We start from the raw sequence: 144,179 nt of genomic DNA, 5'->3' as shown, positions 1-144,179 counted from the left end.
TGATACTGGGAAGATGACTACCATCTAAGGCGAACATGGGCGTAGGCTTGTCTAACTGTCTGAAAGGAATGTCATGTTTCCGAGCCCATGCTTCGTCCATGAAACAACCCTCAGCCCCAGAGTCTATCAAGGCACTGCATGTAGCACCCGAACCGGTCCAGCGTAGATGGACCGACATAGTAGTACAGGATCTAGATGGAGAGACCTGAGTAGTAGCGCTCACCAGTAGCCCTCCGCTTACTGATGAGCTCTGGCTTTTACTGGACATGAATTGACAAAATGTCCATCAAATCCGCAATAGAGGCACAGGCGGTTGGTGATCCTCCGTTCCCTCTCCTTAGTCGAGATGCGAATACCTCCCAGCTGCATGGGCTCAGTCTCTGAGCCAGAGGAGGGAGATGGTTGCGATGCGGAGCAGGGAAACACCGTTGACGCGAGCTCTCTTCCACGAGCTTGGTGACGAAGATCTACCCGTCGTTCTATGCGGATGGCGAGAGCAATCAAAGAGTCCACACTGGAAGTAACCTCCCGGGAGAGAATCTCATCTTTAACCACTGCGTGGAGTCCCTCCAGAAAACGAGCGAGCAGCGCCGGCTCGTTCCAGTCACTAGAGGCAGCAAGAGTGCGAAACTCTATAGAGTAATCCGTTATGGATCGATCACCTTGGCATAGGGAAGCCAGGGCCCTAGAAGCCTCCCTACCAAAAACTGAACGGTCAAAAACCCGAATCATCTCCTCTTTAAAGTTCTGGTAATTGTTAGAACAATCAGCCCTTGCCTCCCAGATAGCTGTGCCCCACTCTCGAGCCCGGCCAGTAAGGAGTGAAATGACGTAAGCAACCCGAGCTCTCTCTCTAGAGTATGTGTTGGGTTGGAGAGAGAACACAATATCACACTGGGTGAGAAAGGAGCGGCACTCCTTGGGCTGCCCGGAGTAGCAAGGTGGGTTATTAACCCTAGGTTCCGGAGGCTCGGCAGACCAGGAAGTAACAGGTGGCACGAGACGAAGACTCTGGAACTGTCCAGAGAGGTCGGAAACCTGAGCGGCCAGGTTCTCCATGGCATGACGAGCAGCAGACAATTCCTGCTCGTGTCTGCCGAGCATGGCTCCTTGGATCTCGACGGCAGTGTTACGAGCGTCTGTAGTCGCTGGGTCCATTCTTTGGTCGGATCCTTCTGTTATGCAGGTGAATGAGGACCCAAAAGCGACTTGGCGAAAACAGAGTCTTTAATCCAGTTTAAGGAAATAGCAATACTCCTAGACAAATCGGAGCGGCAAATAAAGTATAAAAAACAATTCCACTCGTAATCACGAGAACTGACTGGAGACTCGATAATAAACTGCAGGTTGCCACGGGAAGGCACTTGACCGTAGCAGACTCAGACACCTGCTCACCACGCAGCATCTGAGGAAAACACGACACGACAGGGCGATACAAAGACACAGCACGGTGAACAATATACAAGGATCCGACAGGACAGGAACGGAAAACAAGGGGAGAAATAGGGACTCTAATCAGGGGAAAAGATAGGGAACAGGTGTGGGAAGACTAAATGATTGATTAGGGGAATAGGAACAGCTGGGAGCAGGAACGGAACGATAGAGAGAAGAGAGAGAGGGAGGGAGAGAGAAAAAAGGGAACGAACCTAAAAAGACCAGCAGGGGGAAAACGAACAGAAGGAAAAGCAAAATGACAAGACAATATAAGACAAAACATGACAAGAAGTCGTGACAACCCCTTCACTTTTTCCACATTTTGTTATGTTAGAGCCTTATTCTAAAATGGATTTTATAGTTTTTCCCTCATCAATCTACACACAATACCCCATAATGACAAAGCCAAAACAGTTTTTTATGACTTTTTACAAATTTAGTTTCTAAAAAAAATCGGAAATCACATTTACATAAGTATTCAGACCCTTAACTCAGTACTTTGTTGAAACACCTTTGGCAGAAATTACAGCCTGGAGTCATCTTGGGTATGATGCTACAAGCTTGGCCCACCTTTATGTGATGAAGTTTCTCCCATTCTTCTCTGCAGATCCTCTCAGGCTCTGTTAGGTTGGATGGGGCACGTCGCTGCACAGATATTTTCAAGTCTCTCCAGAGATGTTTGATCGGGTTCGAGTCCGGGCTCTGGCTGGGCCACTCAAGGACATTCAGAGACTTGACTCGAAGCCACTCCTGCATTGTCTTAGTTGTGTGCTTAGGGTCTTTATCCTGTTGGAAGGTGAACCTTACCCACAGTCTGAGGTCCTGAGTTTTCATCAAGGAACTCTCTGTACTTTGCTATGTTAATTTTTCCCTCTATCCTGACAAGTCTTCCAGTCCCTGCCGCTGAAAAACATCCCCACAGCATGATGCTGCCACCACCATGCTTCATCGTAGGGATGGTGCCAGGTTTCCTCCAGACGTGATGCTTCGCATTCAGGCCAAAGAGTTCAATCTTGGTTTAGTCAGACCAGAGAATCATGTTTCTCATGGTCTGATAATCCTTTAGGTGCCTTTTGGCAAACTCCAAGCGTGGTGTCTTGTGCCTTTTACTGAGGAGTGGCTTCCGTCTGGTCACTCTACCATAAAGTCCTGATTGGTGGAGTTCTGCAGAGATGGTTGTCCTTCTGGAAGGTTCTCCCATCTCCACAGAGGAACTTTGGAACTTTGTCAGAGTGACCATAGGGTTTTTGGTCACCTCCCTGACCAAGGCCCTTCTAGCCCGATTGCTCATTTTGGCCGGGCGGCCAGATCGAGGAATGGTTCCAGACTTCTTCCATTTAAGAATGATGGACCTTCAATGCTGCAAACATTTTTTGATACCCTTCCCCATCCATGCCTCGACCCAATCCTATCAGATCTCTACGGACAATTCCTTCGACCTCATGGCTTGTTTTTTTGCTCTGACATGCACTGTCAACTGTGGGACCTTTTATAGACAGGTGTATGCCTTTTCAAATGTCCAATCAACTGAATTTACCACAGGTGGACTCCAATCAAGTTGTAGAAACATTTCAAGGATGATCAATGGAAACAGGATACACCTGAGCTCAATTTTAAGTCTAATAGCAAGGGTCTGAATACTTATGTAAATAAGGTTACTGTATTTTTAAAAAAATGCAAGAATAATACATTTGCAAAAATGTCCAAAAACATGTTATCACTTTGTCATTATGTGGTATTGTGTGTATACTGATGAGGATCTTTTTTATTTAAGCAATTTTAGAATAAGGCTGTAACATAACAAAATGTGAAAAAAAGTGAAGGTGTCTGAATACTTTCCGAATGCACTGTCAATCTTTTGTCTTGCCCATTCACCCTCCGAATAGCACACATACACAATCCATGTCTCAATTTAGAGGCTTTGAGGGCACCGGCCGCCATTTTTGTACTCCACAGAAGGCACAGTCCTCCATAGGAATGAATGGAATTCAAAATAACATGTACTTCTTTGTTGTAGTGGGGACAGTAACATTATTACTATTTAAGAAAAATACTTTAAGGAATATGTTTTAATAAACAAATATATATTTTTTTGTGTTCAGTTCACATCATCATTTAATAAAAAATTAGGCTATGCATTAAGATGTCAAGGTGATTCGAAGCAAGAGGGTTTACTCTGCAAGAGGGTTTACTGATCGCTCCTCCTCCCGGCTGTCTGCCATCTTTGGAGACTTGCATTTCCATTGTTAGAGCGGTCCCTCGACTATCTCGTCAATATAATAGATCATAATTGCTAAAACTGTCCTCTCCATCAGACCAGCCATTTTGGGTCTTTGATGTGAGCGCCTTTTTCGCACTACCAGATTAAACAATAGTAGGCTACTACATTTCGCCACTAGATGGCAGTCTGTCTCTGCTAGATGTACGAGGGAATTGGAGTTGCTGTCCATACAATTTTGAAGCACTTTAAATGCCAAGAGACAATAAAGCAAGAAAAGTGATATCATTCAAATGTTACTAGCCTTAAATGGAAAAAGAGAGACATTATATATACTTTTTTTTGTATGTGGAATCTCCTTCAAATTAGCGGATTTGGCTGTTTCAGCTATATCCATTGCTGACAGGTGTATAAAATTGAGCACACATCCATGTAATCTCCATAGACAAACATTGACAGTAGAATGGCCTTACTGAAGAGCTCAGTGACATTCAACGAGGCACCGGCATAGAATGCAACCTGTCCAAAAAGTCAGTTTGTCACATTTCTACCCTGCTAAAGCTGCCCAACCGGTCAACTGTTATTGTGAAGTTGAAATGTCTAGGAGCAACAACGACTCCACCGCAAAGTTTTAGGCCACACAAGCTCACATCTGTAGTCGGTTGCAACACTAACTACCGAGTTCCAAACTGCCTCTGGAAGCAACATCAGCACAAGAACTGTTCATTGGAAGCTTCATGAGATGGGTTTCCATGGCCATGCAGCCGCACACAAGTCTAAAATCACAATGCGCAATGCAAAGCGTTGGCTGGAGTTCACCACCACTGGACTCTCGAGCAATGGAAATGCGTTCTCTGGAGTGATGAATAACGCTTTACCATCTGGCAGTCCGACGGATTAATCTGGGTTTGGCGGATACCTGGAGAACGTTACCTGCCCCGATGCATAGTGCTAACTGTAAAGTTTGGTGGAGGAGGAATAATGGTTTGGGGCTGTTTTTCATGGTTCAGGCTAGGCCCCTTAGTTCCAGTGAAAGGAAATCATAACGTTACAGCATACAATGACATTCTAGATGATTCTCTGATTCCAACTTTGTGGCAATAGTTTGGGGCAGGCCCATTCCTGTTTCAGCATGAAAATTCCCCCATGCACAAAGCGAGGTCCATACATAAATGGTTTGTCGAGATCGGTGTGAAAGAACTTGACTGGCCTGCACAGAGCCCTGACCTCAACCCCATCGAACACCTTTGTGATGAATTGGAACGCTGACTGCGAGCCAGGCCTAATTGCCCAACATCAGTGCCCGACCTCACTAATGCTCTTCTGGCTGAATGGAAGAAAGTCCCTGCAGCATGTTCCGACATCGTGTGGAAAGCCTTCCCAGAAGAGTGGAGACTATTTTAGCAGCAAAGGGGGACCAACTACATATTAATGCCCATTATTTTTTTATGAGATGTTCGACCGGCAGGTGTCCACATATTTTTGGCCACGTGTGTTGTATTTTCACATGACCCTCCCCTAAATTGAACATCTTACCCCCTCATAGAATTAACTCGAATAAATGCTTAGACCACAACAACAAATAACTCTATCAACCCTGTGTTTATAAACGTGGATATCTACTTTGCTTTTGTGGCACAGTCGTGTCGATGCCACGCAGGTTGAGGTTTCACCGATCACCACAGAGGAGCTCACTCTCCCTGCTTGTTTCACTTCTTCACGATCAGAGCCGGTTACAGACAATGATCAGATTTTTCAACATTTTGGTGCCATATTTATAGTTATCTAAAATTTACGCAAAACATTTTCCACCAACAAGTTTCTGTGACAATGCACTACACAACCAATAAACAAAAGGTACCGACATGGTTTGCATTTCAACACCACAATAAATAGACAATGTCAATCTCGACAAACAGAAAACACATCCCTCCCTACCTTGTAGTCTTGCCGGGGTATCGAATACTTGGTGACAATCTCTGAATGCCATTGAACTTGTTGGTGTTTTGGAACAGATGTCTATTTCCATTCATCAAATTTCCTCTGCACAGTTTGGATTGATTGATTGATTGATTTTATTTGCCAGTTAAAAAAATACATATATACACAAATCATTTTTATAGTGACCGGGATTGCACAAAGTCAGGGACTGATTTCCATTGTGGTCCCTATTTGCTGCAGAATATACTACAGTAATATAAGGTCTGATTGCAAGTCTAATTTACACCTCTCCATCTGGCTTTCTGGTGTCACCTTATTTTTTAAACATAACTACATCTATGGGCTTTTGTGTTTTTCTGTCGCGCGTAATGTGTGGTCGCCTAAATAATAGGCTATGTATTGGATGACGGGACAATCACTTGGGCTTTTTGGGGTTTGGGCTCAAAAAATGTCTTTAATATAGGGCTCATAAAATGTATTTAATGTATGGCTCATCTGGCTGAGGTAGCATCAGACTTGAATTTTCATGCCGATCAAAGCTGTAATCAAATCCAGACATGTTAATAGGCTTTATACGCTTTACACTTCCGGTTTGGGCGGGATATACTGTGTTACCCGGGAGAAAAAGGATTATACTCGGGATGGAATATTTGTAATACTGGGAAAATATTCTACACTAGTCTGTAGTTTATTTAGATATTTGGGGCTGCTGGTGAACCATAATGTCCTGGCATAATCAAAGTGACACAACGTGACCGGGAAGATTTTAATTTACCAGACATTTGAGAAATTTACCCGACATCCATATGCATTCAGATCCGACTTGGCGCAGCCAGCCCCACCCAATAAACTAGGGATATTGGTCAAATGAGCCACATGTACGTCATTTTGTACAATGATGAGGATTATATTGTTAGATTATAGGAGTAACTTTGGTAGGCATGAAACATTCTTCCTCACCTCGAAGTTCAACTGTCTTGAGTCAGTTGTAGCGCTGGTGCGCACTGCCTTCATATCATAGGCTAGCAGCAGCTAAAGTTTAATAATAGCCACACCAAACATCCACAAACATTTCTAAACTTTATTAGGGTAATATCAAAAGTATGTCAAGCCATTGCTTATAGTGATAATATGAGCAGACTATTATATTGTGGCAAACACAGCATTACATTTGGAAGTGAATAACATTTTACTGCAGTGGGCTAAATCAGGTTCACACGGCGTTAGTCGGTAGTCGTAAACATGTCTACTTTGAAACAAAAGTATACACCTCACACGCGTGGTTGTAGTCGTTAACATGTCTACTTTGAAAAAAAAGTATACACCTCACACACGTGGTTATGGGTTAAAATAAATAAGACACCTGTGCAATGTCAAATATAGAGTTGAAATGTATTACATTTTGAGTTTGCGTACAAATAATACACTTTATACACATCACAGAAGACTGAAATATAACAAAACAGTTTGACATAGAATTGAGATTTTCTGCAGCTTTAAAAAAAAGTTGATTAATTATAGAATCATGAAAAATATTAGTAACATTCCACCCATGAGGCCACTAAGTAATTTGACTGCAGGAAATGTCTCAACAGAATGAAACAAAACACTTGCAAACGGGTTTAAACCTTAACAAAAGTTTTGAACAAGGTATATTGCAGCAATTACTAAAAAGGCAAGTGCCTACCATATCCAAAAATGAAAGAAATAGGCTAATGTTATGTATTTTACAACAGACCTACTTATAACCTATCTTAAACAAAAGACGGAGCTCAAAATTAAAAAGACAGATATCATTTAATTAGCCAATGAAAATGTCTCAACAGAATTAAACAAAACAGGTTTAGCATAAGAACTGTTTTCGATTAATAAATAGGCTTACAATAATAACAAGGATATACAATAATAATTATAATAATTATGATAAAACAAATTATTAAACTACGTTTTAGTTCCAAAATTGCATCCTACCTAAATAGGGAGTTGCACAGTAGCCTGCATTCTTAAAAAATAAAATAAAACATTTTTAGTCCACTACAATATTAAAACTCGCATAAAATTCCTCTTGTAGGCTTTTCACTAAAGACATCCTCTTTTTCATCTACCTTTTGTTTAACTTGAAAAAGGCCTCCATCTTTGCAAGTATCTGTAGCCTAGACACTAGGCCAAGGCTCCCCTGTTCCTCTCTCTCCTCAGCAGCAGGCGCACGTGTGCGCAAGGCGAGAGAGATTGGTACTGTAGCGCCAATTCGGGGTGTCGGCTATGATAGACAGCCTCTCCAGGACAATTTTTCCTGCTACAGTTTTATTTATCTGCTTTAATTTAAAAAATCTCAGCCAAATGCAGGCAAGTACCAGCTAAGGGAACACATGGAGCATGTTCCCATCAGACTTGTGTTCTATCAAATGTACTTCTTGCAGATAAAAGTATTTGTGTAATTATGTAGTGCACATGAAAATTCCCATGTATCGAATTAATGTACCGGGTTTCCATCACATTTTCAAAGTCCCACTTATGGTTTTGTCACAAAACATGTTACGTAGCGAATGTGCCCACTCTGTTATTGGCGGGTGCGCTCTAGCCAACAGTTTACAGTGCAGGTATAGCCTACCACATGATGAGATTATTATGGACAGAAGTGCCACATTATTTTCATTTTTTTTTCTTCAAATGGGAGCCAAGCGTCGATCACCATGTCACCAAAATAAGACCCTCGCTATTTATTGAAAGCAGCAGTAACTTCATCACTGAGCAGTTTCACCACCCTGTGAAGTTCATCATAACTTACTGCATCTGTAGCCTAATAAACTGCATGCTTTCCCATGATGTGGTGACATTGTTATCAGACATGTAGGCTACTTTAGTTGCATAAAAAGGTTGAAAGGAAACCTGGTTAATGTCAAGCCATTTTGAGGATGCTGGATGTATATGTTGAATGAATGTGCGTATGCCTACATGACACTTTTGAAGTAGTCTAATCTGATTAAAACATTTAACTGGATGTGTTTATGCCATATATAAAAAAGGTAATACATCTATACAGTTACATTATACATATCTTGGCTATGAAGCGTTAGGTTCTAGGTGTTTGAAGAATAGCCGGAGAGGATTGGAGAGGAAGCAGAACGTGGTAAACTTTCCTGGACAACTGGGCATGCCGGGAGCATATGTGGCCACATTATTATAGGACGACTTGGGCGAATGATGATCTCAACAAACAGCGCATTCAGTATCAAAAGTTTATAAAATACAGCCAGAGTGGCCTGCTACTGTTCCTTTCTAGACCTTATAAACCGTCAAAAGTAGACCCACAACTGATCCAAATCTAATGGCACATTCATATCACAGTGCTTTTGCACTGTTATTCAAATGACACTTTCACTGCGGCATAGAGTAGGCTAGAATGTTGACGCAAAGCCGCAAGAGCATAGAACATATTTCAAACCTTGCTTGCTAGGGGGAGGTAGTTGCAGAAACGTTGGAATGGTTATTAAATCAACTTCCTCAATAGTTGGTCCAGATGATCCACCGCCTCCAGAAACTGTGCCACCTGGTGTTGTAGGCTAGCATAGGTAGGATAATTGTATTGTCCCTAAACAAGATCAGTAGAGCTTTTTGAGTTGTGTGCCTCACGTCTTCACGGTTCTTTCATGCGCAATGATGCACCTGGCCTCTCCGCTGCCTTTCAGCTAATCCTATTTGTTCTTGTCCATTCGTATAAAAAAATGTATGCAGCTTTGAATGTTTTTATGTGTGGTATGATTTCTAGCTAGCCTATTGCAGATCTGGACAAACGGTCAAAATACCCTTATTGCCACTTTGAATTGTGTATGGAGGGCAGGATAGACTGTTAGACTGAAACTATGCTGACCTGTGGTATACTAAAAGTTACCATAAGGAAAAGCATAGTGCATAATATCTTGATATAGGGGACGCACATGCAAGCAGATTAGGAAATTTGGCTTGGAATAAATTAAATAGTAAAACCTGTAAAAGAGCGAATGAAAACCAGGGGAGAAAAACGCACTACCCTCCCCTGTGCTAAAAAACAAAAAACAAACACAACACACCCCAAAGCTAAATAAAAAGTTTGACAACCCTCCCCTATTTTGGACCCCCCCTCTCCCCCAGTAAATTGCGATTCTTCCCTGGTTTCTCCTTGGCTGTCCCATCTATGCCCCCCTCCATTGAACCTCCACTGCCTTTCCAAACCAAACTGCCTCAACTTCATCCCAAAATGACGGCTTTCAATCTCCACTATTTCCATTTTTCCACTATTTCCATTTTTTTCTGTTTTTTTTCTCAACTTTTGACGTGTTTTGTGATTCTTCGAAAAGCGCTGTACAAGTAAAATAAAATGTAAGTAAAATGTAAAAGTATAACGATGTTTACAATTAAATCTAGCCTCTTAGCAAGGTTGTCAATTTTTTTTAAACTGTCATTTTTGCTCAAGGTAAAGTTTGAAACATACCCATTTGAAAAAATATATACTACGAGATCAAGATCATCCCAGAATTTGGGTATTACATGACATTCCAAAAAAAGGTCACGTTACGACAAAAAAAAATGAATTGTCCACATCTGTGCACTTCGAAATCAAGGCATTTGTTGGATATATTATGTATCACCTTCAAATGGACGTCTCTAGCCTTACTTGGTATACAAAACCTGTAAGGCTTTAACCATACTTTTTCAAATCTATGTAGTCCATTATTGATTTCGAATAAAACTTCACTTTTGGTGTTTCTGCCACTAGTATTCTGTCTGCAGCACATTATGACATCACTTTCGTATGGCAATGAGGAAACTTTCCACATAAACCCCCCCATTTCAAAAACATTGCCATGAAGATAACTCATTTGAAAAGTCAATTTTTTTATTGTGCCTATAAACAAATGCAAGAAGGAAGTTATGAAAACAATTAGAAATATGTTTCCACAAAGAAAAAAAATACAATGTTCAGACTGGTATAATATTGGGCCCATAACATTGAGCTGTATAGAAAAAACAATTCTTTGTGCCAGAGGTAAAAGTGGGGATGAAAACACTCAGTAGGGTCTGCAGAATCAGTAGTCTGTCATTTCTTGGGGATCTGAGACCTAAATACTCAGCAGCACGTTCTACTCCACCCATGCCATTGGCCACAATGCAATACACATGTATGAGTTACTATAAGGCTTCCAGAGAAAAAACTATTCTATCTGCCAAGGTAAAAGTGGGGTTGGGAATACTCAGTAGGGTCTGTAGTTAATCGTAAGGTACCCTATATTTTACAGTTAGCTATCTAATTGTGTGATGCCTTGAATTATGAAACGCAAAGTAGTATGCATTTGCTATGGATTGTAGTGATTAGCAGCAACAAAACATTTTGTCAAGGTGGTAGTAACACGGAGCCTTTTATTTGGCGAACCAAAAGCCCACCGCACAAACGAACACGAAATACAAAATAGGGGTTTAACATAACCCAGCGCAACCAGCCTAAAGTGCGCATACATGAACACAGATAAACAATACCACACAAAGACATGGGGGAAACAGAGGGTTAAATACACAACACATAATGAGGGAAATGAGAACCAGGTGTGTGGAAAAACGAGACAAAACAAATGGAAAATGACAAATGGATCGGCGATGGCTAGAAGACCGGTGACATCGACCGCCGAACACCGCCTGAACAAGGAGAGGCATCGACTTCGTTAGAAGTCGTGACACATTTGCCTGGCCATCCACGAGTATGACAATCCAGGGACCGTAGTCTATCTCAATTATTACTGTGACCCATCTGTACTGAACGGTAGCAAGTTAACTAAGTAAAGATGACTTGAACTATCCATTTTCTAGGGTTGTTATGTGATATTAAAATCTGTTTATTTGTTCCATGCGTGGAATACAACCTTACAGTGAAATGCTTACTTTACAAGCCCTTAACCAACAATGCAGTTTTAAGAAAAATACCTAAAAAAATAAGAAATAAAAGTAACCAATATTTATAGAGCAGCAGTAAAATAACATTAGCGAGGCTATATTACAGGGGGTACCGGTACAGAGTCAATGTGGAGGCTATATACAGGGGGTACCGGTACAGAGTCAATGTGGAGGCTATATACAGGGGGTACTGGTACAGAGTCAATGTGGAGGCTATATACAGGGGGTACTGGTACAGAGTCAATGTGGAGGCTATATACAGGGGGTACTGGTACAGAGTCAATGTGGAGGCTATATACAGGGGGTACCGGTACAGAGTCAATGTGGAGGCTATATACAGGGGGTACCGATACAGAGTCAATGTGGAGGCTATATACAGGGGTACCGGTACAGAGTCAATGTGGAGGCTATATACAGGGGGTACCGGTACAGAGTCAATGTGGAGGCTATATACAGGGGGTACCGATACAGAGTCAATGTGGAGGCTATATACAGGGGGTACCGGTACAGAGTCAATGTGGAGGCTATATACAGGGGGTACCGATACAGAGTCAATGTGGAGGCTATATACAGGGGGTACTGGTACAGAGTCAATGTGGAGGCTATATACAGGGGGTACTGGTACAGAGTCAATGTGGAGGCTATATACAGGGGGTACCGATACAGAGTCAATGTGGAGGCTATATACAGGGGGTACTGGTACAGAGTCAATGTGGAGGCTATATACAGGGGGTACTGGTACAGAGTCAATGTGGAGGCTATATACAGGGGGTACTGGTACAGAGTCAATGTGGAGGCTATATACAGGGGGTACTGGTACAGAGTCAATGTGCGGGGGCAGTTAGTCGAGGTAATTGAGGTAAGATGTACATGTAGGTAGAGTAATTAAAGGGACTATGCATACATAATAACAGAGAGTAGCAGCAACGTAAAACAGGGGCGGGGGTCAATGCAAATAGTCTGGGTAGCAGTAGTCTTATGGCTTGGGGGAAGAAGCTGTTTAGAAGCCTCTTGGACCTAGACTTTGATCTCCGGTACCGCTTGACCATGCAGTAGAAGAGAGAACAGTCTGTGACTAGGGTGGCTGGAGTCTGACCATTTTTAGGGCTTTCCTCTGACACTGCCTGGTATAGAGGTCCTGGATGACAGGAAGCTTGGCCCCAGTGATGTACTGGGCCGTACACACTACCCTCTGTAGTGCCTTGCTGTCGGAGGCCGAGCAGTTGCCATACCTATATAACAGTCCTTCACAATGCCGGGGCTGCACAACTGTCAAGACACAGCAGTTTAAGGTTAGAGCCGTTGTCCTCCATAGCTCTGGTGTGTGCCATTTGTTTCATTACCACCATTTGAATTGTGATAATGTGATTGCATTGTCCTTCGCTTGTTATTTCTGTTGTCTAACACATAACCCTTTCCTTCTCTCTGTTACAGAAACCAATTTACACGATTCTCCATCATTCTCTGTGAGTCTCTCTATAAAGTTAAGAAGTGGGTTGATCTCTCTGTGAGATTGTCTAATTCCCTCTGACCGAGGAAGGGTCAGTGTGATGTATTTGTATTTTTATTGAACCTTTATTTAACTAGGCAAGTCAGTTAAGAACAAATTCTTATACATTCGTATATACCCACTTGATGTATAGATAAACCCACTTTTTTGTACAGTTACCTGGCCGTTCTCCTCTCCCTGTTTACGCGGTTACATCTCTACAGAATCTACAGAGGGGTTCTGGCGCAGCAGAACCCCTCAGCAGGTACCTCCAGGGCTCCTGTCCCAACATCCAGATTTGTCCCCCTGGATCTACCCATCATCAGACATCCATCAAGATACATCATGCTCCTAAATCTCATCTACCATAACATTCTGGTTAAGTATTGTCTAACTAAACCTTCCCTAAATGCTTTTCAGTTGTAGGTGTGGTGTCTTAACTCATGAAGCAACAGTTATAACAACATTCACCGGTGTTTGTACTGGGCGACTTCAACTTCCCGACGTCTGCCTTAGATTCATTTCTTTCCAACTCTCGCTTTCCCCTCCTCATCTCTTTTGACCTCACCCTTTCCCAGTCCCCTCCCACTTTCACAGTCTCCTCCAACTCACAAGGCAGCCAATACGTTTGACCTCATCTTTACTAGAGGCTGCTCTCCTACTAATCTCACTGCAACCCCCCTCCAGGTCTCTGATCCCTACTTTGTTTCCTTTTCTGTCTCCCTTTCCCTTTCCCCCAACCCTAACCACTCAGCCTCTACCCAGATGTTAATGCGCCGTCACAATCTTCGCTCTCTCTCTCCCACTACTCTCTCCTCCATCCTATCTCCATTCTGCTAAATCCTTCTGTCTCCTGATTCTGCCACTTCGACCCTACTCTCCTCAAATTCCGCATCCTATGACTCGCACCGTCCCCTTTCCTCCCGACCGGGTCGGCCCTCCCCTCCTGCTTCGTGTCTGAGTGACTCATTGAGAGTTTACAGAACAGGGTTGCAGGCAGCTGAGATCGAAAATGAAGGAAAACTAAACTTCCAGAGGACCTATCATCCTTTCACTCCCTCCTACCTACCTTCTCTTCCTCTGCATCAGCTTCTAACGCCACTTTCTGAATTTCAAGCTTCTGCCTCTAACTCTAGGAAATTATTTCCCACCTTCTCCTCCTTCCTTAATCCTCCAACCCCTCCCCCTCGCTCCTCCCTCTCTGTGGACGCCTTTGTCATCCACTTTGAAAAAAAGCTTGATGACATCCGCTACTCATTCACTCAGCCTATTGAGTCCACTGGTCTCACTCACATAGGACTACCCTATGACCTCTTTCTCCAGATGACATCCTGCGACTAGTGAAGTCAGGCCACCAGACAACCGGCCTGCTTGACCCCATCCCCTCCTCCCTTCTCCAGACCATCTCTGGAGATCTTCTCCCACTCCTCACTTCCCTCATCAACTCATCACTGACCACTAGCTGTGTCCCCTCTGACTTCAAAATGGCCCGAGTTGCTCCCCACCTCAAGAAACCAACACTCAACCAATATCTGACGTCAAAAACTATAGACCTGTATCCTTCATTTTTTCTTCTTTCCAAAACACTTGAGCTGATCAACTTTCTCGAAATCGTCTTGACTTAAAAAAATTTTTTTTTAAACTTTTATTTCAAAAGGCAAGTCAGTTAAGAACAAATTCTTATTTTCAATGACGGCCTAGGAACAGTGGGTTAACTGCCTGTTCAAGGGCAGAACGACAGATTTTGTACCTTGTCAGCTCAGGGATTTGAACTTGCAACCTTTCGGTTACTAGTCCAATGCTCTAACCACTAGGCTACCCTGCTGCTACTCTGCTGCCCACTTTAGCCAGTCAGGCTTCACAACGGGTCACTCGATCGAGACTGCTCTTCTCTGTTATCACGGAGGCTTTCCGCACTGCCAAAGCTGACTCTTCTCTGTTCTCATCCTCCTAGATCTATCCACTGCCTTCGACTCCGTGAAGCATCAGGTCCTCCTCTCCACCCTCTCGGGGCTGGGCGTCTCAGGCTCTGTCAGGTCCTCCTCTCCACCCTCTCGGGGCTGGGTGTCTCAGGCTCTGTCAGGTCCTCCTGTCCATCCTCTCAGGGCTGGGCGTCTCAGGCTCTGTCAGGTCCTCCTCTCCACCCTCTCGGGGCTGGGTGTCTCAGGCTCTGTCAGGTCCTCCTCTCCACCCTCTCGGGGCTGAGCGTCTCAGGCTCTGTCAGGTCCTCCTCTCCACCTTCTCGGGGCTGGGCGTCTCAGGCTTTGTCAGATCCTCCTCTCCACCCTCTCGGGGCTGGGTGTCTCAGGCTCTGTCAGGTCCTCCTCTCCACCCTCTCGGGGCTGGGCGTCTCAGGCTCTGTCAGGTCCTCCTCTCCACCCTCTCGGGGCTGGGCGTCTCAGGCTCTGTCAGGTCCTCCTCTCCACCCTCTCGGGGCTGGGCGTCTCAGGCTCTGTCAGATCCTCCTCTCCACCCTCTCGGGGCTGGGCGTCTCAGGCTCTGTCAGGTCCTCCTCTCCACCCTCTCGGGGCTGGGCGTCTCAGGCTCTGTCAGGTCCTCCTCTCCACCCTCTCGGGGCTGGGTGTCTCAGGCTCTGTCAGGTCCTCCTGTCCATCCTCTCAGGGCTGGGCGTCTCAGGCTCTGTCAGGTCCTCCTCTCCACCCTCTCGGGGCTGGGCGTCTCAGGCTCTGTCAGGTCCTCCTCTCCACCCTCTCAGGGCTGGGCGTCTCAGGCTCTGTCAGATCCTCCTCTCCACCCTCTCGGGGCTGGGCGTCTCAGGCTCTGCACACTCTTGGATTGCATCCTACCTGGCAGGCCACTCCTACCAGATGACGTGGAGAGGATTTGCGTCTGCACCAGACTCTCACTACTGGTGTCCCCCAGGGCTGTGAGATGTGGTTGTCCCACCTAGCTATCTTAATTAAGATGATAGCACTAACTGTAAGTCGCTCTGGATAAGAGTGTCTGCTAATTGTATAAAATGTCAAATGTAAATGGGGCCTTTAGGATCATTTAGTGTCTGCTCTACAGGTCTAGATGGGGGACATGCCAATACATAGCCTCATCTGATACTGTGTCTATGTCTATAATAGTCTCACAAAAAACAGGGACTAACAGCCTGTCTCAGCCCTGACTTCACCAACCCCTTTAGCCACCTGAAAATAAACCAGACACGCTGCATGTTAAAATACAACACAAAGGTTTAGGGTTGCAGAGGGCATCAAATCTCCCATCTGAGGAATGTGATTATGAAATCAGCCACTATGCAATCTGCCCAAAACTTGAAATGAAATCTAATTCGCCTATGTGGTCGAGCTACAGCTGTGTTTGTCAGACCATGAGACATTATGAAAAACGGTCTTCTCACAAAAATGCCTGAGGCGTCTAAATGGTTGGTGTTCAAAGGTGTTTTCCATTTTGCTCTACGACCCCACAGTCAGTAATGCTAAAGTGCCAACTTCTGTCTGTAGTGTCCAAACTGTTTGAGCTACAAACTATACACGCAACATGTAAAGTATTGGTCTCGTGTTTCATGAACTGAAATAAAAGACCACACCCCCCCTCAAATTTTATGCACAAGTTTGTCTCTGTTAGTGAGCATTTCTCCTTTGCCAAGATAATCCATCCATCTGACAGGTGTTGCATATGAAGAAGCTGATAAAAAACAGCAGGATCATTACACAGGTGAACCTTGTGCTGGGGACAATAAAAGGCCACTCGAAAATGTGCAGTTGTGTCACACAACACAATGCCACAGATGTTTCAAGTATTGAGGGAGTGTGCAATTGGCATTCTGATTCAAGGAATCTCCACCAGAATTGTTGCCAGAAAATTGCATGTTAATTTTTCTACCATAAGACTCATTTTAGAGTGGCCTTTGTGGGGGAAAACTCAAAATAAGAGGGTAAATATGTACGTTTTCTGAGTTTTCTTATAGATCTCATAGATAAAGAACAGACACTTTATGATCTATTTTATTATGGTCTTTTTTGCCATTTATGAATGTGTTACTCAAATAGTTTCTTTGGGCTATAGTAGTAAAGGCCAAATTCAATATTTTATCAAATTATAATACCTAAAGAAGTTCTAAAATTCTAAATCAAATAGCAAAACAATTCCAAATGTTAGCTTTGAGTGGGGAGGGGAAAACTGAAAATGTGTTTTTATTGGCAGAGAGGATTGGAACTCTTTCTTATTGGTCTATTACATCATTTATGACATGGTGATGTCACCATGGAAAGCCAAAACTCCCTCCCACTAAAACAGGCTGAACTTTCAGGCAGCCTTTTCAAACAGCTCTTACACTAAAAGTCCACTGTCTGTCATCATTTTCACATTTTTCGAGGATTATTCCAACCCTAATGTTTGACTGCATTGGGCCTTTAAGATCTTGTGAAGTAGATATTCAGTAGAACTTTTTTTATATAAGGGGTAGCCTGCCATCTTGTGGTCAGTTTCTGCAGTTGCAGTTACTGTCTTGTTCATTTTGGGTTCTCTACCTGGGAATATAGTGCACCTGATGGAATCTTTATCCCAGCCTCCACAAACAAATCCTTAATGATGATGATAGGTTGTGTGTGCGTTTGTGTGTGTGTACCTTCTACAGCAGCTCCATTAGGCTCGGCGTATCCCGGTCCCTTAGTGATGATGCTCCATCCTCCCTTGTAACTCAAACAGCTCCATCTAACACACAAACAAAATATTAATTTAAGCACTCTCACAAAATCACATGTCAATGTTGACTGAATGTATAGCTAAAAAGACAAACTCTCTCAATCCCTCACAGACAGACCTGGAAGACGTGGTTCGTACTTCGGTTGTCCTTTCATAGTAACCACTCCCAGGTATCACAGCTTGATTGCATGACGTACGTACACACAGTTATAGTGACTACACCCAGGTCCAATGCCTTGATTGCCTGGCCCACACACACACACACACACACCCTTGCCCAGCTCAAAAGATAACTTATTTCCTTGTTCGAGGCCAGAGTAAAAACAGGGTTTCATCCAGCAGCATGCCAACATAGTAAACAAACACCTTGTCCCCCGCCAACAAACACCTTGTCCCTGTGCTTCGCTAACTACAGAGGGAAGGGAGGAAGAGAGACAGGCTGAAGGTTAGTTCTGCTGAGGCAGTGTATTGCATGGTCAGCAACACACAATATAATTCCCTTACATTATATACAAACAACATTTTGGATAGTTAGTACTCTGACATATACCTAGTGTTTTCAATAACTATTACCGATTATGAGCTTTTTAAACCCAGCCATCTGCTACTCTCAGCCCATCCCACCAGTCTTCGTAGACCACCACGTTTTGCTTTCCGCGCCCCATTTATTTTTCAAATGTGCTGTGATGTCTCACATGAACTTTGAACTTTTCTAATCACATAGTATCCTCAGATTGTACGTTAAAGATAAATATTTTTCCTAAGAGTATTATTATATTATTTATTGACTGACTATGACTTTCCACATCATCCAACACTGCGATTTGTAGGGTTAACTTTAAATTAATATTGTGATTTTTCATCCATTTCTGAACCAGTGACCAGAAATAAGCTACATGGGGACAATACCAGAATAAATGATCTGTGTTCAGCAAAATACCAGAATAAATTATCTTTGTTCAGCAAAATCTGCAGAGCTGAGAGTGTGTGTGTCCCATTCAGGCTTCTGCCTCTAACCTTAGGAAACTTGGTGGCAAGACTATCGTATAATAATTTAAACTGTAAAACTTGCTGTTGAATCAAGTGTTGTTTTGTGTATTAGTTTATATACCGTGTGCCATGGAATTGGTACATCAGAAAAACATCTTTGCAACCTGTATGGCACAGCTGTCAACATTTGTTTACTCAAATGAAACTGGTATATTTTTCTATTTGTGCCAATCTTTTTCAGACAGTTTTGGTCTTTACTATTATAGCAGACTAACAAATTCTCTACTTTGTCCCCCTTCCACCTGCCTCCTTCATATATATATATTTTTAAATGTCCATCATGCAGTTTTTTTTTTTGCAATAAGTATATTTGAGTTTAACCATAATATTTGTTATAATATTTGTTCTGTCTTTTCTGGATGATAAAATTGAAATTGTAACCAGCTTTGTATGGCTTGTTTCAGAAAGGGCAATACCTTGAACAAGGTTTCTTTTTCAATTAACCAGAAAGTAGAAGTTGTAATCTGTAAAAAGACAACAAAAAAATTAACAAAGGTTGAGGCTTTCTTAGTAATCTACTTGAGAACAAATTCAGGTTTAAGTATAATTTATGTATGAGTGAAGCTTTTAGTGAGAGGTTTAATGCTTTAATATTGAATAATTTCAGCGCCTAAAAATCATATTCATTATACAAATAGGCACTTTAAATTTGTCTGGCTTAGGGTTCCAAATAAAGTGAAATATTTTATGTTCATATGATTTTTTTATTTTAAATCTGGAGTAGGCAATGCCATAAGTAAAGAAGTAAACTTTGATAGGACTAAAGAATTGATCTGTGTGATTTACCTCTCCATTGTTGCAGAATCTTGTCTATTTTTGAGAATTTTCATAAAAATGTGTTGTAGTAAGTTCATTTATATCTTTAGGAATATGAATACCAAGTATGTATACTTCGTCATCAGCCCATTTTATTGCTAAACTACATGGTAATGTAAGAGTTGTATCTTTTATAGATCCAATACGTAATGTGGTGCACTTAATATAATTTGATTTTAGTCCAGAGAGGCTAGAGAAGTGATTTTCAATGAGACTGGGCAGGGATCCAGATTGCATACATCGATTGCATACATTGCATACATTGCATACATCGACACTTTTGTTTTAAAGACCTGGATTTCTAACCCCTTGAGATGTTCTTGATGGATCGGATTTGAATAGTTAGCATTTCAATAACCATAAGAAATAGATATGGAGACAGCAGACAGCCTTGTTTTCCTGCTCTTGACAGTTCAATACTTTCTGAGATGTATCTATTATTTACTATTGAACACCTGGGGTTGTTATACTTAACTTTAATCCAGTGCATAAGAGATTCACCTAAATTAAAATGGTCCAGGCAATTATCTATAAATTCTATTGATACTTCATTAAAAGCCTTTTCAAAATCTGCTATAAAAGATCAGGCCTGGTTTATTTGATGTTTCATTTGGTTCTATTGTTTCAAGTAATTATTGTATATTATCTCTCCTGTTTCAGTAATAGTGAAATCAGACCTCCTTGTTGAGTAGTTGACTATTTTTATAGGAGTAGTTAGACAATTCTAATAGTGTATCTTTAAGTACAATATTCTTTTTTTGATAAATCTCTACTGGTATGCCATCAAGTCCTGGGGTTTTTCCCAGACCAAAAGTATTTTATTGCCTCAAATTTCCTCCTCTGTAAGTTGGCCTTCACATAGGTCTTTCTGTACATTTGTTCATTTTACATTATTAGGAGATGGAGGAGAATGGAATGAAAACATATGCTTAAAATATTTTGCTTCCTTTTTCAAAATATCATTTGGTGGATCATGGATGACTCTGTCATTGGTAATGGGTTTCTGTAACTTCTTTTTGGTAGGATTTCGATGTTGAAGATTCAAGTAAAATGTTATGCCCTATTTTCCATCCAGTTCACTTTATTTTTGTAATAAATTACACTTGATCATTAATGAATAAGTTCTTCAAGTTTTTTGTTTTTCCTCTAACCTCTATAGTACTGTTTGTATTACCAGCTACCTGTTCAGTTAGTTCCTCTATTTCCTTTGTTAGTCTAAACTTTTATATATTGTTTTATATTTATTTATTTTTACCACTTTTTCATGGTATCGAATTGGTAGATAGTCTTGTCCCAATGCTGCAACTCCCCTATGGACTCAGGACGAGAGCCATGTGTCCTCCGAAACACAAACCTGTCAAGCCATATTGCTTGTTGACACACTCCTCGCTTAACCCGGAAGCCAGCCGTACCAATGTGTCGGAGGAAACACCATCCAGCTGGCGCTAGAGTCGCCGCTAGAGCCCGATAGGACAAGGAAATCCCATCCGGCCAAACCCTCCCCTAACCTGGACGATGCTGGACCAATTGTGCGCCGCCTCATGGGTCTCCTGGTCGTGGCCGGCTATGACACAGCCTGGGATTGAAGCCGGTTCTGTAGTGATGCCTCAAGCACTGCAAAGCAGTGCACCACTTGGGAGGCAGTCTAAACTCTTCTGACCGAAGCTGCTGTGTTTTAAAGATGAACATGGCATTGCATGGCCTCTGAAGACACATTTGGAAGGGTACCATACAGTAAGGGGATCTGCTGCACCTGTATATTGTGGGTGAAAAATTCAGTTATAAATGATTTTGTCTCAGTTAAGAACCAATTGTCATCCAGTAGGCCTTGATTACATTTCCATTACCCCCGTCCACATGGATATTCTGCAAGAGTTATGTGGAGGCTAATTAGATGGTGGTCCGATCGCATTCTGTCTCCTATCAATACTTTTAAAAACTTTTGGTGCGTAAGAGAATGACACAATAAATTATTCAAGATCGATAGCATGATTAAGTCTCCTCCATGTATATCTCACTAGGTCCGTTTTTTCCCCACTAGTACTAATGTGGGACGGTAGTTAGCCTAGTGGTTAGAGCGTTGGGCCAATAACCGAAAGGTTGCTGGATTGAATCCCGAGCTGAATCCCTGCCCTTGAACAAAGCAGTTAACCCACTGTTCCCCGTTAGGCCGTCATTGTAAAGAAGAATTTGTTCTTAACTGACTTGCCTAGTTAAATAAAGGTTAAATAGAAAATGTGTCCATGATATTTGTGATCTCCTTAAGGGCGTGTGGTAGTGGTACTGTATTCTGTCTAGTACTTTGGCCTGCAGTTGTGTTCAGGCCTTGGGCTTTGGGCTCTTAAACTGCAAGAAGTGAATTGATTTGTGTGATATGGAAACTGTCGGATGAGACAATGAGAGTCGTCTGTAAAGGTATATCATAAATAATACATGAAAGTGACAGTGGGTTGTGATGAACAGCCTACTTGATATCTGAAGGCAATGAGCGTCTCAAGCATAAGGGACAATAAAAGTAAATCATAGATACATGAAAATGGCAGTTCAAAAATCATTGTAAAATAAAAATCAATCCCTGTGACATCTCACATTCATAACTGAAACCGTAACATACCGAACATTATTTTAAAACCGTTGTTTTGCATGTTAACACACCCACCTACAACTGAAAAACGTTTAGGGAAGATCCACAGAGAAAATACTTAACCAGAATGTTATACATTTACATTACATTTAAGTCATTTAGCAGACGCTCTTATCCAGAGCGACTTACAAATTGGTGCATTCACCTTATGACATCCAGTGGAACAGTCACTTTACAATAGTGCATCTAAAACTTAAGGGGGGGGTGAGAGGGATTACTTATCCTATCCTAGGTATTCCTTAAAGAGGTGGGGTTTCAGGTGTCTCCGGAAGGTGGTGATTGACTCCGCTGTCCTGGCGTCGTGAGGGAGTTTGTTCCACCATTGGGGGGCCAGGGCAGCGAACAGTTTTGACTGGGCTGAGCGGGAGCTGTACTTCCTCAGTGGTAGGGAGGCGAGCAGGCCAGAGGTGGATGAACGCAGTGCCCTTGTTTGGGTGTAGGGCCTGATCAGAGCCTGGAGGTACTGAGGTGCCGTTCCCCTCACAGCTCCGTAGGCAAGCACCATGGTCTTGTAGCGGATGCGAGCTTCAACTGGAAGCCAGTGGAGAGAACGGAGGAGCGGGGTGACGTGAGAGAACTTGGGAAGGTTGAACACCAGACGGGCTGCGGCGTTCTGGATGAGTTGAAGGGGTTTAATGGCACAGGCAGGGAGCCCAGCCAACAGCGAGTTGCAGTAATCCAGACGGGAGATGACAAGTGCCTGGATTAGGACCTGCGCCGCTTCCTGTGTGAGGCAGGGTCGTACTCTGCGGATGTTGTAGAGCATGAACCTACAGGAACGGGCCACCGCCTTGATGTTGGTTGAGAACGACAGGGTGTTGTCCAGGATCACACCAAGGTTCTTGGCGCTCTGGGAGGAGGACACAATGGAGTTGTCAACCGTGATGGCGAGATCATGGAACGGGCAGTCCTTCCCCGGGAGGAAGAGCAGCTCCGTCTTGCCGAGGTTCAGCTTGAGGTGGTGATCCGTCATCCACACTGATATGTCTGCCAGACATGCAGAGATGCGATTCGCCACCTGGTCATCAGAAGGGGGAAAGGAGAAGATTAATTGTGTGTCGTCTGCATAGCAATGATAAGAGAGACCATGTGAGGTTATGACAGAGCCAAGTGACTTGGTGTATAGCGAGAATAGGAGAGGGCCAAGAACAGAGCCCTGGGGGACACCAGTGGTGAGAGCGCGTGGTGAGGAGACAGATTGTCAGGTAGGACGCAATCCAAGCGTGGGCCGCGCCGGAGATGCCCAACTCGGAGAGGGTGGAGAGGAGGATCTGATGGTTCACAGTATCAAAGGCAGCCGATAGATCTAGAAGGATGAGAGCAGAGGAGAGAGAGTTAGCTTTAGCAGTGCGGAGCGCCTCCGTGATACAGAGGAGAGCAGTCTCAGTTGAATGACTAGTCTTGAAACCTGACTGATTTGGATCAAGAAGGTCATTCAGAGAGAGATAGCGGGAGAGCTGGCCAAGGACGGCACGTTCAAGAGTTTGAGAGAAAAGAAAGAAGGGATACTGGTCTGTAATTGTTGACATCGGAGGGATCGAGTGTAGGTTTTTTCAGAAGGGGTGCAACTCTCGCTCTCTTGAAGACGGAAGGGACGTAGCCAGCGGTCAGGGATGAGTTGATGAGCGAGGTGAGGTAAGGGAGAAGGTCTCCGGAAATGGTCTGGAGAAGAGAGGAGGGGATAGGGTCAAGCGGGCAGGTTGTTGGGCGGCCGGCCGTCACAAGACGCAAGATTTCATCTGGAGAGAGAGGGAGAAAGAGGTCAGAGCACAGGGTAGGGCAGTGTGAGCAGAACCAGCGGTGTCGTTTGACTTAGCAAACGAGGATCGGATGTCGTCGACCTTCTTTTCAAAATGGTTGACGAAGTCATCTACAGAGAGGGAGGAGGGGGGGGGGAGGAGGATTCAGGAGGGAGGAGAAGGTGGCAAAGAGCTTCCTAGGGTTAGAGGCAGATGCTTGGAATTTAGCGTGGTAGAAAGTGGCTTTAGCAGCAGAGACAGAGGAGGAAAATGTAGAGAGGAGGGAGTGAAAGGATGCCAGGTCCGCAGGGAGGAGAGTTTTCCTCCATTTCCGCTCGGCTGCCCGGAGCCCTGTTCTGTGAGCTCGCAATGAGTCATCGAGCCACGGAGCGGGAGGGGAGGACCGAGCCGGCCTGGAGGATAGGGGACATAGAGAGTCAAGGGATGCAGAGAGGGAGGAGAGGAGGGTTGAGGAGGCAGAATCAGGAGATAGGTGGGAGAAGGTTTGAGCGGAGGGAAGAGATGATAGGATGGAAGAGGAGAGAGTAGCGGGGGAGAGAGAGCGAAGGTTGGGACGGCGCGATACCATCCGAGTAGGGGCAGTGTGGGAGGTGTTGGATGAGAGCGAGAGGGAAAAGGATACAAGGCAGTGGTCGGAGACTTGGAGGGGAGTTGCAATGAGGTTAGTGGAAGAACAGCATCTAGTAAAGATGAAGTCGAGCGTATTGCCTGCCTTGTGAGTAGGGGGGGAAGGTGAGAGGGTGAGGTCAAAAGAGGAGAGGAGTGGAAAGAAGGAGGCAGAGAGGAAAGAGTCAAAGGTAGACGTGGGGAGGTTAAAGTCGCCCAGAACTGTGAGAGGTGAGCCGTCCTCAGGAAAGGAGCTTATCAAGGCATCAAGCTCATTGATGAACTCTCTGAGGGAACCTGGAGGGCGATAAATGATAAGGATGTTAAGCTTGAAAGGGCTAGTAACTGTGACAGCATGGAATTCAAAGGAGGCGATAGACAGATGGGTAAGGGGAGAAAGAGAGAATGACCACTTGGGAGAGATGAGGATCCCGGTGCCACCACCCCGCTGACCAGACGCTCTCGGGGTGTGCGAGAACACGTGGGCGGACGAAGAGAGAGCAGTAGGAGTAGCAGTGTTGTCTGTGGTGATCCATGTGTCCGTCAGTGCCAAGAAGTCGAGGGACTGGAGGGAGGCATAGGCTGAGATGAACTCTGCCTTGTTGACCGCAGATTGGCAGTTCCAGATGCTACCGGAGACCTGGAACTCCACGTGGGTCGTGCGCGCTGGGACCACCAGAGTAGGGTGGCCGCGGCCACGCGGTGTGGAGCGTTTGTATGGTCTGTGCAGAGAGGAGAGAACAGGGATAAACAGACACATAGTTGACAGGCTACAGAAGAGGCTACGCTAATGCAAAGGAGATTGGAATGACAAGTGGACTACACGTCTCGAATGTTCAGAAAGTTTAGCTACGTAGCAAGAATCTTATTGACTAAAATGATTAAAATGATACAGTACTGCTGAAGTAGGCTAGCTGGCAGTGGGTGCGTTGTTGACACTACACTAATCAAGTCGTTCCGTTGAGTGTAATAGTTTCTGCAGTGTTGCTATTCGGGGCTAGCTGGCTAGCTAGCAGTGTTGTTTACGTTACGTTGCGTTAAAAGAACGACAATAGCTGGCTAGCGAACCTAGAAAATCGCTCTAGACTACACAATTATCTTTGATACAAAGACGGCTATGTAGCTAGCTATGTAGCTAGCTACGATCAAACAAATCAAACCGTTGTACTGTAATGAAATGAAGTGAAAATGTGATACTACCTGTGAATGCGACCGGGTTGTGAGTCTATTCGGTAGACGTTGGCTAGCGTTGGCTAGCTAGCAGAGTCACCTACGTTAAGGACGACAAATAGCTGGCTAGCTAACCTCGGTAAATTAAGATAATCACTCTAAGACTACACACTCTAAACCTAAACAACACAATTATCTTGGATACGATGATACGAAGACAGCAAAGACAGCTATGTAGCTAGCTAACACTACACTAATCAAGTCGTTCAGTTGAGTGTAATAGTTTCTCCAGTGCAGCTAATCAGTGGACGTTAGCTAGCTGGCTAGTGAAGACTACGTTAGGACGGCGAAATACGATAATTACGCAATTATCTTTGATACAAAGACGGCTATGTAGCTAGCTGAGAAGAAATTGCTAAGATTAGACAAATCAAACCGTTGTGCTATAATGAAATATAATGAAAAAGTTATACTACCCGCGGGAGCGAAGTGCAGATGCGACCACTCGCTCCAACCGGAACCGGCGGTAGATGAAATGTGACGCATCTTGATGAAGGTTGGTTGCCTGATGTTGGGTAGATCAGGGGGGAGGAAAGGAGCCCTGGAGGTACCTGCCGTCTGGCGCTGCAGAACCCCTCTGTAGATTCTGTCGAACTTGAACAGAGTAAACAGGAAGAGGGGAGTAGAACGGGGAGGTGGAGGGATGCAATACAGAAAACACACAGTTATCAGTAGATCAAGTGGGTATATAAAATGGGTAGTTTTAGTCACCTTTACTTAGCTAACTAGCTACCTTGCAGTACAAATGGGTCACAGGACTAGTTGAGATGGACTATGGTCCCTGGGTTGTTTCTAATCACTGCAATCCAAAGCAAATACTTGCATAATTCAAGGCAGCACACAGATAGTAAGACAGAGTTAGATTACTATTAACTTTAGCTACGTTAGTTGTACAGTTCACTATCATTATGTACAATAACAGTGTTGTAAAAACTAGCTAGCAGGATAACATTTCCATTATTTGTAAGTGTCATCAACAGTTGAAGAGATGCAAAGCTTACCTATCAGAACAAGCTCCTCTCAGGAAGGTAGCTAGTTAGCTTTGACTGGAGCTCCCAATCAGACAGACTAAATCAAATCAATTTATATAGCCTTTGTACATTAGCTGACATCTCAAAGTGCTGTACAGAAACCCAACCTAAAACCCCAAACAGCAAGCAATGCAGGTGTAGAAGCACTACACTATTGGCATCGCTACGAAAAGTACACCCAAATTTAAAAAAAAAAATTAATCACATGCGTCGTGAACAGATGCATGTGATTGAAAATAAACCAGAATTTGTTTAAGTATATATACACACACACAATGCCAACAAAAATTGTGAACCCTTTGAAATGACCTAGATTTCTGCATAAATTAGTCAAATTTTCTGATCTTGATCTAATTCACAACAATGGACAAATGGTCTGGTTAAACTAACACACAACTTATTGTATTTCTCTTGTCTATATTAAATACATAATTTAAACATTCAGTGTAGGTTAGGAAAAGTATGTGAACCCCTAGGCTAATGACTTCTCCAAAAGCTAATTGGAGTCAGGAGTCAGCTAACCTGGAGTCCAATCAATGAGACGAGATTGGAGATGTTGGTTAGAGATGCCCTGCCCTATAAAAACACGAAAAATTTGAGTTTGCTATTCACAAGAAGCATTGCCTGATGTGAACCATGCCTCGAACAAAAGATCTAAGATCACAAATAGTTGATTTATCGTTGTGCAGGTCTGATCCGCAACAGAAAAAGCTGGTTTTTGCTGCCAAAGGAGGGTCGACCAGTTACTAAATCCAAGGGTTCACATACTTTTTCCCACCCTGCACTGTGAATTATTTTTACAGTGTGTTCAATAAAGACATAAAAACATATAATTGTTTGTGTGTTATTCGTTTAAGCAGACTGTGCTTGTCTATTGTTGTGCTTTAGATGATCAGATTTTATGACCAATTTATGCAGAAATCCAGGTAATTCCGAAGGGTTTACATACCTTCTTGCTACACATAGACATACATATAGTAACGGAATTCCTCTTCAGAGGAGTAGCAAGGATCAGACCAATGTGCAGCGTGGTAAGTGTCCATAATGATATATTTAATAAATCAACAGCACACTGAACAAAATAACAAAAGTACAAACAACCGAAACAGTCCCGTATGGTGAAAACACTAACACAGGATACAACCACTTACAAAACACAATAGAAAACAGGATACATAAATATGGCTCCCAATCAGAGACGACTGACACCTGCATCTGATTTTATATTTTTATTTAACCTTTATTTAACCAGGTAGGCTAGTTGAGAACAAGTTCTCATTTGCAACTGCGACCTGGCCAAGATAAAGCATAGCAGTGTGAGCAGACAACACAGAGTTACACATGGAGTAAACAATTAACAAGTCAATAACACAATAGGAAGAAAAAAAGGGGAGTCTATATACATCGTGTGCAAAAGGCATGAGGTAGGCGAATAATTACAATGTTGCAGATTAACACTGGAGTGATAAATGATCAGATGGTCATGTACAGGTAGAGATATTGGTGTGAAAAAGAGCAGAAAAGTAAATAAAAACAGTATGGGGATGAGGTAGGTAAAAATGGGTGGGCTATTTGCCGATAGACTATGTACAGCTGCAGCGATCGGTTAGCTGCTCAGATAGCAGATGTTTGAAGTTGGTGAGGGAGATAAAAGTCTCCAACTTCAGCGATTTTTGCAATTCGTTCCAGTCACAGGCAGCAGAGAACTGGAACGAAAGGCGGCCAAAGGTGTTGGCTTTAGGGATGATCAGTGAGATACACCTGCTGGAGCGCGTGCTACGGATGGGTGTTGCCATCGTGACCAGTGAACTGAGATAAGGCGGAGCTTTACCTAGCATGGACTTGTAGATGACTTGGAGCCAGTGGGTCTGGCGACGAATATGTAGCGAGGGCCAGCCGACTAGAGCGTACAAGTCGCAGTGGTGGGTGGTATAAGGTGCTTTAGTGACAAAACGGATGGCACTGTGATAAACTGCATCCAGTTTGCTGAGTAGAGTGTTGGAAGCAATTTTGTAGATGACGTCGCCGAAGTCGAGGATTGGTAGGATAGTCAGTTTTACTAGGGCATGTTTGGCGGTGTGAGTGAAGGAGGCTTTGTTGCGGAATAGAAAGCCGATTCTTGATTTGATTTTCGATTGGAGATGTTTGATATGAGTCTGGAAGGAGAGTTTACAGTCTAGCCAGACACCTCGGTACTTATAGATGTCCACATATTCAAGGTTGGAACCATCCAGGGTGGTGATGCTGGTCAGGTGTGTGGGTGCAGGCAGCGAATGGTTGAAAAGCATGCATTTGGTTTTACTAGCGTTTAAGAGCAGTTGGAGGCCATGGAAGGAGTGTTGTATGGCATTGAAGCTCGTTTGAAGGTTAGTTAGCACAGTGTCCAAGGACGGGCCGGAAGTATATAGAATGGTGTCGTCTGCGTAGAGGTGGATCAGGGAATCGTCCGCAGCAAGAGCAACATCATTGATATATACAGAAAAAAAAGAGTCGGCCTGAGAATTGAACCCTGTGGCACCCCTATAGAGACTTCCAGAGGACCGGACAGCATGCCCTCCGATTTGACACACTGAACTCTGTCTGCAAAGTAATTGGTGAACCAGGCAAGGCAGTCATCCGAAAAACCGAGGCTACTGAGTCTGCCGATAAGAATATGGTGATTGACCGTTTAGTACCTTGAGCGTGGCTGAGGTGCACCCGTGACCAGCTCGGAAACCAGATTGCACAGCGGAGAAGGTACGGTGGGATTTGAGATGGTCAGTGACCTGTTTGTTGAGAACCATACTAGGCCAAACACATAGAAATATAACAGAACAAAACATAGAATGCACACCCCAACTCACACCCTGACCAACTAAAATAAAAGACATAAAAGTGGAACAAAGGTCAGCACAGTACCCCCCCCCCCCCCCCCAAAGGTGCGACTCCGGCCGCAAAACCTGAACCTATAGGGGAGGGTCTGGGTGGGAATTTACCGCAGTGGCGGCTCTGGAGCGGGACGTGGACCCCACCATGGTCTCGGCCCACTTATGTGGCACCTTAGGAGTGGCGACCCTCGCCACCGACCCCGGATTGGGGACCCCAGCAACGGGTCCCGAATGGATGGGAGATTCCGGCAGCACCGGAAAGGAGGGAGACTCCGGCAACTCCGGAGTGAAGGGCGAGTCCTGCAGCGCCGGAGTGACGGGAGACTCCGGCAGCGCTGGACAGGAGGGAGACTCCGGCAGCGCTGGACAGGAGGGAGCACCTGTAGAGAGGAGATGGAGAAACAGCCTGGTGCGGGGGCTGCCCCCAGAGGGCTGGTGCGTGGAGGAGGCACCGGATAGACCGTACCGTGGAGGCTCCCTTGAGGTCTCGAGCACCGAGCCTGCACAACCCTACCTGGTTGGATACTCCCCGTAGCCAGGCCAGCGCAGCGAGGTGGAAAAGACCGCACTGGGCTGTGCTGGCGAACCGGGGACACCATGCGTAGGGCTGGTGCCATGTACCCTGGCCCGAGGAGACGCACTGGAGACCAGATGCGCTGAGCCGGCTTCATTGCACCTGGCTCGATGCCCACTCTAGCCCGGCCGATACGAGGCACTGCGCTGTAACGCACCGGGCTATGCCTGCGCACCGGGGACACCGTACGCCTCACGGCATAACACGGTGCCTGCCCGGTCCATATCTCTCCACGGTAAGCACGGGGAGTTGGCTCAGGTCTCCTACCTTACTTAGTCACACTCCCCGTCTGCCTCCCCAAGAAACGTTTGGGGCTGCCTCTCGTCCCAGCCACACTGCCGTGCTGCCTCCTCTCAGCTTTCGCTGCCTTCAGCTCTGCCTTGGGGTGGTGATATTCTCCAGCCTGTGCCCAGGGTTCCTTGCAGTCCAGAATCTCCTCCGATGTCCAGGAGTCTTGAGATTTCTGCCGCTCGTTACCACGCTGCTTGGTCCTCTTTTGGTGGGTGGTTCTGTAACGGAATTCCGCTTCAGAGGAGGAGTAGCAAGGATCAGACCAATGTGCAGTGAGGTAAGTGTCCATAATGATATATTTAATAAATCAACTGACAAAAAGTACAAACAAACAACCGCAACAGTCCCATATGGTGAAACCACTAACACAGGATACAACCACCCACAAAACACAACAGAAAACAGGCTACCTAAATATAGCTCCCAATCAGAGACAACGACTGACACCTGCCTCTGATTGAGAACCATACTGGCCAAACACGTAGAAATATAACAACAGAACAAAACATAGAAAAACAACATAGAATGCCCAACCCAACTCACGCCCTGACCAACTAAAATAAAAACATAAGAATGGAACATAAAAAGGTCAGAACGTGACATATATATATATATATATATATATATATATATATATATATATATATATATATATACAATGCCTTCAGAAAGTAGTTATACCCCTTGACTCATTCCACATTTATTCCACATTTTGTTGTGATACAGCCTGAATGCAAAATGGATCAAATATATATTTTTCTCACCCATCTACACAAAATATCCCATAATGACAAAGTGAAAACATGTTTTTATACATTTTTGTAGATTTATTGAAAATTAAATAGAGCAATATCTCATTTACATAAGTGTTCACACCCATGAGTCGATACTTTGTAGAAGCACCTTTGGCAGCGATTACACCTGTGAGTCTTTCTGGGTAAGTCTCTAAGAAATTCCCACACCTGAATTGTGCAACATTTGCCCATTAAAAAAAATATTCAAGCTCTAAAAATTGGTTGTTGATCATTGCTAGACAACCGTTTTCAGGTCGTGTCATAGATTTTCAAGTAGATTTCATTTAAAACTAACTCGGCCACTCAGGACAATTCACTGTCTTCTTGGTAAGCAACTGCAGTGTAGATTTGGCCTTGTGTTTTAGGTTATTGTCCTGCTGAAAGGTGAATTAATCTCCCAGTGTCTGGTGGAAAGCAGACTGAGCCAGGTTTGCCTCTATTATTTTGCCTGTGCTTAGCTCCATTCTGTTTAATTTTTATCCTGAAAAACTTCCAAGTTCCTAATTATTATAAACATACCCATAACATGATGCAGCCACCAGTATGCTTGAAAATATGGAGTGGTACTCAGTAATGTGTTGTATTGGATTTGCCCCAAACATAACACTTTGTATTCAGGAGAAAACGTGAATTGCACTATTACTTTGTTGCAAACAGGATGCATGTTTTGGATTTGTTTTTTAAATTACAGGGTTCCTTCTTTTCACTCTATCCATTAGGTTAGTATTGTGGATTAATGTTGTTGATCCATCATCAGTTTTATTCAATCACAGCCATTCAACCCTGTAACTGTTTTAAAGTCACCAAATCCCTGAGTGTTTTCCTTCCTCTCCTGCAAATGAGTTAGGAAGGAGGATGACTGTATCTTTGTAGTGACTGGGTGTATTGATACACCATCCAAAGTGTAATTAACAACTTCACCATTCTCGAAGGGATATTCAATCTCTGTTTTTTTTTCTTCTTCCCATCTACCAATAGGTGCCCTTCTTTGTGAGGCATTGGAAAACCTCTCTGGTCTTTGTGGTTGTATCTGTTGGAAATTCACTGCTTGACTGAGGCACAGATACTTTTATGTCTGGGTTACAGGGATGAGGTAGTCATTCAAAAATCATGTTAAACACTATTATTGCACACAGAGTCAGTCTGTGCAACTTATTAGGCGACTTGTTAAGCACATCTTTACTCCTGCACTCATTTAGGCTTGACAACAAAAGGGTTGAATACTTACTGTCTCAAGACATTTCAGCTTCTCATTTATAATTCATTTGTAAAAAAATTCAAAAACATAATTCCACTTTGACATTATTCAAAGTGTGCAGGCCAGTGAAAAAAAAATCACGATTTAATTCATTTTAAGTTCAGGATGTAACGCAGTAAAATGTGGAAAAAGTCAAGGGGTGTGAATACTTTTGGAAGAGGGGTACCAATACATGAGGTACCACTACAGAGTCCTGTTTAGTAGTCTTATGTCTTGTGGGTAGAAGCTGTTCAGGGTCCTGTTGGTTCCAGACTTGGTGCATCGGTACCGCTTGCTGTGCGGTAGCAGAGAAAACAGTTTATGACTTGGGTGGCTGGAGTCTTTGACAATTTACAGGGCCTTCCTCTGACAACGCCTGGTATAGAGCTCCTGGATGGCAGGGAGTTTGGCCCCAGTGATATTCTGGCCGTAATCACTACCCTCTGTAGCGCCTTGCAGTCAGATGCCAAGAAGCTGACATGCCAGGCGGTGATGCAGCCAGTCAAGATGCTCTCAATGGTGCAGCTGTATAACTATTTGAGGATCTGAGGAACATATTCCAGTTGGTGCTAGCGAAACAGTCCTTTATCTTAGTATCCGCTTCATTGGACCACTTACGTATTGAGCGTGTCACTGGTACTTCCTGTTTTGAGTTTTTGCTTGTAAGCAGGAATCAGGAGGATAGAGTTATGGTCAGATTTGCCAAAGGGAGGGTGAGGGACAGTCTTGTATGCATTTTCATGTGCTTATCCATACGCAAAGCACAGACGTTAGGAAATGATCAAGAACATGAACCTTCCGACACCGCCTACGCGGTACATGACGTCTTTGCATCTGAAAATCCATAGAATATTAATTCCAAAAACAGATGTGTTTTGACACGCTCAGATGAACGGTCGACAGCAGAGTTATCCACAACCATCGCTAACTGCTCCTTCTCCCGGCACGAATCAGGGCCTACTCTCCTTAGAGCTGACTTAGCTGGCCATCCAGGTAATGCCAGGTCATGGCAGTTAGGCTATGTGTGTGTGTGTGTGTGTGTGTGTGTGTGTGTGTGTGTGTGTGTGTGTGTGTGTGTGTGTGTGTGTGTGTGTGTGTGTGTGTGTGTGTGTGTGTGTGTGTGTGTGTGTGTGTGTGTGTGTGTGTGTGTGTGTGTGTGTGTGTGCATGCGTTTATGTCTGTCACGGAACCCTGGAAGGATGGATCTGGGGTCAGAGGAGCTAGTTCTTCCAGTTCTCTCATATGTTGCTGTGGAGTTAGAATGACCCTGTGACTGGCCCTCATGTGTGGACGGAGGGTGGGAGGGGGAGGGAGGGAGGGAGGGAGGGAGGGAGGGAGGGGGAGGGAGGGAGGGAGGGGAGGGAGGGAGGGAGGGAGAGAGAGGTTTATAACCAGGTGCAGAGGGAACATGGTCATGTGTGTGTCAAGCGTTGGAAGTGTAAACAGACTGCTTGTTATTGAGTGGGTGGAGGTGGCAGTGGAGGTTTTATTAATGAGGTAGCTAGTGCAGGAATGAGACTGTGAATATCACATTCTTTCTTTCTTTATGCTGGTCATAAGGGTGTATTGAGGTGGGTGGAAGAGGTCCAAATGAGAATTTCCACTGAAATGACAGTACTCCAAAGAGAATTTCAGCAAATATGTTCAGTGTCAATAGAGCAAAAAAAGACATGACACGTTTCAGGCGTGACGAATAGTGAAAATAAAGAAAACGTTTAAACGCTCCAAGTTTTAAGCAAGGTTTGGACCACTGTGGGTCCTGGCAAAGAGTACGAGCCGTAAACCATGAATTGGGAGATGGAGACAGTGGCGTCTATGACATACGATCAGTGTATTAGGCTACAATTCACTGAAGGGAATCAGGCAGACACAGATGTTCAGTTAGGCTATTCACTGAAACTGTACTCGAGGACATGACTCATCTTTAGGAAAACACTACTAAACACACATCTTAATGCTGGTAATATTAGCCATTTTGGTGAACTTCAGGCTTCAGTGTAAAGGCAGTTGGGTCCATTGAAATCCTGTAGATCCTAGAGGTTTGCTGTTTGCACCACCTAAATGGCAGACATCAATAGACGTCCTGCCCTGTTTTTATCATAACCTTGTATCACAGCGTTCCCACCTTGTCATGATTATTCCCCATAGAAGCCCGGCAAGGCCACTCTCATACGGTCCTCCCCAGCCATTCAATATCATTATATAACCCTTAAAGAATGGACACCATCTGAATGCATTGTTTCCCCCCTGCTCATTATGTGGAGGTGTTGAACGGCACAGACTGGATTTGACGGCTGGGACCGCGTCGCCTCTCATCCATCCTCTCACACTCTCACTGGGAGAGTAAGGTGATGGAGGGGAGGGCAGACGGTGGGGGAGTTTAATTCCAGGGTTTAGGTTTCACGTTGTAGTCTTTGTTGGAGGGAGGGAGGGAGGTGGAGGTTGTGGGAACGAAGGCTTAGCCTATTCATTCCCAAACGCATCTCTCCCCTTTCTCCTCGCCCCTTTGGTGTGAACCCTCAACCCTGCCTTGCCTTCTAAACTGTACCCCCCCTTTCCGTTCTGGGAGGCAAAGAGGGAGTCATGGGGGAGGAGGATTGGATGGCAGACGTTAAATGTAATTAAGAGAAGTTAATTGTCTTTTTACATGAGAAAGCCTAACCTTAGTTCTAATATAAGGTAGAGGCATGTTTGTGGCTCCAGGCCTGCCCCATACAATACCATTTCTGTCTGGGCTATTCGTGGCAACTTTCATAATTGGGTGTCTTATCAATACGACAGTGTGTCCCTGTTTACCCCTTGAGATTATACTAATAACAAGAGTCAAAGACAATATCAAGAATGAATCCCATGACTGCATGGCCATAAGGCAGGGAAGGTAACCGTGACGGTGCTGCTAGCTCTATAAACACTTCAGTTGGTTCAGCTGTTAGTATTTTGTACACACACAGGAAGCTCTTGCACAACCCTGATGGCTTTCTGGCCATTTTACTGCAGGTAAGACATTAAATGTTCCAAAAGTTTCCAACCAGAAGAGGCTGGTGGGAAGAGTTATAGGAGGACGGGCTCATTGTAATGGCTGGAGTAAATGGAACGTCAAACACATCAAACATGAGTCAAACACGAGGTGTCCATGGTTTGATGTGTTCGACTCCGTTCCATAAATTCCATTCCAGCCATTACAATGAGCCCGTCCTCCTATAACCCCTCTCCCTGTCCTGGCCCAACAAAAGCCTCCTCTGTCGAGCTGAGACACGGCTATTAGATCTCAAAGTCCATGCCACCGCCGCCCCAGGGCTGGGCTCTGGTCAGACACACACACACACGGTCAGCTGATGATTTCCCCCGCACCCTGCCCTGCTCTATTGGCCGACGGCCTGTGTCTGATAAAGTCCAGAGAGGTGATTGGCTGACCCAGTGTGAACGGAGCAGGGTCGGGGTTGGTCATCGTTGCTCCGGTACAGAGGTGTGGACTGGAGGTGGCTGGCAGGAGTACAAAGACCAGTTGGGGGTGGGAAGGTAAGCATTTGCCGTGGTGGCTACTGCACTGCTGTGTATCACCTTACCTTACGTAATTTGGTGCATACGGACACCAAATGGTGCAGGAGTGCCCACGTAGCGTACCTGCCCTGGGTCCAAGGGGAGAAGTGCAGGTTACCTGTCCCAAACCTGTATGGTACCTGCCCTCTCACCCTCTTTGGGGAGAAGAGCAGACCAACTCCTCTGGGTCTGGTCCAGTGAACAGCTTTGGTTCTCTTCATTCCCTCCTTATCCTCCCCTACACAATAGAAATCGGTAGTGGGGGGCGTGTGCGCATCTGGTGCCCACCCCTCCCACCGGCCATGCTGAAAGCTCATTAAAAATGGCTTGCTGTTAATGAGCTATAGGGATCATAGAGCTGCCTTCTCATTAGAGGGGGCAGGGCTATGGCCATAGGATGCTGGCGCAGGGATTTTTGTGCCCCCAAAATGCAGTCCGCAATTACATGAGCGCAACCCCCTGGCACCCAGTACCCCCTACCCCTAGAAACCTTACAGCTTGCTCCTGTCCCATCCCAATTCCCCTGGATATGTAGCCTTCTACGTAAAGTTCAACTGGCCTACAGATTGAGTCTTGTCACTTTCTTTTAGAAACTCCCTCCGGTTGGCGTTTGATCTGTGCGGGTCGTTTCTCTGTGGACTGACTCCAGTCATCCCGAGTTATGAATGTTTAATGTCAGAGCACTGGATCAAGGACCCTCTATGCTTGTTTACATCCTTCTGACGTTTGTTGCCTTTGACCTTCAGGAGCGCGTTAGCCATTCCTACACAGAGACCAAAACACACACACACACACACACACACACGAGATCGCTTTGCCTCAAATCTTTAATGAGACTTCTCATAACCAGGTCAATGACAAAATGGTATCAAGTTTACAAAAAGACAGTGGCATAGTTAGCCTCATTGCAGTCAGCACAGACAGAGAAAACCAGGAATGCTGGGAAAATGAGTTTGAGGCATACAGCATACAGTCAATTGATGATAACAAACGGCAACGACATCTATATGTAGGAGTGCCATTTTACGTACATAACATTGGTCCCTGAACAAGTATACTCCGCTCATGTCCATCAATCATTCACATTTGACCCCAGCACTACATTTCATACACAAAAGCATAGAATTGGTTTCCAAAAAGAAGGGTTCCCTGCCATCAGTATATATAGACATCAATAATGATCATGTAAATCACAGTAGTCAGAAATTAGTTGGTGACACATCACTCAAAGCATGTTCTCAGCCACAATGGCAAATGTAGCTAAATGTTAGCTGCATAATTGTTGTTGGCATAGGCTCACTTTCCATGCACATAAAACAGCTTGCTTATGACTTGTTACGTCATGTTTCAGATGTAGTTAGTTAGGCATTTGACCGAAGGTTCAAGTCAAGTGTTACCAAAAAATTCCCCTGTACACACACACACACACACACACACACACACACACACACACACACACACACACACACACACACACACACACACACACACAGTAAACACAGACACATACACAAGTGCTCATTCGGTGTTACCCACAAAACTCTCCCACCTATCAACAAGCCATTCACTGTAGCTCTCCACCCTGTAGTTTAGCAGTAGATAGACTTTTCATTTGCCCACCACTAACATGCAGTGTTCATAAATAAGGACAAATTTTAAAGCACACAGGCAAAAGAAAACAGAAAAAATGTCAAATGGCAGCAAAACATGCATGCTTAAGCTTCAAGCAATTCAGCGTAAAAAAAAGTAAACAAAGGAAAGAGAAAAGACCCCCCCCCCCAATTATCAAGCACAAAAAGAAAGAAATTCACAAGTTTCATATGAAGTTAAATTGCAGTTTTTTTTATGCATAGGAGTTCAGGAAATCAGCAGATGAGACGTATACACACATATAAAAATAACATCCATATACAGAGAAGAACAACACAATGCTGCTGGGCCTCGTGAGCCTCAAACTTTACATTAAGTGGCAAGTGTTGTGACATAGAAGCACATTTAGAAGGACAGAGAAACGACAGGCAATCTGTGTTTGGCTTCGTTTCCCCTTTGACCCCGTCTCCGTCCAAACAACTAGTCTTTCATTCATCCACAGAGTGAAACGACCACCATCCCAGTTGTCACCAAAGCAACGGAACAGGATATGAAAGCCTCACTATTGTCGCAATCTCTTGCCACTAGATATAAAAAAAATATATAAAAACAATTAAACCCTTTTTACATTTGACAGTTCAGATTGGTAATCATCATTATGTTGAGTGAGTGAACCAATCAATTGACCACGGGTGTCCAATTCCTATATTCTGCTGGAGCATAGTGATCAACTTCCTGTGTTCTGGTGGACTGTGGTGGTATGAATTCCTGTTCTTAAGTCCTGTTTGCCCTCCACCTTTCCATTGCATGTCTGGGTTTTGTGCTGTGGTCTAAGTAGATGGATTTGCATATGCTAATTGTCAGCTCTGGAGAGACGTGATGTACCTCAGCATTGCACAGATAGGGAATTCAGAGGAGAGCAGGGTTGGTACCTAGATTCCAGTTGGAATTGATCCCCAGTTGAGTGCTAGGAAAGGTTCATTACATTTATATGGATATTTATGTTGGTCAAAGCGGTTGGAATGATTGAGAGTCCAAGCCAGTGCTTCTGAATGTCTTAGTCAGTGTACTAAAGTGTGAAATGACGGCTATGCTGGACCCGTAGTTTACACCAAGCCCACATCCACACTGCCTTCAGTAGGAAGCTCACCCACATTATCCTCCACTACGGCTGGGCTGACAGTACCATCCACCTCCCCTTTCTGGTTCTCCTCAGCCTCCACTACCACCTCGATGGCAGCCATGTTGCTTTCTGTCTGGTCCGTGCTGGCTTCATCCTCCATCTTGATGACCAACCCGTCCTCCATTTTGACAAGGGCCCAGTTGGCATCAGCTGCGCTGGCCTGGGTGTAGGTCCCGACTCTGGCATGGCTCAGCCCATGCACCTTCTTCAGGTGTTTCTCCAGGGTGGCATACACAGTGAAGGGCACCCCGCACAGCTGGCACAGGAACGGGGCGCGGGCCCCGTGGGCACCATGGGTCTTCATGTGACGTGTGAGCTTGGAGCTCTGGGCGCATGCGTAGCTGCACAGGCCACACTGGTAGGGTCGTTCTCCCGTGTGGCTGCGCCGGTGCACCGTTAGGTTGCTGCTGTTCCGGAACTGTTTCCCACAGTACTCACAGGCCTCCTCCTTCTTCTTCTTCCCTGAACCCCCATCGTTGTTACCACTATTACTGCTGATGACGCTGTTTCCTCCTCCTCTCCGTTCACTCTCCCTCTGCCACTCCTGGACCACCTCGATGTTCCCACCTGCAAGCCACTCCTTCTCTCCATCCCTCTCGCTCACCCACTCCCCCCCTACCTGAGCCCTCTCCTCCCTCTCCGGGCGTTTGGGGGTGCAATTTCCGCTGGCGATGCCACTCTCCCCGCTGCCACCCGTCTCTCCACTTTCAAGTGACCCCCCTGAAGGGCTGGCGTAGGGGGACGCATGCTGGGGCTCCTCTTGACCCTCCACCACCTCTCCCTGGGGTTGGAACAGCCTGAACAGGCTCATGTCTGGACCTCCAGGCTGGGAAGCGAGCAGGATCAGTCCAGAGCCTGGGGAGTGAGGCTTGGACTGGGATAGGTCCAACTCAGAGGTCTCCCTCTCCCCTGGTCCTCCACTCAACACCCTCTCTCCTGTCCCCTGCATTACAAACCTACCTCTCATCCCCTGCCGACCCCCCTCATCCTCCCCTACCAGCCCCACCTCCACCCCCTCGTAGCCCCCTCCACCAGTCTCTCCACGGTGACTCCTCATGTGGCGAGCCAGCTGACCACTCTGGGCAAAGGCCTGGTCACACAAGCCACAGTGATAGGGCCGCTCACATGAGTGGGTCCTCCGGTGGGCTGACAGGCTGCGGAGGGACTGGAAACCCTGGCCACACAGCTCACAGGGAAACCCCACCTGGGCGGGTCCGCACTGGGGGAAGGAAGAGGCGGCCGGGGGGGACGGCGATGGAGAGGTGACCAGATCTCCAGCAGTGGTGACGATGGTGGTGTTGCTACTGCCCTCAACCAGCTCTCTCAGACAGAAGTTGAGGGCCTGTCGTTCTCTGGAGGAAGGGATGGAGCTGGCCCGAGAAGCTGGCCTGCGGTTCTGACGAGGACTGAAGATGCGGGGCAGACGCAGAATGGAAGGGTGGAAGGCAGTGGCCAGGGTGTGGCTCAGTTGACAGGGATCCAGAGTAGCTGCAGGTTTGGAGTGCTGGTGACGCCCTCTTCCCATCTTCTCCTCGTCATCCTTCTCCTCGTCCTCCTGGTAGATACTAAAAGAGTGTGTGTGCTGGGCGTGTTGGAGCAGGGCCCAGGCAGAGGGCAACACATACTCACAGAGTTGGCAGGTAAAGCAGGACGGCTCTTCTGCCACAGGAAAAAAAAACACAGTTAGTAAACTAGCCAAGACGACATTAGCAGAAACATTTCCTTCATCTGAAAAATGTAAGGGATCTCAATAGTTTTTAAAAATTAAAACAGCACATATCAGACAGTAGGAACTATTGGGGATAGCTAGGCGGTGACAGCAGAATACTGGGATAAATAAAAGGAACACGGCACAGAAAAAAAGGCACTCTGGTTAGGGCAGTACATAGGTGCAGAGAAACTAAGCCTGTTAAGTCGGTGAAGAGTGAGTGACCACAGCAAGAGGGACGATGCTTAACATCCTCTGGTTCAGGTCTACAGGACAAGGTAGTCGGAGTTTCAAATAGAAAAACAATGCATTGTTCCTGCCTCTCGTCCTTTTTGAGACAGAAGCCAAGGAGAGAGGGACTCAGAGATAGCGAAGGCTGTTGATGGGACCAGAAGCAGGTGAGAGATGAACGACAGAGGCCAGCAGAAAGGGGAGATGGATAGTCAAGTACATCTGGAGAAATGTTTTAAATGTGGTTAGCATTGTCTCTTAACCGAGAGCCACTCTCCAATTAAGCTGCAAATTGCTAATTAGCGGAACCGAGAAAACGAAGGCTTTATGTAAATCAGGGACTGACTCAGCCTGCTTGACAAATGAGGCCTTTCTGCATAAATCTAAATTGGAAAGAAGATCCTCAAATTGAGGGGGAAAACAGTTCTATTTTTTGTAAAGGTTCAAAGCCGACTCTGGTATAAGCCTCTTTCATGTTTCCTGAAGTCAAAATCCTTCTGTATTTTACTGGAGGGGGAGGAGAGAAAAGATGAAAAAGAAAGCAACGGTTTCTCCCTCACCCTCCCTCTCGCTTGCGCTCTGCCTGGAGAGGATAGGAGATGTGGTGGACACATCCTTTAACTTAGCCTGAAGAGATGAGTAGAGCAGGAGAGAAGTTGGTGTATTTATGAAAAGTGGGGTGAATGAGAGCGCAACAACAACAACAACAAAAAGAGATGAGGAAAGCGAGAGAAAGATCAAAAAGGAGGATGTCGCAGCGCGGGGTCGAGAAACGCCACAAACAAATGTGTCACCCCTTGGATTGTACTTCAGACCCATCCTCCTACCCCTCACCCCTCTGCCCCCCTAACCCCTCCAAATCTCTCCCCGGGGGGGGCTTTTGTCTTGGGCTCCTGGAGTGAAACACAATACCCAGCCGGTTTCTCATTCGCTCTTTCTTTCCCTCTCCATCTTTTTTTTTGTAAGGATTCCCATTTGGCCCGGGGTAGCACTTGAATATTAAGCAGAAGCAATAACTGCTAATTACAAATGCAGATTGGCTCGGAGCACTAACGAGCAGTAGGCAGAATCTCCTCTCCCGGGGGAGAAAGAGGGAGGAGAAAAGAGTGTGGGGGGAGATTGAAATAGGGCAAGCGAGAGTCTGTTGAAATGGGGGGGGGGATAATGTTAGAGATGGGAAAAAACAAACAAGTCAAATAAATAAAAATAAATGGAGACAGACGCACACGTTATTATATTCCATCACGTTCTTCCAATCTCCATCACATACACATTCTAGAGTGAAAGGGACACCTATCCGCTGTGGGGATAATTGCTCTTTCAGTTTGAGTCATCTTCCTCAAGCAGACATATTCACATGCCAAGAGAAGCCAGGCTTCCCCAAAACATCTACCCAGAAAAATATGTAATAATTTGTTCTTTGGTCTGTTTCATTTTTTCCCTTCAAAATCGCAAGAGGCTGAATGTACAGTATCGCACCGGAGAAAGCAGCCGAGCGAGCAAAACAGCAACCCTCTGTCTCTGTATGTGTAGCTCATCTATCTGATGCTCTCTGGTCAAAAAGAGTATGACATTGTTTCCACCAGTAGTATTGAATGCAAGAGAAGTCAGCGAGCATTTAGCCTCCATTTATAAAAAAGTATAAAATAATAGCCAATCAGTGTTGAGCTAAACTGAGTGAGCTCAACTGTGAATGGTCCTGGTGCATCCCAAAATAAAAAATTTAAAAAGGAAGCCAGTTTGGATTGGGCTTCACGCCAATCACATCGAAAGAAAAACACAGACAGAAAAAATATATATTGTTGTGTCGTTTTCCTCAGTTGGCTAGCTAACTAGCTAAAATTGTCCCTTTCCTAAATTAGCCATGAATGGAGATAGGGATTTGGACTTGTGGTTTTACTTAATTCTCCGTACTGGCTAATGATTTATAACGGCGAGTCTGATCCAACCATAAATTCATACATTGTTCCCCTAGCCTGAGAGGATGGAAGTTCAATATGTAGCTAGATGTAGAAGGCTAGTGTTAACTAGTTGGCCTGAGGCATTGATGCCCATGAAAAGGACGTTAGCCTAGTGAGCGAGCATTTTAGCCAAGTAGCCTAGATCAACAACAAAAAATAAAGTGTGTACTGTATGACAGAGTCATAGACCTTTTCGTCAACATGAAAGAGAGGATGGCATTGGCATTTATCGACATGTAGGGTGAGTCAACATGTTCTCTCTACTTGAATGCATGCTTGCACACAGCAAGAGAGCAAGCCATGGACAGCCACATGATATTTAGCTTATGTTGATTGGACTAAATTGTTTTACGGTATATTTTATTTGTCATAGCATAGGGGATATGATGATGTTGAAATGGTGCAGGCGGCTCCTGTTTTCTTTGCTACTTGCGCTAACTCTCCGCGGATGTTGTAAACATCCACTTGCTTGACCCTGCGGTAGGTCATGTAACCGTCTGTCACATGAAATATGCTTTGTGGACTCCACCGGACAGAGGTTGGTCTCCGGATTTGTGATGAAACAAAGGTGTGGTTGAATGTACTCTGCCGTCGTCTTTCCTATGGTCTTGTTGCATATACCACTGTCGCAAAGGCATATGAACTAACAGGTTATAGAGCAAACAACGCAATTATCACAACACACAGGTTGTAATGTGAATTTTTTTATGGGCTTGGCATCACCAGGGATTTTAGATCGACGCACAACACGTAGCGCATACAGTACTGTATCAAATCATACCACATACAAAACATTTAACTTGAGTTACTTAACCCTTGTGTTGTCTTAAGGGTAAAAAAAAAAATAAATGACCCGCCACTGTTCGACAACAGAGACATTTTTTCAATTTGAAAAGACTTTTCCTACAGTGACCCCAATATTAGAAAAAGTTAAACATCGCCTTTGTTCATATTTCCATGAAAGCTGTACACCACCAGGGTACAAAGATTGTCTTAGGGACATTTTTGACCCGGTGGTTATAAAATCATTTACGCACCACACAAACCACAGAGACACAGACTAAATTGAGATTACATGTGCTACTGATTGAACTCAGCCAGCAGCTCCTGGAGAGGAAGATCCCCATGGTTGGCACAGGTAGAAAGAACAAGCCTGAGCTCCCCCCTGCACTCCTCGCAACAAAGTTTGCCTTCACCCCCACCACCCCACTAACCACAGTGGTTAGAGCGTTGGACTAGTAACCGAAAGGTTGCAAGACCGAATCCCCGAGCTGACAAGGTAAAAAAGTCTGTCGTTCTGCCCCCCTGTTCCGTCATTGAAAATAATATGTTCTTAACTGACTTACCTAGTTAAATAAAAAGGTCAAATAAAATACATGTAAAAAACCTAGTTTCCCAAAGAGGAACACGAATGTGGTCCTCCTGAGCACACTGCGCAAAACAGCTGAGATCAGTGATCGTGAGGACAGGAAGCCAGCCATCGTCCTGGACTACAACCACAACAAAGGAGGCATGGACAACCTGGACAAGGTGACTGGAACTTACTGCTGCAGGAGGACGACTGCCCGCTGATCCCTGGTCATCTTCTATAACGTCATTGATGTGTCCTCGTACAATGCCTTCATGATATGGAACAAGATCAACCCTACCTGGATGCCTGATAAGTGTTCCTGGAGGAGCTGGGAAAGACCCTTATAACCCCACACGTTCAAAGAAGGGAGCGCCTGCCCCGCACAGCAGCGCTTGTGAAAGCTGTTCAGGGGGCTGAATCTTGTTCAGATCCACCCGAGGCTGCAGCTGGGGCAGGCAAGAGGAGGAGATGACAATTCTGCCCCCCAAAGAAGGACTGTAAAACAAACTGTGTGCTGCACATGTGAGAAATACATCTGCAAAGTCCATGCACACACACTTGCATACTTTCCTACATGTGCTAATTAGAGTTGATTGATTTATGTTCTTCACGTTTCTGTTTTGTATCTATTATTTTATTAATATTTATTGTTGTTGTTTATACACCTTGTGGGTGGGGGCAATGGTTGAAAAAATTGGGAAAATACTCATATTTTATAGTTGAATTCCTCATTGTACAGTATAAGAATATCACTATGTTGCCAAAAAAGCTCAAGACATTGCTTCCCGTCAATAAAATGCATTCAAAATGACCTTCTGCACATTTTTGCTACTTTCTTAGGCTATACGATAGCCATCTCTTGCAACAATAACAAAAAGAGTATGTTCACACTTATGCAGTACCATTAGCAATACTACTTTAGTAAAGAAAACAATTAAATAGTACCCGCAAAACACCAGTCTCAACGTCAACAGTGAAGAGGCGACCCCAGGATGCTGGCCTTCTAGGCACAGTTCCTCTGTCCAGTGTCTGTATTATTTTGCCCATCTTAATCTTTTATTTTTATTGGCCAGTCTGAGATATGGCTTTTTCTTTGCAACTCTGCCTAGAAGGCCAGCATCCCAGAGTCGCCTCTGCACTGTTGACATTGAGACTGGTGTTTTGCAGGCACTGTTTAATGAAGCTGCCAATTGAGGACTTGTGAGGCACCGGTTTCTCAAACTAGACACTTATCCTCTTGCTCAGTTGTGCACCGGGGCCTCCCACTTGTTATATTCTGGTTAGGGCCAGTTTGCTCTGTTCTGTGAAGGGAGTAGTTCACAGCTTTGTACGATATCTTCAGTTTCTTGGCAATTTATCACATGGAATAGCCGTCATTTCTAAGAACAAGAATAGACTGATGAGTTTCAGAAGAAAGTTCTTTGTTTCTGGCCATTTTGATCCTGTAATCAAACCCACAAATGCTCCAGATACTCAAATTTGTCTAAAGAAGGCCAGTTTTATTGCTTCTTTAATCAGAACAGTTTCAGCTGTGCTAACATAATTGCAAAATGATTTTCTAATGATCAATTAGCCTTTTAAAATTATAAACTTGGATAGGCTAATATAACGTGCCATTGGAACACAGGAGTGATGGTTGCTGATAATGGGCCTCTGTAAGCCTATGTAGATATTCCATAAAAAATCTGCCATTTCCAGCTACAATAGTCATTTACAACATTAACAATGTCTACACTGTATTTCTGATCAATTTGATGTTATTTTAATGGACAAAAAAAGTGATTTTTCTTTCAAAAACAAGGACATTTCTCTGTGACCCCAAACGTTTGAACGGTAGTGTACATATCAATAGTTCAACCTAGGTCTTTTCCACAAATACCTCCCAACAATTTAAACAACACATCTAAATTCTAAAAAATGGACAATCGACATTAGATACACGTTTTCATGCACCAGTGACTCATTTCGTTATTCAAAAGTTGAATTAAAAGTGATCTGGCTTTGCTTGGTTGGAGATACGGCTCGTGTGTAGTGCACGTGGGTAGCTCTGTTGTGTAAGCCATTGGGCACGGAGAAGAGAAAACTTACAAACAGACAGAAACATTTTTAAAAAGCAGCTAGAAAGCGATAGAGCGGTTGAGAGAGACAGAAGAGAGAGAGAGAGAACATGTAAAACAGGCAGCGAGAGACCTAGAGGTAGAGACAGGTTGAGAGAGAGAAAACATAACAGGCAGGACTGGAAGAGACCGAAAGCGAAAAACGTGGACAGACGGAAACAGAGCATGCAGCAGTCCCCTGAGCGTTACACAAAGGAAGGAAGTGCACGTGGCTGTGTGTGAGAGAAAGAGTGCGTATGTATGTCTAAGGGATCTCAGTTCCAAAAATATGCATATGAAACAAAACATTTAAAAATATATATGTTTTATTGTCACACACTGGATAGGTGCATTGAAATGTGTTGTTTTACAGGATAAGCCATAGAAGGATGGCGCCTCTGGTGCGAATGAGCGTCAAGTGCTTTGCGCATGGCCCCATCAACTGATTTTTCATCGGCTTGAGTATTCGAACAAGCTACATTTCGGTTACTGGCTCAACGCTCTCACAGCTACCTGCCGCCCTAAAGCTCATCTAATCAGAGTCATTCAGACCATATACTGTAAATAGAATCTAGAGATTCTATTTCTATGGTTCAGACACACAATGAGAACTTGCTTGTCCACTTCTAAATACATGACCTATACATACTGTGAGTTTACTCCCCCTCTTACTGCCTGCATAGTCCTACTTCAGATGCCTAGTAGAAAGCCCCTAAGGTAGGAGAGACAAGGAAGGGAACCATGGGTGCATCTCAATAGTCATGTCGCTGTTCTTCACTTGTCTCCATTCCTCCCATCTCTGTAAAGACGTTGGTGAGGAGGCAAGGAAGTATCACTCAACTATTTACTATCAAAATGCAGATTGGGATGCCCATCTGATGGACACCACACACTTGCACCGAGAAGCCATGCAAACATCAGAACGAACGATGGTGACATTATCCTTTTAAACATGTTGCAATGGTAGTACGACCACACTGCAGCCTGTTGTGACACCATCTCATTGTCCCCCTCAGCTTAGCACAGCCAGTCCTCCAGTGAGCACAGGCCGTGTTATTGTGTGGCCAGAGAGCACGGTGCCTTGCCCTACGTGTTTACCTGGCCACTTCACCTGAGAGAGACAGAGTCAAGGAGATGGAGGGGAGCTCAGGTGCACCGATGCCCTCAGGGGCCCCCTATGGCCTCAAAACACCGCTGCCTATCCTTTCCACACAATTACCCAGCGCGTCGCTAACTCAGAGGCCTCCTCAGCACAGCAACGCCCAGCTAATGAGCTGGACTGGGGGGGGGGGGGGGGAGAAAACAACAAAACAAAAAAAAGTCACTAATTAGCGACCTGCCCGCACTCACCTGTTCTGTTAGCCTCCATCTTCACCTTCACACTATGCTCCTCCCCTCTGGACATGTCTGTCAAACTCCTCAGCTCCACGAACCCAGCCTCTACCTGAGTGACATCACCACGTCGCTGTGTCCGGTTGGCTGGGGAGGGAGGGGTGTGGGTGTTGGGGGCGTGATTCCGGGAGCGGCAGCCCCCTTGTTTGTGCTGGATGAAGGCCAGGATGTGGGCGAGAGGGAAGGCCTGGCTGCACTGCCCACAGGTCAGCAGGTCACGACCCTCCTCAATATCCCTGACCCGGGGAAGGGACCCCCTCTCCTCCAACGATGGAGTGGCAGCGTCCAAGGGCTCAGGGGCATCTGAGAGAAGATGAGAGGCAAGTGAGGGAGAGTCAGAGAAAGAAGAGGGGGAGAGTGAAAAACTAATTAGGGCAGGGGAGTGATACGGGGAAAGGAAGCGAAGACAGAGGGAGGAAGACGAAGAGAGTCAAGAAGAATATTTGAGAAAATAGAAACCACGAAGAACTTGAATATTCTGTCCATCATGTAAGATCCTACAGCAACGGGGAGACAGTGGGTGGTCAGACACCACGTAGATTGGGCAACTGCAGATATGGCCTTCAGAGAAAAACAACCCCTCCCTGTTTTTAAAAAAGCATTACTTTCAATGCTGCGCCACTCCCCCCACCCCACCCCCACCAGGGCTACAGAGGCAGTCAGGCTATTCCGGTCAGCTGATACTGACCACTTCCCTCTAACTAACCCTTTGACAGCTCCTTTCACTGAGATGGCAGGCTGCATAGTGGCATGTCTTCACTGACACCGTTGCTTCCTGTCTCTATTGGTGCTGTGAGTAGAAATATATCTATTCTTAATTATACCATTCCCAAGGCCTGGGAGAAAGAAATAAAAACACCTGTCAACACATTCCCAATCATCAACTACTCAAGTGAGAGAAACAACAAGGCAAGGAACTGACCAGTTTATCAGCGAGAAAGTGAGTGGCCATGACTTGAAGGCTTTCAGAGTCACTCAGGGTTTGAAGGCCAAATTAATCATTTATCACTCAGAGAGTTGAGTCTAACACGAGATTACTCAAATTAAACGTGTGGTTTAGATTTAAGCACCTCTCAGGGATGTAGTCTGGTTTCCAATTTCAGTCTCTCATTAGCGCCATAAATGTAGGCTAAAAAATAAAAATGTCCATGACTCATATATGACCCAAGTAGACAGCCAAAGACAAGGACGGTTAAATACCGTTGGTCGGGTTTGAGCTGTTGGACTGGCCCTCACCACTCTTTTAATGACTTGTGAGAGTTGAGGAAGGGAGTGAGTCAATATGGTCGTGTACACACCTTAAAGCTTGGACCGGCTTCACTTGCCCGGACTAGGCCGAGTACAGGACAGGTACAGACAGTACAGTCGCGCTGAGTAGCTCACCGGTGGTTACTCAAAAATGTAACCTTTCCTGTTTCAGTGCTGCTCACGGTTTGTGCAGACAAGCTAGGCGCGGTTTGCACGCACACCATTGAAGAGTCGAGGCTTGTGGTCAAACTAGACACGCTCGACTGGTCTTCGTTGGGGTAACAGAGAAAGCGAGGTTTTCTAACATTTTTCAGTGTTTTTGTCAAAGGCCTGCCCTCAGTGACCGGGGGAAGAAACACGATATCATCAACGAACCCGCGGTTTAATAAGCAGAGCCTGTTATTTTGATATACAACTATATCTTTATGATAACCTACATAGGCCTACGCACAAGTCAAGTGTATGGGGTTTCTAGGCTAGATCATTGTTTTTGACGAAACGGCTATAAAAGTGGAAGAGGTCAGTGGAGTTGTTGTGAGGGCAGACTGTATCCTCTCTTCTCTCGCCTTGTCACACGGATACAGTGTCTAGAACACGCGGTCTGCCCCACAAGGAAGCGTTCATGTTGGCAAAAAAAGATAATTCAAAACAGCCCCCCCACAGACAAGACAGAAAGAAAAACTAGACTAAAATAAATAGATAGGCCAGTAAAGAACCCTGATAAAAAAATTTTTTTTTCAACATTACCTATGTTTAAAGCCACCTTTTAATGGGTTGTTTATAAACACATTTAATTGATTTTAAACTTCATTTGTTGCACAGCTGAGTGTAGCCTATATATAAATCAGCTCTTTACAAAAATATATTTGATAACTTTATCAATGATTTAACTTCAATGTCAAGGTGCGCATAACCCCACAAAGCCCTACTGACCCCCCCGCCCCACCTCAAAAAGCGACGTTTAACATGAATACATTGTACATGAAATACATAACATGCATATAGCCAACCCCTTATTAGTAAACTATGGCCATAGCCCCATCTCAGTTTACCTTGAATTGCACTCAGGTGTTGCGGTCGGCTGCCTTGTTTGCGTCTGGACATTCTGTTTGATTACACCAGGCAAGGTTTGTCTGGTGTATCCACACCCCTCGATCGGAATCTGACTTAATTGATCAAGTTGATAAGAATACTGTGTAGCTCAATGGCACGGACGGGTCGTGGCTCGCTGTATACCAGCCAGTGTTCAAGTTCAGGCTACCAGCCCCGCAGCGGAGGAAAGAAGGGGCAACATGTTAGGCGCCGCCCGTCACTAACTACTCCGACCCCGACCCCGCCCTCTACACAATGTTACACACTCACACATACCTTGTTTTACTCTCGCTTGTGGGGACAAAAACAATTGATTCCCATTCCAAATCATATTTTCCCCTAACAGCTTTTGTTTTTCTCTTGTGGGGGACCAGCAACATGTCTTCACTTATCCTAATGTTCCTTGTTTTACTTCTGGTCCCCACAAGGAGAGTAAAAACCTCACCAAAATAATACATACACAGAATCCTCATGCGATAGTGTCATCACAGTCTAGACCGGTTTGGCTTCTATAAGCAATTAATATTAGTGGCCCATTTATTCCAGGAACTATCTCATGCAACGATATTAAAATGCACGTTGCAGAATACATGGGATGATAGGAGGCAGCAATAGGACATACAGCTACACAGCCACTTCCTCCTTGCACCCCTAGCTTACATGCAGCCTACTGGTTATAGCTGCCTGCTAAGGATGTGGGTGAGGAGGAAGTGGCTTTAACAAGGTCGCTGAAGACAGGTGTTTGTTTTGCTGTCCGGCTGATTTCGAAACCGATGTAAACGGTCTGTTCGTTTCTCCTTTTGTCACTCACCAGACAGCACATCAAATACAGTGGCGGGTGGGGTTAAAAACCATAGGCCTGACCGTAAACTTTTACAAAGCCTAGGCGCTAGCTTATCTTGGTTGGGAAATGATTCAGACGGATCAGGAGACAATATAGCTATAAAGTATGTTGTGAAACATTGTAAATGGTTAGATGTAACACATGCTGAATAATGTGCGTAAAAGGTAGGTTATTACACGAAATAAAGTGTTTGGCGCCACCCGGTGGCTAAACGTGGCCTGCTTAACGAGAACCGCGCCTTACAAGTAGGGTAGTAGACCATAAATGCTGACACCTTCCCTTCACACTCATCACTTAGTGAGTTGATCTTACCAGTACGCTAAAGCGCAATCATTTCGACAAAATGCATTATAAAGTATAATTGTATCTTAGCTACAATAACTAAACTACTTGTTAAACTTTTATTTAACTCCAAACAACTTTAATCAAGTGTTGGACAAGACACTTTGCTGCTTGACTCAAAGCCTCACTAGTGAATTGTTGCAGTTATGACTTGGGGACATTTATAATGCATGTATGAGAGATGAGAACATTCAAGTAAAGACACAAAACCAATAGATTGACGACAGATACGTTTGTTCATTTTATTTGGATTTCTCAGTTTGATAACTGATCATATATTTGGATTAAAACAACCTGTTACTCAGAAGAGTACAAATCAAGTCTCAATTCACTGGGTGAGTGGTTGGGGGGGCATGCCATACAAAAAGATTAAAATCATGAGCGACCAATTATTTTCCGTATTCACATGGAGCTATACACCGCCTCGGGATTTCATCAATGTTCACTCACTTGTAATTGAAGAAAACTATGTACATAGATGAAGGTAAAAATTTAAATCCGATTTCTTTTACATCCTATTCAGTGATGCAAACATACTCTTCTCAGAGAGAGATTGAGGGGACAGGGGCACAGGGAAAGATAGAAAGAACACCCAGAGATGGAGAAAAAGCAAGACCATCATAAAAGGAGATAAATATGTATACAGAATTACTGATACGAAAATGTGGCCAGATGCAATAACTACCAAATCTCAATCTCAGGCCTCCAATTCAGCTCTTCCATTTTCCTCTCCCCCATCCATCTCTACCTCACCCTCATTCAGTCTCTCTACCACTTCTCTTCCATTCAGCACATTGTCCCTCACTTCTCTCCTTTTCTCAATTCTCTTCACTGGAACAGTAGGCAGAAGAGGGGATGAGGAGGGTTGTGGGGGTTAGTGGGTCCAAGCGGTATGTTTAGTATCGGTAATATGGACTCCTCGACCGGGAACGGGACCTCCTGGAAACCCGAGAAAAGAGTGTGTTTGAGTCTCAGGTAACAGAGTGCTACATTTGGACCCCCACAGTATATTCACTACCCCCACATATAATGCTATATGTCAAACTGGACATGACTAGCCAGTTATTACACAGGACATTACTTTCTTTAAAATATTGGGATACTTCCTGGTGTAAACAGTTGCTCTCCAGTATTTGCTGGTACTTGCTAGCTTGTATCATATTTGACTAAGCTACCATTGGTCGCATACACATGGATGGTCTAAGTGCAGAACTGCTGTAGCGTATTGAGACTTACAGTGTTAAGCCTCATCTGTTTCTGATGTACCGAGACTCCACGTTCAGTGTGTCCCCCCCCCATTACCCAATACCACAGCCGGCCCCACAACTCCCCAGGGAGGACCAGGGACGTGAGAGCCTAACATCAGTACTGACAGCCCTCTGTGAGAGTATGCAGGCTTTTGATTCAAACTCTTTGTCCCAATGTGGGTGCGTGTGAGCGGGAGAGAATACATTTGAATACGAGTGTGTGAGGGGGGGAGAAAGGAACAAAGAGTGTGAGAGTGTGTGTGTCTGTCGTGTGTCACAAATAGAACACTGGAAATCTTGAGCATTACAGAAATATGCTCAACATTGTGTTAATCACTCTAAACTGAATATGGACTTCAGTGATCATAACTTCCCCCATTACAGTGTCGAGAAAGAGTTGCGACAGATCGCAGAGGGAGAGTACGATGCGCTACTGAGATAACGTGCGCGAGAGTCAACATCCTTCCTCAACAGTGGAGATTCTTGTGGTTGCTCACATACCTTCTGGATGAGCTGTGGTCACGACCTGAGAGACAGACAAGAGGACAGACACACCTGATGAAAGAATGACCAACACAACAGCGTGCCAGAAAGTTAACTGACAACACTCAGAACTAGTACTGAGCCAATGTCACACACATTGACAAAAAAAAAAAAAAAATGTATCATTTGCAAATTCTTACTTTTAACTCTGCATTGTTGGGCTCGTAAGTAAGCAATTCACGGTGAAGTCTACACCTTTTGTGTTCGGCACGTGTGACAAATACAATTTGTTTTGACAACTAATACTCAGCCACAACTAGTACTGAGCTACTGTTAGAGGCTTATGAGCTGCATCCCAATTGCACGGCCATTTCAAAAAGTGTGCAATTGAACAAGGATTTAACAACGGTGACAGTTAAGGGGTGACTCACTGGACTCACCATATTTAGATGGGGAGGGCGAGTGGCTTTGTCGTCCGTACTGTCTCTCCCACTCGTCCCTCTCTTTCTCCCGACGCTCACGCTCCCTGGAACACACACACCACCGTTTAACCAGAGTCATACGGCATCACAATGCAGCATCACACACAATCACACAGTCTTACTTCATGCGGATCTTGCGTGCCATGGCTCTGAGCTCTCCCTCACGCTCCTGTAAAGTATACACAGCCATGAGGGCCAATGGCAGATGACAACATGTATCAAAGGACTGTCTTAGGGGGACACTGTCTGTTTCTAGAGGAAACATCACAATATGCTATTGTGGGGGGGGCTGGCTAGCAGATCACAAACACGAATCCACACACACCGCTCGCTTATTTTCCTGCTGAGTGACTTTCGCCTGGGCTGCTTTCTTATCTGCCTTGGCTGTGGGAGAAACAGAAGAGCAGAGGGGATTAATATTTCTATACAAACACAGCATCAACTAGTTGTAACTGAGACTGACCAAACAGAGTCCAGTCTGTCTACTCACACTGCCTGTTGAGGGCCTTCTGCATGCGTATCTTCAGCTTCTCCTGCGGGGTCATCCTGGGCTGTAAGAGACACGCAGGCATCAGCACACACACTCGCAGGGCAGGAGCGCAGGGTGTGTGTGGAACTACGGGGATGGGCACGTTTTGGACCACCACTGCCTCATAAAGCAGCTGGTAAGGCCACGGTTAGTCATATGGGGGTTATACGGCCGTAAATCACGTGAGCCGTTTAAATGTAAATGTAAATGTCATGTCCTGTTCTCTGCTGGACTAGAAGTGCCGGCTACGTGAGGAGAGGAGAGGCAAACCCCGTGCCCGTTGCACACTGTAGCAGGACAGGATCACATTACATGGAACTGGACTCTTAAGTATATGTGTCTTATGCATTTGTACATATGTGTGAATGTTGTGAGGACAGGGTAAGAGAGTCGAACAGGGAAAGAACAGTCTGGCACAAGTAGCGCCAGCAGCCCTCCCCTCCCCTGTACATTCCCTGCTGACACTCCCTGGCCAGGTAGGAATTCAGCTTGAGGATAAACAAGCGCACACATACACAACAGGCTAAAATGGCAAACTACTGAGTTTAATAACCCTTCCCTCTACTACTCTCCTGCTCCTTCACAGCAACTATGAGACATCCCTTTACCCCGGTGAATCCCCTGTACTGGAGCGGTTACTAGCCATGTCTAGTGACGTGTCTCTAAGGGGAAGGCAGCAGGTAACAGTGTGTGCTGTTAAGTCCTGGGTGGAGAGGCGCGGTGGTGTATTTCTCCTGCCTGCTCAGACAAGCCCAGCCCCCCTCTCACCGCTCTGCTGTCCACAACAGCTGCATACACCTGAGAGCTCCGACCTCACTACATAGCAGACTAAAATGGCCTCCTCTCCAGAGTGTCCTTCACTTTAGCTGATCTGAAGCGTAACAGAGAAGAATATAGAGTATGCCTGCCAGTGCACCGCCTTGACCGGTCTAGTTCTTTACCGTCAGCGCAGATGGCAGAATGGAGACGAGGAGAGGAAGCCTCTTAAAGACTATTGGAACGCACCCAGACTACTCTCCCCCTATTCTCTTATATGGCTTCCTTTACTACTCCTGCGCTTTTACTGGCCCAGTCCCTTAAGATCAATGGTGAGGGGAAAGAGGAGACAATGAAGCCATTTAAGAGCTTCTGACAATGACATATCAGTGCTTTTGCCTCAGTCGGAGGGCACGAGCTTTAAAAATGTGTTGTCTATATGTAGAGTGAAACGTCTCACCATTGAGATTGAGGGACACACTCCACTCTGCATAGCTCAGCAGGTGCCGCAGAATATCCATAATATAGACAGATACATAAGTGACAGAAAGGGTGCTGGGAACACCAGTCCATTCAGGGATACGGAGAAAGAAGGGTCCGGGAAAAGTCTGTCACAACACTCTGCAATGCAGGTTGTGCCCTTTGGAGGCAGGCTAACCCTGTAACCACACTCTACACTGAGTAGAGAAGGGTTTATCTCTACACTATATTCAGGGGGGGAGGCAAAGGACACATTTAAAAATATGGGAGCTCCACAGAGAGGGGCAGTCAAAAGATATTTCATATGATTTCCATTCTCTGTGTGCACAGTGGCCTTTGGGGGGGGGGGGGGGGGGGGGTCCCCGGCCTGATGGATAGCCAGCTCAGCCTGTCAGGGGTGAGGGAGGCGTAGACTTTTGCAACAAACCCAGCTAGATCAAATTCTTACTGACTTTGGCAGCTCCCGTCTCTTTACCACCCGGAGTATCAGGCCTGGAGGGAGAGAAAGAAAGAGGGGGAGAAAGAGGAAGAAAAGTAGGGCTGAAATGGTCACCATTTTCCATTTGAGAGCTCCTCCATGGGACAGACTAGGGCAAATATTAGCTACTTATTGCTGCTGTTTGTTTTAAACGGCATGTGAGGGGGGAGGCTGGGTGTATATATATACAGTGGGGCAAAGAAGTATTTAGTCAGCCACCAATTGTGCAAGTTCTCCCACTTAAAAAGATGAGGCCTGTAATTTTCATCATAGGTACACTTCAAATATGACAGACAAAATGAGAAGAAAAGAACTCCAGAAAATCACATAGTAGGATTTTTATGAACTTATTTGCAAATTATGGTGGAAAATAAGTATTTGGTCACCTACAAACAAGCAAGATTTCTGGCTCTCACAGACCTGTAACTTCTTTTTCTCTGTCCTCCAATCGTTACCTGTATTAATGGCACCTGTTTGAACTTGTTATCAGTATAAAAAGACACCTGTCCACAACCTCAAACAGTCACACTCCAAACTCCACTATGGCCAAGACCAAAGAGCTGTCAAAGGACACCAGAAACAAAATTGTAGACCTGCACCAGGCTGGGAAGACTGAATCTGCAATAGGTAAGCAGCTTGGTTTGAAGAAATCAAATGTGGGAGCAATTATTAGGAAATGGAAGACATACAAGACCACTGATAATCTCCCTTGATCTGGGGCTCCACGCAATATCTCACCCTGTGGGGTCAAAATGATCACAAGAACAGTGAGTAAAAATCCCAGAACCACACGGGGGGACCTAGTGAATGACCTGCAGAGAGCTGGGACCAAAGTAACAAAGCCTACCATCAGTAACACACTACGCCGCCAAGGACTCAAATCCTGCAGTGCCAGATGTGTCCCCCTGCTTAAGCCAGTACATGTCCAGGCCCGTCTGAAGTTTGCTAGAGAGCATTTGGATGATCCAGAAGAAGATTGGGAGAATTTCATCTGACCATATGACACCAAAATATAACTTTTTGGTAAAAACTCAACTCATCGTGTTTGGAGGACAAAGAATGCTGAGTTGCATCCAAAGAACACCATACCTACTGTGAAGCATGGGGGTGGAAACATCATGCTTTGGGGCTGTTTTTCTGCAAAGGGACCAGGACGACTGATCCGTGTAAAGGAAAGAATGAATGGGGCAATGTATCGTGAGATTTTGAGTGAAAACCTCCTTCCATCAGCAAGGGCATTGAAGATTAAACGTGGCTGGGTCTTTCAGCATGACAATGATCCCAAACACACCGCCCGGGCAACGAAGGAGTGGCTTCGTAAGAAGCATTTCAAGGTCCTGGAGTGGCCTAGCCAGTCTCCAGATCTCAACCCCATAGAAAATGTTTGGAGGGAGCTGAAAGTCTGTGTTGCCCAGCAACAGCCCCAAAACATCACTGCTCTAGAGGAGATCTGCATGGAGGAATGGGCTAAAATACCAGCAACAGTGTGTGAAAACCTTGTGAAGACTTAGAGAAAACGTTTGACCTCTGTCATTGCCAACAAATGGTATATAACAAAGTATTGAGATAAACTTTTGTTATTGACCAAATACTTATTTTCCACCATAATTTGCAAATAAATTAATTAAAAATCCTACAATGTGATTTTCTGGAATTTTTCTTCTCATTTTGTCTGTTGAAGTGTAACTATGATGAAAATTACAGGCCTCTCATCTTTTTAAGTGGGAGAACTTGCACAATTGGTGGCTGACTAAATACTTTTTTGCCCCACTGTACATATGCGAGTATTAATGTGTGTGTGCTTTAGAGGTCTTCGCGGATCTACCTATACCTGATTACCAGACCCAGAATTCTAAATATCACGGGGTCTGGGTCAGATCTGATTGTCACAGGTCTCGGGTACCTGTCATTTTAACTGAGTTTGCACATGATGCGTACCGATCCAAACAGTGACTGCTGCAGTAGAGAGAAATGTAAATCATTTATGCTGCTGCTCTTGCTTTTCACGAGAATGGCACATGTAGCTTGTTGGCCAATTATAAGTCAAAGCGGCAATAGGCTACAGTCAGAGGCTCCATGTGTGGCAAAAGTTATAGATATCTAGTCAATGGAAGGTAAAGTTAAGCATTTCACTGTTAGGCTACACCTATTGGTTTACAAAGCATTTGACAAATAACATTTGATTTGTAATCATATTGAATGATGAATAACCTAGCTATGGCAGCTATCTACTATAACACGAGTCAGCTTGGTTGGTTGCATTCCCCTCCCTCCGTCCTTCCTTTGGCTTGGTTGGTTGCGGTCTCATCTTTCACGCCCTCCTCCGTGTCACTCACTCACTCGCTCGGAGTACACGCACGGCCCCCCTCTCTCCCCCTTGCTTATCAGCGGCAGTTAATAAAGCAGCTTAAAATTGACTTTTTGTCTGATTCCGGTCTGAAGTCGGTCTGGATCGGAACAGGTCTAGTTGTTCTTGTGTACTTTTAGAACAGGTCATTATATTAAAAAATTGTATCTATGCATATCGCGTCTGCGCAGGAAAGCCCCAGGTCTATTTCGGAACGGGTCCAACTTTTTTTGAACCCGTTTAAGATCTCTAGTGTGTTTATGCATGTAGGTGTCAGTGGACTCACTTTCTCAGCTTGTCACAGAGTGCAGTGGCAGAGGGCGGCCCTCCTCTGTGTGAGGGGGAAGGGGTGCAGCTGGGCTGGGGCGATTGGGAGGGGCTAGGACTACTGCTGCTGACCCCCCTCTGATGGCCTCCCAAAGTCCGCCCCCCACCCCCCCGCCTTGCACGGGCCCCCTGTCGAGAGTTCGAGCGGGACCTGGAATTCGAGCAGACAGATGTGATCAGCACAACAGCGAAGAGCTCACCGGTTCATGTAAGTGGTAGGATTTTTAAAAATACATTACGTTCAGGATTTACTTAGGTTAAAAAAAGTCGTATGGAGGGGCCTCCCAAGAGGCGCAGCTGTCTAAAGCACTGCATCGAAGCGCTAGAGGCGTCACTACAAAACCAGGGTCCGATCCCAGGCTGTGTCGCAGCCAGCCGTGACCGGGAGACCCCCGTACGGAAGTTGCAGCGATGGGACAAAACTGTAACTACCAATTGGATATCACAAAATTGGGGAGAAAAAGGGGTCCAAAAAATAAATAAATATTGTTGTCTAGGCTGCCTTACCGTGTGCGCCTGCGTGCCACAAAGCGACGTCCCACGTCCCTGTCTCGCTCCCTGTCCCTCTCCCGGTCTCCATCTCGGTCATTGGAGCGGGACGGTGTCCGGTCGCATCTCCTCCGTGACCCCCCTCTTCCTCCCCCGTTGGCTCCTCTACCCCGGGACCGCGAGTCGGAGCGCCGCCTCGACCGGGAGCGGGAATGTCGTCTGTCCCTCCCTCCTCCACGGCGTCTGTCGCGGTGTGAGTGAGAGGAGGAACGAGAGGAGGAGCGATGAGTGGAAGAGTGGGTGGAAGAGGAGGAAGGGCTGGAGGAAGAGCGGCGTCTGCTGAACAGAGAGACAACACTGAGGTATTAGCAACGACCCACAGGCTGCTCTAATCCTAAATGTCCGCTTGAACTCATTTTTATTTCAGGTTTTGATCTACATTGGACTGATAGTGCTGCAATTTTGTTGTAAAATCATGTAACCACACAGGTAGACCAGAGCTCAGGACTTAAGCATTGCTGCTACTTTGTGAACCATACTGAATATTGACACATGGCGTACATGTCATATACGTTTTCCCTTACCTCACGGTGCCTTTAAAAGTGGTACTAAGTTGTCTAGGGCAGCTTTTAATGTGAAGAAGTACACAATCTAATTGATTTACCATGAACAACAACAACATGCAGAATTTGCTGTTTGGGATGTACAAACTAACACGCATCTCTAAAAAGGTCACTACTAGGACTGTAAACTGTTCAGGTCAAACTTACTAACTTAAATCGGAGCTCCACTTCACCTACCAAATCTCTAAAGCCCAAATCTTTACAGCTGTAGTCAATGGACAGCAACATGACTGACAGGAGTAAACAACCAATGGAAAGCAGAAGGGGAAAGCTACCGACCGGGAGCCCCTGCTATGACCTGCGGGCTGGTGCAGCGAGTTGGCAGGGGTGTGGACAGGGGGTGGAGCTTGAATTGCAGCGGCAGCCTCCTCGTCGCTGCCTCCGAAGCTGGTGATAAAAGTGATCTTCTCCGGGCCCGGGGAACGGGAGCGGGACCGCGACTCCGAACTGGACTCTGACTGGGGCCTGAGGGAGAGAGGAAGGAGGTCAAAAAACACAAAAACCATAGGGCTGCTTATATTTGTCTTGTTTCACACATGTACAAGCGTGTAACCTGTACAAGTGTGTGGTGTGAACTTGAACCCACCCTCGGAGAGTGGGCTCAAGGCCAGGGATCAGCCATTATTGACAGCGATGCTGGACTAATTAAGGGGTCAAGGAAAATTCCACTCAAAAACTGTTTTGGTATTTGTTTCACTAGTCAACTGTTGATACAGTCCCAAAATGGCTTGCATGCCAGCAATCACGTTTTCAAGATATAGAACTTTCAAAATACAGAAAGTGTCACAGTATGATGCATTTTGGCATCATGTGCTAGGGCAGATGCTCCATACCTAGACAACTCAGGGATTTGAACTAGCTCTAACCACTAAGCTACCTATCGCGCTGCCAGGGAAGGGAGAATCAGTATTCTCTCTACTGATTAAAAGGGTGACCTCAAACTAGCAAGCAGTTCATCATTCGTTGGTAGCACTGACCAAAAGGATGACAGTGCCATTACTTTCCTAGTCAAAACATACTATTAGATGGACTTTTAAAGTGAAAAACTTCAACAGAGAGTTAAATGGTTGGCCTCCAGCTCACCGTTTGTAGGGATCGTAGGTTGGGCTGTCTCTCCTGGCATAGCTGGAGATCATAAACAGGGAAAGGGTTTAAAAGAGGTGTGACAGTGTGTCTCGTACCATGTGTGCACTACACATTGGTCGTGGATGAGGTGAGTTACCCCATATCGTATAAAAATCAGGGTTGGGGTCAATTCCATACCAAGTAAATTCAGAAAGCAAACTAAATTCAAATGACAAAAGCAATGAAAATAATTGGAATTTCTGTGTACTTCCTGAATTGACCCCAACCCTGGTATAAACTTCTGTTTACCTGGGTGGGCTGATCTGTCTGCCCTTCAGTCTCTTCTCTCTGAACTCCCTCCTCTGTCTGCGAGAGCGACGGCCCTGAGGGTCACACCCACAGTCAGTCAGTCAGTCAGTGACATAATCAGGGAAAAGGCCTACCAACAATCATTGACATAACAGCAACACACACCAATTCTTTCTTACCGAGTACATGGCCTTCTCTGCCTCCAGAGCTTTGGCATGTTTAATGGCCTCCAGCTCATCCTTGTCTTTCCTCAGCATCCTGTCAACCAGTCAGCCAGTTAACACATTGTATATAACAGCAGACTTTTTACTCTTTAACATGAAGCAACGTAAGCGACATTTAAAAAACAAAGTATGACAGGCATTTGCGGCGATAATGTAACGTCGACAATTAAAATTGTAGCGAAACGCATAGCCTATAATGGGAGCAGGTAGACTGACCTGACAAAATCTCCCTCTGCCATTCCATATGGAGTGGCCACCTTGTTCAGATCCAACTCCTGCTCTGTGTTGAGCTCGTCAACGTCCACCTCCACGTCTGAAACACACACACACACAACAAAATAGTATAAGAGAATAATGCATACTCGCATTCCACATACATGACCAACTTCTGGGCTTGTTCAAAATTGCAGTCAACATGATGCATTCTGGGTAAATTGTGACCGACTGATCTACAAATAATAATTGATTTTATTTGACGCAACGTCATTTCTAGATCAGTCAGTCGGCTGCAATGTCAAACAAGCCCAATGTCCACTTAACCCAACCACTCATACTTACAGTATGTGGGTGAGAAGATACGGGAACTCACCAATGTCTGGAATACCCTCGTCCTCCTCTGATTCGCTGTTGTCAGAGTCATCCTCCTCCCCTTTCTCTTCTTCCTCCCCAGGCTTTGTAACAGTACTGTCCTCGTACGTGTAGCCAATTGTGGCCTTCTCCTTGGCAAGCCTAAATGAAAAAAAGGTATGGGTTTATTCATAATCAATACAAATAATCTAAATACGAGTATACTTCTATAAGCCATAAATAGAGAATGTGGAGATCGTGAAAAGATGGGATAGGACTAACTTTTTCTTCTCGTCCTCATTTGGCCTCTGCAGGCCACCATAGAGCTCGTCCATTTGGATCTGGTACAAACACTGCTCCTCAGAGACTGCAGAGGGACAGCGGGAGGTTAGAGAACACAGAAACACAATATACCCACTGGGAGGGAAGCACAAGAGACATAACATTACCAACACCGGCGGATACTCACTGCTGGCAAAGTCGTTCTGCACTAGGCCTCTGTAACGCTCATAGTTGCACTTCCTCTCCTCCGACTCCTGTTCTGGTGTGCTGCAACCCAAATGCAACACTTCAATATGTTTGATGAAAAACGGTGGTGGTCCCACGTAACACATTTGACCTTCCATATCACATTTCATTAAACAACCACAACAAATATACCTGTGTGTGTATGATTATAATCAATTTCAGTGAGGACATCTTTACTAGAGTGTCGTAATAAGGTAGGAAGTCACACACTTACGCTGTGTTGAGGAGCGGAGGGGTGTAGGTGAGTATGAAGTCCAGGTGTGCCCTCACGTCAAACCTGTCAATCATGTTGTTGGCGTCTCCCTGCCAGGGCATCCTGCAACAACAAGAGAACATAACATCCTGATTAGTGTTCTCAGGTGGTGCGAGTGTGTGATGTGCAGAAAGAGTATTTGCGTGACAGTATTATATCAAGAGTAAGACATGGTGGCATGTATGCACATGCATGTCTTGTGTGTGTTGTACTCATGCACGTTTCTCTCCTCACATGTTGACGGGGCTTTCTGCGGCGAGCGCCACGGCAGAGTCCAGATGGATCTTATAGGCCCGGCCGTGAACCTGAAGGAACTGAGCCGGGTCCTTTTTCTGTAGAGGAGAGAAGGGTGAAAGGAAGGACAGGGGGGAGGAGACCAGAGCAGGTGAATCTTCATTCAGTAAAAAAAATATAATTTTTTTTTTTTTTAATCACCAACTCTGGTCCTGGAGAGCTACACGGTGTGAAGGCTTTAGTTCCAGCCCAGCACGAAACACCAGATTGTATGAAGTTGTGCAGACCTTGATGATTCGTGTAATGAGCTATGCACAAGAAAAGCAACAAAAAAAAACAGTGCGCCTGGGCGACTTACGATCTTCTCATAGTACTCTCGCCGGCGCTCGCCGCGGCGTTTGTAGTCCACCATCATGCCACGCAGCTTGCGCTCATGTTTGCGGGCCTCCTGCCACATGACGGCTCCGCTGGGGGTGGGGGCGCGGCGGGGCACGGTGACTGTGAGGAGACAGGACCGATACCATATTACACAGAATAAAAATAGAAGACGCAGCAATAAAGACTTTACAGAGTTAAAGTTTATATAAGGAAATCAGTCAATTTAAATAAATAAATTAGGCCCTAATCTATGGATTTCACGACTGGGAATACAGATACATCTGTTGGTCACAGATACCTTAAAAAAAAAGTAGGGGTGTGGATCAGAAAACCGATCAGCATCTGGTGTGACCACCATTTGTCTCATGCAGGGTGACGTAACTCCTTCGCAACGAGTTGATCAGGCTGTTGATCGTGGCCTCTGGAATGTTATCCCAATCCTCTTCAATGGCTGTGCGAAGTTGCTGGATATTGGCGGGAAAAGGAACATGCAGTAGTGCTGTCGATCAAGAGCATTCCAAACATTCTCAATAATTGACATGTCTGGTGAGTATGCAGGCCATGGAAGAACAGACATGCTCAACTTCCAGGAATTATGAACAGATTCTTGCGACATGAGGCCGTGCATGATCATACTGAAACATGAGGTGATGTCGGCAGATTAATAGCACGACAATGGGCCTCAGGATCTCGTCACGATATCTCTGTGCATTGAAACTTACATAGATTGGAACACAATTGCATTCCTGTCCCTAGCTTATGTCTGCCCATGACATAACCAGACCACGTGGGCACTCTGTTCCCAACGCTCACCCACGCTATACACGCAGTCTGCCGGGTACAGTTGAAACCACGAATCAGCTGTGAAGAACACACTTCAGCATGCAAGTGGCCATCGAAGGTAAGCATTTTCCCACTGAAGTCTGTTACGACGCCAAACTGCAGTCAGGTCAAGATCCTAATGAGGACAACGAGCACGCAGATGAGCTTCCCTGAGATGGTTTCTGACAGTTTGTGCAGAAATTCTTTGGTTGTGCAAAACCCACAGTTTCATGCGCCCGTGCTTAGGTCTATCCAACACTGGTCTGATCAATCGGATTCCACGCTTCAGGATTGCGTTGATCACGTGAAATTGGATATGTTCCGGCAAGCCTCGGATAATAAAATTGACGTATACGCTGACTCTGTGAGCGAGTTTATAAGTGTATAGGAGATGTACCCACTGACTATTAAAACCTTCCCTAACCAGAAACCGTGGATGGATGGCAGCATTCACGCTAAACTGAAAGCATGTACCACTGCATTTAATCATGGCAAGTCGACTGGAAATATGGCCGAATACAAACAGTGTAGTAATTCCCTCCGTAAGGCAAACAAGCAAAGTCAGTATAGAGACAACGTGGAGTCGCAACAGCTCAAACACAAGATGCATGTTGCAGGGTCTACAGACAATCACGGATTACAAAAAGAAAACCAGCCCTGTCGCGGACATCGACATCTTACTTCCAGACAAATTAAACAACTTTGCGTGCTTTGAGGACAATACAGTGCCATCGACATGGCTTGATACCAGACTGTGGGCTCTCCTTCTCCGTGGCCGATGTGAGTAAAACATTTAAACGCGTTAGCCCTCGCAAGGCTGCCGACCCAGTCCTCGGACGCGGCTAGGCTGGCTGCTGTGTTTATTGACATAATCAATCCCTATCCCCACCTGCTGTTCCCACATGCTTCAAGATGGCCACCATTGTTCCTGTTCCCAAGAAAGCTAAGGTAACTGAACTAAATGACTATCGCCCCGTAGAACTCACTTCTGTCATCATGAAGTGTATTGAGACTAGTCAAGGATCATATCACCTCCACCCTACTTGTCACCCTAGACCCACTTCAATTTGCTTAATAGGTCCACAGACGATGAAGTAACCATCACACTGCCCTATCCCATCTGGACAAGAGGAATATCTATGTAAGAATGCTGTTAATTGACTACAGCTCAGCATTTAACACCATAGTACCCTGCAAACTCGTCATTAAGCTTGAGACAATGTGTCTCGACCCCACCCTGTGCAACTGGTTCCTGGACTTTGACGGGTCGCACCCAGGTGGTGAAGGTAGGAAACATCTCCACTCCGCTGATCCTCAACACTGGGACCCCACAAGGGTGAGTTCTCAGCCCCCTTCTGTACTCCATGTTCACCCATGACTGCCTCCAACTCAATCAACAAGATTGCAGACAACACAACAGTAGTGGGCTTGATTACAAACAATGAAGAGACAGCCTACAGGGAAGAGGTGAGGGACCTCGGAGTGTGGTAAGAGCGTTTGCTAAATGACTTAAATGTAAATGTAAATGTGTCAGGAAAATAACCTCAATGTCAGCAAAACAATAGAGATGATCGTTGACTTCGGGAAAAAGCTAAATGAGCACCCCCCTATCCACATTGATGGGACAGCAGTGGAGAAGGTGGAAAGTTAAGTTCCTCTGTGTACATATCACCAACAAACTGAAATGGTCCATGCACACAGACAGCAACAGCACCTCTTCAACCTCAGCAGGCTGAAAAAAGATTGCATTGACACTAAAACCCACCACTAACTTTCACAGGTGCACAAGAGCATTCTGTCGGGCTGTCACCGCCTGGTACGGCAACTGCACCGCCCACAACCACAAAGGCCATCCAGAGGGTGGTTCGGCCTAGAGGTCGACTGATTAATCGGAATGGCCGATTAGGGCCGATTACACGTTTTTATAACAATCGGAAATCGGTATTTTTGGGCGCAGATATGCCAATTAAAAAATAATAATAATCATACCTTTATGTAACTAGGCAAGTGAGTTAAGAACACATTCTTATTTTCAATGACGGCCTAGGAACGGTGGGTTAACTGCCTTGTTCAGGGACAGAAAGACAGATTTTCACCTTGTCAGCTCGGGGGATCCAATCTAGCAACCTTACAGTTAACTAGTCCAACGCAATAACGACCTGCCTCTCTCTCGTTGCACTCCACACGGAGACTGCATGTTACGTGAATGCAGTAAGCCAAGGTAATTTGCTAGCTAGCATTAAAATTATCATAATCACTAGTTAACTACACATGGTTGATGATATTACTAGATATTATCTAGCGTGTCCTGCGTTGCATATAATCTTACTGAGCATACAAGCATCTAAGTATCTGACTGAGCGGTGGTAGGTAGAAGCAGGCGCAAGCATTCATTCAAACAGCACTTTCGCGTGTTTTGCCAGCAGCTCTTGGTTGTGCGTCAAGCATTGCACTGTTTATGACTTCAAGCCTATCAACTCCCGAGATGAGGCTGGTGTAACCGAAGTGAAATGGCTAGCTAGTTAGCGCACGCTAATAGCGTTTCAAATGTCACTCGCTCTGAGCCTTCTAGTAGTTGTTCCCCCCTTGCTCTGCATGGGTAAGGCTGCTTTGAGGGTGGCTGATGTTGTGTTGCTGGTTCTAGCCCTGGAAGGAGCGAGGAGAGGGACGGAAGCTATACTGTTACACTGGCAATACTAAAGTGCCTATAAGAACATCCAATAGTCAAAGGTTAATGAAATAGAAATGGCATAGAAGGAAATAGTCCTATAATTCCTATAATAACTACAACCTAAAACTTCTTACCTGGGAATATTGAAGACTCATGTTAAAAGGAACCACCAGCTTTCATATGTTCTCATGTTCTGAGCAAGGAACTGAAGCGTTAGCTTTCTTACATGGCACATATTGCACTTTTACTTTCTTCTCCAACACTTTGTTTTTGCATTATTTAAACCAAATGTAACATGTTTCATTATTTACTTGAGGCTAAATTGATTTTATTTATGTATTATATTAAGTTAAAATAAGTGTTCATTCAGTATTGTTGTAATTGCCATTATTACAAATAAAACATTTTAAAAGTTTGTATTTTATTTTTTTAATTGGCCGATTAATCGGTATCGGGTTTTTTGGGCCGCCAATAATCGGTATCGGCGTTGAAAAATCATAATCGGTCGACCTCTAGTTCAATCAGCTTAATTTCTCAGAGATCAAATTAGAACATAAAGTGTCAGGAATGCTCATTTTATCCGTTCCAAACTACAGAGACAATTTCAGAAAAATTTGAGATGGTGGTTGTCATGGTTTGCAGAAAAATTGGAATGACCAAAGGTCCATACACACCAACACAGTCGTGAAGAAGGCACAACAACTCCTTTTCCCCCTCAGGCTGGATAGATTTGGCATGGGCCCACATGTCCTCACAAAGTTCTACAGCTGCACCATTGAGAGCATCTTCACTGCCCGCATGACTGCTTGGTACAGAAAGTGATTGGCATCTGACTGCAAGGTGCTACAGAGGGCAATATATACGGCCAAGTTCATCACTGGGGCCAAGCTTCCTGCCACCCAGGACCTCTATACCAGGCGGTGTCAGAGGAAGACCCTAAAAATTGTCAAAGACTCCAGCTACCCTAGTACTAGACTGTTCCCTCTGCTACCACACAGCAAGCAGTACAGGAGCGCCAAGTCTAGGTCCAAGAGGCTTCTAAAACTGCTTCTACACCCAAGCCATAAGACTACTGAACATCTAATCAAATGGCTACCCAGACTACTTTGATTGCCCGCCACCCTCCTTTACACTGCCGTTACTCTCTATTATTAACTATGTATAAGTCATTTTATTAACTCTACCACACGTATACATTACCTCAATTACATCGACTAACCGGTACCCCCCTGTATATAGCCCCGCTATTGTTATTTCACTGCTGCTCTTAAATTAGTTTATTTTTTTTTTATTTTTTTTTAACTGCATTGTTGGTTAGGGCTTGTAAAGTAAGCATTTCAGTAAGGTCGACTACACCTGTTGTATTCGGCGCATGTGACAAATCAAATGTGATCACCTCGTACACTTCCACATCGACTCGGTACGTGTACCCGGTGTATAATAGCCAAGTTCTCGTTACTCATTGTGTATTTATCCCTCCTGCTATTATTTCTCTAAATGGTTGGTTAGGGCCCTTAGTAAGCATTTTACTGTTATGCTACAACTATTCTTTACGAAGTGTGTGACATTTACAATTTTATTTGAACCCTGACCCTGCAGCGCACCGTGGCGCAACCAAAACAACACGGTAAACACCGTTTTCGTCACTAAAGGTACAGATGTAGTGAACGTTAGTTAACGTTACCTAGGTATACTAGTAAAGCAATATTTGGTTTGGAGACTTAAAACACCATGTCTGCAGAAAATAGGTTTTAGTTTCCTGAATTTGCCACAAATTGCTAGCTACTAAACGCAATGACTTCTGGCCCACTAACGTGTTAGCAAGCTAGCCAGCCATTCAGCTAATGTTAGCTAGCAATGGGGGGGGCTCCATGTGTGGTTGGGATAATGCACACGAAAGATTGTGTATGAATACAATACATGCAGTCATTCATTCAGTTGATTTTAGGCACGCATTGGTATACCTGTTTTTGTAGTTCTCCAACACACACTTGAATTATTTCTCCAGATTGTTCGGCTGAGCGATAGCAGCCGAAGTCAACTCGTCACGGTTACACCTCCTTTCAGACCGGAAGCTGACTCTGAGTTCTTCTATGGTATATTGACGATCACACAATTGAATGTGCATCCCGCAACCCACTGTTCGGGATGGAAACAGGATTCCCAAAAAACTGAACATACTAAAAAACGACAACAAAAAAATGCATAAATAAAACCACAACGTTTTAAAAAATATATTTTAAATAGATCTGATCCCTACGCAGGCTCAAGGGGAACCTGGGAGGCCAGGTCTTCCGGAGCCAATACAACTTGCAAGTCTTCAGATGTAAAATCCTTAAGTCCCAAGGATGGCCGCAGACATAATAATGCCCAGTTTCTTAGACTTGTTTGAGACTCGTGCTTTACAGTGTATAACTGTGGCAATGAACGCAACAAGATCCACATTTTTAACAAACAGGGTATCTTTTGTCTGGAAGCAAACATTTACTACAGGCTGTGGTGCGTCCACTACTAATATCTTCACCAGCATCATTTGTTTTCTTAATTGTTTTAATCGCCTCCACATAGGAGATTAGATCGACAGCTCTATCTTTTGCCACCTCAATCTCCTTTACCCTTATAGGGCACTCCGGGAACTCAAGATAATGATCCCCACCACAATTGCAACACCACTGCCCTTCTGCACACCGTTCTTCGGTATACTCTGTCCGTCTGTTGAAACATGGACATATCCTTTACAATTCTTACACTGGAGTGGTTTGGGGACGAAAGCTCTTACAGCATATCTAACATAACCAACCACATGCATTGCTATTTGCTCTTTATGAAAAAACAACAGGACAACAGGCTTTCTTCTCTTTCTCTATTCACGCCGGGCACCAACCACCCCAGGAATTCTCTTCAGGTATTCGACCGGAGCATCCGTCGTCACTCCTGAGATGACTGCTTTGACGGGTGCTCTACTCCGAAGATCAAAACACAACACTTCTGTTCTTTTTGAAGCCCACTGCAATCTTCCTCTGTTCTTCAGAAATACAATTACTCAAAATAAGACCACTCTTGATCACTCTGACAGACTCCACTTTTCCAAGCGCATACTTCACCATTTTTGACACCTCAAACGGGTCTCCCACATATGCATGCCTACTCAAAAACGCATCCCAACAAGGAGCGATTCATTATCATTCGTACATGTATCCTCCACTCCAATTTTAGACCATTTCGTTTTTGTTCCAGTTTTTGATACTATTGTTGTCCATTCAGAACATTCATCTTCACCACATTTACTCGACACAATGCTTGATTCGAACTCAGCCTCCACCTCTGCCATCTTCTCCGTTGTCGGAATCACCTTCTGCTAACCCCATCTCCTCACTCTGAGTTAGTGGGATGTTGTCAAAATGGTGTGTAGGTTATTTTTCTTCTTCTTTGGTATGTCATGACTGTCCATGAGAATCCAAATAGGTCATATCAGGTTTGCAATGAATAACTTCAATCAGACCCCCTCTCACCAGTAAACGGGGATGGAAATAATTAGTGTGGATTAACAACTCACGTCCTGTTTTAAATCAAGGAGAAGATCCAGGCTCTCCCTCTCCAAATTCACCAAAGTAACGTGCTTTGTCTCAGCAGACCTTTTTCCTGCTGACACTTGAACACATTCAAAAGCAACTACTGGAACAGTATTTCTAACATAGAACTGTCATGTTTTGTCTTAGATTGTCTTGTCATTTTGCTTTTTCCTCTGTTCATTTTCCCCCTGCTGGTCTTTTTAGGTTCGTTCCCCTTTTTCTCTCTCCCTTCCTCTCTCTCTTCTCTCTATCGTTCCGTTCCTGCTCCCAGCTGTTCCTATTCCCCTAATCAATCATTTAGTCTTCCCACACCTGTTCCCTATTCTTTTCCCTGATTAGAGTCCCTATTTCTCCCCTTGTTTTCCGTTTCTGCCCTGTCGGATCCTTGTCTATTGTTCACCGTGCTGTGTCTGTGTATCGCCCTGTCGTGTCGTGTTTCCCTCAGATGCTGCGTGGAGAGCAGGTGTCTGAGTCTGCTAGGTTCAAGTGCCTTCCCGAGGCAACCTGCAGTTCTTGATCGAGTCTCCAGTCTGTTCTCGTCATTACGAGTGGAATTATGTCTTATGTTTGTAGAATTACTTTACTGGATTAAAGACTCTGTTTTCGCCAAGTCGCTTTTGGGTCCTCATTCACCTGCATGACAAGAACGTGGGGAATGGTCAGAGGCGAACTATAGAACACTAATGTAATTTTGTTTGTTATTTTGTGATGACATTAAACATGTTATAAAGGAAATACTGTAACTATGAAAGTATACCCACAACACATATGAAGTTTTCATACTATGCATTGTGCATGTAATATGACATAAGATGAAAGTGTTTTTGTTAAGAGAGGGATGTGACTTGAGAAGCCATAAGAGATAAGTGTTTTACATAACTTTGCACCGGGAGTAGTCACTGCCCTGAAGTGAAGTCAGAGAGCGTGTCAGCCTGCCGGAGCCGCCCCTTTCTGTCAAAAGGTGTAAATGAAGGATTAAGAAACAAACACATTGGACCAGAAAAGCATGAAGTGGCAGCTACACGTTTAAAATGGTTTGAACTTTGAATCTCAACACGAGGTGATGACAAACTCATCTCCCGGACAAACACTGGTACGGCTGATTAGCTGTCCTAAGTAAAGTTTCTTCAAAAGGGAATTTAAGTCGGACCATCCTGTTACTCTGCTCAAACCATTGTATTACGCTACTCTCACCCCCCCCCCTCCCCCACTGGGGAACCATCGATACGGCTCGGTAGCCTATCTTCAAAAAAGCATCTTCAAGATCAAATGGAAGGAAAATCACTCCTGTAGTTCTGTTTCGGGACTACGTGACAGGTTACTGGGTACCGGACAACAACAAAGAAGGACAACAGTAGAAGAATTGTTAGAACCATTTCAGATAATCAGAGCCTTACAAGCATGCCACGAAAAGGCCCAACCCCCTTTCTGTTCACAGAGAGATCCCCGGTGAACCCAGGCATTTCACGTAAATACATTTATGATTTCTTACTCAAAGCGGGAGGTGGTTTGTGTGCAATGTATATGGTTACTGTAGGTGACAGTTGTTTCCGAATGTGGCAATGTTAAGGGTCTATGTCCCTCTCTTTCCCTCTCCATCTCTTCTTTAACAAGCATCCATGTTGTTGTCTTTCTGCTAGGGACCTGTTTTCAGCGTATTCAGTCCATTCAATAACCGGTGCTGAGTGTGTTTGTTTATCCCGTGTTTCCATTTAATTAGCTAGTAAATAAATAATTAAACCAATTTGTGTAGTACTGAATCATAAGTAAGGCTTGGGCTTTTGCAGATGCAAGGAGGTTACGACTGTTCAGAATGGTAATGTGCTACAAGGTTATGATTATTAAGTTGACTGTTAATAGATGTGATAGGTAAAAGACCTTTTAGAGTTTCATTCGGGAGATGGTAACTCTTTAAAGTACTGCTCTCGTGGTGCCCCAGATCCTAATGAGTTCATTGTTACATTATTTATTTAATAGGGAAACAATTAAACATAGTTAATTACAGTGTCCAGATGCACATTTCCAAGCACTCTGATTGGTTGGGAATAGCAGCGCTATGATGGGTGAGTGACAACTAAGTTCAATTGCGCAGCCAAACTAACGGGACTTAAGGGAAACTAAGAGAACTGTGAGGAGAAGTTAGATAGAGAGGAGGGGAGCAGGAAGGCCTTTTTTCTACAGCCGCCACTAATATTTCTTATGGAAATATTGACATCCATGATGAATGGAATGGCATCGCTATAATGGATGGGTGACAACTAAGTTAGACTGCACAGCCAAACTGTTTAGACTTGTATTGAAAATCTGCAGATAAACTCAAGTGAAGCTCACTATTGATTGATTGATTGATTGGCAAATTTTCTGTATTTAAACAAATATTTAATAGAGTTAAAATTATATGAACAATTAATTTACTGGCACTAAGCCACAGATGAATAGTTTGTGTTGCAAACTAGTATAAAAGCAAAAGTGTTTTCCGCGAACATGATGACTACCTTTATTGGCCACCAGATGGCGCTACATAACCTGTCATTTCTTTGTGGTTCATTTACCTAATCATTCTCTCGTTCCTCTGAATTCATTGCCAGATGATGAAGCTGTAGCAAAACTCAATGAGTACCCATTTGATATGATTCTACCTGCCCTGCTGCTTTGAATGGTAATATGAAGAAAGTGAGATCTGTAGTGTTCATATTCAGTTGGAGGTGCCACATATTGAAGAATAGAAATGTCTCCCAAAAATTCCACCTTTGAGGGACAAATGGCTTATATTTATCATACCTATCATACCTACTTGTGAGTTATGTTGATATTGAAAAGGGGGTTGTTCCACCGATTCGGTGCCTTTTGAGAAGTGTAGCTTAACTTGTTTTAAAAAATGAAGTTTAATTTCAGCTCATTTTAACCTTCTGCATGAGGAAAACATTTTCAACTTGATAAAAAACACATTTTCCCATTTCAAGAGGTACATTTTTTGACTATAGTAAGTTCCTATTCAGTGCCAAACATTTACATTTACATTTACATTACATTTAAGTCATTTAGCAGACGCTCTTATCCAGAGCGACTTACAAATTGGTGCATTCACCTTATGACATCCAGTGGAACAGTCACTTTACAATAGTGCATCTAAATCTTAAAGGGGGGGGTGAGAGGGATACTTATCCTATCCTAGGTATTCCTTAAAGAGGTGGGGTTTCAGGTGTCTCCGGAAGGTGGTGATTGACTCCGCTGTCCTGGCGTCGTGAGGGAGTTTGTTCCACCATTGGGGGGCCAGAGCAGCGAACAGTTTTGACTGGGCTGAGCGGGAGCTGTACTTCCTCAGTGGTAGGGAGGCGAGCAGGCCAGAGGTGGATGAACGCAGTGCCCTTGTTTGGGTGTAGGGCCTGATCAGAGCCTGGAGGTACTGAGGTGCCGTTCCCCTCACAGCTCCGTAGGCAAGCACCATGGTCTTGTAGCGGATGCGAGCTTCAACTGGAAGCCAGTGGAGAGAACGGAGGAGCGGGGTGACGTGAGAGAACTTGGGAAGGTTCAAAGTAACATGGTTCATACTTTGGACCTTGGGAAGGTCCAAAGTAGGTCCAAAGTAGGTCCAAAGTAACATGGTTCTTAAATCAACCATAAATCCCCTTGTGACAGGAAGCTTGTTGTGTTCAACAGGGAGTGGAAATTGAATGCAAGCTTCACAAAAACATATATAATTGTTCAAACATTTCAAGCCTAACATCTATCAGTCACAGCGTTGACTTATTATTCTCGAACCTCACCGTTTCCCACCCCAAAACACCAGGAAATGGCCAAAAAGAGTAGAAGATGATTTGAAATAGAACCACGAGGAAAGCTGTCGGGAACGTTATCCTTTTATCGCTACTTTCAACCACTCCAAAGCTAATTTCTGACAAGAATATTGAGAGGTCAGAATGGAAGCTACAGGTTTCCAACAGCTATTGGTCTCTGGCTCCTCAAAATAAACCTAGAGGAACTAGCAGAAACATTAAAACCACCCTCTGTGATTTTAACCTTGACCCCCAGTTCATGGATTCAAAGCTGCAGGGGCGGACATACAGGCACCAATGAGATGCCAAGTGGACAAACTCTCACTCGAGTAGCAGTACACACAATAGGAAACATCACCGTAAATGGAATGTGTGATATATACCCTGAAATAGTATGATAGCAAAATTAATGGATGATTGATGAACGAGGAACTTAAAACTTTGTACAATGAGGAACTTTGACCTTTGCTTGGTTGATGATGGGTGGGTTATGGAGTCATCCTGAGCTGCACAGCAGGTGTGAAGAGGTCTCTACAATGCAGTGGTTTTGTGTGTGTGTGTGTGTGCATGCGTGTTGGGTAGAAACTCTATTTCCTACATTTCCTTGTGGCCAGGGTGTGGACGGGAAGCCCATGGTCATTTCCACCCTTTAGCCTGTCTGAGAAGGGCAAAGGTCACATTCGTCATAGCCATAAGCCTGCTCACTAACTGCGCTGACCTCTCACTCACTTTCTCACAACATACACACATATATATCACATATTAATTCTCACTGTATTGTGAACCCACTTACAGTATCTCTTGCTATCTAACATAAACATGCAGGGACTTACACACTAGCAAAGTCCCTCACAGGCAATTCAATCAAAGCCGGTCAGGTGTTTGTGTGTTATGTGACCTCGTGACACGGTCGTGGTGGCTTAGAGCCATGCTCTTCATGATGGAATATCCTCTCTGGACTCCCAGTACTGGTGGAATAGAACAGGCGCTACTAGCCATAGAACTGCATGACCCATTCGAACACTTTGAAAATGTCTTTCCTTTCTACCTCCCGTGATGAACGATCTGCCGCGACAGGATTGCTGAAAGCTACCCATTCCCCCGATCCATTCGTGTTGGATCTGAGACATACAAATAACTCTGCGACACAAACGTTGATTTGGAAGGTAAATGCACTTTAATTCACAATCCACACCCGCTGGCAGCCCCAGACGAACGGAAGGAGAGAGAGGACAAATAAAGCAAAGTAAAACAGCGACATTCAGAGACAAACCACAGTACAAAAAAAAACATATCAATATGTACAACATATATACACAACAGAGCTATTTTACACACAGGTATAAAAAACATCTTACATCTTTTGACAACCGCAGTGTGTTACAGAGACCGCACAGGCAACAGTGTCATGTTTTAACTCAGTTCTCTCATGTTTTAAATGGATTGGGGTCAGGCTCTACTCTCTTGTCGAACCTTTCCCTCTTTTTTATCTAAAGGTTGCATTTATTGATTCTTTTTTCCCTCTTTTGCGCCTTCAGTCATATTCTCTCTTTCTCCTGGCAACAGGCATAAAGCTCTGTAATGCTTATCACACACACACACACACCTCAGACTGACACACGTTGTCCGCCTGTGTCAGAGACACACAGTGACCAACGCACAGAGACACACAGAGACCAACACACACCTCACACAGACACACGCAGACACACGCAGACACACACACACACACACACACACACACACACACACACACACACACACACACACACACACACACACACACACACACACACACACACACACACACACACACACACACACACACACACACACACACACACACACACACACACACACACACACACACACACACACACACACACAATAATTATACCACAGTTTATCCTTCAATAATTAATGTGGAAATGGACTAATTGGAATTAAAACCACTTTGCCCTTCCCTCACATCCCCTGTCGTTTGCTGCCGCCCAGAAGGCAACAGCGCAGGGCTGGAGTTCCTGTAGAGGTCCAGTTACATATGTCGGTGACAGGCCATCCAGGCCTTCCAGGGCAACCAGGGCAGTGGGGTGCCTACAGAGGGACATTAAAACCTGGGGAATGGCTCACAGGGCTCCTCACGGTTGTTCCCGTCTACATGAGTCCCCATACAACACAGAGACACTCAGACACAGGCCAGACTCTCAAACTCAAAGGCCAACCCTCGCAAGATTAGCTCCGGGGTCAGCAGTTCAGAAGGGCATGATGTAAAAAGTTCCCCGCCATGCTGTTTCTGGGTGTTGGCGAGGTCGGTCCCTCGTAGGCCCAGCATTCTACAACAATAATTTATGCCAATTAGCAGATGACAATATCAGCTCACAAAAGATGAGGAGTCAACTCACAGAGGGATGGGTCGGGGTGAGGTCATCGCCACAGGAACCTGTGCAACATGCCACGGCGCCGGGGCCCAGTGCCAGGGCCCGGTCAGAGAGAAGCGGGCACAAAATAATAAAAGCCTCTAGACAGTTGAAAGGTCCAAAGGTCACACCTCCAGTTCCTGTTTGTCTGAGTAGTGGAAGCGGTTGAGCTTCTCCCTCTCACGGTTGGAGATGTCCTGTTTGGGGGCGTGGTTTGATGGTTTGAGTGCAGGGGAGGGGTGTGAGGGGGCCGGGGAGGGGGGCAGAGTGAGCTCGATCTCTTCGCAGAAGCGAGGTACAGGGACAGGGACAGGGGTGTGGGTGGTGGTTATGGGGGTGAGAGGGGGCAGGAGGGGCGCGGGGCGGTCCAGGTTTCGGACGAGGGTGACGAACTCTCTCTGGTTGTTGATGCCCTCCTCCTGGGGCCCGCCCTGCGTCTTTTTCCGTCGCCGGTGGAGATGGGAGAGGAGGAGGGCGCAGGCTGCGCAGCCGCACGCCGTTACTAACGCTGACACTCCCACCAACACCATGTAGAGATGGACCCCTCCACGAGCCGGGTCTGACATGGCACCTAGTGAGAGACAGAGCGACAGAGAGAGAGGGAGGCATGTTAGTTAGTTAACAAACACACCTGTACACACACATAATGTGAAAAATAAAAAATCTCCCTAGTCCCACTACGACTCACCTGGACAGTGTTGGCCATGACAAGGGTCCTTAAGGCTCGTGCACTCATTACCATAGTAACCCTCGGAGCAGGCACACGTGTACCCCCCGTCGGTGCTCTGACAGGGCACCCCCTGCTGGCATGGGTTGGGATTGCACAGATCCACCACCATCTGGAAAATATTAACAAGAACAAAATATGTGAGGAAGATTCAGACAACCAGTAGGAAGATGACGAATCTGAGAATGGAGTCTGACCTCGCAGTACGTCCCTGAGTAGCCCATGGGACAGCTACAAAGCTCCGCCCTGCCCTCCGTGTCCACACACTGGCCTCCGTGCTGACAGGGGGTGCTGTCACAGGGACTGGGGCCAGTCTGGCAGTGCTTCCCAGAGAAACCGGGTACACACAGGCAGCGTGAGCCTGACACAGAGTCCTCACAGTGACCTCCGTTTAGACACAACCCCTGGCAGCTGCTGTTCCCTACAGAGCAGAGAAAAATACAGATGAGCGCACGCACACGCGCGCACACGCACACGCACACTGGCACACATCTTGCTCCATCCTCAACCTCATACTCACTGACGTCACAGGTAGGCCCCGCCCAGCCTGGCAGGCAATCGCACAGGTATCCACCAATCAGATTACGGCAGGAGCGGGCATGGACACACACACCCGTGTCACACTCGTTGGTGTCTGTGGAGAGAGATGGGAAGTAGAGAGAGAATGAGAGAACACATCAATGAAAATGCCTGGTCGGGTCTCGGGACAATCTTGTAGCTTGGGCCAATTTACAACAGCAGTCATTTTGTAAGAGCCTGGCACAACTCACACATACGGAGAGCAATAAAACCTCTTAAAAAGAGAAAGAACAAACTTGCTAGACAACAATGACAAAGGCTGTGGTGACTGAAATGTGACTCTACGTGCGTGTCTCTACATGTATGTCTCTGCGTGTGTGTGTATCTGTGTGTGTGTGTGTTTGTCTCTACGTGTATGTCTCTGCGTGTGTGTATCTCTATATATATGTCTCTGCATGTGTGTGTATCTGTGTGTGTGTTTGTCTCTACATGTATGTCTCTGCGTGTGTGTGTCTCTACATATATGTCTCTGCGTGTGTGTGTTTCTGTGAGTGTGTGTGTGTTTGTCTCTACATATGCGTGTCTCTACATGTATGTCTCTGCGTGTGTGTGTGTTTGTGCATCTGTGTGTCTCTACATGTATGTCTCTGCGTGTGTGTGTATCTGTGTGTGTGTGTGTTTGTCTCTACATGTATGTCTCTGCGTGTGTGTGTCTCTACATATATGTCTCTGCGTGTGTGTGTATCTGTGTGTGTGTGTTTGTCTCTACATGTATGTCTCTGCGTGTGTGTGTCTCTACATATATGTCTCTGCGTGTGTGTGTATCTGTGTGTGTGTGTGTGTTTGTCTCTACATATGCGTGTCTCTACGTGCGTGTCTCTACATGTATGTCTCTGCGTGTGTGTGTGTGTTTGTGCATCTGTGTGTCTCTACATGTATGTCTCTGCGTGTGTGTGTATCTGTGTGTGTGTGTGTTTGTCTCTACATGTATGTCTCTGCGTGTGTGTGTCTCTACATATATGTCTCTGCGTGTGTGTGTATCTGTGTGTGTGTGTTTGTCTCTACATGTATGTCTCTGCGTGTGTGTGTCTCTACATATATGTCTCTGCGTGTGTGTGTATCTGTGTGTGTGTGTTTGTCTCCACATATGCGTGTTTCTACGTGCGTGTCTCTACATGTATGTCTCTGCGTGTGTGTGTGTGTGTGTGTGTGTGTGTGTGTGTGTGTGTGTGTGTGTGTGTGTGTGTGTGTGTGTGTGTGTGTGTGTGTGTGTGTGTGTGTGTGTGTGTGTGTGTGTGTGTGTGTGTGTGTGTGTGTGTGTGTGTGTGTGTGTGTGTGTGTGTGTGTGTGTCTCTACATGTGTGTCTCTACGTATGTCTGTGTATGGGCGTCTCAACTCCTACACGAGACCCCAGGGAGCTGAACCACCTCCAGTGTGGCTATAGAAGTACTCGTGTCTCTGTCCCCTCTGCCAGACTCCAGAGTGTTGGAGCTGAGAGAGGTCTCTGATAGCAAGGCGGAATGAGGATGTGACACCATCAAATCAGGAGACAGGAAGCAGTCAGGTAATAGAAACCCTGCTGCTGTCAGCCCCATAAGGATTTTACCACCAGGGATGAGAAAGAGCAGAGACAGGGAGCGTGGACCTTTGTAGGAACAGCCTGAAGGCAGGGGATTGCCACTGATTCAGCCAGTGAAGACTGGGAAGGAACTCAGAGACAGAACTATGACAAGTATATTCTCTGTGTGTGTACTGAGTCTGTTTTACCTAGATTGAGGGTCAGGATTTTGGGGAACCTGTCCTGTGGGTCGGAGCTAAAGCCTGAGCTGTGGTGTGTGTGTGTTGAGTGCAAACAAGTGAATGTGAGCAATGTACCGCGCGCACTGAAGTGGAACTGTAGGGGATTATCAGGTGTCAGTGTGAAATATCACCTCAACACAGAGGGATATAAGGAGACTGTCATCCTGAAATATGTCTCCACGGGCCTTATGAGCCCCAAGCCTGTCTGTGTGTGTGTGTGTGTGTGTGTGTGTGTGTGTGTGTGTGTGTGTGTGTGTGTGTGTGTGTGTGTGTGTGTGTGTGTGTGTGTGTGTGTGTGTGTGTGTGTGTGTGTGTGTGTGTGTGTGTGTGTGTGTGTGTGTGTGTGTGTGTGTGTGTGTGTGTGTGTGTGTGTGTGCGTGCGTGTGCGTGTGTGTGTGCGTGCCGACCCCCTACTGGAGAATCATCTGTCATTAGAACTAATATGCATCAGGGCTTTGGGGAATTTCTTCTCAATACGAGAGTACTGGGGTCTAATAGACACAGTGTAACATTGTACGCATACCGAGTTAGATCTGGTTGCCTGGATTCTCAAGCTTGAAGTGCTTTGTGTGGACATACTACGTATCGACGCCGAAGAGGGTCGCTCTTGCGGACGACTAGTGTTCCATAGCGTGTCCATCTCACTGACCTAGTTGGCAGGTTCTGCCAGTCCAGCCGGGGGGGCAGAGGCACCGGAACCCCTCTGGAGACTCCTGGCACGTCGCCCCGCGCCCACACGGGTTTGAGTCACACTGCCGCTCCGCTAAGAGGAGAGAGAGAGAGAGAGAGAACTCAATGAATGAACCGATCAATCAAGAACATATGTTGATTATACGGCAAACAATAAAATAACCAGTAACTCACACCTCAACATCCCTGAGGAGAGATGGAAAAATATGAATCCACCTAACAACCGACCAATTAATCGACCGACCAATTGGTGTGTTCACCGTGATTCTTATCTACCCTTGTTCCTTGTTTGTCCTAGTATTGCTCGCTTTATGTGGGGGGGGGGGTTTCTCAGCTTTCTTATTCGCCCGCGTAATGAGTCGTTCTAGATTAGAGTATTCGCGAAAAATGACCCGGATATAAATGTTAAAATGCAAATGTGTGCGCAGTTGTATGTGCATCAGCGATGCATGCGTGTGTTCCTAACCGTCGCGCTGGTATGTGGATGCTCGCGGCCGGGTTTTCATCCCCCTGTTCTCTTGCTCTGGTTCCGGCGCAATGTTCACACCTCACCGGGTCTCCTAAGCTCGCTTTCCCATCCGGGGATAGGGGGATAGGGGAGCGAGAGATAGGGAGCTAGAGACAGAGAGAGAGACAGAGAGAGAGAGAGAGAGAGAGAGAGGGAAAGGGGGATAGGGGAGCGAGAGATAGGGAGCTAGAGAGAGAGAGAGAGAGAGAGAGAGAGAGAGAGAGAGAGAGAGAGAGAGAGAGAGAGAGAGAGAGAGAGAGAGAGAGAGAGAGAGAGAGAGAGAGAGAGAGAGAGAGAGAGAGAGGGAAAGGGTGATAGGGGAGAGGAGGGAGCAGCCACGCCTCGTTCCACTTCTTTGGAGAGTAATTAAAAACTGAGAAAAAAAGGAGGAATATATGGAGGATGACGGAAAGAGAGAGAGAGGGAACGGGTAGAAATGACAGGCTGGGAAGGAGGTAGGTAGGGTGAACCCATAGGCTAACATGGCATATTTGTTTAGTAATGCGGTCACTGGTTTTTTCTCTCTCTCACTCTCCATGCAGAGCCACTGTGGCGTACATTTCTCATCAGTCAGCACCTCTCTCATAGCCCTTTCCCATTTACCTAACCCCATAGTCATACCAGTTTCCATGATCCTGACCCTTACCCCAACCCTGCACAATAACCCATTCAAAGCCACCGCAGCCCAGGGGGCGAGTCAATAGCAAGCAAAGTACCCTCTAATTAATGTCCAGTATATAAATCACGTCGAAAAACTGAGCTGTGTTGTGGTTCCGACATCCATGCCCTAGTACCCGAACCGAGAGTCTGTCCCCCAGGGTGTGTGTGTGTGTGACTTCGTGCTCCCACCCAGTGACAAACAGTAGATAGATAGTTCAGCTGTTTGCCATGTTGTCAACAAACGCTCAATGAATAATAGCATTCTAATTGGCATCATTACTACAATGTAATTGCCTTGAGAATTTCTGGTGAGAGGGAGAGAGAGAGGGAGAAATTGCTTGAGAGAGGGCGAGCGAGAGAGAGAGAGGAATAAATAACGAAAGAGAGAGAGGGAGACAGGGAGGTAGAGAGGGAGAATGTTCTTGTAAACATGGTGTCCATTGAAAGAGACAGAGAGAGAGAGAGAGAGAGAGAGAGAGAGAGAGAGAGAGAGAGAGAGAGAGAGAGAGAGAGAGAGAGAGAGAGAGAGAGAGACAGGGAGGTAGAGAGGGAGAATGTTCTTGTAAACACGGTGTCCATTGAAAGAGAGAGAGAGAGAGAGAGAGAGAGAGAGAGAGAGAGAGAGAGAGAGAGAGAGAGAGAGAGAGAGAGAGAGAGAGAGGGAGGGAGGGAGGGAGGGAGGGAGGGAGGGAGGGAGGGAGGGAGGGGGAGAATGTTCTTGTAAACACGGTGTCCATTGAAAGAGAGAGAGAGAGAGACAGAGAGAGAGAGAGAGAGAGAGAGAGAGAGAGAGAGAGAGAGAGAGAGACAGAGACAGAGACAGAGAAAGAGACAGACAGACTAAATTGCCTTCTTTCTTCGCACACAGCCAGACTCTCATACTTTCCCACACACGTTAAAAGAAAATAAGCAGTGATAGAGACAGGGAGGGAGGGAGGGAGAGTGAGTTTGTGACCTGGGGCTATGGTTCCCCTCTGTCCTCACTGAGGAAGGGAGAGTGAGTTTGTGACCTGGGGCTATGGTTCCCCTCTGTCCTCACTGAGGAAGGGAGAGCACCTGCGGCACAGTCATTATTTCCCGTGAGTGTATCTGCTGTACCTGTCTGACTGTCTGCTGACCTACACAATAAACAAACATGGGGGTACAAAGAGACAAAGTGGAACCCTGCATGTTTCTACAGATAGCGCTTAGATATCCAGATGTAACATTTATGAATGCATGACTAAACCACTTAGGACAAAAGCGTCTGCTAAATGACAACTATTTGATTATTATCATTATTATATATTATCTTACGCTGTGTCTGCGTCGTGCACACGCGCACACACACATACGCAACACACAAACAAACAAACTAACTAACAAACACACAGACACACGCGCACACACACATACGCAACACACAAACAAACAAACTAACTAACAAACACACAGACACACGCGCACACACACATACGCAACACACAAACAAACAAACTAACTAACAAACACACAGACACACGCGCACACACACACACGTGAGATCACTAGATCTTTTGATTGTGGCCTCAGAATCAGAGGCCGGACCACACTGACCCTGTAATCCACCCAAACACTTGTGACCTCAATGCCCCCCCCCCCCCGTAATGGTGAAGTGGAACATTCTCCAAGCTGTGTGGGCCCCTGTTAACTTGTGGGAAGAAGGGGGAAGGTAGTCAGTGGTGATTGGTATTCTAACTAAAGACCAAGCACTCATCTTAACTTAAATGCTTAAGCCTGTTAGCTAATTGGCTAATCGGCAAAGATCAAAATACATCCCCCTCGGGCCCTCATATACCCCAAACACACCCCATGTTAACCTGACCAGCTTAGCAAGCTCTACCTGTTTTGAAGCGACACGGCCAGGGACACACGGAATGGGTAACGGGTGCATGTGACTGTGCCGACCGTGCCTATTTCTCTGACACACATAACAACTGGGGGCGTGGTTGACTCCACGTCGTTAATGTGTTTGTACCAGTGGTGTAATGGCTTCTATCTGTATCTGATTACTGTGTCGCTTATGTTCTGTGCAAATCAGTCTCATCCTGGACACTGATTAGAATCTTGGCACTGGCTCGGCTCCAATCGCGGGTAATCTCAGCCGTGCTGATTGGCGCTAATTACCGTCGGCGCAGGTGTGTCCGGTCCAGCTGTCCGCACAGACACAGCTGAAACCCGACGGTTCCTCCGCACAGGTGGCCCCGTTCGCACAGGGGGACGAGAGACACGCATGCTCCACTGAGGAACGGGAGAGAGGGGGAAGGGGGAAGGAGATAGAGAGAGAGAGAGAGAGAGAGAGAGAGAGAGAGAGAGAGAGAGAGAGAGAGAGAGAGAGAGAGAGAGAGAGAGAGAGAAGTCAAACTCAGAACCAGGCAAATTCGGTCATGAATCTGGTCACTAAGTGCCCACGTGCTCGAAGTTCCTTCACGCTGATATTATTCTCAAGATTCTCTGCAGAAGTACTGCAGCAGCAAAGAACTCACCGATATCACAGTTGCGCCCGCGGAAGCCCTCTTGGCACTCACACTGGTACTCGTTAGGCTCTGTGTTGGAACAGGTGCCCCCATTCTTACAGGGCCGGTGTGTACCGCAGTAGTTCAGATCTGAGAGGTAAAGGGAGATGGGGGAGACGGTGGGGGGGGCAGCAAAAAAGAGTGAGGATAGGTAGAGTGGAGGGCAGTTGAAAAAGTGACGGAGAGGGAACGGGGTGAGGAAGAGGGAGAACAAAAAAAAAGGAATCATCTCCAACCCTTCCTCTTTTCCCTTGTCCTTGAGCCGTCTGGTCTCAGAAGCGCAGAGCGGCACAGCCACGTTAGCGCAAACACACACACACAACAAAGCGTTCCGCGGCAGTTGACACTGAGGCATCCTCATTAGATACATAACATTAAACTGATAAAGTTTTATATAAACCACAACCCCCCCAGAGTGAGTGAATCCATGTCAGTGTGGTACAGGAGAGCGGCTGCCTGCCTGGGGCCCGGGTGTGGGCCCTGTGTGTGGAAGAAGGCAGTATTAAGCCCAACTTTCTAAAGAACTCTCTCTCTGCAGTGTTCGGCTCTCTTTGTGACTGAGCCTCTTCACAGACGACCTGAATGGAGGGACAGGGAGAGGCTCAGTACCCCAAATAGCTAAGCAGGACCCAACCCAGCCCAGCTCACATTCACTTTACCCAAGGCTATCGCCTTTCCCCTCACAATGCTCAGCTGCTGGCCCCTCATGTGGCTCCCGGAGGTTCCCACACTGGGGCACAGGAGGGCAACATTGGGGAATTGTTTGGACAATGTTGCGGTAATGTCACCCATTCACTCACACGCGGTCGAAAACAGACTGATGCACAAGCACTCTCAAAGCATGACCTTCTTCTGATCGATGGCTTCCTCTTCTTTATTCCAACGCCGGTACTGCGTGGACGCAAACACACACAAAAATCACCTTTGTCACACAGCAGGCCTCCCCAGTTGACGTCACACACACACTGCCAGGGTTCAACGCAGCTCCCGTAGACGCAGCCTGGGAACGTCATACACCGGTGACACAGAGCACCCTCATAGCCGTAGTGACACCTGCAAAACACAGAGGCGGGGGGAGGCTACATGGTAAGATACATGGAAGCCTTTGAGAACAAATTTTATTTTCGACGGCAGACTCACTTGCATTCTCCAGGCACAGAGCAGGAGCCATGGATCTGATGACACCCCTGTCTGCACACCGCTGTAACACAACACACACACACACAACATTACGTCACCGTCTGTCAGGTCAGAGGCAGTCCACTGACACTGGGGACCTATATAGACGCTGCAGTCCCTAGGTGCCGACCAAGAGTACAAAACAACACTGTCATCAAAGAAACACAGCACACAGAACCGCAACAGCACACAGCATCACTGACGTCAGGTGGGGTAGTTCCATTTATGGTAACGTTCAGTGCTCGCCACCCTCAACGCCTCTCTGGGGACAAACTCCACTGACGGCTCTCAACAAATGGATGTCTCCCTTCCTGTATCTCTCCGGTCGAAATCAGCGCCCTGCTGAGGAGGAAGTGAGATGAGCCAGAGGAGGGTGGTAGCGGGAGGGAAGGGCCACAGGATGTCATTACTCCAGGCTCATATCCTCCAGGGTTTCCGCCATCATTTCCTTGATTTAGTCTCACCTCAGCAACCCTGCCGCTTCAGGTCAGAGGTCAGAGTGTGTGGTCGCCTTAATGATGACTCACGAGCCGGAATCATAAAGTGACTTTGAAAAAACTGTCAGGACATTTGAGGTTTTAAGGGGATTTTCCAGGCTTGATGGTTATAACCTTGGTTATTACCTTGGCATAACATACTAAGAATAGGAATTGAGACACAAAGAGCCACGAGTCACAGGCAAGGAGGAGCCATCACTTGGATTCCATCCAATCATTTGTGCTGGCCCTAATATGTCTGTAGTCTATAACACCAAGTCCCTAATGCAGGCAAAGCCTGAAACGCGTTGGTTTCCTCAATAAAGAAGCGTTTTCTATCAACTTCCACTGTCCTCTAGGAGCTGCTGAAGGTCCTCTTCACTACCGGAAGTCCAACACAATATCAGACACAAAACAAACCTTTGCCCAGCACCAGGTAGCCCTCGCTCACCTTCTCGACACTCCGGTCCGGTCCAGCCCTCCTTGCAGACCTTGATGCCGCTGACGTCACAGTCAAAGTGTCCGAAGAAGTCGTCCCGGGGCCGGCAGAACTTGTTGCAGAAGGGGCCGTAGTAGTTGAGGTCACAGCGGTACCGCAGGCGGTACTCCAGGCTGAGCGAGCGTCCGTGGTGACGGTACGTCTGCCACTGCTCGCCGGGATTCAACATGGAGGACAGGAGGACACGCTCGATCAGACCAGCCTGACCTAGAGGAGAGAGAGAGACAGAGAGAGACAGAGAGAGTTAGATTTGCCCTGAGAGAAAGACAGTAGAGAAGAGACAGCGTGTAGGTAAAGAGAGCAGCTAAAGGGCACAGGGTCGGTGTGGCTGCCCTGAAAGAGAGAGAACGAGAAGGGACAGAGTCTCGCTCCACCCTGTATGGTGGCGACATGTTGTGAGAGCTACTGGTAAGGAGAAGAGGACAGGGTGAGGGCAGAGGTGGCAGACAAGAGACAGGGTGAGGGAGCAGAGGGCACAGAGGGTAGAGGGGGCCCAGATGGGTAGGAAGGGCACAGCGTTTGGGTGGTGACATGGTGAGAGAGCTGCTGACCCCGGGGGGATTTCCCAGAGAGGCTGTCATCTCCACCTCAGTTATAATCCCCCCTGACAGGGTATTAACCCACACAAAGCACTGTGTGTGTGTGTGTGTGTGTGTGTGTGTGTGTGTGTGTGTGTGTGTGTGTGTGTGTGTGTGTGTGTGTGTGTGTGTGTGTGTGTGTGTGTGTGTGTGTGTGTGTGTGTGTGTGTGTGTGTGTGTGTGTGTGTGTGTGTGTGTGTGTGTGTGTGTGTGTGTGTGTGCGTGCGTGCGTGTGTGCGTGTGTGTGTGTGTGCGAGAGAGAGAGAGAGAGAGAGAGAATGTGAGTGGCGAAACAGTGTACTGTGTGAATGTGTATTTAAGAGACGGGGAGATGGAGCAAGAGATAGAAACAGAGAGAAAGAGGGGGCCTGTAAGTGAGTGGGAGAGAGAGAGAGAGCATTAGAGAGGGAGGGAGACAGGGAGGGAGAGAGAGAGAGCGAGCGAGGGAGAGCTAATAACACACATAGCAAAAGTCCTGATGGAGGGATGAGATCATCTGGGTTTGAAACAAAAGAATGAAAACAGGGGCACATATTGTCTGGGGGGTTGGAAGGGGACAGGGAACACAACGGACACTAAGGGTGTTATCCCAGCTATACCCCCCCCCCCACCCCATTCTCCACACGTGCGGCCGTGTGTGTGTGCATGCGTATTTTGAACTTGCAGCTACAACAGCATATGTTCGTTCCTTACTTTGACGCCTCCGATGAGTCCAACAGCTCATTTCAACGCCCACAGTAAAGTGCTCTACCAGAGAGACAGAGTCAGAGAGGCAGTGTTGTGAGCAAGTGTACAGTATGACTGTTCCGCTGTGGCGAGTTGGGCACAGTTAAGACAGGGACAGGCGGAGAGAGAGGTCTCAATGGGCGAGAACCCACACAGACAAGGATCATGTCTAGTATCTAATCCCTTGTGATTGTGTCCCACTGCTCTGTATTGGATCTGAAGCGTTTGCCCTTGACGGTGTCTGTGTGTGTGTCTGTGTCTGTGTGTGTGTCTGTGTGTGGGGGGGGATAGACCAATCCCAATCAATAGATCAACACACAAAACACCTTTTGAACCTGTCTCCAAACACACATTAAAAGAAGTTAGGTAGGGGGAGAAAGACAAAGGAAGAGAAAGAGACAGAGAGAGAAAGAGAGAGAAAGAGAGGGACAGAGAGGAAGTGAGAGAAAGAGAGAGGGAGAGAGAGGAAGTGGGGTGCGGTTGGTTGTTCAAAAAAGGGGGGGGGGTAGTTGTTTTTTATTGATTGTATTGCCTTTCGTGTGATCCAACGAAAATGTATTGTTCACATAAAAAAAAGATTCCGGAGAGTCGATGAAGGTCATTAATGTTTTACAGCGTTGTCACTATGTTCTCCGCTTCTGTCCAAGGACTCTGTAGGTCTGTGTTCGACAGATACATTACAGTGTTGTAATCCATCCTGATTAGAGCTGTGGGCCTGTAAGTTGGCCTTGACTGCTCTAGGATGTCTGTTTTTTATTTATTAAGCTAAGCTGGGAGCCAGGAGAGAGGCTTTAAACCCAATGTGGTAAAAAGAGAGAATATTTCAGGAGCTCAGGAAGAACGAGGGATGGCGCAAACAAGTCTTACGGCTAGAGCTGTGGAGGGCAGAGGGAGAGAGAGATGGAGGGAAGAGGAAAAAGAGAGGGAGAAGGAGGAAGAGGAGGAGGTCTGGGGTTTGGGTCCCAGTCTCTCATTATCTCTCCACTCATCTTTTGGCTGAGTCTGTCTGCAGCCTTTTACTGGGCAGGAGGGGGCAGAGGAACAAGGGAGACAGGATGAACGGGAAAGGCTGGGGAACGAAAGGAATGAGGAAGGATAGTCGCATCTTTGTGTTTGTGTGTCTTAGTGTGTATGTAATGATTATTGAAGTGTTGATTTTGGTTTATGTGTGTGTGTGTGTGTGTGTGTGTGTGTGTGTGTGTGTGTGTGTGTGTGTGTGTGTGTGTGTGTGTGTGTGTGTGTGTGTGTGTGTGTGTGTGTGTGTGTGTGTGTGTGTGTGTGTGTGTGTGTGTGTGTGTGTGTGTGTGTGTGTGTGTGTGTGTGTGTGGTCTATATCTGTCTGTTTTTAGAGAATGCTGCTCACATTCCCTATCTCTGATTATGAGCAGAAACAATAAGCGGAGTGTGAAATTAAAGGGTCTGACTGGGAGACCCTTACACTGAAACACACACACCCGCACCAGCACACGTACAGGCACAATTAGAAGCACATGCAGACGCACACACACACAGACAGGCTTGGGGCTCATAAGGTCCGTGGAGACATACATACACCCACCCTGTACGCACAACCACAAAGGCAAACACATTTTCTACACGGCAAGTGCAAACTGATACACATTCAAAACAGACAGAAATATTGGATGTGCCTCCTTTTCAAGACAGTAAGGGGACCCAGTGAGGACAGGGGGGAACCATAGCCCTGGGTCACAAACAGGAAGGGGGAGGGGCCACATGCACTCTATGTCCCCCTCCCTGTCTGTATCACTGCTTATTTAGCTTTTAACGTGTGTGGGAAAGTATGAGAGTCTGGCTGTGTGCGAAGAAAGAAGTCAATTTAGTCTGTCTGTCTCTTTCACTGTTTCGGTCTCGCGCACACGCACGCACACACACACACACACACACACACACACACACACACACACACACACACACACACACAGGAAATTCTCTCTCCAGCCTTACCTGATTCGGATGTTTTGTTGTCATGGTCCAGAGCCTCTAACACCAAGGAGAACGATTTCTGTGGAGGACAAAGAGAGAGAGAACAAGGTTCAATCAATTCAGTTTAATCTACGTACGTAGTTCAGATCCAAATGGATTTGTCACAAAGTGCTGAGCCACAATCTGGCGTGAAACACCCAAAAGAGTTAGCCAAGAACACGTAGCAGCTCACAGTAGTCCTACTGATGAAATGAAACAAACACAACCTTGCAACCTCACAGTGTGAGAAGAACAATGTCATTTTTTGACTCACTCCAGAAACGTCCATAAAATCCATGAGGCAGATGGGCTGTGATTGGTCACGGAATTTTGGATGATGGTAATTGGCCAGCCAAATGACCGTGGTCACCGCAATAACAGTTTGAATAGCATTTTTTATTTTAATTAAATAATATTCCAATTAAATAAATCCTGACAAACATGTTCTCCTATCCTCCACTCCAGATAAATAGAATGAATAGAACAGGCGTTTTCATTCTAGTCAATGATGGCATAATGGGTGGACTGGCTACCATTGCGAGTGTACCGATTGCAGAGATGGACAGACCATTTTTTCTGGTTATATTACAGTCAATGAACAAAGTAGGCCACACAAAGCTGCTATTGCACTGGAGAGCCAGAACCTTAAGGACACCGGAACTGAACATTCTTTAAAAAAAAAAATGGTAAATAGAGTCTTAATTTATCCACCGTCTTTGGCCATAGGAGCAAAGCAGGAAGTAAAAAGCAGGAAGTGTACCCATCAACGTGTGCTGTGATTTGTTGATTCAACTCAACTGACATTCCAAAGAAAGACATGAGCCACATCAGGTAACATGATTTGAATGAACATTCTACATTTCAGCAAGGAGAAACAAAGATTCCTCACATTGTTAAGAGTCCATGTTAGCGCTGAAACGGACACAACCTCACGAAACAAGCTGAGTGCTCACATGCCAAAGTATAACACTTTTTTGGTTATTACATGATTCCATATGTGTTATTTCATAGTTTTGAGGTATTCACTATTATTCTACAATGTAGAAAATAGTACAAATTAAGAAAAACCCTGGAAAAAGTAGATGTGTCCAAATGTTTGACTGGTACTGTACATGTATCAATAATTATTGGGAAAGGGAAGCATTTTTTCATCTTTTGGCTCTATACTCAAAAAGTTTATATTTTAAATCAAACAGTGACAATGAGGTTAAAGCGCAGACTACTTTAATTTGAGGGTATTTTCATCCATATCGGATTAACTGTTTATAAATTACAGCACTTTTTGTACATAGTCCCCCCATTTTAGGGCACCAAAAGCTTTGGGACAAATTCACTTATACAGTTCATTCGGAATGTAATTCAGACCCCTTGACTTTAAAAAATACAAAAAATCTTGCGTTACAGCCTTATTCTAAAATTGATTAAATAAACATTTCCCCCATCAATCTACACACAATACCCCATAATGACAAACCGAAAACAGGTTTCATTCAAATGTTTCTACAACTTGATTGGAATCCAACTGTGGGAAATTCAATTGATCGGACATGATTTGGAAAGGCACACACCTGTCTATATAAGGTCCCACAGTTGACAGTGCATCTCAGAGCAAAAACCAAGCCATGAGGTGCAAGGAATTGTCCGTAAAGCTCTGAGACAGGATTGTGTCGAGGCACAGATCTTGGGAAGGGTACCAAAAAATGTCTGCAGCATTGAAGGTCCCCAAGACCACAGTGGCCTCCATCATTCTTAAATGTAAGAAGTTTGGAACAAACAAGACTCTCCCTAGAGCTTGCCACCAGGCCAAACTGAGCAATCGGGGGAGAAGGGCCTTGGTCAGGGAGGTGACTAAGAACCCGATGGTCACTCTGACAGAGCTCCTCAGTGGAAATGGAGAACCATCCAGAAGGACAACCATCTCTGCAGCACTCTATCAATCAGGCCTTTATGGTAGAGTGGCCAGACGGAAGCCACTCCTCAGTAAAATGTACACAACAGCCTGCTTGGTGTTTGCCAAAAGTCACCTGAAGGACACTCAGGCTATGAGAAACAAGTTTCTCTGGCCTGAAAGCCAAGCATCATGTCTGGGGGAAACCTGGAACCGGTGAAGGATGGTGGTGGCAGCATCATGCTGTGGGGATGTTTTTCAGCGGCAGGGACTTGGAGACTAGACAGGATCGAGGGAAAGATCAACGGAGCAAAGTACAGAGAGATCCTTGATGAAAACCTGCTCCAGAACACTCAGAACCTCAGACTGGGGCAAAGGTTCACCTTCCAACAGGACAACGACCCTAAGTACACAGCCAAGACAACGCAAGAGTGGCTTCGGGACAAGCCTTTGAATATCCTTGAGTTACCCAGCCAGAGCCCAGACTTGAACCCGATCGAACATCTCTGGAGACTGAAAATAATCTCTGCAAAAGGTGCTTCAACAAAGTACTGAGTAAAGGGTCTGAATATTTATGTAATTGTGATATTACATGTCTAAAATACATGTAAATGTCTAAAATAACTGTTTTTTCTTTGTCATTATGGGTATTGTGTGTAGATTGATGAGAAAAAAATATACAATTTTAGAATAAGGCTGTAATGTAACAAAATGTGGAAAAAGTCAAGGGGTCTGAATACTTTCCTGATGCACTGTATGTGTATTAAAGTAGTAAAAAGTATTTGGTCCCATATTCCTAGCACGCAATGACTACATCAAGCTTGTGACTAAACACATTTGTTGAATGCATTTGCTGTTTGTTTTGGTTGCAGTAATGTGGATGTTACCATGACTACGGCTAAGCCTGAATGAATAGTGTATAATGATGAGGGAGAAAGCTGCAGACACACAAATATCATACCCATAAGACATGCAAACCTCTCACCATTACAATAACACGAGAGGTTAGCATTTGGGGGGAGGGTGTCTGTTGTTATTAAATTATTATTAGAGATACACAAATTGTTTTTTTTGCACCCACCAGGCGTCATGCCCGCAATGGTCATGTGAGGTGAAATGCGTATATTTTGGGATGTGAGCACTCGGTGTGTTTGACCGGACGAAGATCCGTTTGGGATGGAAACGCTGTCAATAAAGCGGTGAATTGGGAGCTTCAACGGTGTGCGGGCCCTTCTTGTACGACCACAAACTCTTCTGTAACTATGTAAAGAAAAAAGTATTTAATAAGAATATTTCATTCATTCAGATCTAGGATGTGTTATTTTAGTGTTCCCTTAATTTTTGAGCAGTGTGTATAATTTTTTATATTTATTATTATTATTTTTTTTTCAATACGGTTATGACGGTTATTTTATTTTCATGACGATCTTCATCCATAACCATTGTTTACACGGTTATACGGTAATTGTGCCAGCCCTATAAAGCAGCACTGATGTGATTTGCCAAGCTAGGCTACCTCAAGGAAGCCGTGCTACCCACATCTACGGATCCTAGATCAGCAGATCCTAGATCAGCAGATCCTAGATCAGCACTCCTACTCTGAGACGTTTGTGGATACGGGCCCAGGTACAGTATGCCTGCATGATACGACAGAGTGGGGGGAACCCTTAGGAATTCAGCACACAGACATAGAGAGAGAGAGAGAGAGAGAGAGAGAGAGAGAGAGAGAGAAAGAGAGAGAGAGAGAGAGAGAGAGAGAGAGAGAGAGAGAGAGAGAGAGAGAGAGAGAGAGAGAGAGAGAGAGAGATAGACTGTAGTACTGTATAGACTACTACATCCGGCTACAAAAGGGCCTGTACAGAAGACAGGGACAAACAGCAGATATCTTACGATTTAGGATTTACAAAGATTCTTACATTTTTTTCCCGCTCAACCTGTCTTTTGGTGCAGATCAGCAATGAATAATTCAGACCCATGTCCCCCCTCCAAAACACACCAGTGGCTGCCATGCAAATCACCCCGCCGTGCATTGTGGGCCGGGTGTCCTCCTAAAGGGCTGGATGGATGTGCAGTCACGCCTCTGCTCTAAGGGCCCACCGCTGAGGGGATGAGTGGAGCGAGGGATGGAGGGATGGAGAGGCGGAAGACGAAAGGTGAGTTTAGATGGAAGAAAAGAGGGCGGAATATAAGTTAAAAGGTAGTGTGCAGAGATTACATGACATGTGTATGAATGACGGCAGGATGGAGGGGAGAGGGAGCGGGTATAGAAATGTGTAGAGGGTAGTTAATTAGAGGTCCGGGGGGAACATTCAGGAGTGTGGAGGGGACAGGGAGCGGGTATAGAAATGTGTAGAGGGTAGTTAATTAGAGGTCCGGGGGGTGAACAATCAGGAGTGTGGAGGGAGAGGGAGTGGGTATAGAAATGTGTAGAGGGTAGTTAATTAGAGGTTCGGGGGGGGAACAATCAGGAGTGTGGAGGGGAGAGAGGGAGCAGTTATAGAAATGTGTAGAGGGTAGTTAATTAGAGGTCCGGGGGGGAACAATCAGGAGTGTGGAGGGGAGAGGGAGCGGGTATAGAAATGTGTAGAGGGTAGTTAATTAGAGGTCGCGGGGGGAACAATCAGGAGTGTGGAGGGGAGAGGGAGCGGGTATAGAAATGTGTAGAGGGTAGTTAATTAGAGGTCGGGGGGGAGGGAACATTCAGGAGTGTGGAGGGGAGGACGAAGGGAGGGGAAGGTGCACTTAGAGTGTAGACGTGGAGAGTGTGCGCGTGTGAGACCCGAGGTGAGGGTGGGGCATTGAATAAATAGGTTGGTGGGTCTTAGACCGGCCAGGCATTCAGGAGAACAGGATATAGGAGGGAGAGAACGGGAGGATGGAACTCTGGCATGGTAGAGGAATAGAGGAAAGTGGAAAGTGAGGAGTTGAAGGTCGAGGGGAGATGTTAGATGAAGAAGGTGCGGAGAAGAAAAGTGCTAGAACAATGGATGACAGCACAGAGGAGCGGTAAAGAAGAGTTGGGGAGGCGAGGGGGTTTTCCTCAGTCCGCCTATTTTACCTGTGGTGTTTACAATCCACCCCCATTCACACACACACACACACACACACACACACACACACACACACACACACACACACACACACACACACACACACACACACACACACACACACACACACACACACACACACACACACACACACACTGAAAAAATCCTTATAGACTGGCGACAAATTAGGATTTGAAGAACAGCGACCGTTCTACCTATTCTATTTCTATGTGAGAGGGGACTAGGGAGGGGTGAATATGGGCAAAAGTCATCATTGGTTTGGACATCCTGTCAGAGAACTTCTGGGTAGGAAATGATGCAGCGCCCAACACACACACACACACACCATTACCTCAGTGTTGGCCTGCTCCCTGGCTACTAGCTAAGGACACCTTTCCCATCCTTATCTCTCTCTCTCTCCCTCTGTTCTCCAACCGCTGCCCCACCCCTCCACCACCCCTCCGCCATTCTCCCCCACCCTGTACCTGCTCCCATGCCAGCAGCAGGCTACGACCTAAGGGAGGCCCATGTGACCCACAAACACACACATGCACGCAGAGCCCAGGTCACACACACAGCCAGGTGACACACACACTCAGGAAGGGTGTACCTGTGACCAAATCTGTTGCTACGGCTGGGATCACACCCAGGGGACCAGAGTAACCATGGTTACTCATCATGACATCTGTACACTCATTTCTTTGTTGTGCAATATTTTAGCCCTGCTATTACATGAATTGTTATTTTATTGCTACTGGTCATTTTCATGTAAAAGGATCAATGAGCACCAACATGTGAAATTCATAGGAGCATTCGGTGTCAAATTAAAACTAAGAGTCTATATTTTGGAGAAATGAAGAAATCATTTTCCAATCCAAACTATTTGGAATAAGCGAAGGCTTTGATTTCTGGGCAAACAGATGGAAAAGGGTTCGAAGACAACATCTAACATAAAAAGTATTAAAAGGAATTAGAAATACATAAAAACAGAATAATGTTTAAGACCCCTGCCAACTAATATTAACACTTATATTTTGTTTTGGAGACATTTCTCTGCTTTCTGTAAGTTTAAGAAACATTGCCTTACCAAAACACAAATATCTTTAAGATATTATCTACTGAACTCTACTGTACTGAACTCTACTCTACTCTTCTATACTCTACTGTACTCTACCGTAGCGTACTCTACTCTGCCATGCCCTACTCTACTCTACCATACCGTACTGTACTCTACCGCACTCTACCACACTGTACTCCACTGAACTCTGCTGTACTGAACTCTAATGTACTGTACTCTGCTGTACTGTACTCCACTGAACTCTACTGTACTGTACTCCACTGAACTCTACTGTACTGTACTCCACTGAACTCTGCTGTACTGAACTCTAATGTACTGTACTCTGCTGTACTGTACTCCACTGAACTCTACTGTACTGTACTCCACTGAACTCTGCTGTACTGAACTCTAATGTACTGTACTCTGCTGTACTGTACTCCACTGAACTCTACTGTACTGTACTCCACTGAACTCTACTGTACTCCACTTAACTCTACTCTACTGAACTCTACTGTACTGAACTCTAATGTACTGTACTCTGCTGTACTGTACTCCACTGAACTCTACTGTACTGAACTCTAATGTACTGTACTCTGCTGTACTGTACTCCACTGAACTCTACAGTACTCCACTTAACTCTACTCTACTGAACTCTACTGTACTGAACTGTACTCTACTCTACCGTACTCTACTCTACAGTACTGTACTCTACTCTACAGTACTGTACTCTGCTGTACTGTACTCCACTGAACTCTACTGTACTGTACTCCACTGAACTCTACTGTACTCCACTGAACTCTACTCTACTGAACTCTACTGTACTGTACTCTACCATACAGTACTCTACTCTACTGTACTGAACTGTACTCTACTCTACTGAACTCCACTGTACTGTACTGAACTGCACTCTACTGAGCTCTACCGTACTGTACATTACATTACATTTACATTTAAGTCATTTAGCAGACGCTCTTATCCAGAGCGACTTACTGTACTGTACTGTACTCTACTGTACTGAACTGTATTGTACTCCACTGAACTCTACTGTACTCCACTGAACTCTACTCTACTGATCTCTACTGTACTGTACTCTACCATACAGTACTCTACTCTACCGTACTGAACTGTACTCTACTCTACTGAACTCCACTGTACTGAACTCTACTGTACTGAACTGCACTCTTACTGAGCTCTACCGTACTGTACTCTACTGTACTGAACTGTACTGAACTCTACTCTACTCTACTGAGCTCTACTGTGCTCTACTGTACTCTGCTGTACTGTACTCCACTGAACTCTACTGTACTGTACTCCACTGAACTCTGCTGTACTGAACTCTAATGTACTGTACTCTGCTGTACTGTACTCCACTGAACTCTACTGTACTGTACTCCACTGAACTCTACTGTACTCCACTTAACTCTACTCTACTGAACTCTACTGTACTGAACTCTAATGTACTGTACTCTGCTGTACTGTACTCCACTGAACTCTACTGTACTGAACTCTAATGTACTGTACTCTGCTGTACTGTACTCCACTGAACTCTACAGTACTCCACTTAACTCTACTCTACTGAACTCTACTGTACTGAACTGTACTCTACTCTACCGTACTCTACTCTACAGTACTGTACTCTACTCTACAGTACTGTACTCTGCTGTACTGTACTCCACTGAACTCTACTGTACTGTACTCCACTGAACTCTACTGTACTCCACTGAACTCTACTCTACTGAACTCTACTGTACTGTACTCTACCATACAGTACTCTACTCTACTGTACTGAACTGTACTCTACTCTACTGAACTCCACTGTACTGTACTGAACTGCACTCTACTGAGCTCTACCGTACTGTACTCTACTGTACTGTACTGTACTCTACTGTACTGAACTGTATTGTACTCCACTGAACTCTACTGTACTCCACTGAACTCTACTCTACTGATCTCTACTGTACTGTACTCTACCATACAGTACTCTACTCTACCGTACTGAACTGTACTCTACTCTACTGAACTCCACTGTACTGAACTCTACTGTACTGAACTGCACTCTTACTGAGCTCTACCGTACTGTACTCTACTGTACTGAACTGTACTGAACTCTACTCTACTCTACTGAGCTCTACTGTGCTCTACTGTGATGTCCAAACTTGTGAAAAATACACTACCGGTCAAAAGTTTTAAAACACCTACTTATTCAATAGTTTTTCTTTATTTTTAATATTTTCAACATTGTAGAATAATAGTGAAGACATCGAAACCATGAAATAACACATATGGAATCATATAGTAACCAAAAAAGTGTTAAACAAATCAAAATATATTTTATATTTGAGATTCTTCAAATTGCCATCCTTTGCATTGATGACAGCTTTGCACACTCTTGGCATTCTCTCAACCTGCTTCATGTATATAATACCCGAATATGCAAAGGCGAATATTGCATATTTATACCTTTGTGTACCTATTTAGAATACATCGCCATGAAGAGAACGACATTCATATACATAATAATGCATTTCTGTGTAGTACAGATCAGGGACCCATGATGAAATTCTGATACCACAATTCCATTACCATGTGTAAATCCACTTCACTTCCTGTAGTTTAATAACCAAAGCGATTTCTTTTCAAAGTCAATGTGTCATGACTTAGCTGACACCCCACTCTTTCTGCAGACATTGTTGAATCTTAATTCAGAGCAGATATTTAACAGAAAATAGAAAACACGGAGGGAGATTTGACCAAAATCCTGCTACCAAACTTTTCATCTGCACAGTTCTTCCAGTAAAAGTGTTTTTGTCAACAAAACCTGAGTAAATTGTTGAAAATAGTCATTGCGCATAGAGTTGTAGGGTTTGGTAAACATTGAAATGAAGTGTTTTTAGTTTGGCATATATTTTAAGTGAAGAATCTGAGTGTCAGCGCAATTCCGTTACCATGGAATTGCCCAATTGTTTAATTTTTCTTGGGACTACATTTTGGGACTACATTTTTGTATGAACTGTGCTATAAAGGTCATTATCAAAAACCGTATCGCATCATTTTCCAATAATGCCATGCTACAAAACAGATACACAGTCCAACACACTTCAAAATGTAATCTATCAGTAATGCAATAAAACACAGATATGCAAAATCAGATGCACAGAAGCATACCAAAGTATTCCAAAGTAAACACAACAAAAATACGACAAATATAAGCACCAACCGAATCATTATTATTATTAAACCACAATAATCTGATGTGAAATATATACTGCAAATTAGAGGTCGACCGATTATGATTTGTCAACGCCGATAATGATACCGATTATCGGGGGACCAGAAAAGGCCGATACCGATTAGTCGGCCGATATTTATATATATTTGAAATAATGACAATTACAATAATACTGAATGAACAATGAACCCTTTTATTTTAACTTAACATAATACATAAATACAATCTATTTAGTCTCACCTAAATAATGAAACATGTTCAATTTGGTTTAAATAATGCAAAAACACAGTGTCGGAGAAGAAAGTAAAAGTGCAATATGTGCCATGTAAAAAAGCTAACGTTTAAATTCCTTGCTCAGAACATGAGAACATATGACAGCTGGTGGTTCAATATTCCCAGTTCTTCAATATTCCCAGTTAAGAAGTTTTAGGTTGTAGTTATTATAGGAATTATGATGCGTCAACTATTTCTCTCTATACCATTTGTATTTCATATACCTTTGACTATTGGATGTTCTTATAGGTACTTTACTATTGCCAGCCTAATCTCAGGAGTTGATAGGCTTGTAGTCATAAAAAGAGCTGTGCTCAAGCATTGCTAAGAGTTTCTCGCAAGCGAAGTAAAGTTCGGTTTGAATGAATGCTTACGAGCCTGCTGCTGCCTACCACCGCTCAGTCAGACTGCTCTATCAAATATCAAATCATAGACTTAATTATAATATAATAAACACACAGAAATACGAGCCTTTGGTCATTAATATGGTCAAATCCAGAAACTATCATTTCGAAAACCAAACGTTTTTTCTTTCAGTGAAAGACGGAACGATTCTGCATTTTGTCGAACGGGTGGCATCCCTAAGTCTAGATATTGCTGTTACATTGCACAACCTTCAATGTTATGTCATAATTATGTAAAATTCTGGCAAATTAATTGCGGTCTTTGTTAGGCAGAAACACAGTTCGCAACAAGCCAGGTGGCCCAAACTGTTGCAAACCTTACTCTGCTTGCACTGAACGCAAGAGAAGTGACACAATTTCCCTAGTCAATATTGCCTGCTAACATGCATTTATTTGAAAATATGCAGGTTTCAAAATATATACTTCTGTGTATTGATTTTAAGAAAGGCATTCATGCATGGTTAGGTACATTTGTGCAACGATTGTGCTTTTTTTCGCAAATGTGCTTTTGTTAAATCATCACCCGTTTGGCAAAATAGGCTGCCATTCGATGAAAAATTAACAGGCACCGCATTGATTAAATGCAACACAGGACAAGCTAGTTAACCTAGTAATATCATCAACCATGTGTAGATGACTAGTGATTATGTGAAGATTGATTGTTTTTTATAAGTTAAGTTTAATGCTACTGTAGCTAGCAACTTGCCATGGCTCCTTGCAGCCACAAGGTCCTTTTGACGCTGCACTCGCGTAACAGGTGGTCAGCCTCCCACGCAGTCTCCTCGTGGATTGCAATGTAATAGGCCTTAATCGGCGTACAAAAAGGCCGACTACCGATTGTTATGAAAACTTGAAATCGGCCCTAATTAATCAGCCGTGCCAAATACACACACTCCTAACACACTGACAGAAACATACAAACAAACTTTCTTTGACACACAATGTTTCCCTCTCTCCTTGTCACTCGACCCTGCAGCTCCACCACAGCAGACTGGTTCCACTCGCTGTCTTACAAGTCAGGATAGAAACACGCAGATACGTCGCTAAGGTCGCTAAGGGGGAACGAAACAGGCATGACTGAGTACACAGTGTGTGCGTGTGCGTGCCTGCGTGTGTAAACAACAGTAATGAGACACAGGGTCACTGATGACATCAGCGACAATGACAATAATGCAGGGATATTTCTACCTTTAGTCACCAAAACAACAACATTGTGATATTTGCGCGATTTTGGACAATAACAGCAGGAGGGATGACAGAGCCGGGGGAGTGACATGCGTGTTGTTTATGTCTGAGAGCGTGGTGTGTTTGTGTGTGTGTGTGTTTGTGTGTTTGTCAGGGTGCAATGTCGTTGTGGGAGTGTGTGTGGGAGCGCAGTGTTGTCCGGTGTGTGTGCGCAGACTACCACAGTGTGTTTTGTGTGTGTCATTTCATTGTTCACTGTGTGTGTGAGTGTATGTGTGTGTGTGCGTGTGTCGTCTAAAGCTGAGGAGAGAGCTCAAAGCGTGTCACGGCAGTGAGTTGAGAGGCTGGAAAAAAAGAACATTTAAAACACTTTCAAATGTAAGATGATTGTACAAGAGGACACTCAACTGAACTTTCCTAACCTCACTATTTCCCCCAGAAAACATTCATGGAATGTCTATCATCTCTTGCAGAACTGTCATTTGTTTCATCTCCTCTTAAACCAGTGTTCTGGAAACATTTGACAAATGTTACCCCTCGTAACCTCTCCATCCGCAACAAGCCTGGGGTTGATGTTGCTGTGGGCTGGAGGGATGGATGGGGCCTTTTTCCATTTGGACATACCACAGCTCCACAGTTCCAGGTCTCTCATGCTATGCCCTCGTTGACCACTCTTCTTAACAGACTGTGTTAGCATGGAGAGAGAACGAGAGGGAGTTCCCAAAACAAGACGCAATAACAACAAGGAAATGAAACAGCCATAAATCGCTGGAAACTGTCTGACTGTTTCTCCCTCCCTTCCCCTTCAGTCTACCATAAATAAAAAAGGCCTAAGTTAATTATGCCCAGACAGATCCCCATTAATGCCCACAATCCTACCCCTCCACATTCCTTTTCCTCAAAGCTCATGGAGCCAGGTGTGCTCCTCTCTCTCCATTTATCCCTGATGTTTAGTCTCTTTGCCTTTCTTCTCTCTCTCTCTCTGTTGTGTCTTTTATTCCTCTCACTCCACTTAGGATGGGCACCATGACCCTCCCCCTCCAGTCACTCCCCACCTCTCTCTCAGACATGGGCAGGGAAGGATATCCCGGCTGAGCCAGGCTGTACAAACACAGCTCTACGACAGGAAGGACTCCCAGCCCCGAGAGAGGAATTTCCCTTACACACACGCGCGCACACACACACACACGCACACGCACACGCACACACACACACACACACACACACACACACACACACACACACACACACACACACACACACACACACACACACACACACACACACACACACACACACACACACACACACACACACACACACACACACATGAGAAATATGACAGTCAAAACTATCGACTATAACAGTATTTTCTCTCTCTCTCTCTCTCTCTCTCTCTCTCTCTCTCTCTCTCTCTCTCTCTCTCTCTCTCTCTCTCTCTCTCTCTCTCTCTCTCTCTCTACTCTACCTCTCTACCTCCATCACTGCATTTTCTACATTCTACATGAGCAGCACACCAATCATTCTGCTACCAGGCCCATTACCATGAAAACCCCTCTCTCATACAGATGGCACCACTCTCCTGAAGTATCAATAGCCCAACTGTAATTATAGACACACATACACACACACACACACACACACACACACACACACACACACACACACACACACACACACACACACACACACACACACACACACACACACACACACACACACACACACACACACACACACACACACACACACACACACACACACACACACACACACACACACAGACACACACACACGTCGCCTCAGTAACAGTGTTGTCATGACAGCGGTGCTTGAAGCTGGATACCACCACACCAGCAACACCCAAATGGAATCACAGCAACAGTGGGTCCATCCCAAATGGCACGCTATTCCTTATATAGTGCACTATACCCTATGGGCCCTGGTCAAAAGTAGTGCACTACGTATGGAAAATAGGGTGCCATTTGAGACACAGCCAGTTTTACCTTTCCAAGACAGACCGACCCACTAGTGTGAATTTACAACAGGTACATGAATAGAAGGGATTATGTGAAATAGTAGTAAGAATATGGATTCGCCAATGAGGCGGCAGCGTAGCCTAACAGTGAGAGTGTTGGACTAGTAACCGAAAGGTGGCAAGATCGAATCCCTGATTCGTTCTGCCCCTGAACAAGGCAGTTAACCCACTGTTCCCAGGCCGTAATTGAAAATAAGAATTTGTTCTTAACTGACTTGCCTAGTTAAATGAAGGTTTAAAAAAATGAGAGTACATCCTGGTGAATTGATTTTGGCACAGCTTTGATAGGCATTTATAATTCTGGAATACTGGCTGATTTCTAAATAACTCAGAGCATAGAATTAGAATGACTTCTAATCTGACTATTTCTAAAAGAGAGAGAGAACCAACACTGAATGTACAAAACATTAAGAACACCTGCTTTTTCCATGACATAGAGACTGACCAGGTGAAAGCTATGATCCCTTATTGATGTCACCTCAAATCAGTGCATATGAATGGGAGGGGACCGGTTCAAAAATGATTTTAAGCCTCGAGACAATTGAGACACGGATAATGTATGTTCTAATCATATATATGTTTCACCTTTATTTAAGAAAGTAGGCCAGTAGAGAACAAGTTCTCATTTACAACTGGAGGAATAGGGCTCAGGGAAGAACCATATTAAATGCTATCAACATCATAATAATTGATCAAGCCTTACAATAACAGAGGGAAAACAAATCTATGCAGTGTGTGTAGAAAAGGACATCTCTCTCCCTCTAGTACAAGTTCATCTATTGCTCTCATACTCTACCTGTTCCCTCTCTCTCTTTCTCGTCCCTTCCTCATTACGTACTGTGACACGCAACTCTTCAGGGAAGTTAGGAACCAATATACACAGGCAGTTAGGAAAGCAAAGGCCAGCTTTTTCAAACAGAAAGTTGCATCCTGTAGCACAAACTCAAAAAAGTTCTGAGACACTGTGAAGTCCATGGAGAATGAGAACATCTCCTCCCAGCTGCCCACTGCACTGAGGCTAGGAAACAATGTCACCACCGATAAATCCATTATAATTGAGAATTTCAATAAGCATTTTTCTACGGCTGGCCATGCTTTCCATCTGGCCACCCCTACCCCGGTCAACAGCCCTGCACCCCCCACAGCAACTCACCCAAGCCTCCCCCATTTCTCCTTCATCCAAATCCAGATAGCTGATGTTTTGAAAGAGCTATAAAATCTCTACCCCTACAAATCACCCGGGCTAGACAATCTGGACCCTCTCTTTCTAAAATTATCTGCCAAATTGTTGCAACGCCTATTACTAGCCTGTTCAACCTCTCTTTCGTATCGTCTGAGATTCCCAAAGATTGGAAAGCTGCCGTGGTCATCCCCCGATTCAAAGGGGGAGACACTCTAGAGTCTAGACCCAAACTGCTACAGACCTATATCTGTCCTACCCTGCGTTTCTAAGGTCTTCGATAGCCAAGTTAACAAACAGATTACCGACCATTTCGAATCCCACCGTACCTTCTCCGCTATGCAATCTGGTTTCAGAGCTGGTCATGGGTGCACCTCAGCCACGCTCAAGGTCCTAAACGACATCATAACCGCCATCGATAAGAGACATTACTTTTGTGCAGCCGTATTCATCAACCTGGCCAAGGCTTTCGACTCTGTCAATCACCACATCCTCATCGGCAGACTTAAAAGCCTTGGTTTCTCAAATGACTGCCTCGCCTGGTTCAACAACTACTTCTCTGATAGAGTTCAGTGTGTCAAATCAGAGGGCCTGTTGTCTGGACCTCTGGCAGACTGCCACAGGGTTCAATTCTCGGGCTGAATCTCTTCTCTGTATACATCAATGATGTCGCTCTTGCTGCTGGTGATTCTCTGATCCACCTCTACACAGACGACACGATTCTGTATACTTCTGGCCCTTCTTTGGACACTGTGTAAACTAACCTCCAGACGAGCTTCAATGCCATACAACTCTCCTTCCGTGGCCTCCAACTGCTCATAAATGCAAGTAAAACAAAATGCATGCTATTCAATCGATCACTGCCTGCACCTGCCTGCCCATCCAGCATCACTACTCTGGACGGTTCTGACTTAGAATATGTGGACAACTACAACTACAAATAAACTATTAGTGTACAGCCAACTGGTTAGACTGTAAACTCTCCTTCCAGACTCACATTAACCTGTTACTCCTACCCCCTACTTTTTCGAACATTCTGTTAAAAATCGCACAACATTTCAGCGCCCTGCTGCTCATGCCAGGAATATAGTATATGCATATGATTAGTATGAGTGGATAGAAAACACTCAGACGTTTATAAAACTGGTTAAATTACGGCTGTGACTATAACAGAACGTGCGTTTCATCGAAAAGCGCAGGAAAATCTGATCACTGAAAATGGAAATATATATCCATCCGCCACTTCAACCCATTGATAAAGGCGAACCACAATAAATGGGGCTGGGGTTGCAATACCTACAGCTTCCACACGATGTCAACAGTCTTGTCATTTGCCTAGGCTTTGTTTCTTTGTCAAACGAAGAAGAGACAAGCCATTTGTTCAAGTCTCCGACCGGATATTTTGGTTGAGATTTACCCGGACATTATTTCCAGACGGACAGCTAAAGAATATACATCGCCTTGTGATCAATTTGGTTACTTATTAACGTGTACTAATACCTAAAGTTGCATTACAAAAGTATTTCGAAGTGTTTTGTGAAAGTTTATCGTCGACTTTTTTCATTTAAAAAATGACGTTACGTTATAAGACGCTATTTATTTTCGTTTATCACACAGTCTTCATAGATCGATATCTAGGCTATATATGGACCGATTTAATCGGAAAAAAAGACCCAATAGTGATTATGGGACATCTAGGAGTGCCAACAAAGAAGATGTTCAAAGGTAATGAATGTTTAATATTTTATTTGTGCGGTTTGTGTAGCGACGACTATGCTAATTATTTTGTTTACGTCCCCTGCGGGTCTTTTGGGGTGTTACATGCTATCAGATAATAGCTTCTCATGCTTTCGCCGAAAAGTATTTTAAAAATCTGACTTTTTGCTTGGATTCACAACGAGTGTAGCTTTAATTCAATACCCTGCATGTGTATTTTAATGAACGTTTGAGTTTTAACTAGTACTATTAGCATTTAGCGTATCGCATTTGCATTTCCAGATGTCTAGATGGGACGCCTGCGTGTCAGGTAGGAGCAAGAGGTTAACCTCTCTAGGGTAGGGGGCAGCATTCGGAATTTTGGATGAAAAGCATGCCCACATTAAACGGCCTGCTACTCGGGCCCGGAAGATATGATATGCATATAACTGGTAGATTCGGATAGAAAACACTCTAAAGTTTCCAAAACTGATAAAATAGTGTCTGTGAGTATAACATAAAAACTGAGAAAAATCCATTCAGGAAGTTTTTTATTTTCGTTTTGTAGTTTTCTATTCAATGCCATTACAGTATCCATTGACTTCGGACTCAATTTGCAGTTCCTATGCTTTCCACTAGATGTCAACAGTCTTTAGACATTGTTTCAGGCTTGTATTCTTATAAATGAGGGAGTAAGACCAGTCTAAATGAGTGGACCCTCCCGTGTCGCAGAGCTTTTTCATGCGCAATCCCGAGAGAGTGCATTTCTTGTTTACCTTTAATATTGTCAACGTTATTGTCCGGTTGAAATATTACAGATCATTTAGGCTAAAAACAACCTGAGGATTGAATATAAACATCGTTTGACATGTTTCTATGAACTTTACGGATACAATTTGGATTTTTTTGTCTGCCTGTTTTGACTGCGTTTGAGCCTGTGGATTACTGAAGAAAAGTTTTTCGATATAAAGAGACTTTATCGAACAAAGGAACATTTATTGAGTAAATGAATGTCTTCTGAGTGCCACCATATGAAGATCATCAAAGGTAAGGGATTCATTTTAATCTATATTTCTGAGTTTTGTAACGCTTTTTCTTGGCTGGTTACTGTTTGTAATAATTTCTCAACTGGACTATGTTCTGGGCTAGGTATGTTCTGGGCTAGGTATGCTTTCACCGAAAAGCATTTGATAAATCTGACACCGTGGTTGGATTAACAAGAAGTTCATCTTTAAACCTACATAAAACATGTCTTGTTTTTGGAATTTTTATAATGAGCATTTCTGTATTTGAATTGGGCGCTCTGCAATCTCACTGGATGTTGGCCAGATGGGACGCTATAGTGTCCCACATACCCTAGAGAGGTTAAGCATCTCCAATCCAACATTAAATCTAGAATTGGCTTCCTATTTGGCAACAAAGCATCCTTCACTCATGCTGCCAAACATACCCTCGCAAAACTGACCATCCTACCGATCCTCGACTTCGGCAATGTCATTTACAAAATAGCCTCCAACACTCTACTCAACAAATTGGATGCAGTCTATCACAGTGCCATCCGTTTTTTCACCAAAGCGCCATATACTACCCACCACTGCAACCTGTACGCTCTCGTTGGCTGGCCCTCGCTTCATACTCATCGCCAAAACCACTGGCTCCAGGTCATCTACAAGTCTTTGCTAGGTAAAGCCCCGCCTTATCTCAGATTACTAGTCAACATAGCAGCTCTTACCCGTAGCAAGCACTCCAGCAGGTATATTTCACTGGTCACCACCAAAGCAAATTCTTCCTTTGGCCGCCTTTCCTTCCAGTTCTCTGCTGCCTTGACTGAAACGAACTGCAAAAATCACTGAAGCCTGAGACTCATATCTCCCTCACGAACGTTAAGCACCAGCTGTAAGAGCAGCTCACAGATCACTGCACCTGTACATTGCCCATCTGTAAATAGCACATCCAACTACCTCATCCCCATACTGTATTTATTTATTTATCTTGCCCCTTTGCACCCCAGTATCTTTACTTGCACATTCATCTTCTGCACATCTATCACTCCAGTGTTTAATTGCTATATTGTAATTACTTCGCCACAATGGCCTATTTATTGCCTACCTCCCTTATCTTACCTCATTTGCACACACTGTACATAGATTTTTTTTCGACTGTATTATTGATTGTATATTTGTTTATTCCATGTGTAGCTCTGGGTTGTTGTATGTGTCTAGTCTAAATGCTTTGCTTTATCTTGGCCAGGTCTCAGTTTTCAATGAGAACTTGTTCTCAACTAGCCTACCTGGTTAAATAAAGGTGAAATAAAAATGGCTTCTCTCGCACTACCTCTTTCTTTACACATTGTTATCTGTCTCTCAAACAGAGGATAGATGGAATTGGAGGAGACATACAGGGAGAAAAATACAAAGAGAGCAGCAATGCATATACACTGCGTTTCAAAGGTTTGGGGTCACTTAGAAATGTCCTTGTTTTCCATGACAACATACATGAAATGAATTGCAAAATGAATAGGAAATATAGTCAAGATGTTGACAGGGTTATAAACAACGATTTTTCATTGAAATAATAATTGTGCCCTTCAAACTTTGCTATCGTCAAAGAATCCTCCATTTTCAGCAATTAAAGCCTTGCAGACCTTTGGCATTCTAGTTGTCAATTTGTTGAGGTAATCTGAAAAGATTTCACCCCAGGCTTCCTGAAGAACCTCCCACGGTCAAGCTGCTCCCACAATGGCTCAAAAGGGTTGAGATCGGGTGACTGTGCTGGTCACTCCATTATAGAATGAATACCAGCTGACTGCTTCCTCCCTAAATAGTTCGTGCATAGTTTAGAGCAGTGCTTTGGGTCATTGTCCTGTTGTAGGAGGAAATTGGCTCCAATTAAGCGCCGTCCACAGGGTATGGCTTGGAGTTGCAAAATGGATTGATAGCCTTCCTTCTTTAAGATCCCAGTAACCCTGTACAAATCTCCCACTTTACCACCACCAAAAAAACACCCCAGACCATAACATTGCCTCCACCATACTTGACAGATGGCGTCAAGCACTCCTCCAGCATCTTATCATTTTTTTCTGCATCTCACGAATGTTCTTCTTTGTGATCCGAACACCTCAAACTGAGATTAATCTGTCCATAACACTTTTTCCCCCCAATCTTCCTCTGTCCAGTGTCTGTGTTCCTTTGCCCATCTTAATCTTTTCTTTTTATTGGCCAGTCTGAGATATGGCTTTTCCTTTCCCAGCCTAGAAAGCCAGCATCCGGGGGTTGCCTCTTCGCTGTTGACGTTGAGAATGGTGTTTTGCAAGGTACTGTTTAATGAAGCTGCCAGTTGAGGACTTGTGAGGCGTTTGTTTCTCAAACTAGACACTCTAATGTACTTATCCTCAGTTGTGCACCCGGGCCTCCCACTCCTCTTTCTATTCCGTTTAGAGCCAGTTTGCATTGGTCTGTGAAGGGAGTAGTACACAACGTTGTACGAGATCTTCAGTTTCTTGGCAATTTCCCATATGGAATAGCCGTCATTTCTCAGAACAAGAATAGACTGACGAGTTTCAGAATAAAGCTCTTTGTTTCTGGCCATTTTGAGCGTGTAATCGAACCCACAAATGCTGATGCTCCAGGTACTCAACAAGTTTAAAGAAGGCCAGTTGTATTGCTTCTTTAATGAGCACAACAGTTTTCAGCTGTGCTAACATAATTGCAAACGGGTTTTTTAATGATCAATTAGCCTTTTAAATTATAAACATGGATTAGCTAATACAATGTGCCATTGGAACACATGAGTGATGGTTGCTGATAATGGGCCTTTGTACGCCTATGTAGATATTCCATAAAAAAATCTGCCGTTTCCAGCTACAATAGTACAACATTAACAATGTCTACACTGTATTTCTGATCAAATTGATGTTATTTTAACCTTTCTGCAAGTAAGGCTAGTTTCCTGAATTTCCTCCAGTCTGACGAGCCCAAAGTAAACTGCCTGTTACTCAGGCCCAGAAACTAGGATATGCATATGAAAACACTCTGAAGTTTCTAAAACTGTTAAAATGATGTCTGTGAGTATAACATAACTGATATAGCAGGTGAAAACCTGAGGAAAATTGATCCGTAAATAATTTTTGGGGAGCTCAGAATGACTTCCAATGCAATGCCATTGAAAGATCTAATTTCCGTCTACCAGATTTCAGTTCCCATGGCTTCCAGTAGATGTCAACAGTCTTTATACAAGGTTTTAGGTTTAAGTATTTGTAGTCGTTCCAAGTTGAGCGGCAGGGCAAAAGTAGTGGGCGCGCTCTTCGTTCTTTTCCTTTGCTATTGAACATAGTAATCTCCGTCTGAAATATTAGCGTTTATTTTGATATTAGACAACCTGAGGATTCATAGAAAACATCGTTTGACTCGTTTGGATGAACTTTGCTGGTAACTTTTTGGAATCCTTTGTATGCAAGTTGAAGGACTGGATTATTGAATTCAATGGCGCCAACTATACAGCGTTTTTGGGATATAAAGATGGACAGTATCGAACAAAACAACCATTCATTGTGTAGCTGGGACCCTTGGGATTGCAAACAGAGGAAGATCTTCAAAAGTAAGTGATTTATTTTATCGCTATTTGTTATTTCGTGACCCCTGTGCTGGTTTGGAAAATATGTTAATGTGAGGCGATATCCTCAGACTATCGAATGCTATGCTTTTGCCGTAAAGCCTTTTTGAAATCTGACAACGCAGTTTGATTACCAAGATTCTAAGCTAAAGAATCATGTATGACACTTGTATTTTCGTGAATGTTTAATATTACGATTTTGTATTTGAATATGGGGCACTCCGATTTCACCGGATGTTGTCGAATTTGATCCCGCTAGTGATGGTGTACACAGTTGAAGTCAGAAGTTTACATACACTTAGGTTGGAGCCATTAAAACTCATTTTTCAACGACTCCACAAATTTCTTGTTAACCTCTTCAACCTATGGGGGCGCTATGTCATTATTGGATAAAAAAAAACGTGCCCGTTTTAAGCGCAATATTTTGTCACGAAAAGATGCTCGACTATGCATATAATTGCCAGCTTTGGAACGAAAACACTCTGACATTTTCAAAACTGCAAAGATATTATCTGTGAGTGCCCCAGAACTGATCTTACAGGCGAAACCAAGATGAAACTTCAAACAGGAAATGAGCAGGATTTTTGACGCTCTGTTTTACTATCGTCTCCTTATATGGCTGTGAATATGCTGTGAACAAGCTTATGCGCTCTGCCGTTCGTCCAAGATGTCTGCAGCATTGTGACGTATTTGTAGGCATATCATTGGAAGATTGGCCATAAGAGACTACATTTGCCAGGGGACCCGTCCGGTGTCCTTTGTCTAAATTGGTGCGTAATTCCCAGTGGCAATAATTTTACCATGCGATACAGAAGGAGACGCATACTTCCAGGAACGATACATCATTGAAGAGATATGTGAAAAACACCTTGAGGATTGGTTCTAAACAACGTTTGCCATGTTTCAGTCGATATTATGGAGTTAATTTGGAAAAAAGTTCGGCGTTTGGATAACTGAATTTCCGGGTTTTTTTGGTAGCCAAACGTGACGCACCAAACGGACCGATTTCTCCTGCACAAAAAATCTTTCAGGAAAAACTGAACATTTGCTATCTAACTGAGAGTCTCCTCATTGAAAACATCCGAAGTTCTTCAAAGGTAAATGATTTATTGAATGTTTTTGCTGGTTTTTGTGAAAATGTTGCCTGCTAATGCTAACGCTAAATGCTAACGCGAAATGCTAACGCTAAATGCTAAATGCTAGTTTGCTATGGTAGAGAAGCATATTTTTGAAAATCTGAGATGACAGTGTTGTTAACAAAAGGCTAAGCATGAGAGCTAGCATATTGATTTCATTTCATTTGCGATTTTCATGAATAGTTAACGTTACGTTATGGTAATGGCCTTGAGGCTGTAGTCATGATACCGGATCCGGGTTGGCTCGACGCAAGAAGTTAACAAACTATACTTTCGGCAAGTCGGTTAGGACATAAACTTTGTGCATGACACAAGTAATTCTTCCAACAATTGTTTACAGACAGATTATTTCACTTATAATTCACTGTATCACAATTCCACTGGGTCAGAAGTTTACATACACTAAGTTGACTGTGGCCTTTAAACAGCTTGGAAGATTCGAGAAGATGATGTCATGGCTTTAGAAGCTTCTGATAGTCTAATTGACATCATTTGAGTCATTTGGAGGTGTACCTGTGGTTGTATTTCAAGGCCTAACTTCAAACTCAGTGCCTCTTTCCTTGACATCATTGGAAAATCTAAAGAAATCGGGGGGGGGGACCCTGTCCATATAATTACGCCTCTGTTCCTTTATGCTTTCCATCTTTTTGTTTTTCTTTCATTCAGGACATGATTAGTATCAGACTCTTCACCCCCTCCCAGTCCACCCCTCCTCCTCTCTCTCTGTCTTTGAGTAACATTCTTAGCAGGTTAATTGGCTTGACAAAAGGTATGTGATTCCAGGCTACTTCAAACGCTCTGAAACAACAGAGCCCTTGCGGCATGGCATGTTCCCTCCCTGACTCACCCTCATCTCCCCCATTGTGTCCCCCTCGCCTCACCTCCCCGGCCCACAGCGAGACGCCCCCTCCGGCTTCCGCAGGAAATTACCTCGTCTGGTCACTTGGCTGCTAAAAATCCACACTTGTGTGTTTAGTGTGAGGCACGGCGAGTGAGAAAGTAGGTATGGGGATGGGTGTGTGTGGTCACTGGATGGCCTCTCAAAAGTTCTCCAGTTTCTACTTTCTCAGTAAACCGGATTCAAGGTTGTGGAGAGAAAAAATCTGTTCATCCCAAAAATATAGACATCTACTCTCAAGTACACACCCCACACACTGTCTTTTCCCAGAGATGAGATGTCAGGTTCCTGAGTCAATCACCCACAGACCGACAGCAGAACAGAATGAGAGCAGTGTTCATGTGTTAATCATGAGTAGTACGTGTGAAATGCTTGATAGTGTATGTGATGTAAACAGAGAGGTCTACTTTCTTGGGGACCTGAATATTGACTGGTTTTCATCAAGCTGTACACTGAAGAGGAAGCTTCTTACTGTAACCAGCGCCTGTAATCTAGTTTAGGTTATTAATCAACCTACCAGGGTGTTTACAAACACTACAGGAACAAGATCATCCACATGTATTAATCACATTTTTACTAATACTGTAGAACTTTGTTTGAAAGCTATATCAGTACCCATTGGATGCAGTGATCACAATATAGTTGTTGATAAACATGCGCCTGTAAAGAAACTGACTGTTAGAACTGTTAAGGCTCCATGGATTGATGAGGAATTAAAAAACTGTATGGTTGAAAGAGATGGGGCAAAAGGAGTGTAATAAGTCTGGCTGTACATCTGACTGGCTGACGTACTGCAAATTGAGAAATTATGAGACTAAACTCAACAAAAAAAGAATAAGAAACGTTATTATGAAGCTAAGATCAATGATATAAAAACCTTTAAAGTACTTTAAATGAAACTAGGGACAGAAAGACAAATTAAACTCCATCTACCATCAAATCAGATGGCTTATTCATTATTTTAATGATTATTTCATTGACAAAGTGGGCAAATTTAGGCAGGAAATGCCCATGACAAACAGTGAGCAATTATATTAATGTATAAAAAAACTAATAATGATAGAAAAGCATGGCAAGTTTGAATGTTGTAAAGTTAGTGTGGGAGAGGTGTAAAAATTATTGTTACCGATCAATAATGACAAACCTCCTGGCATTGACAACTTAGATGGAAAGCTACTGAGGATGATTGCTGACTCTATAGCCACTCCTATCTGTCATATTTTTAATCTGAGCCGAGAGCAAAGTCTTTGTCCTCAGGGCTGGAGGGAAGGCAAAGTAATTCCGCTGCCCAAGACTGGTAAAGCGGCCTTTACTGGTTCTAACAGCAGACCTATAAGCTTGCTGCCAGCTCTTAGAAAACTGTTGGGATAAATTGTGTTTGACCAAATACAATGCTATTTCTCTATAAACAAATTAACAACAGACTTTCAGCAAGCTTATAGAGAAGGGCACTCAACATGTACTGCACTGACACAAATGACTGATGATTGGTTGAGAGAAATTGATAATAAGAAGATTGCAGTGCAGCATCTGTTAGATTTCAGTGCAGCATTTGATATTATTGACCATAACCTACTGTTGAAAAAACTTAAGTGCTATGGCTTTTAAACCTCTACCATATTGTGGATTCAGAGCTATCTATCTAATAGAACTCAAAGGGGTTTATTTAATGGAAGCGTCACTAATGTCAAACATGTAAAGTGTGGTGTACCGCAGGGCAGCTCTCTAGGCCCTCTACTCTTTTCTATTTTTACCAATGACCTGCCACTGGCATTAAACAAAGCATGTGTGTCCATGTATGCTGATGATTCAACCATATACGCATCAGCAACTACAGCTAATGAAGTCACTGAAACCCTTAACAAAGAGTTGCAGTCTGTTTTGGATTGGGTGGCCAGTAATAAACTGGTCCTGAACATCACTAAAACTAAGAGCATTGTATTTGGTACAAATCATTCCTTAAGTGCTAGACCTCAGCTGAATCTGGTAATGAATGGTGAGGCTGTTGAACAAGTTGAGGAGGCTAAATTACTTGGCGTTACCTTAGATTGTAAACTGTCATGGTCAATACATATAGATTCAATGGTTGCAAAGATGGGGAGAGATCCAGCCGCAATAAAAAGATGCTCTGCTTTTTTGACACCACACTCCAAAAAGCAAGTTCTGAAAGCTCTAGTTTTGTCTAATCTTGATTATTGTCCAGTCGTGTGTCCAGTGCTGCAAGGAAAGACCTAGTTAAGCTTTTTGGGATAGGGGGCAGCATTTTCACTTTTGGATGAACAGTGTGCCCAGAGTGAACTGCATCCTACTCTGTCCCTGATGCCAATATATGCATATTATTAGTTGTATTGGATAGAAAACACGCTGAAGTTTCTAAAACTGTTTGAATGATGTCTGTGAGTATAACAGAACTCATATGGCATTCGAAAACCTGAGAAAAATCCAACCAGGAAGGGACATCTGAGGTTTGTAGTTTGTCAAAGCTTTGCCTACCGAGTACATATTGAGATATGGATGAGGTTGCACTTACTAGGGCTTCCATTAGATGTCAACTGTCTTTTGAAAGTTTAATGAGGATTCTACTATAAAGGAGGGCCTCATGAGACCTGTTTGAGTCAGTGGTCTGGCAGAGAGCCTCGGTCTCATGATGCGCACTCCCGACAGAGTTACCTTGCGTTCCCGTGCTTTTTCTGAAGACAGGAATTCTCCGGTTGGAACATTATTGATGTTTATGTTTAAAACATAATAATAATAATAATAATATATGCCATTTAGCAGACGCTTTTATCCAAAGCGACTTACAGTCATGTGTGCATACATTCTACGTATGGGTGGTCCCGGGGATCGAACATACGTCGTTTGACATGTTTCTAAAGGACTGTAACGGAACTTTTTGAGTTTTTGTCTGGATTAAATGCTTGCGCCTCATGAAGATGGATTACTGGGCTGAACATGCTAACAACAAGTGGCTATTTGGACATAAATGATGGAACTTTATGGAACAAATCAGTCATTTATTGTCGAACTGGGATTCCTGGGAGTGCCTTCTGATGAAGATCATCAAAGGTAAGTGAATATTTATGGTGTTGTTTCTAACTTTGTTGATTCCAAAATGGTGGCTATTCCTCTGGCTGTTTTGGGTTATGAGCGCCGTTCTCAGATTATGCTTTTTCCATTAAGTTTTTTTTAAATCTGACACAGCGGTTGCATTAAGGAGAAGTCTATCTTTAATTCTGTGAATAACACTAGTATCTTTTATAAATGCTTATTATGAGTATTTCTGCTAAAATCACCGGATGTTTTGGAATCAAAACATTACTGCACATAAGCCGCCAATGTAAACTGAGATCGTTGGATATAAATATGCACATTATCGAACAAAACATACATGTATTGTGTAACATGATGTCCTATGAGTGTCATCTGATGAAGATCATCAAAGGTTAGTGATTCATTTTATCTATATTTCTGCGTTTTGTGACTCCAATCTTTGTCTGGAAAAATGGCTGTGTGTTTTTGTGACTTGGCTCTGACCCAACATAATCGTTTGTTGTGCTTTAGCTGTAAAGCATTTTTTAAATCGGACACGATGGGTAGATTAACAAGATGTTTGTCTTTCATTTGCTGTATTGGACTTGTTAATGTGTGAAAGTTACATATTTCAGAGAAAAATATATATATTTCGCGTGCTGCCTTTTTAGCGGAATGTTGTCGAGGGCTAGAAAGGTTAAAGTGCAGCTGGCCCAAAACAGAGCGGCACATTTTCCTATTCATTGTAATCAGAGGGCTAATATTAATTATACGCATGCCAGTCTCTCTTGGCTAAGAGGAGAGGAGAGACTGACTGCATCACTTCTTATTTTGATAAGAAACATGAATGTGTTGAAAATCCCAAATTGTTTGCATAGTCAACTTACACACAGCTCTGACACAAATACTTATCCTACCAGACAAACCATCAAGGGTCTTTTCATAGTCCCCAAATCCAGAACAAATTCAAGAAAACATACAATATTATATAGAGCCCTTATTGCATGGAACTTCCTTCAAAATCATATTGCTCAAATAAACAGCAAACCTGGTTTCAAAAAACATATAAAGCAACACCTCCCGGCACAACGCCTCTACCCTATTTGACCTAGATCGCTTTGTTGTAATGCCATTGATATGTAGGCTACGTGCGCCTTTTTAAAAAGGTATGTAGTTCTATCCTTGAGCTGTTCTTGTCTAATGATGTTCTGTATTATGTCATTCTGTATTACGTGTCATGTTTTGTGTGGACCCCAGGAAGAGTAGCTGCTGCTTTTTGTAACAGCTAATGGGGATCCTAATAAAATACCAAATACCACAGTTAGAGACTGTGGCTTCCAAGGCACCATAGAGAGATTAAGAAGAAGGATATGACTTGGAAGATGACATATAAAGGACAGGGAACTGCACTTGGGACCCAGGGGTTTATCCAATTCACTACGTTGCATTCACTGTGTCCCTGAACAGGGATGCCCCCAGGGAAACCGTTAATAGTATGACCATTGTTCCCTGCTACATCTAATTCCCACCGCAAAAGAAGCTACAGTGAGCTCCAAAAGTATTGGGAAAGTGAATTTTGTTTTGCTGTTATGGTTCTGTACTCCAGCACTTTGGATTTTGGATTTTAAATGATACAATAGCTTTGAGGATAAGTTAAAGTGCAGATTGCCAGCTTTAATTTGAAGGTATCCATTTTGGGTGAACTTACAACACTTTTTGTACATAGTCCCCCCATTTTAGGGGACCAAAAGTAATGGGACAAATTCACTTATATGTGTATTAAAGTAGTCAAATGTTTCGTATTTGGTCCCATATTCCTAGCACGCAATGATTACATCAACTACACAATTGATGGATGCATTTGCTGTTAGTTTTGGTTGTGTTTTAGATCATTTTGTGCCCAATAGAAATCAATAGTAAATCATGTATTGTGTCCTTTTGGAGTCCCTTTCTTTGTAAATAAGAATAGAATATGTTTCTAAACACTTCCTGTGGATGCTACCACGATTACGGATAGTCATGAATGAATCGTGAGAATGTAACAGAAACACAAATGTCATACCCCCCAACAAATGCTAACCTCCCCTGTTATTGCAATGGTGAGATGTTAGTCTGTCTCGTGGGTATGACATTTGTGCGTCTGTAACTCTCTCACTCATCAGTACTCACAATTCATTCAGGACTATCGTAGTAGTTGTATCACTTCAAATTCATATGCTGGAGTACAGAGCCAAAACAACAAAACATTTGTCACTGTGCCATTACTTTTGGAGCTCAGTGTATGTGGTTTAACATCAACAGAGGGACAGAAATGAGAGCAAGAGCAGTAACAAGCAAAGGAATTGGTTTCCATGGGTATAAAGAACAGAGAGAGAGAGAGAGAGAGAGAGAGAGAGACAGTAGGAGAGAGAGAGAGTATGAGAGATATGGAGAGAGACAGAGAGAGTAGGAGAGAGAATAGGAGAGAGAGAGAGAGAGAGAGAGAGAGAGAGAGAGAGAGAGAGAGAGAGAGAGAGAGAGAGAGAGAGAGAGAGAGAGACAGTGAGAGAGAGAGAGAGAGAGAGAGAGAGAGAGAGAGAGAGAGAGAGAGAGAGAGAGAGAGAGAGAGAGAGAGAGAGAGAGAGAGAGAGAGAGAGAGAGGAGAAAGTGTGTGGGAGTGTTGACAGATGAGTGACTTCATAAGGGGTGGACACAGGGGATGGAGGATACAGTAGTAAAGGTAGAGAAACAGAAAAATGGAGGGGGGTGCTAGAGGGAGCTGGGTGAGGAGTCAATACACTTCTGTAATTACACCTGCTCAACTACTTACAAAGCTGTGTGCCCATGCACTTCTTCAAACACAGCATACTCAGATGAACGCACGCACACGGACACACACACACACACGGTACCTCCAGGATCTCCAAGGTGATCTGCTTCCCCCTCCTAATATAGAAACTCCCATTTCAATCCAATTTGCACACAAATGAAATCATTAAAAGGCTGCCTCCCTAGAGAGACTTGTGTCCTCCAGGTTATTAACTTATCTCTAAAAAACACAAGGCTCAATCCCTGACGGAATCCACTTTCTTTGTGTGTCATGATACACTGTGTGAGCATGGGGTGCTAATTGACAGCATGCATGCCAGTCGATTTGTGCCTATACAGTAGGGGAGTATGAGAGGGCGAGAGAGGAGTGTGTGTGTGTGTGTGTGTGTGTGTGTGTGTGTGTGTGTGTGTGTGTGTGTGTGTGTGTGTGTGTGTGTGTGTGTGTGTGTGTGTGTGTGTGTGTGTGTGTGTGTGTGTGTGTGTGTGTGTGTGTGTGTGTGTGTGTGTGTGTGTGTGTCCAATGTCAGCCCCACAGGTGAGTGTGTATGGGAGAGTCAGCGGCGGACAAAGGAGAGGAAAGCACAAAGGAGGAGTAGAGAAAGCGATTGAAAGAGAGGGAGCGACCCAAATGAAAGAACGCTCCAAGTGAGCTCTCTGTCCTCCCCTCTCCTCTCATAACCCCTTGGTGACTGGGCCAGCCTGACTACCCACACAACGCCAATGCACAGGTAAACCCGTGGTGTGTGTGTGTGTGTGTGTGTGTGTGTGTGTGTGTGTGTGTGTGTGTGTGTGTGTGTGTGTGTGTGTGTGTGTGTGTGTGTGTGTGTGTGTGTGTGTGTGTGTGTGTGTGTGTGTGTGTGTGTGTGTGTGTGTGTGTGTGTGTGTGTGTGTGTGTGTGTGTATTAGAACCAACCTAGAACACAGTAGAGTACTGGCTGAATGACATGTGCGTAAATTCTCTACTTTGCATGTTTGACAGCAGGGCCATTTTTAGTTTGATATATTTAGACGTTTTAACCACTAACTCTCACGAACTCTTAGTTAACAAATAGTAGTAATTCCTCAACAGTTCTGTGGATATATGCCTCTTTTGTCCGTTCTAGCGTGGCCATCTATTGACAACCCTGAGAACCCTAGTTTGGGAACTATGAGACATATTTCAACTATGACCTTTGACTGCTGACGGTTCCTGGTACTACAGCCCTCACAAGACTGGCCCATATTCACGAGGTTAGTCGTGTAAACAGTATGTGTGGCACGGAAGGTCTTTCACTCTACAACCTGAACATACAACACAATACTGTACAAGCATGTCTTTTTAAGTAAACTTTATGAACAAATAAGGCAAGTGGTGGGAGCGAATGAAGAAAGAAAAGAAAGAGAGTGAAAAAAGTGGTATTATTACAGATGATATGGTTACCGAAACACACACACCACACACACATACACGCACGCACTCTGAACGCGAGTCCCGACAGCTGAGAGCTCTCTCCCTCTGGCAGTGAACCTGACCTGGAATCAGATTTAGGGGCTTTAACACTTGAGGTCAGGATTATGAATGATTGACCTAAGATTGGCCTAAGATGAAGAGACGGGGACCACAGCCCGTTCCGTTCTTTTTAATGGCGTTTGTTTAGTGCCTATCACAAAGTCATTTGTCACAGGACTCTTAACAAAAGACTGAGCCCAAGCCCTTCCTCTAAAGCCAGCCCAAGGCAACAACAGCACGATGGGAGAAGTTGTTGGGAGTAGACAGCAAAGCAGGCCACTTAAACAGTTCGGTGTACATCATACTGTAACATTGATGTCAACGGGAGCCTGAAAGTTCAAGTCAGGCAGAGCAGATCTAGAGATATGATTCTTAACTGACTTGCCTAGTTAAATAAAGGTTTAAATACAAATACAAATACATTTGAGAGGAACAAGACTTTAGAGTGATTATAATGCACCTTTGTCTAAGAGCTGCCTGGCAACTCCTTCTGGTGTACCGCCTATTCACTCCTTCCATTCATTCAGAAACAGTGTAGGTTTCCTCTGCCACATAGACAACGACAAAAAGACAAACCCCACAGACCCCCCCCCCTCCACCAATCAGATATGAGGTTGGAAACAACAGCAGAGACCGTGCGACTTGAGAGAGACGACCTCACGGTTCTAAAATGCTTTGATATTTTATATCTGAACGGAAACGCCTTGGCTAAAACGTCCCAGACTGGGCCGCTAGCTGTCCCTGGACTTGGGAGTCAAACTGCAGCCAAATACTTCAGTCCATATGATTAGACAGTGAGGGGCTAGGAGACACATGTGCGCACACACACACACACACACACACACACACACACACACACACACACACACACACACACACACACACACACACACACACACACACACACACACACACACACACACACACACACACACACACACACACACACACACACACACACACACACACTTCCTTGAATAGATGAGTGGAGAGAAAGAGCAAGGGCAGGAGATAAAGAGAGCTCACCTTTCCTCATAATGACTGTGCTCACCTGTTCATCCCCCTCACCTGGGGCAGAGGGATCAGAATACTGCCTGAGCACCCCCCTCTGTCTCCCCCCCACGGCCTCTCCCCTACCTCCCAGAGATGGCCAGGTCTTTCGGAGCATGCAGTTGCATGGTTTGCTAACTATCTGTCTGATAGAACTCAGTGCACTCAATTTGATGGGCTTATGTCTGTTAAATTGTTTGTCTTGAATGGTGTGCCCCAAGGCTCTGTACTTGATTCTATCTTATTCACTATCTATATAAATTATTTAGACAAAAATGTCCAAAATGCACAACATAATTTTTATGCTGATGATACTGTTATTTACTGTTGTGCCTCGTCTCTTACAAAAGCTTTCCAGAACATGCAAACTTATTTTTATACTGTTCAACATACCTTGTGTCAATTGAAGCTTATCCTCAATACTGAGGAAACTAAACTAATGTTGTTTTCTAATGCAAGAAATAGACCTCTGAACTTTTCACCTATTACTACCTGTCAGGGCAAGGAGATTGAGGTTGTAACCTCATGTAAATATCTTGGAATTTTAATTGATGACGGCCTCTCTTTTAAATTGCATATTCAACAACTTACAAAAACATTGAAGCTGAAATTGGGATTTTATTTTAGGAATAAGGCCTGTTATCCTTTTGAAGTCAGAAGGAGGCTAGTATCAGCTACATGTATGCCTTTACTAGACTATGGGGATATTTTATATATGAATGCTTCCGCTCAGTGTTTGAGATCAATTGACACTCTTTACCATGGCACTTTGAGATTTATTTTAAACTGCAAAACCCTTACGCACCACTGCACTTTGTATACCACGGTTGGCTGGCCTTCTCTAGTCACTCGTAGGCTCAGTCACTGGTATACTTTTATTTACAAAGCCATTTTGGGTTTACTACCTTTTTATTTGTGCATTTTTATGTGGTGGGTACTCTCTTCGTTCGCTGGACTTTATCCTGCTAACTGTTCCAAATGTCCGAACTGAATTTGGTAAAAGGGCTTTTATGAACTCTGCGCCATCGTCTTGGAATGCCTTACAAAATACTTTTAATCTGGAAGTACTTGTCTGTCTGTAATTTTTTGTAATGACTTGGTGCTGCCTATCTTGGCCAGGGTGCTCTTGAAAAGAGATTTTAATCTCAATGAGCCCTTCCTGGTTAAATAAAGGTTCAATAAAAAATAAAGCCATCCCCATAGAGATGCTGGCCTGCCTCGGAGTCCCCCCCCCCCCTTCCCCTGCAGCCCAGCCCGCCCCACGGCCAGGGCCTGAAACTGATCCAGAGAAGACTTTCTGCTGGAGAATTTTCTCACACTCATACCTGCCACTCACACGCCTCCCCAACATGGAGGAGAGTCACTGACACGGACCGTGTATGAAGACACACTTCCACAGGCGAATGGACTGATACCGATTAACGTGAGGCGGATAAACGCGGAGGCGCTGCTTGCGTGCGCGCATGTGTTCCAGATGCCTGAAGCCAGGACACACAGACCTGTGCGCTCCAACACCAGACCAGCTGGTGAGCATGACCAGCCTTATTCCCGGTCCGCCTCTAAATCTCCACCAGGGCTTTGCACAATATTAAAAACATTATTACTAGGCAATATGAATATAATTACAACCATACCGTCAGCTCTCGTTCCCCGTTACTATAATACTTTCATTATGAATAACCATTCAACCTCACGGAGGAGGTCAGAAACGAAGCATTCCAGACCTTAATCAAATATAGACCGCTCGCATTGAGACAGCAAACGTTGAAATAAACAAACGCTCCCATCTCAGGAAGGAAGACAATGTGGATCAGTCGTCCTGTGTGTGCCAAGTCATCTAAAAGGGATACTCGCTGTGGCTCTGGCCCTGAAACGACTCGGGCAAACAGACATTAATTATAGTAAAAAAAACAAACAGGGAACTACTTCTAATGGGCGTGGATGAAGGGATGGAAGGAAGGAATGAAAGGATGGAAATGGGGTTGGGGGGGGGACTGCTCGTTGAGGACTTTAGTGCTTTCTACCACCAGCTAAAAGCTTTCACCCCCCTCCAGTTGTCTTTCCAGTCCCTTTCCAACCCCCCCCCCCCTAGCGAACATCTCAGGGCTTAGTAACAGTCAAATAGAACAACATATTTTTGAGCAGCAGCAATACACAAACCTATGTGAGCCAGAACCAACAGACTTGGACAGTCTTTGGTCGGGGGCTTTTCTATCCCCCCCTCAAGCCCTCCACTCAACCTCAAGGCTTCAAAATTACTCTTTAATTGTATTTGTTGTTTCTATTTTCCCCTCTTCCTGTATTGTTTGGGTCCTCCTTATGGGGGACGGAAGACGAGAAAGATAGAATTGGATTATCGATGGGTCTAATGTGCGATTAATAGGCCTGCTCTTTAATGAATACACGAGTCGTAGCCCCAGCCTGGACTCCGTATCTGATACAGACACAGGCAAGTCGATACACGAAGTCAGACAGAGAGGAGCGATATCAGGGACTTTAACGGAGAGAAGAAAAAAACGCAACAGGGAAGAGTTTAGGAGGAGAGAGAGAAAGGGATGGATAAAGAGAGACAGAAGGAGAATGAGGGAGAGAGAGAGAGAGGAGGGAGAAAGAGCATCATCTCAGCATCGCACCCAGTGCCCGTGTTTAGACGAGCAGAAAACTGCCACTAGCTTGAGCAAATAGAAGCAAAGCCTCTTGACTGAATGCTAAGAGCTAGTGTCAACACTGTCACAGGTCTCTGTGAGTGTTGACCTACTTGAACCGCAACATGTTTACCATGGTAACCACATTGTAGCTCCACTTCTATACTCACCGGCCAGGCGTATTTGAAGGGAATGACAATGTGTCCTGTAGTGACATCCCCTCCTCCTCCGCCTCCTCCCCCTCCTCCGTCGTGACCTCGATGACGGAGGGACTGGGTGTTGCCCCCCAGGACGGTGGTGCTGCCCACCCCGAAGGTGCAGGCTCCGGTGGGGACGACGCGGGCCTGGTACTCCTTGAGGCAGGCCTTGAAGAAGGTGTCACACTGGTCCCTGAGAGAGCAGCGCTGCCCCTCGGTGGCCTGGAGGTCACAACACTCTCCACTCTGCAGCACACCTTGGGGGTTCTGGAAGTGACGGATCTGCAGCTCAAACATCCCCACTGCACATACAGCCTGGAGAGGGGGGGGAGACAGGAGAGTTAGGATGAGGTATAACTCACACACACACACAGCCTGGAGAGAGAGGGAGACAGGAGAGTTAGGATGACATATAACTCACACACACACACACACAGCCTGGAGAGGGAGGGAGACAGGAGAGTTAGGATGAGGTATAACTCACACACACACATACACACACACAGCCTGGAGAGGGAGGGAGACAGGAGAGTTAGGATGAGGTATAACTCACACACACACAGCCTGGAGAGAGAATGCTGTTCATCGACTACAGCTCGGCATTCAACACCATAGTACCCTCCAAGCTCGTCATCAAGCTCGAGACCCTGGGTCTCGACCCCGCCCTGTGCAACTGGGTACTGGACTTCCTGACGGGCCGCCCCCAGGTGGTGAGGGTAGGCAACAACATCTCCTCCCCGCTGATCCTCAACACGGGGGCCCCACAAGGGTGCGTTCTGAGCCCTCTCCTGTACTCCCTGTTCACCCACGACTGCGTGGCCACGCACGCCTCCAACTCAATCATCAAGTTTGCGGACGACACAACAGTGGTAGGCTTGATTACCAACAACGACGAGACGGCCTACAGGGAGGAGGTGAGGGCCCTCGGAGTGTGGTGTCAGGAAAATAACCTCACACTCAACGTCAACAAAACTAAGGAGATGATTGTGGACTTCAGGAAACAGCAGAGGGAACACCCCCCTATCCACATCGATGGAACAGTAGTGGAGAGGGTAGCTAGTTTTAAGTTCCTCGGCATACACATCACAGACAAACTGAATTGGTCCACTCACACTGACAGCGTCGTGAAGAAGGCGCAGCAGCGCCTATTCAACCTCAGGAGGCTGAAGAAATTCGGCTTGTCACCAAAAGCACTCACAAACTTCTACAGATGCATAATCGAGAGCATCCTGGCGGGCTGTATCACCGCCTGGTACGGCAACTGCTCCACCCTCAACCGTAAGGCTCTCCAGAGGGTAGTGAGGACTGCACAACGCATCACCGGGGGCAAACTACCTGCCCTCCAGGACACCTACACCACCCGTTGTTACAGGAAGGCCATAAAGATCATCAAGGACATCAACCACCCGAACCACTGCCTGTTCACCCCGCTATCATCCAGAAGGCGAGGTCAGTACAGGTGCATCAAAGCTGGGACCGAGAGACTGAAAAACAGCTTCTATCTCAAGGCCATCAGACTGTTAAACAGCCACCACTAACACTGAGTGGCTGCTGCCAACACACTGTCATTGACACTGACCCAACTCCAGCCATTTTAATAATGGGAATTGATGGGAAATGATGTAAATATATCACTAGCCACTTTAAACAATGCTACCTTATATAATGTTACTTACCCTACATTATTCATCTCATATGCATATGTATATACTGTACTCTACATCATCGACTGCATCCTTATGTAACACATGTATCACTAGCCACTTTAACTATGCCACTTTGTTTACTTTGTCTACACACTCATCTCATATGTATATACTGTACTCGATACCATCTACTGTATGCTGCTCTGTACCATCACTCATTCATATATCCTTATGTACATGTTCCTTATCCCCTTACACTGTGTATAAGACAGCAGTTTTGGAATTGTTAGTTAGATTACTTGTTGGTTATCACTGCATTGTCGGAACTAGAAGCACAAGCATTTCGCTACACTCGCATTAACATCTGCTAACCATGTGTATGTGACAAATAAATTTTGATTTGATTTGATTTGATTTGAGGGAGACAGGAGAGTTAGGATGAGGTATAACACACACACACGCACAGCCTGGAGAGAGAGGGAGACAGGAGAGTTAGGATGAGGTATAACTCACACACACGCACACACACACAGAATCATATACACCACCCAAAGAGAGGGTGAATCTACGGAAACAAAAACAACTGGTTTGTTGAAAAAACGTTAATGAATGTGATGAATACACCTGATCAATGGGTGAAGTATAGCATTTCAACCCAGTGCTTTCCAGCAATGGGATTCTATCTCTCTCTCTCTCTCTCTCTCTCTCTCTCTCTCTCTCTCTCTCTCTCTCTCTCTCTCTCTCTCTCTCTCTCTCTCTCTCTCTCTCTCTCTCTCTCTCTCTCTCTCTCTCTCTCTCTCTCTCTCTCTCTCTCTCTCTCTCTCTCTCTCTCTCTCTCTCTCTCTCTCTCTCTCTCTCTCTCTCTCTCTCTCTCTCTCTCTCTCTCTCTCTCTCTCTCTCTCTCTCTCTCTCTCTCTCTCTCTACTGTCATCCTTTTCTAAGTGGTATAAAAAAAGAGGGTGATTGAGAAAGGAAAAACAACATTGATTCACACACCCCATCAATCAAATCCCTTCATCCCAATGGAGAGACACGCCCCCACTCCAGCAATCCCCTCTCTCTCTCCGTATCTGTCCATTTATCTCCCTCTATCTGTCTCCATCTTTCCCTCCTAGCTTATTTACCCTCCTCCCTCCCTCGCTCTCTTTATCTTCCTCTTTCACCTCTCCCCTCCCCTGTGTCATGCCCTTCCTACACCTCTCCATCTAGCGCCTTCCTTTCTTTCTTCTCCTGTATCAGTACCCCTCCCTTCTTTTCTCTCCCTCTCTCCCCAGTGGGACTCAGACACTGGGAACCTGGCCACGGTTTCTCGGTCCTTCTCCTCCACTTCCTCCTCTATCTGGGAACAGGCTGCAACTCTTTCCCTCTGCACCAGCTCTTCTTCTTTATATTTCTTCATTTCATCTCTCTGTCTCTCTCTTTCTCCCTCTCTCTGTCTCTCTCTTTCTCCCTCTCTCTGTCTCTCTCGTTCTCCATCTCTCTGTCTCTCTCTTTCTCCCTCTCTCTGTCTCTCTTGTTCTCCATCTCTCCCTCTCCCTTTTCCCAGAGCCTACAAAGCATATTCTTCTCAGCTGGGTGCAGAAGGGGACAGACAAGCTGGTAGAGCTAACAAGCCCCCCAGAGGGACAGGTGTGTGTTTGTGTATGTTGGTGTGTTGTATGGCAAGGAAATAATGGTTAGGATTTCCAACCACTATTAAAGCACAAACCACACACACACACACACACACACACACACACACACACACACACACACACACACACACACACACACACACACACACACACACACACACACACACACACACACACACACACACACACACACACACACACACATGTCACATGCACACACGTCACACACACACACACACACACACACACACACACACACACACACACACACACACACACACACACACACACACACACACACACACACACACACACACACACACACACACACACACACACACACACACGTCACACATACACAATGAAATTATGCAATAACGAATAACGGTGTAATAGTCTTGACAAAAGCCAGATAGAAGAATAGCTGGTAAGTCAGCCCATTGTGCTGTTGTATTGTGTCCCTCACCTGCCCCTGTCCCTGGGCTAGGGGGCTAAACTCTCCTACATCAAACAGCTTGTGGAGATACAGGCCCACTCATCACTCTGCATCCTCCTTTCTTCCTCTCCCCCCCCCCCCCCCCCTTTCTCAGCCATTCCGGGCATACCTGGGTTTCAGCGCTCCATCTGACCGCTCCAAGCCCTCAGCCTCGAGCATCACCGTGGAGAGCTGTGGTAATTAAGTCCCCAATGAACCCAAAAACAGGGTGAGACCAGGACCACAACCTGACCCTGGATGAACCCGGTTGGATTGTACACTTACTAACTCTATTGTTAAAACCTCTTAGATGTAATGGCAAAATAGACCTACCCGAAAGGAACTGCTATTCGTGTGTAATTACATGATTCTGACATGCCAAAACGTATTTTAAAGAAGACATCTGGGAGACGAGGAAATCATCAGAAGATTGGAGTTACATAGTTCAGAATACACAAAATCAAGCACACACGAAATAACCGTTTTCTTTTTTCATTTTAAAGTCATCTTTCATTGACAAGCTATAAGTGAATTGTTGATGCCCAGAGCTGGAAACACATCAGACGGCTTTCCACAACATGTGAGCAATATCAGAGAAAAAAAATGGGATTGATCGACCTAACAACTAGAAATGGACAGATGTTTTAGTGAGTGATGTCAGGTGTGGACACGGGACGTTTCCAAGTGTCGATACAACCTCTCCAAAGTGGCATATGTGTGTAAATTAGATCATTCCAGTGCTGTCACATATTTGCAATCCCTAAATGCTATTTGTTCAGTATGAAAACACATTTTCCATATCAATTACCATAACAACCTCACTCAAACATGGTGGTGTTATGAGGTATCCAGGGGACATTCAAGTGTCCTTTCAACCTCTCCAAAGTCTCCAAATGTGGTAATTACACTGTTTTTGCACGCACTGGATATGCCTGAAAAGGTATTGTTCACAATCAAATAAAATGAACTACATTTCTACAACACCAACCTCTCTCAAACATTGTGGTGGTGTCGGTGGACATTACAGGGGATATCCAAATGTGTTCATCATATTTTTCATGCGCAAAGATATAGTCACTCGGTCGATATTCGATATTCGTTGCCATTAAGTCATACATCATCAGATAACATTGGAAATAGGCTAGATTTGCTCCTACCAACCTAAGGATTATCATAACACCTTTGTCGCTATAGCTCAAGCACAGACCAAAAGGAAGCTTTACCGTGTAAAATGATGGCTGTTTGGTGAAAGCGTTGAGTAGAAGAAAAAAAGTACTCTCGGGGCTGGTGATCAAAAACGGTAGGTCACAGGTAGGCAAATAAGACATCCTCATGATCTGTGGAGTCCCGGTTTTTGGTGTGAATCAACGTATTTGGTCTTTATTTCGTTTGTGCTTCACAAAGCTAACCCGAATGTAGGTAACAGCCGTCTTGAAATTAGGTCTTTGGCTCGGCCTGCCCTTATACATTTGTATGCCCATATATGGTAGTAAGTCACACCAAAAATGTTAAGGCACAGATCAATAGCCAATATATTCAGCTTTCCGCAGATACCCTGATTTTGCAGATAGGGGCTACCGTTCTCATACCAGACTGAATTGAATTTTTAAAAATCAAATAGGGGGTTTAAGAGGTTTTAAACACTTAACTTTTAACACTGTTAAATATGGCACTATCTTGACTGTTCTGTAATAACATAGTAATATCAGAACAACATTATACACTGTATCAAACAACATTAATATATCATCCTGAATGCTCTTATCTGCATTGCACTGAATTTGACACATCCCCAGAGCTCTACTCTTACATGTTATAGTATCTTCAATGCTGAAATGGATGCAGTATATCAACTCTCCTGTGCTGATCCTACATTATAAATGTCCCACAGCACAGTAGAAAGGTCTGCATCATACTGCAGTAGGGGAAGGGATGTTATATTAGTGAAGAGCTTCAGAGCTGGGTGCAGAGATCCATGTGGATCATTCACATGCCCCAGCGCTACATGGCTGTGGCCGCTGGCCAACACACACACCCCAGTCCATGAGTCCACACACACACACACACACACACACGCACACATGTACGCACACACACACACACACATGGGCATCTCATTTCACATAAATGCACATACACACACACACAGAACGTTCTATCTTGCCTCTGCACTGAGGGCTGTGTCACTCCGCCAGTTGGGGGCCCTTTTAGGCCGACAACCATAGCCTGGGGGTGGGTATGGGAGGGGAAGAGTAGAGAACACATTCAGCCAGCGCTCTACCTCCAGGCTTTCCCTCTTGGTCTGTGTGAACTTGAACTTGAATGTGACAGGCCCATGTCCAATTTGACTGCAGGTGAATTGGTTTTCTATGTGGTCATAGTGGTTTGAGTGTTGTGTTTTTGAATCAAACTCATTATTACATAGTTATTACAACTATAAGGTAGCTTATAAGGTAGTTTCTCGGCATACACATCAGTGACAAACTCAAATGGTTCACCCATTCAGGAGGCTGAAGAAATTTGGCTTGGCACCTAAAACCCTTACAAACTTTTACAGATGCACAATTGAGAGCATCCTGTTAGGCGGTATCACCAGCTGGTACGGCAACTGCACCTCCCGCAACCACAGGGCTCTCCAGCGAGTGGTGTAGTCTGCCCAACGCATCACCGGGGGCAAACTACCTATCCCCCAGGACATCTTCAGCACCTGATGTCACAGGAAGGCCAAAAAGATAATCAAGGACAACAACCACTCGAGCCACTGCATGCACTCCGCTATCATCCAGAAGGCGAGGTCAATACAGGTGCATCAAAGCTATGACCGAGAGACAGAAAAACAGCTTCTATCTCAAGGCCATCAGACTGTTAAATAGCCATCACTAGCATATTAGAGGCTGATGCCTATATACATAGACTTGAAATAACTGGCCACTTTAATAAATGAAACACTAATCACTTGAATAATGTTTACATATTTTGCATTACTCATCTCATATGTATATACTGTATTAAATTCTACTGTATCTTAGTCTATGCCGCTCTGACATTGCTCGTCCATATATTTATATATTCATAATTCCACTTTTACTTAGATGTGTGTGTATTGAGTGTATTGTTGTGAAGTTGTTAGATGTGACTTTTTAGATATGACTGCACTGTTGGAGCTAGAAACACAAGCATTTCGCTACAGCCGCAATAACATCTGCTAAACACGTGTATGTGGAGGCGAAAGAAATGCACAGCTATTTAGGCGAGGTGCTGGCTGGCGACGTAGAACACTCGAGAAATGAAAGGAGAGCCGCACACTCGAGGAAGCTCAGATGCAATCATTTAATAAGACGCTGGTAAGACAAGACCGAACGGGTCAACACGTGTACGTGACCAATAAAATTTGATTTGATTTAGATGTATACTATGCTGGACTATTCCTGGTCGTCTGCAGAGCTTTTACATACTGTAGAGAGAGAGGATGGACTACATTGTGTGAAGAAATTAAGGGAGGCACTGACTGTAAGACACGTGAATAAACACACACACACACATTACAAGTACACCCACGCAACACACACACACACACAAACTGACCAACAATTCCCGTGAATCCCCTTTCATCGTGTGATCGTGTTCATAATATTCACAAGGTTGACTTGTGCGTGTACTGTAGTAGTAAACACATAGAAGACAGCCTTACTCCATCCACGGACACCATAACGTTTAGCTTGTTTATCTCCCATAAAGGATGTATTTTTACACCATTAGAGCCCACAGGAGACTGTGTTCAGAACATTTCCCTCTGCAGGTTCTGGTTTAAACAATGCACCTCGTGGATGGGTCTTCTAGCATTCTTCAACAGGAAAACAAATCAATTGCAGTGTAATAGTCTTCGAATGCCAATAGCAAACATTGGTGTAATGAAAGGTCATGCTTGGTGAAGGTTTGATCATGTAGCCTATAGAAGAAAGGACACGCCCATGGAGCAACAAGTGGATGACCAGACAATTAAGACGCACAACAACAGGTGGGCACCGCGCTATTAGAAGCAACTGTAGACATATTGACCAGAGAAACAGGGAAGTAGAATGTGGGCAAAATGATTGAATATGTGGGAAGAAAACACCGACTGTAAAAGTCAGGGCAGGTTTAAACAACGGCCAAAAATAGCGCTTAATCGGTGCGGCTTACCTGCGGCTGCAGAGCAAGGGCGATGAGAAAAATCACGGTCCACTGCTGTCTCCAGCGCCGATCTCTCCTCATCTCCGTCCTGGCGCAGCTCCTCTCACCTCCGCTGCAGCAATCAACCGGATTTCGTCCGTGCGCTCTTTCTCTCTCCATCTCAACGTCAAAGGATCGAGGACAAACAACGAGGCAGTATCCCCTCTTCTCTATAATATCCCTTTCTCGGCTATCTTTAAGCGCCAGTTCATCGTTTGGTACTAGGCTTGAGAGAAAGCATTATTGCCTAACTTGTATTGTTCCCCTTGTGGAGTTCCTCCTGCCTGCCCGCCCCGCCTCGACCCTTCTCCCCGGCTTCTCCCTCTTGGTGCGGTGTCAAGGGTGGGTCTCTCCTCAGAAGAAAAAAACACTCTCACTCCACCAGGTCGATCTTCACTCCACCTGCCGTTAAGAGGCTTTGAATGTCAGACCTGCTGGCTCCCTGACTTGAGCTCTCATCCCAATTACACTCTCCTTATGCGCAACGCACTCGCCCTTCAAACTAAACCCATAGGCATACACCCTTTCCTTCTTTGCGCCACGGACTCAAATTGATACCCAAATGAAATAGGATCTCCCTCTCTTCCAGTCCAGACTCTACTCTCTCTTGTTTATCCACTGCATGCTGCGTCCCTCACTCTTTCCGTAGGCTTTCCAACCCGGTGTGGTCACTTCGCTCAGGGCTACGGATCCGAATCACCCAGGTCCCGGGCAAGGCTCTGTGCGTATCGGCTGTGGGAAAGAACTCGGCGAACAAGGATGCCAGCCAGTGACGAGAGGCTGTGTGTGTGGGGGGCGAGGAGGGTGTGTCCTCAGGCAGGGGATATCCGTCTTCTCTTTTTATGTGCACGCGGTCTGTGCGCTTGCACCCCTGGACGGTTCCTATGGGTTCCCATCGTTGCTGGAATGCCTGTCCTCTCCTTTCTGTCTCTCACCATCTCGCAGAGCCATTAAACAAAGGAGTAGGTAGGTATTGATTATAATTATACTGTTTTAATTACCCTTGTAGAAAAGTGTAACTGCATGAGCAGGCTTTTGATAGCCTATAAAAAATGACCATCTTGAACCTCTTTTCAAATAATTTCTCTCGCCTATTTGACCATGAAATTAGATATTGTGTAATTCAACTAGACTCTGTAATAGAATAATGGGCCTAACCCCGGTTTCGGGCCTCGGTTAATCCGGTATAGATCAAAGCGCCGCTGTGCCAATTAAGTAGGCTATCGGCCACAGTCTGCACTGTCTGTAACTGTTCGGGAAAACTGAAATAGTTTCTATGGGACTACCTCAGCGCAATTAGGAGACCGCTTATTATGGTAGTGGAGAATGTATTTACTAACAGAATCCATTCAGGCCTGTGTGCAAAACAAATCGGAGAGAGAAGAAAATACATTAAAGTTTGAGAGTGGCCAAACGGGTGGCAAAGTATGTGGTGTTTATGCTGTGCTATTCTTACATAGCCGGACCGCAGCTGACGATTGGACGTTTAAAATCGTTTGATTATGAGTGTACACGAAAGGACATGACATCATTTCTTCCAGCTCTGGCCGTCTCGTGTCTGTGTGTGTCACTGCGTATGCGCATTTACAATTAAACCTGCCTGGACGACTACACAGATTCCACCGGTTCATTATACTGTCAACTGTAGTTGCCATATAGCCATAACAAAAGTGAACAAATCGTTTCCTCTAAAATGCAATTTTAAAAAATAAACTACAGCCTAGTTAAAATAAACTCTGTCAAAGCAACTCAAAATGTTATATGGTCACCTTCAATTTTGAGTTTATATCCAATTTAATTAAGCGTTTCATGCATTAGTGCCTTGACTTTGCCCTCTGTTTTTACATTATAATTTAGGTTAATGTAAAGGTTTATTGATTCCCAAATAGACAATAATGTTGTTGGGGTTTTTTTCAAATGAAAAACACAATGTTCTTGATGATAACCAAGTGTCTTGCTATTACATTTTGGGTTAGATTCACAGTGATTACACTAAACCTTGATTAAAAAGCAATGATCTTACTTTATGTATTACTATAATGTTATCTGCTTCATGCTTAACAATTATTTTAAAATGTTGTCCAAGACAACAGTTTTTTTCCTTTCATTTGGGCTATTGGCTTCACCCCATAAGACATTACGTCCCACCGATGGACAATACACAAAAGACAGTCAAATTGTACTGTTTAAACATAACTAATGACACTTTCAGAAGTTTCTGACCACTGTAAAAATTATTCAAAACATCCGTTCTAAACATCCGTAATGGATCCTCATTAAAGGATTTGAAGTGAAGCCTACTCGTTCCAATTGCAGGGACACAAAAGAGTCCTGTTTTTTTATTTTTTCGCCGCTACCTCCCTGAAGCAGGAGTGGATCATTTGTGTGCCTGCTACCTCCCTTGGATGTGGTAGCCACTGCGAAATCTAACCCTGATTCCCGTTACGCATGGTCAGCACAGAAACTCCCATTTAAAGTTGATAAGGCACACATTCCAATGATAAGCCTGTGCCAAACGCGAGAGCACCCACCTCTGCATAGCCGCAGGAAGTAGGGGTGCTGAGAAATGCTGCAGTACCACCTCAAATAAATTATTTTAAATATTTGTTTAAATTCTCTCTCACAAAAGTAGTGCACTGTGCCTTTGCTAGTCCTGTATTAGCGGACCAATATACTGCCCAACCAAGCAAAAAGGCAGTAACTGCTCATAGCATGTAACTGAGAAAAATGGCTTTTATTTACCTTGGTTTCACAGTAACCCTATGCAGTTACTGCAAACATGACCCCTATTTTGTCCAAAACACAACACCAATAGAGGCAGGATACTTGTCCACATGATTAAGCTTGCATGTAATGTAGAAAAAATGACATTAACTCATTTTCGACCAAATGAGAAGTTACTGCCTTCTTGCTTGGCAGGGCAGTATAGCTGTCTGCATTGGACAAAAACATAAAAACAGTGATGGAGGACACCCAAGCTCACGTGTGGGCAACGAGTGGTAGGCCCCAAACAACCCACAGCTGAAGCCACTCAGGAGGTGTTGTATTGGAGAGTTTATGGAGTATAACCCCCCCCCCACGTAGGCCAATAGGTCAGGAGGAGTGACACTGGTAGGATAGGCAGAGAGGGACCAAGGGGATGGATGGTCTAATGCAGGCAGTGAGAACCAGGAATAGGAGCACCACAGCCAGCCCCCAATATCTGCCTGCACCATCACTGGGGCCAGGTAAAATAACTAGACTCTACCCAGAGGGCAGAGACAGATCCAGAGGTCGCCGGAGCAATGTTCACCTGCCAAGAGTGAGAAACCAGGTATGGGCAAATGAATACATAAATAATGCAATCAGAACCACTTAAAAGGATAAAAAATTGCAACAGAATACAGATTTATTTTATTAATTGGTTATGTCCCCTGGATTGACAGCTATTTCCTCTAGTGTGACACCAACTTCCTTTCACACCAAGCAAACAAAGCTGTCACACTGTTGGAAATCTCAGGCTGTATTATCCATTTTTGGGTCTTATTGTTTTTTGGGTCTTACAGTACAGCCACTCATTTGACAATACAGCCATCCACAACATGTTTCCATTGTTTTTTATACTTCAATTGTCAAAAAATATATATTGTTATATATACAGTACCAGTCAAATGTTTGGTCACATCTTCTCATTCAAGGGTTATTCTTTATTTTTACTATTTTCTACATTGTAGAATAATAGTGAAGACATCAAAACTATGAAATAACACATATGGAATCATGTAGTAACCAAAAAAGTGTTTCACAAATATATTTTATATTTGAGATTCTTCAAAGTAGCCACCCTTTGCCTTGATGACAGCTTTGCACACTCTTGGCATTCTCTCAACCAGCTTGGCCACTTTAATAAATGGAACACTAGTCACTTTAATAATGTCACTTTAAAAATGTTTACACGTCTTGCATTACTCATCTCATATGTATATACTGTATTCTCTACTATTCTACTATATCTAACAATGCTGACCACACCACTCGAGTGCCGTACACGAGAGTTGCAAAAGTTGGAAGTTTACATACACTTAGATTGGAGTCATTAAAACTAGTTTTCAACCACTCCACAAATTTCTTGTTAACAAACTGTAGTTTCGGCAAGTCGGTTAGGACATCTACTTTGTGCATGATATTGCTGCACTGTCGGAACTGTTGGAACTAGAAGCACAAGCATTTCGCTACACCCGCACCAACATCTGCTAAACACGCGTATGTGACCAATAAATTGGATTTGGTGTGCCATGCCCCAAAATCTCAAATTTGGACTCATCAGACCAAAGGACAGATTTCCACCGGTCTAATATACATTGCTTGTGTTTCTTGGCCCAAGCAAGTCTCTTCTTCTTATTGGTGTCCTTTAATAGTGGTTTGTTTGCAGCAATTAGACCATGAAGGCCTGATTCACGCAGTCTCCTCTGAACAGTCGATGTTGAGATGTGTCTGTTACTTTAACTCTGTGAAGCATTTATTTAGGCTGTCATTTCTGAGGCTTGTAATTCAAATGAAATTATCCTCTGCAGCAGAGGTATTTCTGGGTCTTCCTTTCCTGTGGAGGTCCTCATAAGAGCCAGTTTCAACATAGTGTTTGGTGGTTTTTGTGACTGCACTTCAAGAAACTTTCAAAGTTCTTGACATTTTCAGGATTGACTGACCTTCATGTCTTAAAGTAATGATGGACTGTCATTTCTCTTTGATTATTTAATCTGTTCTTGCCATAATATAGACTTGGTATTTTACCAAATAGGGCTATCTTCTGTATACCATCCCTAATTTCACACATCATAACTGATTGGCTAAAACGCACTAAGAAGGAATGAAATTTCACAAATTAACTTTTAACAAGGCACACCTGTTAATTGAAATGCATTCCAGTTGACTACCTCATGAAGTTGGTTGAGAGAATGCCAAGAGTGTACAAAGCTGCAAACAAGGCAAAGGGTGTCTACTTTGAAGAATCTCAAAAATAAAATGTATTTTGATTTGTTTAACACTTTTTTGGTTACTACTTAATTCCATATGTGTTATTTCTTAGTTTTGATGTCATCACTATTATTCTACAATGTATAAAATAGTAAAAATAAAGAAAAACCCTGGAATGGGTAGATGTGTCCAAACTTTTGACTGGTACTGTACATTCAAAAACTACCCTTTTATGACAATGGCAGATAAGTGCAATATTTTGCTAAATATTTCTTATAAAGCTTACAACCTGTTCATGCCATGTGCTCCAGCCATCTGTTCTGTACTTCCGTCTTGCAAGAGAACCCTCCCCGGTGCAATGGTGCCCAAATGCTGACTTGTTGTTAAATCACAGAATTGTGTCACACACCAAGTGGACATTACTTTTAGGGTCAAAATGTTATCAACCAGAACTATTTGGAAATGTCATGAATAGACTCTCTTGAAATATAACTAAAATGGTAACTGAAATGGTGAACGGAATGTTATTCATAAAAAAAAAAATGTTTTTACTTAAGTTCAATGTTCCAAAACCTTACATGGGACATTCACACCATTGGACAATTGTCAAATTTGGTTAAAAATAGTTAGAAAACAAATAATGCATGAATTTACAAATGATCCAAATGATCTTTTAGTATTATAGGCTATTGTAATTTTAGCCAATTTCATTTGTTATATTTGTGTTTGACATCATGGTAAAAAAAAGGGTGTCACGTTAACTACCCAAAGCATCCAGTTTCCTGTATGTGCATAAAGGTAGCGTTGTATGTAGCCATCTTGACGCTGAATACATTTTATACAAATGGATGAGAAGCAGAAAATGAAAGAGAAGTGTGGGTTGCGTCTTTTTGCATTTTGGCACTAGTTCCAGTAAATATTTTCCACTGTCCATCTAGTTCCTGTCCGCGCGTCCGTTGGAACCAAGACTACAGGACAATGTGTCCGCTTCATGCCTGAAATATAATGAGCCAATTTTAGTGACCCCAGTTCTCCCCCTCTCTTTCTCTCCCTTCTCTGTGAGAGCAGGGATGGACTTGTTGCTTACGCTGACGCCCCTGGCAACCAGTAGGCCTAGTATCTTTGTTGCCACGTGCTGCGCCACGACCCGTGGACAGAACAGAGGGCTCTTGAAGCGCTCTGTGCTCATTAGCATAGAGCAGCAGTGACCCCGAGACATGTGCTGAATTTGAATCATCCTCCCTCCCTCCCTCCAGAATGAAGCGTTCTGCAGGTCGTTTCTACATTATGTTGGCACCTGGTGAAGAGTGAAGGGCCTGTTGTTATCATCTACACTGCCAGCTGAATGTACAAAGTGACTCGGTCAATAATTGCTTTGAATACCCAACATTAGTGGTTGGGTGGTTGGTGCCATCTGATGGTGACCGTCTTAATGACACATACATAAGTAATGAGAGATCATCAAGGGGCCCTTGACTATCTACGACTTGAACCACATAGTCGTTCTAACTGATGATGTTTTAAGATATTTGATGGGCACAAATGAAGGATGTGTATATATAGGGTCCATGCATCATTGGAGGCTGTTTTCAACAGGATCTAGGCTATCCTTATAATAGGTCTCGTTGACGCTAAATGACCATTCAATTATCTCCATAGTCTACTTCACTTCAAAGCAATAACAAATGTGCACAATCACATTAGCCAGTTTACTGTGAAGTGTCAAAGCATGAGAACGGCCAGAGAGCTTTGAAGAGGGCCACAGCCACAGATAGATTTACTCTGGATAGTGAATGATGGCCAACCAATACTCCGCAATGACACAGCAAGCCCTACAGAGATGAGCAGTAGGCTTTGTGTGAAAGACCCTTCAACGGGACAGGAGTAGCCTACAGTAAACACCCCTTAAACATAAAAAGGTGATTTACTTCATTCAGGGTTAGCTTAAACTGTTGTTGTCTTTGGAATGCTATTGATGTTCTGATCTTAATATACGTAGATGTGCTTGGAGATGTCCCACGCAGATGGCGGATAAGTTGCCTCAGTTCCCCGGCTGAAAGATCCCAGTGTAGTGAATAGGGAGTGGCATGTCGCCAAGAGCATGGGACACTGACACACACACACACACACACACACACACACACACACACACACACACACACACACACACACACACACACACACACACACACACACACACACACACACACACACACACACACACACACACACACACACACACACACACACACACACACACACACACACACACACACACACAGTGCCCGAGCGGCTAAGGTCAGCGCTTTCTCAAGGCAAAATAAGGGAGTGTGGAAAAGCTTGGGAAACTGCAGAAGAATAAGCATTTTGTGTACACTGAAGAGCTGACCGAGAGACAATTATTCAGGGAACAGTGGAAGTCGACAACAGGAGGCCCTTGTTTGCACTGGATACGGTTGATGGAACAGGCCTAAATTAACCCTTTCAAGCTTAATTCACAAGTCGCTCTGCTCTCCCTTCTTAAATCCATTTGGAGAGGGGAAGGTGCTCCTTCTTGACTAGCAATTACACTCCACTATCTTTTTAAGGGCCTGCTCTGGCTAAACCAGGGAAAAAAATCATGGGTCCACCAATTCTAACTCATGAATAAACAAACTTGGGTAACTGATATGGTTCATAACCATAAATGTGTCATAAGCACAGGTAAAACAGTGTGGTTGATGTTGCCTTGGAATGATCTAAAATTGAACTACAAGCACTTAAGACGCTTTATGAACTACACACTTTTGAACAGCTACCGTTAAAGATAGAGAGCAGTGAAACATTTATAGTTTTGCGGGAGCAAAGCTGTCCTGGAAAGAAAACAAATTATTTATTGACAGTAGGACACCAGTACAAAGCCAGTGACCACCGGTGTGCTAAAAAGACCCCTTAAAGGCCCTGTCTGGCTAGCTCCCAGTGCTATGAATTAATAGTGTTTAATTAGGGGTTCACCAATTATTATTATCTGAAATCTCAATTGTTTTGACACGGTCAAATAACCAAAGCATAGATTGGTAACCTTTTAGAGGCCATGAGCAACTTCGTCAAAAAGAATGGAACCGAAACAGACTATTATCAATTCACTTTTTGACTATGTAACGCTAATGCTTAAAAGAATCATAAAGAATCATCTTCTCATGGACTGAAAGTTAGATTCACTCCAAATGTGGTCTTTGGACACAATAGTCCCTAAAGAGTTTGAAAAAAATAATGTGATTTTGGAATAAGTGGGGCACTTTGTTCATTTCCATCTTCTGTTCCATCTTTTGACATCTATCCAACATAGATCTAGTTTTGTCCCATAGGAAAAAAATATGGTGGATCTAAATGTTTTTCCTCATAATCCTGGACTATCAGACCAACATCTTATTACATTTGCAATCGCAACAAATAATCTGCTCAGACCCCAACTAAGGATTATCAAAAGTCACGCTATAAATTCTCAGACAACCTAAAAATTCCTAGATGCCCTTTCAGACGCCATCCACCTACCCAAGGACATTGGAGTACAAAAATCAGTTAACCACCTAACCGAGGATCTAAACTTTGCCTTGCGTAACACCCTAGATGCAGTCGCACATCTAAAAACAAAAAACATTTGTCACAAGAAACAAACTCCCTGGTAAACAGAAAACACCCGAGCTCTAAAGCAAGCTTCCAGAAAATTGGAACTGAAATGGCGCTCCACCAAACTGGAAGTCTTACGACAAGCTTGGAAAGACAGTATCGTGCAATATTGAAAAGCCCTCACTGCTGCTCGATCAAACAGCATTTAGTTTTGATACTGTCGCAAAACGGACTAAAAAGAAGCATTCCCCAAGTGTGGATGGCCTTCACTTCAGCAGAGATGAGTTCATGAACTTCTTTGACGAAAAGATAATGATCATTAGAAAGCAAATTACAGACTCCTCTTTGAATATTTCTCTAAAACTCAGTTGTCCTGAGTCTGCACAGAACTGCCAGGACCTAGGATCAATGGAAACACTCAAGTGTTTAATATCCGTATCTCTCCACACATTCACGAAAATAATCATGGCCTCTAAACCTTCCAGCTGCCTACGGGAACCTGTTCCAGCTGCCTACTGGAACCTGTTCCAGCTAAACTACTGAAAGAGCTACATCCTGTGCTTGGCCCTCCTATGTTGAACATTATAAACGGCTCCCTGTCCTCTGGATGTGTACCAAACTCACTAAAAGTGGCAGTAATAAAGCCTATCCTGAAAAAGCCCAACCTTGACCTGGAAAATAAAAATATATATTGTCCTACGGTACACTGAATCTCCTATTCCTCTCAAACATTTGAGAAAAAGCTGTTGCACAACAACTCACTGCCTTCCTGATGACGAATAATATACACGAGACACTCCAGTCTGGTTTTAGACCTCATAGTACTGAGACCACACTCGTGAAGGTAGTAAATTACCTTCTTCTGGCATCAGACCAAGGCTGTGCATCTGTCCTACTTCTCTTCGACCTTAGTGCCTCTTTTGACACCATCGATCACCACATTCTTTTGGTGAGATTGGAAACCCTAATTGGTCGACACGGACAAGTTCTTGCCTGGTTTAGATCTCACCTGTCGGAAAAATATACGTTTGTCTCTGTGGATGGTTTGTCCTCTGACAAATCAAAGGTAAGTTTTGTTATTCGTCAAGGTTCAGTGTTAGGGCCACTATTGTTTTCACTGTATATTCTATGTCAACTGTCACTGCTATGCAGACGACACACAGCTGTACATTTCGATGAAACATGGGGGAGTCCCAAAATTGTCTACCTTGAAAGCCTGTGTTTCAGACATAAGGAAGCGGACGGCGACAAATGTTTTCATTTTAAACTCGGAGAAAACAGAGATGCTAGTTTTAGGGCCCAAGAAACAAAGAGATGTGTTGTTTGATCTGACAATTAATCTTGACGGTTGTAGAGTCATCCCAAACAAAACTGTGAAGGACCTTGGCATTACTCTTGACCCCGATCTCTCTTTTGACGAACATCCCAAAAATGTTTCAAGGGCATGCTTTTGTCACTTCTAGATTAGGCTACAGCAATGGTCTACTCTCCGGCTACATGGATAAATCACAAAATAAACTTCAGTTAGTACTAAATAAGGCTGCTAGAATCTTGACTAGAACTATGTGATCATTATACTCCAGAGCTACCCTCTCTACACTCTACGCAGACTCGGGCTCTACCTTTAAGTCTTTACTGAAGATTCATCTCGAACTATCCTGTCTCTGCCTGGCCGGGCTCCCCTCTCTCCACTGGGATTCTCTGCCTCTGACCCTATTATGAGCGCTGAGTCACTGGCTTACTAGTGCTCTCCCATGCCGTCCCTAGGAGGTGTGCGTCACGTGATGACAGGATTTTTTCGCTATACTCGACTTGAGTGGGATGAGTCATTGACGTGATCTTCCTGTCTGGTTTTGCTCCCCCTCAGGCTTGTGTGGCGAGGAAAATCTTTGTGGGCAATACTCAGCCTTGTCACAGGTAGTAAGTTGGTGGTCTGTTGTTGATATCTTCAGTATCTACGCTGCAATAGTCTACGTGCTGGGGGCTAAGGTCAGTCTGTCCTATTTGGTGTAATTCTCTTGTCTGATCTGGTGTCCTGTGTGATCTTAAGTACTGTATGCTTCCTCTAATTCTCCTCTCTCTCTCTCTCTCTCTCTCTCTCTCTCTCTCTCTCTCTCTCTCTCTCTCTCTCTCTCTCTCTCTCTCTCTCTCTCTCTCTCTCTCTCTTTCTCCCTCTCTACCACACCTACTGTCTTGACCTCTGAATGTTCAGCTATGAAAGGTCAACTGACATTTACTCCTAAGGTGCTGACCTGTTGCACCCTCAACAACCACTGTGATTATTATTTCACCCTGCAAGTCCTCTATAAACGTTTGAACATCTTGAAGAACGATCTGGCCTTAATGGCCATGTACTCTTATCTGGTGTCCTGTATGTTCCCTCTAATTCTCCCATCTCTCTCTCCCCCTCTCTCTCTCTCTCCCTCTATTCCGCACCTGCTGTTCTGACCTCTAAATGGTTGGCTATGACAAGCCAACTGACATTTACACCTGAGATGCTGGTCATCTATGAACATTTGAAAATCTTGAAGAACGATCTGGCCTTAATGGCCATGTACTCTTATAATCTCCATCCGGCACAGCCAGAAGAGGACTGGCCACCCCTCAGAGCCTGGTTGCTCTCTCGGTTTCTTCCTATGTTCCTGCCTTTCTAGGGAGTTTTTCCTAGCCACCATGCTTCTACACCTGCATTGCTTGCTCTTTGGGGTTTTAGGATGGGTTTCTGTATCAGCACTTTGTAACATCTGCTGAAAAATACATTTGATTGATTTGATCGATATACTGTAAGCCCGACACAAGATACATTTCTGAAATCCTCAAGATGTTTCCTAATCACACAAAAAAGCTAATGTTAACATATTCACATTAGGCATGTCACACCTATTTGTGTACACTGAGTCAAAACCATATTTTCAGAATGCATTTGGTAGACTGGGATAGCAGGTTTGATAAACTGGGACACCATTATTATATTCCTAAATGTACCCAAATGACAATTAACTTTTGTGTGATATGGACACATCTGAGTATTTCAGAAATCTATCATGTTTTGGGCTAATACAGTACCTTCAGAAAATATTCATAGCGCTTGACTTTTTCCACATTTTGTTTTGTTACAGCCTGAATTAAAAATGGATTCAATTTATATGTTGTGTCACTGATCTACACACAATAGTCCATAATGTCAAAGTGGAATTAGCTACAGTACCAGTCAAAAGTTTGGACACACCAACTCATTCAAGGGTTTTTTCTTTTTTTAAACTATTTTCTACATTGTACAATAATAGTGAAGACATCAAAACTATGAAATAACACATCTGGAATCATGTAGTAACCAAAAAAGTGTTTAACAAATCTAAATATATTTGAGATTCTTCAAAGTAGCCACAAGCTTCACGAGGAATGCTTTTCCAACGGTCTTGAAGGAGTTCCCACATATGCTGAGCACTTGTTGGCTGCTTTTCCTTCACTCTGCAGTCCAACTCATCCCAAACCATCTCAATTTGGTTGAGGTCGGGTGATTGTAGAGGCCAGGTCATCTGATGCAGCACCCCATCACTCTCCTTCTTGGTCAAATAGCCATTATAGAGGCTTGAGGTGTGTTTTGGGTCATTGTCCTGTTGAAAAACAAATGATAGTCCCACTAACTGCAAACCAGATGGAATGGTGTATCGCTGCAGAAAGATGTGGTAGCCAGTCTGGTTAAGTGTGCCTTGAATTCTAAATAAATCACAGACAGTGTCACCAGCAAATCACTCCCACACCATCACACCTCCTCCCCCATGCTTCATGGTGGGAACCACACATGCAGAGATCATCCGTTCACCTACTCTGCGTCTCACAGATGCATCAAATACAGGTGTGCCAAGCTTGTAACGTCAAACAAAAATCTCAAATTTGGACTCATCAGACCAAAGGACAGATTTCCACCTGTCTAATATCCATTGCTCGTGTTTCTTGGCCCAAGCAAGCCTCTTCTTATTGGTGTCCTCTAATAGTGGTTTGTTCGCAGCAATTTGACCATGAAGGACTGATTCACGCAGTCTTCTCTGAACAGTTGATGTTGAGATGTGTCTGTTACTTTAACTCTGTGAAGCATTTATTTGGGCTGCAATTTCTGAGGCTGGCAACTCTAATGAACTTATCTGTCACGTCCTGACCTTAGTTCCTTTTTTTATGTCTCTATTTTAGGTTGGTCAGGGTGTGATTTGTTTGTATTTCTATGTGTTTGGCCTGGTCTGGTTCCCAATCAGAGGCAGCTGTCAATCATTGTTTCTGATTGAGAACCATACTTACCAGGCAGCCTGGTTTCACCCTTGAGTTGTGGGTAGTTGTTTTCTGTTTCGTATCTGTACCAGACAGAACTGTTTCGGTTTCGTTCGTTTGCGTTGTTGTTTTTGTATTTTCTTCAGTGTTCTATTAAAATAATTCTGAACATGTACCACGCTGCACCTTGGTCCTCGCCTTCTTCCACCTACGACGATCGTTGCATTATCCTCTGCAGCAGAGGTAACTCTGGGTCTTTCTTTCCTGTGGTGGTCCTCATGAGAGCCAGTTTCATCATAATGAAGAAACAGTTTTTTCCCACATTGACTGACCTTCATGTCTTAAAGTAATGATTGAGTGTTGTTTCTCTTTGCTTATTTGAGCTGTTTTTGACATAATATGGAGTTGGTCTTTTACGAAATGGG

The 144,179-nt window shown here is 44.5% G+C and overlaps 3 protein-coding genes across 9 annotated transcripts; all 3 read right to left on the bottom strand.

The window, feature by feature from the left end:
- Positions 1-36,930: 36,930 nt before the first annotated feature.
- On the bottom strand, positions 36,931-50,205 carry LOC124005460 (B-cell lymphoma/leukemia 11A-like). Of its 2 annotated transcripts, none has more exons than XM_046314748.1 (3): positions 49,934-50,205; positions 47,592-47,936; positions 36,931-40,550 (listed from the first exon to the last, which is right to left on the bottom strand). In XM_046314748.1, the coding sequence occupies exons 1-3, from the start codon at positions 49,983-49,985 to the stop codon at positions 38,818-38,820; spliced, it is 2,130 nt and encodes a 709-aa protein (XP_046170704.1). In that variant the 5' UTR covers positions 49,986-50,205; the 3' UTR covers positions 36,931-38,817. The 2 variants fall into 2 exon arrangements, with proteins under 2 accessions (XP_046170704.1, XP_046170703.1); XM_046314747.1 differs by having other exon boundaries at positions 36,931-40,553; positions 49,934-50,201.
- A 1,171-nt stretch (positions 50,206-51,376) lies between these two features.
- On the bottom strand, positions 51,377-68,531 carry LOC124005202 (CLK4-associating serine/arginine rich protein-like). 6 transcript variants are annotated; one of them, XM_046314211.1, is made up of 22 exons: positions 68,416-68,526; positions 63,257-63,422; positions 62,939-63,078; positions 62,581-62,678; positions 62,308-62,409; positions 62,035-62,114; positions 61,848-61,932; positions 61,588-61,727; positions 61,215-61,311; positions 60,954-61,032; positions 60,775-60,848; positions 60,484-60,525; positions 59,680-59,865; positions 58,796-59,116; positions 58,248-58,439; positions 55,589-55,628; positions 53,862-53,922; positions 53,697-53,755; positions 53,494-53,540; positions 53,330-53,415; positions 52,908-52,932; positions 51,377-52,098 (listed from the first exon to the last, which is right to left on the bottom strand). In XM_046314211.1, the coding sequence occupies exons 3-22, from the start codon at positions 63,035-63,037 to the stop codon at positions 52,056-52,058; spliced, it is 1,956 nt and encodes a 651-aa protein (XP_046170167.1). In that variant the 5' UTR covers positions 63,038-63,078; positions 63,257-63,422; positions 68,416-68,526; the 3' UTR covers positions 51,377-52,055. The 6 variants fall into 6 exon arrangements, 3 of the variants coding, with proteins under 3 accessions (XP_046170167.1, XP_046170166.1, XP_046170168.1); XM_046314210.1 differs by lacking the exon at positions 63,257-63,422 and having other exon boundaries at positions 68,416-68,531; XM_046314212.1 differs by lacking the exon at positions 63,257-63,422 and having other exon boundaries at positions 58,796-59,113; positions 68,416-68,531.
- A 7,583-nt stretch (positions 68,532-76,114) lies between these two features.
- Positions 76,115-131,701, bottom strand: LOC124006392 (protein jagged-1b-like). Its single transcript, XM_046316384.1, has 13 exons — positions 130,897-131,701; positions 122,933-123,274; positions 89,079-89,136; positions 85,762-86,016; positions 84,796-84,856; positions 84,578-84,708; positions 83,626-83,745; positions 83,267-83,380; positions 79,913-80,026; positions 77,464-77,577; positions 77,141-77,364; positions 76,905-77,055; positions 76,115-76,787 (listed from the first exon to the last, which is right to left on the bottom strand). The coding sequence occupies exons 1-13, from the start codon at positions 131,044-131,046 to the stop codon at positions 76,342-76,344; spliced, it is 2,280 nt and encodes a 759-aa protein (XP_046172340.1). The 5' UTR covers positions 131,047-131,701; the 3' UTR covers positions 76,115-76,341.
- Between the last annotated feature and the right edge of the window lie 12,478 nt (positions 131,702-144,179).

Source organism: Oncorhynchus gorbuscha, linkage group LG19 (assembly GCF_021184085.1).
Source record: "Oncorhynchus gorbuscha isolate QuinsamMale2020 ecotype Even-year linkage group LG19, OgorEven_v1.0, whole genome shotgun sequence".
NCBI classification, from domain to species: Eukaryota; Metazoa; Chordata; class Actinopteri; order Salmoniformes; family Salmonidae; genus Oncorhynchus; species Oncorhynchus gorbuscha.
This window is presented reverse-complemented; position numbering and strand designations above follow the sequence as displayed.

What these genes read in the sequence shown, in the direction of transcription:
- LOC124005460 (XM_046314747.1), bottom strand. Translation starts at nt 49,985, where the DNA reads ATGTCCAGACGCAAACAAGGCAGCCGACCGCAACACCTGAGTGCAATT. An exon ending in ACACCTGAGTGCAATTCAAG is followed by an intron (nt 47,937 to 49,933) that starts GTAAACTGAGAT and finishes ATCTTCTCTCAG; the next exon opens with ATGCCCCTGAGCCCTTGGAC. An exon ending in GATGGAGGCTAACAGAACAG is followed by an intron (nt 40,554 to 47,591) that starts GTGAGTGCGGGC and finishes TTCCTGTGGCAG; the next exon opens with AAGAGCCGTCCTGCTTTACC.
- LOC124005202 (XM_046314210.1), bottom strand. Translation starts at nt 63,037, where the DNA reads ATGTGGCAGGAGGCCCGCAAACATGAGCGCAAGCTGCGTGGCATGATG. An exon ending in GAAGGCCCTCAACAGGCAGT is followed by an intron (nt 53,756 to 53,861) that starts GTGAGTAGACAG and finishes TTTCTCCCACAG; the next exon opens with CCAAGGCAGATAAGAAAGCA. An exon ending in GCACGCAAGATCCGCATGAA is followed by an intron (nt 53,416 to 53,493) that starts GTAAGACTGTGT and finishes TGTGTGTTCCAG; the next exon opens with GGAGCGTGAGCGTCGGGAGA.
- LOC124006392 (XM_046316384.1), bottom strand. Translation starts at nt 131,046, where the DNA reads ATGGAGAGAGAAAGAGCGCACGGACGAAATCCGGTTGATTGCTGCAGC. An exon ending in CAACAAAACATCCGAATCAG is followed by an intron (nt 86,017 to 89,078) that starts GTAAGGCTGGAG and finishes TCTCTCCTCTAG; the next exon opens with GTCAGGCTGGTCTGATCGAG. An exon ending in TGGCAGAACCTGCCAACTAG is followed by an intron (nt 77,578 to 79,912) that starts GTCAGTGAGATG and finishes CTCTCTCCACAG; the next exon opens with ACACCAACGAGTGTGACACG.